The sequence below is a fragment of the Capricornis sumatraensis genome, chromosome 9 (assembly GCF_032405125.1).
Source record: "Capricornis sumatraensis isolate serow.1 chromosome 9, serow.2, whole genome shotgun sequence".
Taxonomy (NCBI): Eukaryota; Metazoa; Chordata; class Mammalia; order Artiodactyla; family Bovidae; genus Capricornis; species Capricornis sumatraensis.
Window position 1 is genome coordinate 32,409,504 of NC_091077.1, and position 144,179 is coordinate 32,553,682.

Genomic DNA, 144,179 nt, shown 5'->3' on the forward strand with positions numbered 1-144,179 from the left:
TGAAACGTCAACATTTCAAATTTCTGTGAAAAGAGTGTACAAGATAGCCAGTGTTACCATATATCACAATAGTACACTTGGAGTAAAACTGAATCTAAAAATCAATTCATAACTGACTGAAACACTCCGTATAATTAAGAATGCATTACAGAAAAAAATAGATAATACATATAAATAGGATTTGAAAAGTCTTTGTGAATGTGATACAAAACAAACCCTGCTCTTTCCTATAATAATTATTACTACATCAAAATTTGGAGGAAATGGCAACCCAATCCTGTATTCTTCCCTGGGAAATCCCATGGACAGAGGGACCTGGTGCGCTACAGTCCATGGGGTTGCAAAGAGTCAGACACTTTTTATTTGTAAAAAGTTTCTGTTTTCCTGTAAGATTTAAAGACTGCTCCCCATTGAAGTATTAACTGGAGAAACAAGGTCCCTCTCTATCCACTGATAACAGGCTTGAGTAGTTAGTCGCTCAGTTGTGTCCAAATCTTTGCACCCAATGGACTGCAGCTCACCAGGCTCCTCTGTTCGTGGAATTCTCCAGGCAAGAATACTTGCGTGGGTTGCCATGCTCTTCTCCAGAGGCTCTTCCCAGCCCAGGAATTGAAGCTGGCTTTCCTGCATTGTGAGCAGATTCTTTACCATCTGAGCCACCAAGGAAGCCAGGGATATCAGGCTTAGCCAATAAAGTTGGCTTTAACCACTGCCTCTGAGCACTAGTTACATATGCCTTAACAAAACAAGAGATGTATGCAATAGTTAGAAGTTGTTTTCAATCTGGATCCTGGAATTGGAAACATATGTACACACAAAACAGTGAAGAAAGCTCACCCTTTATAGCTAACCAGAAAGATGAAGAGGAAATAAAGTTTATTTTTGTAAGCTACCATTTTGGGTTTGTTTGTATTACATTACAAAGAAAAATAATCCTGGTGCATATGATTTGGAAGAGATAATCCTATCCATACAATGTCTCAAGACAAAATTATCTCTTCCTTATTTTATGTCTCAAAATTCTTTTATCTCAATTACATCTCTGGGTCAGGAAGATTCCCTGAAGTAGAAAATGGCAACCCACTCCATTTTTGTTGTGTGAAAAATTCCACAGACAGAGGAGCCTGGAGGGCACAGAATCAGACATGATTGAGTGACTAAGCACACAAAACACAGGAACACAAGATCTATATATATTTTTAATTTAAAAGCTCAGTGGTTTGGAAACTCCATACTGGCTCTTAACGGAAAAATGTTGAGGTTAGAAAACTAGCACCTTTTTTGTTGTTGTTATTTTTAAAAGCATAATATTTATCTGATAACTAAAGGATTTGGAACACAACTTAATTAACAAGAGAGAGCAGGACTTCTCTGGTGGTACAGTGGCTAAAACTCCGAGCTCCCAATGCAAGGGGCCGTAGTTCCACAGTCAGGAAGCAAGACTGCATATGCCATAACTAAAAGTCAGTAACTGGAGGGTCCAGCATGCCACAAAAAAGACTGAGGATCCTGTGTGCCGCAACTAAGACTTGGTGCAGATAAACAAAAAAAATAGGACACAACAAGTTAAAAAACAACAACAAGAAAACAATACAGAGCATTTATATTTGGGCCAAAACCATGACTTTACTGTAATTAGCATTTAGGGAGAAATCATAACAAACATGTGGCTAACTTTCTAGGTTGCCTATGTTCTAACACAGCAATAAATTGGATCTTTATTTTCCATAGTACATTCCCAAAAGATGCTCTATGATCAATGTTGTAGGGTCAAATGATCTTGGGAAGTACTGATCACTACAATTACCTCTTGAAATTTTAAGTATCCACTGTTACAACTAAAGATCTTATCACCCTGAAGTAAATAAAACTATTTGACTCAGAATTTCCTAACTTATTATCTTGGGATGTTTTTTGACCAATAACCTGTATTATTCTTCTGCTAAATTAAATTTCCTGTAGCACATTTTAGAAAATGTGGAATTAGATGATATAAAGAAATAAGATGAAGTCTCATAATTTTAACTTCCCCAGAAATAGCTTCTCTGATTTGTATCTTAGACTCTTAATTTTTACATCTAGACAAAAAGTAAACACATATTTAATAATACATATATTGGCAAATTATAATAGATGGCTTTTTCTTATATTCTCAATATCCTTACTATAAAGAATAGAACTACAATAAAATACTCTTGTAATAATACAAATGTTTTTAATGATGAACTTGTATTTTTTTTAACACAACTAAAGAGTGTTGTTTAGCATTCAGAAAACCCAAGATCTAATTAAAAGCAATTTTTCAGTAGTATCCCTAGCAGTTTATATGTACATATTTTTTCTAAATAATAACTGCTCACTTAGAACTCTTCTTTACAAAGTTAATGAATTTTAAAAATATTATTAAGAACAAATTGTACTATTCTATCAACATAGCCAAATTCTAGATCTAAAAATAATTTGTATGTAACCTAATTTTTTTTTTTTACTTTTTCTGAGCCCCTAATTCCTCACCTGCAAAACTGGAATAATAATGAGATCTAGTCCATAAGTAGTAATAATTGAAGAACAGAAACATGTCATTGCCAGGGCACCCCAGTTCCCAGTTTCCTATCAACAAGAAACCATATCCTTTCTTCTCTCTTTCTTATACCCTGTTATAATGTTATTGTGGGGAAATGTCATAATGAAATCAGTGAATCTAAGTTAAACATTTTTCTCAAATCTCTCTTTTGTTGTTCTTCTCCTAATGCTTTTTGTTGTTGTTTCTATTGTTAGAGAGTTGGATGGGTTTGATCAATGTATAAGAAACAACAATAATAAAGCAATAAACTATGCAAATTGTAATAATCATACCATTCCTAAAGTATTTTCAGACTCTTGTGTTCAAAGTACTGCTTTCCTCGATCTTTTAGATGACAGTCTAAAAGGTATAAATTTGTGTACCACTCATACTATTATCACTCAGTGATTTTTACATAAGAAACTAAAACCTATTTCCCTTACCAGTGCTCTCCTGTTCACTTAGTGGAAGATGCCTCAATCCTGCTTTTCTAGAAGGAATAAAAAAGGGCCTTAAATCATTAAAGAACATGCTGAAATGATTTATGTTAAAAGGAGGATCAAGAATGGAATCCAAAGCTCCTGATACCCATTGCTGTCTCAATCTGTCTGCCTATTCTGCAGAAAAATGGTTTTACGTTAGCCAAATTGAAGTAAAATGCAGCTTGAGGGATTCACTGCTCATGATTTCTTCTAAGTGTTCTAATATGCATCTGGCATATTTGGAAACTTTTAAACATTTCTTCCCTTTGAGTGCTATTACTTATTAAAGTGAAAATCTTGCCAGCTAGGTATTCTTGGTAGTTTATTTATCCCTGAGACACATAGCTGACGAGGCTTGGCAAAGCCTGTGTTCCACTTAAAAGTAGCAGAGAATTTACATGGTTGGGATAATAACTATTTCTGAGCATATAAACCCCCTGCTTCTATGTGTGGAAGCTCATAAAGAACATGTAGAAACTAACTGAATTGGACCCAACGGTGCTCTGCTGCTCTGTCATACATAATAATGCAACTCCATTTATCTTGGTTGCTCCTCACAACAGAAGCAATACATTTAAGCAGCACATGGGGATACAGAAAGGAATGAGATTTATGTTTACATGTATTTGTTAATATTGATGATTAAAAGCTAAATTGAGGAAAATAAAACTTGGGAAATAAAAATTTTAAAGGTTCCGTAAAGTTCAGTTCAGTCGCTCAGTCGTGTCCGACTCTTTGTGACCCCATGAATCGCAGCACGCCAGGCCTCCCTGTCCATCACCAACTCCCAGAGTTCACTCAGACTTACATCCATCAAGTTGGTAATGCCATCCAACCATCTCATCCTCTGTCGTCCCCTTCTCCTGCTGCCCCCAATCCCTCCCAGCATCAGAGTCTTTTCCAATGAGTCAACACTTCACATGAGGTGGCCAAAGTACTGGAGTTTCAGCTTTAGCCTCATTCCTTCCAAAGAACACCCAGGATTGATCTCCTTCAGAATGGACTGGTTGGATCTCCTTGCAGTCCAGGGGACTCTCAGGAGTCTTCTCCAGCACCACAGTTCAAAAGCATCAATTCTATGGTGCTCAGCTTTCTTCACAGTCCAACTCTCACATCCATACATGACCACAGGAAAAACCATAGCCTTGACTAGACAGACCTTTGTTGGCAAAGTAATGTCTCTGCTTTTCAATATGCTGTCTAGGTTGGTCATAACTTTCCTTCCAAGGAGTAAGTGTCTTTTAATTTCATGGCTGCAATCACCATCTGCAGTATATTGTCAATTCTTCCTAATAAGCTATTAAAATAGCACATACTTTTATTGGTTTTAAAAATATATTATTGAGGAAAAGTTATATAAATGGCTGCACCCTCAAATTTAAAACACTAGAACTACTTATTAAGAATGTACTTTGGGCAAAACTCTTCTTAGAGGCATTCCTTGAAACACAGATAATCCTGATATATTTTTGATCAAAGATTTCATACTATAGCAGGAGACACAAGCTATGTAGATAACAATTACAACCCAAGATAGAATGTGGTAAGTGTTTTATTCAAAATTTAAATACAAGAGGGATTGAAGAAGATACGATTAACATTTGATGAGGCCATTTCTATGTAATTTTACCAGTTTTATTAAGTTTATTTCACACAGATCTGATTTACCAATAGTTGACATTTTTGAGAGTTACAAGGGAACATAATCAACACTGGAAGTGCTAAGTCCCAGACACAACATCAGCCAGGCTCATAATGATTATGCTCTTTAATTCTTGCAACAAACTTTAAAGATGTTATTACTGGCTGGATCTAAATGATGAGGAAACATTGACCATAATCAAGTAGTTGGTCCATGATTACCAAGTGAGAAAATTAAAATTAAAAAAGCAAGGCAGGATTCTTGGGTGTGAAATCTTTTCCACCTTCTTGCCTCCTTGCCATGAATTTTTATTTAAGAAAAAATAGAATAATTTTATATTTTCTTCCAAAGATTGACAGTTTCTGTTAAAGGAGCCCAAATATAAAGTGAAAAAGCTGTCATAGTTAATTACAAGGAAATGTGCAATTTTGCTATATTCATAAAAATATTATGAAAATAGTAAGTACCAAAAAAGGAACAGAAAATAACTGACATATCTGTGAAAGACAGATTCTTAATCTTTCCTTAGTTTTTTATATGTAAACATACATACATATATGTGTGTGTATATTTATGGGCATGTGTGTGTGTGTGTGTGTGTGTGTATAAATAGCTAGCTATGTATAATTTTCTTTCCTTAATGGGAATAAGATTTGCAGTTCATTTCATTCACTAGTTAGCGAAATTACTAGACTGACACAAGATAGAGAATAGTAAAATAGCAGTTTGCAAATGCAAGTGAGCTGTGTATGGCCCCTGCCTTTCTTGTTAGTTGTATGCTATATCAATGTTCTAATTACTCAATAAAATTGTATGCAATATTTATACGAAGTAAAAACTGAAACTTGCACCCCTATTTAAAATGAGCACATCTGCAGGATCACAATTTCACACACTGAACTCATGGAATTTAAGCTAGAAAGAGGAAGAGCAAGCAAGCAGAAGACACTTATACCATCAAAAATCAAGAATTACAGAACCCAGATGAAACCTAAACTGGAAATCAGGCCTGTCTAAGCATGGTCAAGAAAATGTATGAGTTGTTTAGTCAGAAATCTGTGTGCATGAGCACCTAATAGGACTCTCAGAATGAACTCATTGTCAAAGAAAAGACAGCCAGATATGACAAGCATCACAGATTTAGAAAGCCTCAAGGATACACAGAGAAGAGGGATGCTGAGAATTGCAGTCAATAGAATGTGCATTCCATCATGGACTTTTCTGTGGGTTCCAATGAGCAGAACCACTAATAACTATGGATAACATTTTTACTCACAACTCTGTCACACCTAAAAGCACATGCAGCAAAATGTTTATAATCTTGTCAAAATAATTTTATGCAAAAAGGAGAACATGAATCACAAATCCTAGTTAACTAGAAATATCACCCTGAGAATATTAGTACATTATTATCAAGACTCGATTAAGAACATATTGCCTGGGTGTCATAGCAGCAGATTTGCATAGCCTGGAGTGTGCAGTGAAATCCAGGTAAGGTTCAAGTACAATCAATGGCAAAAGTTGTATAAAAATCATCTAATAAGATGGCTGACCAGATTTGCATTGCATTGGCCAAAAAGTTTGTTCAGATATTTCCTTACAATGTTACAGAGAAACCCAAACGAACTTTTTGGCCAACCCAAAACATAAGCACATCTGAGATAATGCTGACCATTTCCATAAGTATATAGTACAGGTAAAGTGAAAGTTGCTCAGTCCTGTCTGACTGTTTGCAACCCCATGGACTACCGTCTGCCAGGCTCCTCTGCCCATGGGGATTTTCCAAGCAAGAATACTGGAATAGGTTGCCATGCCCTCCTCCAGGGGATCTTCCCGAGCCAAGAATCAAACTCAGGTCTCCCACACTGCTGTGGATTCTTTACCATCTGAGCCACCAGGAAACCCATGAATACTGGAGTAGGTGGCCTATCCCTTCTCCATGGAATCTTCCTGACCCAGGAATCAAACTGGGGTCTCCTGCATTGCAGGTGAATTCTTCATCAGCTGAGCTACCAGAGAAGCATATAGTTACTTTTCATTTGCATTGGGAATTTTAGAATATGATGGATTTTACTATTTTAATTGTTTCAGAGAGCAATATCAGAGGAGAGGCATGAAATTTTTTTCTGTCTTGCTCTGCTTTTCAATGAATCAGGGTCTCCTACACTGCAGGTGGATTTACTACCAATTGAGCTTGAGGGACTGAGAAGGCAATGGCAACCCACTCCAGTACTCTTGCCTAGCAAATCCCATGGACAGAGGAGCCTGGTAGGCTGCAGTCCATAGGGTCGCTGGGAGTTGGACACGACTGAGCGACTTGACTTTCACTTTTCACTTTCATGCATTGGAGAAGGCAATGGCAACCCACTCCAGGATTCTTGCCTGGAGGATCCGAGGGATGGGGGAGCCTGGTGGGCTGCCATTTATGGGGTCGCACAGAGTCGGACACGACTGAAGCGACCTAGCAGCAGCAGCAGAGCTTGAGGGAAGCCCTCTTTCAATGAACAGCCAAATTGAAAACGCAGAGATGGTAAAAATATTGGTTTAGTCCAGTCCCTGAGAATATATGGGCTTCTACTGATTTGGCAATGCATATATTTCAAACTTAATACTGTGTAGATGCCCAGAAAATTCCACATCCAACATCTCTGGTGATATTGTGTGCCCATGACAGCCTTAATCTTCCCCTCCACTTTTCTATACTTGAGGCAGTGTTCTTCCTGCTTCTAGACCCCTGACATCTCTTTTCTTAGAACATTTACTTTAGAAAGCATTTATTTGTAAATCATTTCAGTGCACCTCTAGATGTAAATTGTTTTTAAGATTTCTTGTAAGTTTTACAACCCAGACGTGTCTTTCTCAAGGACTTGGAAGCTCTTCCTTTAACATGTAAACATCAGGGAACATAGATCCCCTACCCTCAATGGGTGTGGGAAGACTGGGAGTTTAACTGGCAGAACAACTTGCTCCAAGTTGTAAAATTACCTCCTGTCATGAAAATAAGAGAGTTTACTTTTTTTGGAGCAAAGCCAAATTATCAAAAAAGATGTCCTATGAAATTTCAACCTAGTTTTTAAAAACTCTCCAGTCCTACATTTCAAACTGCACTTCTACCCTGTTTCAGTAGACCTGAATAAAGTCTTCCTTTCTTGTTTAACTTTGTCCAATTTATCTTTAGCAGTTTTAGTTTTTACATCTTCTAAAATATCAACTGAAACCCTTTTCCATATTTTTAAATCAATATTCTTAATCATTTGAGATAATTATGATCAAATTCCACTTATGGAATTTTGAAAACTTTTGTTTTATTTGTCCCACTTCTGAGCTTTCAGCCACATATAGAACTTATGTTTTCTAATCCCAGCAGGGAAGCATAAGAAAGGAGACTAGATACTGCACACTTTACAAATGCTTACCATTTCTTAGAAGATGTTTGCTATGTAAGGAAGTGTACAGAAAATGGATAAAAGATGTTTTAAAAATAATCTATTAATTTAATTGTGCATGCTATCTTCCCTTTCCAGCTGCCAAGTTAAATAAAGAACTGCTTAGTTTTGTAAATGCTCAAGGAAAGTGCATTAAAAATGAATAGAAATAGCCAAAGAAAAACTAAATGATGACTTGACCCAAATTTTTAGAGTGTATTATTTCCCAAAGAGTCTCAAAATACTTGAGAAATTCAATGACTTTAAGTCAGTATATCCACAATCTGTTTCATGAAACACTAGCCCTCCAAAACACCTTGGAAAATGTACTTCATTTGTCAAATAATTGTGAAAAAACAATACATAATATGTCACCAATATGAATATTCAAATTGCACATTAGTTTATAAAATCTGAGCATTTTGCAATAACCCATGAGAATGTATAGCTCAGTAATTCCCAATATACTTTCCTAAGAATCTTTCCAACTGTTTTAAGATTCTGTTTCTTGAGTTCACTTGATACAGAAAGCTAAAAGTACATACTACGTATCAAGTAAGTCTATATTCAGTTTTAAGGCTTTTTTGTTGTTTTTTAAACTACATCTTGGTCACTGTGATATTCAGGCCAGGTACAAAGATAAGCTGAGCACTCTTTCTACACTATAACCTGGATTTCATGCTGGGGAGCTACAATATACATGAGTACATCATGATCCTGGTAGGAAGAACATTAAAAACTACTAAAACTTCATTGATCTTTAATATCTCAACTGCATTTTTTAAAAAAATAGTAGGACTTGGCTCTTTTTTAGTTTTAAAAGTGTATCATTTCTTCTAAAGAAAACCCAGGTATATGCAAAACCTTCCAATTCTCCCACCCATTTTCCAATCAACCAATCAAGTTAATCTTCCCCAAAATAAATTCCCAATTTATTTTTTATTTTCTTTCTTTACTGTTGCAAGTATTGCTTCCTCTGCCTAAAATCCCCTCCCAGTTTTCCTTCCTGACACATTCCTATTTAGGGCTCAGTTCCTGCATTATGATACTGTCTATGGCGAAATGGTGCTAACCACCATCTTAACTTCCTTCTAATGCAAAGGCCTCCTCCGCTAGAGACTGGTGTAAACTACCTTTTCTAGAATTTTGTAGTCTGGGTTGGCTAGAAGGGATCTATCAGTCAAACATGCTCTAAATTTGGAAGTCACAAGGGAGACAGAGAATTTACTTCTGATGTTATTTTCACTGGCAGATAAGGTTTGGGTGGAGTTTCCTGAAAAAATACCAGCAGCAGTTGTCATGTATAGTCATTGGCTTCATGGATGTCACAGGTACAGGGCCTTGGATCTGCTGATGAGGATGACAGGATAGAAATTCCTCCAATTCCTATCTTTTTCTTGACTGCAGAGTGGCGACCTGGCTCTAGTTCCAGATATTGCTGAAACGTGCCAGTTTGGTCAGGCAGATTGACCATCATAGAAAAAGATGGAGTTCCTCCATGGGTGAGGACTGGAGTGTGCCTTTGGAGCCATTCTTAAAAGCCCAATTTAACTTGCTTCCCCAGCTCTCATAAAGATTTAGCAGGTGCCCTAAGTACACAGTAAACACAGCTCTTTCTGTTTAAACCAGCCAAAGCAGATTCTGTTTTGTGTAACTGAGTCTTGACCTTTAAAAATGTCCTATCCTCTGTGAACCCTCTCTAATTTTCTATTTTCTCACAGAACATCATGCCTATTAATAGTTTTTTTTAACTGTATTTTTAAGTCTCCCAACAGTGTCATCTTACTGCCTTATATGACTCCTTCATCTTCTGTGCTCTCCAAAAGGCCCACGTTCCTTGTGTCCTGTCTTTTCTCTGAGAGGCCTGCCATCTTTCCTAATTCTCTTGGGTTATCTTGCAACTCAGTTCCATGATGGGCTTTATCAGATTTTTTTTTTTTTTTTCCTGGTCACACCTCATGGCTTCTGTGATCTTACTTCCCAAACCAGAGATCAAGCTCAGTCTCCATAGTAAAGTCGCTCAGTCATGTCCGACTCTTTATGACCCCATGGACTGTAGCCCACCAGGTTCCTCCATCCATGGAATTTTCTAGGCAAGAGTACTGGAGTGGGTTGCCATTTCCTTCTCCAGGGGATCTTCCTGACCCGGGGATTGAACCCTGGTCTCCCACATTGTGGGCAGATGCTTTACCCTCTGAGCCACCAGGGAATGTGAAAGCATCAAATTCTAACCCCTGGGCTACTAGGTAATCCCCTGGATTATGTATTTTAAATATGCCTTTTCCTTGGTTAAGATGGAAGCATTTTTCTGTTAATTTCTATATTGAGTGGAATCATAAGCCACTTTGTTTTTATTATTAGAAAGTTATTTTTCCATAATGATAAAATATTTCCAATATGCTATTATACTCATTTACAAAGTGAAAAATGTGTTATGATCATGTGCATAATTTACCTGGAATTTAATATATGAGAGAACATTATAAATTTTAATTAAATAAAGCTCTCTCATTGATTTGCAATCTCAAAATTTATCATGTGCCACAAATGACATCTACTCTGGAGATTCTTTTCTGCTCCAGTGGGCATCCAACTCTTCAGATAACACCATCTTATTTTTCTTATTGTAATTGGATAATATGTTTAATGCCTGAGATTTCATTACCAGTCTTACTCTTTTTTTAAAAAAAAAAAGTTCCATTCATTTTTGTTTTTACTGTTGTTCAGATGAAATTTTGAATTTAGTTAATTTTCTAAAAATTAAATCTCATTAGAATTATATTTATTTCTGAAATTAATATCAAGATTATGCCATCACCACATTCACAGAAAGGTGTATTAGAAATTAAAGGAATTTACATATTGAGTTTCCTCAAATTTTTTTTATAATTAGTCCCAAGGAACAAACAAACAAATACACACACACACACACACACACACACACACATATATCATTTTGAAATAATGCTTGTACACAAGCAAAGTCTGCAATCACTGCTTTCGTTTCAATGATTTCTTCATTTCTTTAACTCATAAAATAATAGCTATATTCTGGTTTCAGTACGTTCATGTAGAAGATAATAGTAACTATTTTGGAGTCTATATCAGAGTGCGGAGTCACTTTTTATTAAACATTTGAAAATGTCACCATTAAACAATTGAAAAATTACCTTCCATGAATCAAGAAAAATTAGCAATATTCTGAATTAGACTACCTGTACTCTAATTTAAAAAGAGATAAGAATGCATTTCATATTTTTGAAGAGATTTTAGTATCAAACAGTGGTGGATTGGAGTTTCATCTTCCTAATTATTATAAAATTTAGCCTTTAATGCTCCTAAACAGGATTAAATATATTGGCTACCTCATGGAGTTTCTGTGGACTTATGTAATTAATGAACAAAACATTTATCATAGTGCCTGGTGCAGACTATCACTCAACAAATGCAAACTGAAGATTGGAGTTTATTTTGACTAATTTATACTTTTAAATACAGTTGACCCATGAACTGAGAAGGCCCACTTACACATGGAGGTTTTTGATGAATATGTGAAAGTGAAGTTGCTCAGTCGTGTCCGACTCTTTGTGACCCCATGAACTGTAGCCTACCAGGCTCTTCAGTCCATCGGATTTTCCAGGCAAGAATACTGGAGTGGGTTGCCATCTCTTTCTCCAGGAGATCTTCCCAACCCAGGGATTGAACCCAGGTCTCCTGCATTGTAGGCAGATGCTCTACTATCTGAGCCACCAAGGAAGATTGTTACGGTTGTGGTACTACAATATCACATGATCCACAGTTGTTCGGATCAAAACCAATGGACACAAGATATGGAACCAAGAACACAGAGGGCCCACTAGAAAGTTGTATTTCCAACTTAGGGGTGGGTCAGTGCCCCTAACACTTGTGTTGTTTAAGGGTCAACTGTAGTGAAAACACATCTATGTATCTATTTGTTATCTATTTTTATGAAGATTTGCTATTTTAAATATATATAGACCAGGTATGTATCAGAACATTCACCTGACCAATAAGAAATCCATTACATCATACTATTAATGTCCACTTGTTAAGTATAAGTGATGGATGAAATCTTAAAACTATTTGCTGAGAGGGAGCTTCATGCATAAAGCATTCTGCAGCTGTTCTTATGTTATGGTGTTTTGTATCCTCACGAATTCAGAAGCACAAGCCTCAGCACATTTGCCTAGTCACTCAGTCTGACTCTTTGCAACTTCCTGGACTATAGCTCTTGAGGCTCCTTGGCCCATGGGATTCTCCAGACAAGAATACTGGAATGGGCTGCCATTTCCTTCTCCATCAACACATTAAAGAGGATAGAAATTATTTCCAGCATCTTTTCTGACCATAACATTCATTATGAAACTGGACATCAATCACAGAAAGATAAATGAGAAAAGAATAAACACATGGAGACTAAACAAGATACTAAAAAAACAATGAATCAAAGATGGAATCAAAGAAGAAATCAGTAAGTATCTCAAGATACATAAAAATAAAAACAATATCACAAATTCTGTTGGACACAGCAAAAGCAGTTCTCAAAGGGGAATTCTACTGAACATACAAAGAAGAACTTATACCTATTCTTCTCAAACTATTCAAAAAATAGAAGCAGGGGAACACTCCCAAATTCATTCTATGAAGCCTTCATCATTCTGATAATAGAAAAATAAGACAAAGACATTACAAGAAAAGAAAATTACAGGCCAATATCTTTGATGAATATTCTCAACAGAATATCAAAAATCCTCAACAGAAAAACTGAATCCAACAATACGTATCAAGGATCATACATCATGATCAAATGAGATTTATTCTAGGGTCATGAGAATGGTTTAACATATTGATTGTCATAATCAATCAACACGACACACTACATTCATTACTATATAAGAGGGAAGAGAAACATCAAAGCATGGAGTTTTAGAGAATTTACCTAATTTACTTTTATTATTTCTATAAAGTTTAAATCCTCTCTTTTTAAATGTAAATTATTTCACCATTCCATTTCTGTATTCCCAACTCATTTTTTCACTTTTTCAAATCTAAGCTATTTTATATCTGTCTTTGAGAGTGAAGTTATTCTGCCAAGTACTAGGACACTAGGTTACTCTAACAGTTTTTCTCATCCATTAACAAATGGCTTGGACTGCCTTGATCTGGCTTTCTGAAAATGTAATGGGTATGTTTGTTTTCCTTTTTTTCTGCTCAGTTCTCTACAAATTTTCCAACATCTTTTGAGTTCAGTGGTTGCATAATTAGACTTTGACATCAAAAGGATCTAGATATGACTCCTAATTTAGTCAGCTACAAATGATCTAAACTTGAGTATAGTTCTTAAATGACATTACTCACTTCGTGGAATAAAATTTGAATTAAAAAATTCATATAAAAAGTTTAACATAGTTTTTGACAAATATTGCCTTAAATTAACGATGGCAAGTTATTATTTACAAGATGTTTCCTATTTTCTATTTACCTAGAACAAAAGATATATTATTCAGCTCACTGGCTATCTTGTTCATGTTTTGCTTTTTTGTTTAATTGTATAAATACTTCTGGAGACGGGAATGGCAACCCAGTCCAGTATTCTTGCCTGGAGAATTCCATGGATAGAGGAGTCTGGCAGGCTATAGTCCACAGGGTTGCAGAGAATCAGCCATAACTGAGTGACTAACATAACATAACACATAAATTTCAAATAGAATGAATATTAAAGTGTAACTTGGTATTTCTATAACCAGATGCATCTCCCTAGAGGCCAAACCTTCAGTCCTTTTTATCACACATTTGCGATTTTATCTATTGCATTTGTGTAAAAGAATACACAATATAATTTTACCACAATGAATCAATGAATGAGAGTTCCTGTTGCTGTATATCCTCAAGAGCCTTTGGTATTGTCAGATGTTGGTTATTCTAAAATGATTACAGTGGTATCTCATTATTTTTATGCTTATTTATCTGATAACATGGTTTTTTATATCTATTTGTTATCTGCATTTGTTCTCTGTGAGGTGTTTGTTAAGGATTTTGGACCATTTTTAATTGGCTTGTTTTTTTTAATTATTGAAATGTATAGTTTGTCATCTATTTTTTTAATCATAGTCCTTTTATCAGATATCTTTTGCAAATATGAGTAAAAGCATTAAGGCTAGAACAAAAGGTCATCTCCATGGAGTTGCGAGTAGCTCCATTCAGCTAAGAGGGTGGGAAGCAAAATGGAAAACAATCTTTGTTAGGAGTGGAATAGGATGAATAATAGTTTGTGTATGTACATATGGAAATCTGGGAAGAGGTATGTGAACTGAATGCCAGATTAAGGACTTAAGGTTTTATTCAGCAAGTGATGGAGAACAAAACAGGTTCTCAAGTAGGCCAGTGACTCACTTAGGGCTGAATCCACCATTTTATTTACAAGTACAACTAACTCTTGATTACCTTCTGTCTTATTAATATAATGAAGCTTTTAGGCCTGGGTTGCTGAGCACTGGCAGAGAAAATTACACAATTGTTGGAATTACCACCACAAAAATTTATGTTCCCCAACTTTGGCAGTATTATCAGGAGCAATGTCAGCACTGCTTGCAAGTCCTTTATATACCCCTGGTCGACAGTTGTGTTTTTTTCCCCCAAAGACCCTATGAAATTCTCATCATTAAGCTGTGGTCCTTCATACAGAAATTATACAGCTCCATTTCTCACTTAACAAAGGTTTTAATGGAGTTTTTATTCAAAAATAAAAATAGGTTTTAAAATAATGCATCTACACAACATCAATTGTACCTTTACAAACTAGTGATCAAAGCAGTTTTAATTATCACCTCAAATAAATTATTTTGAAGTAAAAAATTGATCCTAGTTAATATGAGCAGAACTGTTGCTTAGGTGCTTTGGCTATTTCATTTTTTATGTATAAGACCAGTTTCTATCAAGATCATAAGTAAAGTAACTAAAAAATAAAACAGAACAATACAGCCACCCTTGCCTCCTAGTTCTAGAATCCTTGGTATAAGAAATAAATTGTCAGCAATGATTTCAAGCATGCAATCTAGACACCAAATGAATGACAAAGATTTGCTACATCTCCACTATTCTGTGGTGAAGTACTGAAGCATTTTATTCAATATTATGCACTTAGCAATGTATGGCAAACCACTCCAGTATTCTTGCCTGGAGAATCCCCATGAACAGAGGAAGCTGGAGGGCTACAGTCCATGGGATCACAAAGAGTTGGACACCACTGAGCGACTTCATTTTCACGTTCACTTTCATACACTTAACTAAGCACCTTACAAAACCATAATGCATTCTCCAATATAGCAACACTGCAATAATTATTCTAAATTATTATCTAAAATATTTTAACCTAATAAGTTCATTTTTTCATCTTTCCAGAGTGAAGAGGTAAGGACAGGTGACATTTTAACTGTCGATTTATAGTTTCTTCACTGGACAATATCTAAATTTAAGTCACTGGAAAGCAATGACTAAACGAATATCCTATATTTGTAGAAGATACATTATGTGCTCCTGGCACCAAATACTAAAGTATTACAATCTATAAAAGAGGTGTACTGTGCTGTGCTTAGTAGCTCAGTCATGTCCAACTCTTTGTGACCCCATGGACTGTAGCCCTCCAGTTTCCTCTGTTCATGGGGATTCTCCAGGCAAGAATACTGGAGTGGTTTGCCATCCTCTCCGCCTGGGGATCTTGCCAATCCAGGAATCGAACCAGGATCTCCTGTGTTGCAGTCAGATTCTTTATCAGCTGAGTTACCAGGGAAGTCCATAAAAGAGGTATAGGAACCTAACACGCTGTCTGATAAATTCTTGGGAATGTAACTCATTTTCTTCTTCAACATCATCTCAGTCAGTCAGAGTAGCTTGTATCTTATACACTGTGATATGATGGGGTCAATCAGTACCAGAATATCCTTTACCCCTGCTGATCTCCCAAAAGTCTACCCTCTTCACAAGATGACTACTAACTTTACCTAAATCACAATTCCTTTAGAAGCCTTCACCTGACATATAAGGGCCAGAGTACCTGCAAATTACTTATACTTATTTAGGAGATGTCATCTAGTTTCAGTTCAGTTCCCTTCAGTTCAGTCACGCAGTCATGTCCGACTCTTTGCAACCCCATGAGTCGCAGCACGCCGGCCTCCCTGTCCATCACCAACTCCCAGAGTTAATTCAAACTCATGTCCATCTAGTCGGTGATGCCATCCAGCCATCTAGTTTAGCAATACTTAAATAAATTGAGAAATAGGAGGGAAATGACTTTTATTAGAACCTACTACATACAAAGTGCTTAATATCCTCCTCAGAACTCCCTAAATTATTATTATTAATAGCAGGAGGAGGAGCCTCCCAAGCATCCTCCTCCACACCACAGCCAGAGAACCTACTATAATCAACACAAATATAATTATCTCTCTTCCTCTCAGGATAAAGTTTGTCTTGGTTTTTTCCTATTTCTAACTGAGAGAGAAGACAATACTAAGACAAAGGGCATGTAACTCTGCCTATGAAAGGGAAAGAACAAGGAGTGACTAATGAGGCAAAATTTTCAACTCTAAAATCTCTACTATTCATTGCCTCCAAGTGGTTAAGAGGAAAGATGATAATGTATAGGTCAGAGGCTGTTTCCCAGCCCCCAGGAAATATTTTGAGTCTAATGAGGAAAATGCTCTGATGTTTGCATCTTTTAAAAGTTCAAATTTACGTGGCAATCTAATGAAAAAATCATGTGCTTACAAACTTAACACATTTCATATTGGGGAAATATGGTATTGATTGCTTACATTCCTCAAATAAGCAATGCTTAGAATATGGAAAATATGAGGTACAGAATATTAACCACTCAGAAAAAAAGTGAATAACAATGAATTACTGAATTCATATCATTTCCAAAGAAATGTTTTATCTTTTCTTTGTTGTTGTTCAGTGGTTCAGTCACGTCCAACTCCTTACAACCCCATGAACTGAGCACAGCAGGGTTCCCTGTCCATCACCATCTTCCAGAACTTGCTCAAACTCATGTCCATTGAATCAGGGATGCCATCCAACCATTTCATTCATTGTTTAATCTCCTGCTGTCTCAGGGACTCTCAAGAGACTTCTCCAACACCACAGTTCAAAAGCATCAATTCTTCAGCACTCAGCCTTCTTTATGGTCCAACTCTCACATCCATACATGACTACTGCAAAAACTATAACTTTGACTAGATGGACCTTTGTTGGTAAAGTGATGTCCTGTTTTTTAACACACTGTCTAGGTTTGTCATAACTATTCTTCCAAGGAGCAAGTGTATTTTAATTGTGAGGCTGCAGTCACCATCTTCACTGATTTTGGAGCCCAAGAAAATGAAATTTGATATGATTTCCATATTTTCCTCATCTATTTACCATGAAGTGATGGGATAAGATGCCATCCATGATCTTTGTATTTTGAATATGGAGTTTTAAGCTAGCTATTTCAATCTCCTCTTTTACCTTCACCAAGAGGCTCTTTAATTCCTCTTCACTTTCCACTATAAAGATGATGTCACCTGCATATCTGAGGTTATTGATATTTCTCCCTGCAATCTTGATTCCAGCTTGTGATCCATTCAGCTCTGCATTTCACATGATGTACTCTGTATATAAATAAGCATGGTGACAATATACAGCCTTGACGTACTCCTTTCACAATTTAGAACCAGTCTGTTGTCCCATGTCCAGTTCCAACTGTGTCTTCTTGTCCTGCATACAGGTTTCTCAGGAGGCAGGTAATGTGGTCTGGTATTCCCATCTCATTAAGAATATCCCACAGTTTATTTTGATACACACAGTCAAAGGCTTTAGCCTAGTCAATGAAGCAGAAGTAGATATTTTTTTTGGAACTCCCTTCATGTTTCTATGATCCAGCATATGTTGGCAATTTGATCTCTGGTTCCTCTGCCTTTTAAAATCCAGCTTGTATACCTGGAAGTTCTCGGTTCGTATACTGCTGAAGCCTAGCTTGAAGGATTTGGGGCATTACTTTGCTAGCATGTGAAATGAGTGCAATTGTGTGGTAGTTTGAATGTTCTTTGGCATTGTCCTTCTTTGGGACTGGAATGAAAACTGAACTTTTCCAGTCCTGTGGCCACTGCTGAGTTTTCCAAATTTGCTGGCATATTGAGTGCAGCAGTTTCACAGCATCATCTTTTAGGATTTGAATTAGCTCAGTTGGAATTCCACAACCTCCACTAGCTTTGTTGGTAGTGATGCTTACTAAGGCCCACTTGACTTCACACTCCAGGATGTTTGGCTCTAGGTGAGTAAGCACACCATCATGGTTATCTGACTCCTTAAGAGCTGTTTTGTATAGTTTTTCTGTGTATTTTTGACATGTTTTCATAATCTCTTCTGCTTCTGTTAGGTCCTTGCCAATTTTGTTCTTTATTGTGCCTATCTTTGCATGAAATCTTTTCTAGTAAGGTTTTCAATCAGTCTGTTAAGAAATGTTTAAGGTGTCTCACAACTCTAAGAAGTGTTCTCTCACTAAGGAGGCTTTAAAATTCACTCAATAGCTAGACATTCTTTATGAAAAACTCTCTGCAAGTGATTTATGTAAACAGACTTAGGATCACCATGACCATGATAAATAGTGTATGCATCATGGTATTTAAATAATTCATTAGTGTCTGAGTCTATTTTGGAAAATTGAATATTTTTATATGCAACTAAGTTCCTGTCTATAAACTGGAGAGATTATATAAGTTATTTGATAATCACAATGAATAGCTAGATCCTAGAAGATATAGAGCACTGTCTATATTTAACATGAAAAAAAAAATTAACCTCTCCTTAGGCAACACTGTTTCCTATTTATGTAATTCAAAATCTTTAAAAACTTATTAGTAATTACAGAAGTGGTCAATTATAAGGCATATAGTGTCTAACTGAGCATATATTGTGAAATACATCTTAAGCAAAGAAATCTTCCTAATGAAGTACTCAAAATATTTGCCAATTTTTTGTCCCAAATACTTGAACCCTTTTTATTAGAACCTGCTAATATTCAATTATCTGAATTTTGCACTAAATAATCATCTAATCATATAGTTATCCATATGATAAAACTATATAGAAGTGTATATATGAATATATACAGTTCATATATTATTAATAAAAATATTAACAGATTTAGTTCTTTATCACTAGAATTTCTTCTAAATAAGCCTCTTTGTATATTAATCCCTTCATTGTTTTGCTTTGCTTCATGTTTCACATTAATCTATATCAATTGATTATTGTCTATAAAAACACATTATTCTAATAACTATAAAAATCAGTTTTTGTGTTAATCTAGATATTTGCTCTGGGAATCTGAAATTAGAGATCTTTATATAGAATGCTACCAATGATTCTTCAGGATATTATAACCTGTATTGATCACCTGTTCTTGTAAATAGACACAGCTGTAAGGTGAGAATAAAGGTTCATTTTAAAGTCCTTTAAGTAATTATTTTGAAAGAATAGATGACCAATTTAAAAGAATGGACAAACATGCTATCCAGTATGATCATATGTATATAACTACCTATCAATTTAACTGTATCTACTTGTCTATATCCATTTTTAAAATTGTTCCTAAGTAAGCCATGCAAAATATAAAATGCAATACATGGTTTAGAAATATTCTGAATAAATATATAATTGCTGATACTCATGAGATTTAATTCTAAAGACTTTCTTCTCTCTTGCTGAAAAGTAACTAATGAAATGGGAGTTTATATATATATATATATATTTTTTTTTTTTTTTTCTAAATTAGCAGCACTGTTACCTTGACTGCACGTTTTTTTGTAATGCTGGTGAAATTGGGGAAGGACATGTGGCCCACAGAAATATCATTGTGGTTATAATTTTGGATGCTTTTATACTAATACTTCCAGTTAAATTTAATTCTTATTTTAAGTCATGCTGAAAGAAAGATTAATTGGCAAACATATGAAATTGTATATGGATATAACTATCTCTGCCTAAGATGAAAAAAGGAAAAATGCACCAATGGATTCAATCTCATTTAACTCCTGAATTTCCCAGAAAATCAAGAACACACCACTCTCCCACACTCACATACTAAAAGGAACACACATTTCCATACACAACCCACATGATTTAACAAGTCATTTGTCCATTAAAACTTTTCCCCCCTTAACATAAACAATAATGCCCCATTTCTGATGGCTTTTCATAAGATTCAGTATCTCTGCAAAAGTTTAAAAAGTTTGTTATATGTATTAACTTTATTAAATTTAGTAAATAAAAGTTCTTCAAAATTTAACATTGTAGTAAGAAAAACAAATTATGGTAATATTTTGATCGTTCTAGTGATTAATTTTATGGATAATTTTTGTCACATGAGCTTTAATTGTTCACCACTTTGCTAATATATTAATGGGGGGAAAAGGAAGACTTGAACTAAGTGAATATCAATTATTTTTATATATTCTAGCAACTTTGATAAAAGATTATCATAAAAGATAATATTGAAACCAATAAATGAGGAATTACTTGTACTTTTTATTCTGTATGTTGATTCCCTCACCTACAAGAGATACCTGTGTTTTCCTCAAAAGATACAAATATTAAACAGCATACAATGCATGAAAATATATTTCCCTTTGTCCATTCTTATAAATTGGCCATCTGTTCTTCTTTCAAAATATATTGTGTCTTTACTACTTATTGGAGAGTGTTATAAGAAGTACCTTAAACAGATAAGGAAAGCATGAAGAAATAAAAAGAATATTGAAAGTTAAAAAAAAGCAACAAAATTCTGTAAAGCAATTATCCTTAAATTAAAAAATAAAGGAAAGAAAAATATATATTGATTTATTTAGCAAATATTATAAAGTGCTAGCCTTGTTATCTGGCCATGTTCTAGGTGTTTGGACAGAGGTCTTGAAGAGTAGACTTACAATCAGTATTAATTATTAAAATATACTGTATTAGGTATATTTGAAGATGCTTTTCTACTATGTGATGGGCTTCCCTTGTTACTTAGCTGGTAAAGAATCTGCCTGCAATGCAGGAGACCTGGGTTCGATTCCTGGGCTGGGAAGATCCCATGGAGAAGGGAAAGGCTACTCACTCCAGTATTTTGGCCTGGGGAATTCCATGGACCTTACAGTCCATGGAGTCGCAAAGAGTCAGACATGACTGAGCAACTTTCACTTTCACTTTTCAAGCAGTAAATTAGGAAGTTTCACCTGTATTTTATTAAAATATACGTAGATGAAATGTTGTAAATATTTATGGTACAACTAGCCAACAGAAAAAAACAATGAAAATAAACAAACAAAATCACTTTTAGGACTAAGGTAAAGGTAAAGTCGCTCAGTCGTGTCCGACTCTTTGCGACCCCATGGGCTGTAGCCTACCAGGCTCCTCTGTCCATGGGATTTTCCAGGCAATAGTACTGGAGTGGGTTGCCATTTTCTTCTCCAGGGGATCTTCCTGACCCAGGGATCGAACCCGGGTCTCCCACATTGTAGACAGACGCTTAACTGGCTGAGCCACCATTAAGTTTAGGACTGAAGGCTATATAAATTTATTTCATGGCTTAAGTAAAACATAGAGGAGACAAGGGCACATTTTGACCTTCGATCTGACCCTCACATTTCAAGGAGGCTTACATTGTGCCTCCTCACTTTTTTCCATTCTGTAGCAAATTTCAAGCCTGAGTGGGGAAGCCTGCTTCCTCCACCTCCCTGAAGCTCATAGGCTTTGTCTCTGCTTTGCTGTGCCCTATTCTTCTCAACCTCACACTGACAAGCAAGAATTTAAAAGCCTGCCCAATTCACTCTGAGGGAGTTTGTCCATGACCAGAAAATCATGGAATCTGTGTAGTCTGTAGTGATATAGTACTTATCCATCATTCAAAGAAATTTCTTATTTGGTAGAATCACTACTGTTGTATCTTGGAAGGAGGAAATCTCCAAGCATCTCCAAACAGGATAATGTAGGCATGGATGATTGTTGGATTAATAGGAAATTTTTTTTTCCCCCCTGAGGCCTGTACCTCTTTAACGAAGTAACAAGGAGTGTAAGATTTTCCGAGATTGCAGGAGTATGAAGCTTTATTGTTCTGAGCAGTTCCTTAACCAGACTCGTCCTGATGACCAATCTGGCTGTGATTCTTTCAGCCTAAACTCTCTGACCTCTTGTACATTTTCCTCATCTGGTTCTCTACCCTTTTGTAAGAAATAGTACTTTAAATAATTGGTATTTCTGCTTAGGTTTTTGCAATACACAACTCCAACTAAAGTATTCCTTCTTATCCAGAGAGTGGGTGAGGGAGAGATTCCAGATGGATGGCTAAGGCAAGAGTCAAGTGGCCATGATCTGAATTTAATGACTCATGAAAGTATAAATAGAGTGTATTTGAGATGACAGTTAATCCAACAGTACGAGTAAATAATTAGACTACATAAATCCTGACTCATATGGTACAGAATATGTGTAACATAGGTATACAGTAAAAGGGACATTTATCATGAAAAACCTGATAGCTTTTTCTCATTCATTTCTAGACTCACCATTCTAATTTAAAAAAGGAATTATATCTTCATTTCTGTCTCCATCAGTCTGCCTATGTGTGTGTGTATATACACACATATGTGAAGTGAAATGAAAGTCTCAGTCGTGTCAGACTCTTTGTGAACACATGGACTATACAGTCCATGGGATTCTCCAGGCCAGAGTACTGGAGTGGGTAGCCATTTCCTTCTCTGGGAGATCTTCCCAACCCAGGGATCGAACCTGGGTCTCCCCCACTGCGGTCCCCCCCACTGTGTATATATATATATATATATATATATATATATATATATATATATATATATATATATGTTTATATATGTTGTATATAATTTTGAAAATAGACATATAAATTAAAGCATGTGCTGTGGCCATAAAGAAGAGCTAGCATTTGATCCTTAGCCATAGCATAAAAGTTGATTTATTTGGTAGGCATTTAAGTTGAATTTATATTAGATAATAAAACTACTGCTACTCTAATGTTATATTAACAAAGCTGATTTTATTCCTCATGGTGCCCAAAAACACTGTGGTTTTCCAAGAATCCTTTTCTCAACACACCATTTTTCCATGAAAATATTTTTGACATGTGGTTTGGAAAGACACTGACTGCAACAACTATTTGCCAAGTAAACAGCATGCCAGAAATGTTCTGATATTCTGTCAACTGTGCTTATAAAGGATTCCCAAACAGATGTGGAAGACTGTTCAAAGAAATTTTCCAGTGAAAACAGCGTGATCCATGGGTTAGAGGACTCATTCTCATTCACTCTTCAGTTATTTACCCTCTTACCATTATCCAGAAGGAAAATGCAAGATTAAAATAGACAATATACACTAAGTTCACCAGAACTAGTAATTTAACACCAAAAAAAAAAAACCTCACTCAAAATTAACAGAAGATTGAGCTTGTTGTATGTTATTTGAATGCGGACACTAGGAGCTATAAACAAGCTTGTTTATGTCACCTGCCCTCGGTAGAAGGTTATAATTAAACTCTTTAAGGAAAAATACAGGGCACTGAATAACCATGTATTTTTCAGCATGACTATCTAGTTTATGAATAAACTGAGGGCTCAGCTTCTAGAGATTCAATACCTAACTAAATTATTTATACAGCTAATAAGAGAGTGGACCAGATAAAGGCCATCTTAATTTATGCTACTCAAACCCTAAGAGAGGGCTTCCCTGGTGGCTCTGTGGTAAAGAAACCACCTGCAATGCAGAAGATGAGGATTTGATCCTTGGGTTGGGGAGATGCCCTGGAGAAGAAAACAGCAAAACCCACTCCAGTATCTTTACCTGGGAAATCCCATGGACAGAGGAGCTAGGCGGGCTATAGTCCATGGGGTCAAAAAAAGTTGGAAACCACTTGGTGGCTAAACAACAACAACAAACCCCAAGAGGATGGAATTTTAAATAAGGCATAATTTAAGTAGTAAAGTATCTGCCTGCAGTGTGGGAGACCTGGGTTCAATTCCTGGGTTGGGAAGATCTCCTGGAGAAGGGAATGGCAACCCACTCCAGTGTTCTTGCCTGGAGAATTCCATGGACAGAGAAGCCAGGTGGGCTACAGTCCATGGTATTGCAAACAGTGAGCATTTCTGAGCAACTAACATTTTCACTTTCAATTCATTTGATAGTAATGAAAACGTGACTTATATGTTGATAGCAACTTTATTCCTAACCGTCTCAAATGGGGCACAATTCAAAAGTCTAGAAAAAGCCATGAACAACTAATGTACCCAACAATGCTCATTCTGAGTGAAAGAAGCCAGATACAAGATGTTACATCCTGTTTTATTTCATTTACGTAAAGCTATTAAATAAATAAAACTACTGAATAGTGACTGAAATCGGTATGCTCCTGGTTTTGAAGTAGGGGGAGTTTGCTGGCTTTGTGAATTTAATATAAAAGGATACTAGGGAACTCCTGAGATAAAAATGTTCTATCTCTTGATTGATATGGTGGTAAAACAGATAAATACATTTGTCAAAATTTATTCAATAGCACATTTAAAATGCTTGCATTTTACTTCATGTAATCTATACCTCATAAACATTTATTATTGAAAGTTAAAGTAATAAACAGTATATGTTTAAAATTATCCAAGAAATTTTAATAAGCTTTCAAGTAGCAAGGGTTGAATATCTAGATTTTAAAAGAGCAGAATACTCAAGAGTCACACAGGATTATGGGTGAGGAATAATACTTCTTCTCACCAAAAATATTTAATGTTAACTATTGCTTTATTTAGAGTAATAACTACTATTGTTTAATAGAAACTTTGTTTATATTCATTTCAAAAAAAAATTTTTTTAATTAACATAAATACTTGTTCTTAATCCCAAGTTTATTTTTTTTTCTTTTTTTTAATTTTTATTTTTACTTTATTTTGCTTTACAATACTGTATTGGTTTTGCCATACATTGACATGAATCACCCACGGATGTACATGAGTTCCCCATCCTGAACCCCCCTCCCACCTCCCACCCCGTATTATCTCTCTGGATCATCCCCGTGCACCAGCCCCAAGCATCCTGTATCCTGTATCGAACATAGACTGGCGATTCATTTCTTACGTGATAGTATACATGTTTCAATGCCATTCTCCCAAATCATCCCACCCTCTCCCTCTCCCACAGAGTCCAAAAGTCCATTCTAAACATCTATGTCTCTTTTGCTGTCTCGCATACAGGGTTATCATTACCATCTTTCTAAATTCCATATATATGTGTCAGTATACTGTATTGATGTTTTTCTTTCTGGCTTACTTCACTCTGTATAGGCCCAAGTTTAAATCAATTAAATGTAAAATATCTGATATAAAGACAGGAAATAAGTTTTTAAAATGTCAGTATCTTTATTTTCAAACAGTTTTAGATTTATAGAAAACTTGCCAAAATGGAACAAAGTTCTTATATAACATCTAACATAGCTATGCTATATTTATTGAAACTGACACCTTAACACTGATTTGGTATTAATTCAACTAGATACTTTATTGGGATCCCATCATTTTTTCAACCAACATCCTTTTCTTGTTCTGAAATCCAATTAAGGCCATCACACAGCATTTACTCCTCATACTTCCTTGGGCAACTCTAATCCATAAAGATTCTTGGTCTTTCCTTGTTTTTACTAACTTAGACACTTTTTTGAAGAGTTCTGGTTAGAATATCCATCTACCTGTAGACTATCCGTCTACTTGGGCTGTTTTCTCATCATTATATTGAAACTGGAAACATTTGTAAATAATATCACAGAAGTGACATCCCCTTTTCATTGTATTACATCATGGAACATGTACCATCAACAACATTACTACTGATGCTAACTTGATACTTGGCTAAGGTGATGCCAGTTGAATTTCTCCTCATTTAAGTTTTTCTTTTTTATATGCAGGATTGATTAAATATGCTCTATCCTATATTAAATAACTGGGAATTAAGATCTACCTTCAAAAGGGAAGAGTTTCTGAGAAATTGCTGACATAAGTTAAAACCACTATACTAATTAATAAATATCTTGGGAGAGATTTTTTGAAAGTACAGGTATTCTGATTCTGCTTAAAGTTTCACCCACTAATTTTAGCAACTTATTTTAGCATTCATCAGCTATTTTTATGGTGGTTTTCTAGTGGTGATTTTCTATTTCCTTTTTGTTTGCTTTTGCATGGCTTATTGGGAGATCCTCTGTCCATGCATTTACTTTTATCAGCGTGGATTCATAGATATCTATTCTTTGGTTATGACCCCTTTTGAGACCCCACTGTTTCATCTTTGGCCACTGGGGGCCCTTTCAGATTGTTTTCTGTCTTCTTTTGAAATACCCCATCTAGTTTTTGTTTATGTATATGTTTATTATGTGGCACTACCAGATGCACCAGGTTTAGTTTACATTTTCCTGTCTCAGACTTGAATCAGACATTTCTCTAAGGGCCCATGTTCTTGTAAGAAACAAGATCTAGGTGAGCTACTCAGATAGTACTGCTTCTAGGTAACCAGAGAAAAATACATGTATGTATACTAACTACGTATATGTATGTGGGTATATCTCTGTATCTATCTATTAATAAATATATTAAGATAATAGTTCATAGTTATATCTTTGACTCTGCTCTGGCACCACAGACTAAGTAGCCTTTCTCATGACTATTTGTACTGAAATAAGTTCTTTCTCTGGCAATGGGAAACTTGTCTCTCATTATCTACAAATTATTTGCTTATTTGTTCAATCCTAGTGTGTACATCAGTTCCATTCAGTGTGTATATAGGAGAAGGCAATGGCAACCCACTCCAGTACTCTTTCCTGGAAAATTCCATGGACGGAGGAGCCTGGTAGGCTGCAGTCCATGGGGTCTTGAAGAGTCAGACACGACTGAGCGACTTCACTTTCACTTTTCACTTTCATGCATTGGAGAAGGAAATGGCAACCCACTCCAGTGTTCTTGCCTGGAGAATCCCAGGGACGCTGGAGCCTGGTGGGCTGCCGTCTATGGGGTCACACAGTCAGACACGATTGAAGTGACTTAGCAGAAGTAGCAGCAGCAGCAGTGCGTATATATAGTTGTTTCCCAACTGTTAAACCATACCCTTGTGAAAAGCACATTTACCAACACAGTGTTTATGCATCAGTATTTTTATATTGAGTCTTACCATATTTTGACATTACACTTTCTTCAGTGATTTAGCTCTGTTCCTTTCTTTGGTATCTGCTTTAGTGAGATTGCATCATACGTTTGTAATACAAATAGCTTCATCTGCTAACACTCTACACCCCATCCCAGACTTCACCTATATCCTTGCTGATATATTTTCAAAGGAGTATACATTAAAACTTTATCTCTGTAATGCATTTCTCTATGGGTTCTGACAAGTGTATAGTCATGTATCCACCATCTCAGTGTCATATATAGTTCCATCCTCCTAAACATACCCTTGTGCAACACTTAAAACTCGAACACAAGGTCACACAAATTTCTATCCCAGATGTTTACAGTTTTACATTTTACATTTAAGTATATAGTGTGGTCTGAGCTAATACTTGTCTAAAAGTTGTGGTTAACTTATTAGCATATGCTTGTCCTTGAAAAGGCTACCATTTCTCCATTAAAATGGCTTTGGATCATTGTCAAAAAGTTTACTATATTCTTCGTCTATAAATGCCAGAAGGTAAAGTTGGTTGTCAGTGTTGTTCAGATCATCTATATCCTTACTCATTTCTATCCTCTTATTCTATCAGCTACTGACAGAGGTGTGCTCAAGTATGCAACTACAGATGTATGTATACGTTTTGCCTCAAACAATTTTGAAACTGTTAAGTGCATACAGAATTGCTATTGCATTTTTCCTTCTGAATTACTCTTCTATTTATATGTCGCTCCCTCTTCATTGCTGATAATATTCCTTGTTCTGATATCCACCTGCCTGAAATGAATGTAGCTGCTCCAACTTTTATTTATTTATTTTTGGTTATACATTTAAAGTAGTTATTGATAGGACTGAATATTCTCTGTCTAGATCTTGCCTGTTCCTTTTGTTATCATTTATTTTAGCATATTTCCATTTGTTCTATTTGTTGTATATTTATATTTTTCAACTTTGTATGTTTTCTATGTTTTTATTTTTTGTTTTATGTCCTACTTCATCTCCCTTTTAAAATTACTCTATATACCTCTTAAAAAACACTATTTAGGAGTTTTCCAAATGTTTAAAGACATGTTTAAATAATCTACTATACCATCAAGTAAAACTATATTACTTCATGTGTTTGTAAGAATCTTATAAAATATCCCAAATATCTCTCTCTCATCCTTGGTGTTATTTTTCAAAAGTATGTTACCTATGCTATAAATACACAATGGATTATACTACTTTGCTTTAAATAGTCACTTTTAGAGCAATTACCAATAAAAGAAATGCACATTTATCTTTTAAAAATGTTGTATTTTTATTTATAATTTCTTTAAATAGACTCATTTATGACCGCATCTGGGATTCCTGTTAAGCACATGTTAAACTTTCTGAGGTATCGCTCCACAATTTTATAATGCTCTGCTCTATATTCTTTTTATTTCAGCTGGGTTCATTTCTGTCGACCTATCTTCAAGTTCCCTGATGGCTCAGTTGGTAAAGAATCTGCCTGCAATGCAGGAGACTTCAGTACAATTCCTGGGTTGTAAGATCCTCTGGAGAAGAGATCAGCTACCCAATCCAGTATTCTTGGGCTCCTCTCGTGGTTCATACAATAAAGAATCCACCCGTGATGTGGAAGACCTGGGTTCGATCCCTGGTTTGGGAAGATCCCCTAGAGAAGGGAAAGGCTACTCACTCCAGTATTCTGGCCTCGAGAATTCTAGTGAGCACATATTTTCCTCTAAGTCTATAGTATGAGCATGTGTGTTATTCTCATCAGGAAACAAAATGGAACTTGTTTTCATGGTTACACTCAGTAAACTAGAGATACCAAATTTCTTTTGTGGCATCTTATTTTCAGATGGTTCCTCTTAATATCTCCTCCACTCTTTGACCTGAGTTCTTTCCCTGCATTGTTCTCTGGGATGATTCATGTGAAAAGTCTGAGAAATAGTTCAACTCCTTTTTATCTGTGGCCACTAGCCACACTCCTATCAGCCACACTCAGCCTTTGTTAAAATATTTTCTAGCTGAGTCTTCTCCATAGCTAAAATCTACCCAGTAGCATCTGCCTCTGTTATACAAATGCTTAGGCTTCGTTTTGTCTACCAGGCACCTTTCTTTTCCTACATCATAGCTTAGTTTTCGCTCTATGCTCTCCATTCTCCTAGAGGTTAAAGAAAAGTCCCTTTCAGTTTTCCCATCTCTTTTGTCTGATCATAAGGTGGAAATAACAGTCTTTCCAGCCCTATGTATCTCTGAGCTGAGCCTGGACAGGGATATTTTTGAGATAATTCAGGTGACACTTATGTACAGACTGGATTAAGAACCTAAATATTATAATATGTCTCTCAATCAGAAAAGAGAAAAACCTTACATAATCTGGACCCCAACCTTATTTCTCTCACTTTGTCTCCTCTCATATTTACCCCAACTTTAAGATTTCTGGTCACAATGAGCATTTCTTTCTTGGAAAACACAATTCATACTCTACCCTAAGAGCCTTTACTCTGACTATTCACTACTCTTGCAGTGCTGGGCATCAGTGTTAAAACTTGCTCTCACAAATTCACAAGAGCTGCCTATTCCCTCATTCGGGTGGGTGTGATCAATTCTGTTAAGAAGTTAATGCCATACTGAATCATTCTTTACTCCCTCTTGCTTTTTATGCTTCTTTTCAGAATTTGATGAGAAAGAACACAGAAATTTTTAGGTTGTGAGACTGGAGAAAAATGCTATTTTAAGAAATAGGCTTCAAAATCAGGAAATACAGAAGTACATAACTGGTGAATTTTCCATTGTTGTTTGATATCTATTCATTATTACCACTCAGTTCAGCTCAGTTCAGTCACTCAGTCATGTCCAACTCATTGCAACTTCATTGACTGCAACATGCCAGGCCTCCCTGTTCATCACCCATTCTCAGAGATTCAGTTCAGTTCATTTCAGTCGCTCAGTCGTGTATGACTCTTTGTGACTCCATGAATTGCAGCATGCCAGGCCTCCCTGTCCATCACCAAATCCTGGAGTTCACCAAAACTCATGTCCATTGAGTCAGTGATGACACCCAGCCATCTTCATCCTCTGTTGTCCCCTTCTCCTCCTGCCCCCAATCCCACCCAGCATCAGAGTCTTTTCCAGTGAGTCAACTCTTTGCATGATGTGGCCAAAATATTGGAGTTTCAGCTTTAGCATCAGTCCTTCCAAAGAACACCCAGGACTGATCTCCTTTAGAATGGACTGGTTGGATCTCCTTGCAGTCCAAGGGACTCTCAAGAGTCTTCTCCAGCACCACAGTTCAAAAGCATCAATTCTTCTACTCAACTCATGTCCATCATGTCAGTGATGCCATCCAACTATCTCATCCTCTGTCGTCCCTTCTACTCCTGCCTTCAATCTTTCCCAGCATCAGGGTCTTTTCAAATGAGTAAGCTCTTCACATCAGGTGGCCAAAGTATTGGAGTTTCAGCTTTGACATCAGTCCTTCCAATGAATATTCAGGACTGATTTCCTTTAGGATGGACTGGTTGGATCTCCTTGCAGTCCAAGGGACTCTCAAGAGTCTTCTCCAACACCACAGTTCAAAAGCATCAATTCTTTGGCGCTCAGCTTTCTTCACAGTCCAACTCTCACATCTATACATGACTACTGGAAAAACCATAGCCTTGACTAGATGGGCCTTTGTTGGCAAAGTAATGTCTCTGCTTTTGAATATGCTATTTAGGTTGGTCATAGCTTTTCTTCCAAGGAGTAAGTATCTTTTAATTTCATGGCTGCAATCACCATCTGCAGTGATTTTGGAGCCCCCAAAATAAAAGTCTGCCATTGTTTCCACTGTTTCCCCCATCTATTTGCCATGAAGTGATGGGACCAAATGCCATGATCTTAATTTTGTGAATGTTGAGTTTGAAGCCAACTTTTTCAGTCTGGTCTTTGACTTTCATCAAGAGACTCTTTAGTTCTTCTTCACTTTTACCATAAAGGATGGTGTCATCTGGATATCTGAGGTTATTGATATTTCTCCTGGCAATCTTGATTCCAGCTTATGCTTCATCCAGCCCAGCGTTTCTCATGATGTACCCTGCATATAAGTTAAATAAGCAGAGTGACATTGATCCATGTCCAGTTCTAACTGTTGCTTCCTGACCTCCATACAGATTTCTCAAGAGGTAGATCAGGTGGTCTGGTTCCAATCTCTTTCAGAATTTTCCAGAGTTTGTTGTTGTCCACACTATCAAGGCTTTAGCATAGTCAATAAAGCAGAAGTAGATATTTTTCTGGAACTCCCTTGCTTTTTTGATGATCCAGCGGATGTTGGCAATTTGATCTCTGGTTCCTCTGCCTTTTCTAAAACCAGCTTGAACATCTGGAATTTTACGATTCACGTACTGTTGAAGCCTGGCTTGGAGAATTTTGAGCTTTACTTTAATAATGTGTGAGATGAGTGCAATTGTGCAGTAGTTTGAGTATTCTTTGGCATTGCCTTTCTTTGGGATTGGAATGAAAACTGACCTTTTCCAGTCCTGTGGTCACTGCTGAGTTTTAGATCTATGTTATCTTCATTTAAGTACCAATTACCTTCACTCATTAGAACTAAAATTTGATGAAGCCAATGATCTTAGTTTGTTTCTTTATTGATTCACTGCTTTATCCTTCATGTACAGAATCAACTTGATCAGCATCAAGTATGTAGCTAAAAGTTTATACTCACTTAAAATATAAATGGCATATTTCAATATTTTAAAATGTGCCATCTGAATGCCAGAGACTATGCTAGATAAGGACTAATTAAAATATTAAATTCAAGGCTCAGTCTATAACATTAAGAATTTAGTGTCTAATTAGTGTGAATAACATACAACAGAATGCCTAAAACCAAACTGGAGAAATGTGGGTAGAATTTATGAAATTTTCCCTGAAAAGAGTCCCAAAGTAAGGCTAAACTCCCAGAGACCATATGATATATTCTTCCTGTAATGTTTCTGCACATGCAAATCAGGTTAAATCACTATTTTAGCAAGAGTATAAATTCTAACCCACTAGATTTCACTACAAGGGCAAGCATCAATTTCAAAGCGCACAGAAAATGGAAAATTAAGATTTTACTCTAGATCATTAAAAAAATGGTGAGATTGATCTAATGCAAATTTTACCTCCATGAAACTAAGTAAAATCCCTCATAGAATCCTTCAAAATCCAGAAGTATCATATGCCTCAATTATGAACTTTTTCATTCAGATCCTCTGTCTTTGCTATGCTGCTTTCTCTATTATCTCCCCATCTACGACATAAATGCTTGAGAACACTCTTTGTTCCTTGTGCTCACTGCCTCCAAACCACATACCATGGCACTGGGGAAGGGAGTTTCTCTTCCAATCTCACTGCCTTGTCAGCTGAACTCTAAGTTCCAAGATTAGTTTGTTTTCCTTTCTTCTTGATTTAAGGATTTTTTCACCCTTTCCATGTTTTCAGTCTCTAATTCCATAGTTTCTAGTTCTTTACCCTCCCTCTATTTCAAAATAAGCCCAGACAACCATCATCTGAGAATTCTCAGAGCAGAGAGAGCAAAAATATAAAGTTAATACATGTCTTTGAATTATTTGATAAGACACATATAAGGTGAATTCAATGCGACAAGCCATTAGGGGATTTTGCAGGTTTATGAGGGAGATTAGCACAGCAAAAGCAGTGTTTTAGGAGGATTAGTCTGGCATCAGAGGGTTGTGTGTATACGAGGAGGAAAAGCTCAGTTCATAGATAAGTTCTAAGCAGTTACCATGGATCCCATAGCAGGAAGTAGGGTAGTGACAGCATTTGATGAGAAAGAACTGCAAGTTTCTATGCCAGATGACTGAAAGGATGAAAACACTATTTAAGAAATGCACATTAGAATAACAAAGTACTGAAGTATATGTGTAGTATGGTTTCCACTGTTCTTTCACTTGTATCTATTTGCTTTTCTCTGTGATACCAGAAGGTCCCTGTAATGACTTAACAATTTTTTAAACCTTATCTTCAAAAAAGCCTAACAATAATGATCACTTTAGAGGCATAACTGTACATTTTTACAGTGTGATATCTGGCAATTTAAGTGATCCATAGGCACAATGCTACCTCGAGAATAAATATTGATTATATTTAACATATTATTCTGCTATATGCCTGAGCTCTACAAGGCTCAAAACAGATTTGCTAGACTGGGTTATAAAATCCAGCTTTAGGAGATTAACTATTAAAATAAATTTTATGGGATATGATATAGCTCATAAATACTGATAATATATTACATGTAAAACAGCAAATGGTAAGTTAGCTGGCTGCTAAATACAAATGTAATTCTGTGAACTACATATTGGTGAAATCTGCCAAGAAAACAGACACGTTTGTTGTTCTCTGCCCATGCCACTCCAAAACTGAGATCTCAAAGTTAATCTATTTGATTATCCAAATGGTTTTTAAGTGTTATATTTTTAAAATAATACCCAGAGTAATGTATAATTTAATATTCTTTCTGTCAAGTTAGAAATGTTTCCTAAAAGTTTCTAATATACCCTAGTGTTTGGAATAACAAAATACTGTAATAATTTTCTCATTTGTATATGAAAAGATATTGAAATAAATATTACAAGTTAACAATCTCTCCATTTTTCACTGAAGTATTCCTATCTATTTATACACACTTTATTCTTTATACCATTCAAATTGATGATAAATTCAGTCAAAGTGATACAAATATTATTTCATAATGGATATGACAAGGGTAATTATATTTTAAACCAATTTTTTGGTAATACTATATAGGTGCCATGTATTTCTGCATGTGTAAATAATAAGACATAATACATAAATTTGTATATATTATGAAAGAGAGACAAATATAGTTTAGACAGGCAAAACTGGCCCCAGGTTTGCAGTCTGGTCTTAACATGAAGTAGCAGAATATTTTTCCTGTTTTATATATATGTATTAGGAATAGTTGATTGCACTTAAGTGTCTAAGTTCAGTTCAGTTCAGTCACTCAGTCAGGTCCGACTCTTTGCGACCCCATGGAATGCAGCCCGCCAGACCTCCCTGTCCATCACCAACTCCTGGAGTTTACTCAAACTCATGTCCATTGAGTTGGTGACGCCATCCAACCATCTCATCCTCTGTCGTCCCCTTCTCCTCCTGCCTTCAATCTTTCCCAGAATCAGGGTATTTCCCAATGAATCAGTTCTTTGCATCAGATGGCCAAACTATTCAAGTTTCAGCTTCAACATCAGTCCTTCTAATGAATATTCAGGACTGATTTCCTATATGATGGACTGGTTGGATCTCCTTGCAGTCCAAGGGACTCTCAAGAGTCTTCTCCAACACCACAGTTCAAAAGCATCAATTCTTTGTCACTCAGGTTTCTTTATAGTCCAACTCTCATATCCATACATGGCTACTGGAAAAAACTGTAGCTTTGACTAGACTGACCTTTGTTGGCAAAGTAATGTATCTGCTTTTTAATATGCTGTCTAGGTTGGTCATAACTTTTCTTCCAAGGATCAAGTATCTTAATTTCATGGCTGCAGTCACCATCTGTAGTGATTTTGGACTCCAAAAAAATAAAGCCTGTCACTGTTTCCACTGTTTCCCCATCTATTTGCCATGAAATGATGGGGCCAGATGCCATGATCTTAGTTTTCTGAATGTAAACTAAGTCTAAATGTCTACAGCTGTCTATTTCTTACTTTCTGCTGTGCCTTAGCTAAATTATAGTCAGGTTCCTCTCTTCCATCGGGCCTCTGAACTTCCAAGTCTGAGCCAGTGCTAGAATGGAGAACACTCTCCCTTTGGATCACATCCCCCAAATGTGGTCTCCTTAGCAAGAAACGTTTCCTATCAGACTCCTCATCACACTGCTCAGGACCCCTGCTTCCCCACTTTTCCCTTATAAGTACCTGATAATTTCTTTTATAGGAAAGGATAAGCAGCTATTTTGGGGGTTTGCTTTTTGATGTGTTGCAATCCTGAAATCAAAGTGTTCTTCATATTGCTATAGTCTTTTGAAAAACAAAATCTCTCCTTCTCTAATTCCAGATTTGTTTTTATTTGACACATTGATGTATGTACTGTTTTCAAAATCTGTTCATATTTGTACTGTCTCATGCTTTTAGACAATTAATGACTTTGAATAAACAGTGTCCTTATGCTACAGTCTGTGTCAACTTGCAAAAATATGGTCACTTTACTAATAATGGAGTTAAAGCTACAGCCATTTCTTCTCAGATCTTTTAATCTCTTAATACAATCAAGTAACAAGTTGATTTTAAATACTACCATTTCCAACGTCAGGTTCCAAAGTAAGAAAATAACTGTTAAGATGGGCAGGTTGAATGGTGCACCCAGAGCATTACTATACTGCAGATGGTGGCTTGGTAATAGGAAAGTTACTATTTAATCAGAATTTTCCTATAATCTAGGATATAATACATAAAGAAGATAAGAGCAAACTCTAGGAAGTTTCTATAAAATTATCTTACTACTAATTTTTCCAGTATTATGATGAGAACTCCTTTAGGTTTTCAATTTCCTAGGGAGGTGACAGTCATTATTTCCCTTGAGAATTATATTAAATTTGCATCAATTTTATTCAAATGTATTTTTTGATAATGAGGAGACCCCATTCTATTCCTGGGTCAGGAAGACCCGCTGAAGAAGGGATAGGCTACTCACTCCAGTATTCTTGGACTTTCCTTGTGGCTCAGCTGGTAAAGAATCCACCTGCAATGCAGGAGACCTGGGTTTGATCCCTGGATTGGGAAAATCCCCTGAAGAAGGGAAAGGCTATGCACTCCAGTATTATGTCCTGGAAAATTCCACGGGCTGTATAATTCATGGGGTCGCAAAGAGTTGGACACAACTGAGCAACTTTCACTTTCAGTTTATTATATCCACACTACTGGATAAAAGGATAACATGAAAAACACTGAAAAGTTGATCTGTAAAAATTTATTAACAGAGCTGCACCTTTCCTGATGAACACTTCATTGGAAACTGGGGATCCAAAATCTGTATAGATACAGTACAAAATCATTTTGGTGAACTGCCCTAGTTTTTATGGATTTTAGATCTAAAGCCAATAGAAAGCTGTGACTCATCCCTGACGCAATGTTAACAGGCATGTTTATAAGCATCCGTACACTAGCTGAAGCTGACAGCTTCAGCTGTTCAGCATTCATGATTCACCCTTGAAGTCTCTGTAGACCCCAACAGTATCATCACCACCACTACATGCATAAGCTCCCAGATATCTTATGAGTTAGCAAAGGCCTCTCTTTCCACAAATGTAATTTTAAGGATCACGTATCTCTTATTTCTTAGAAGTGACAATTATATCCAAGAAAATCATTCTGTAATTCCGTTTTGGTCCAGTGGTTAGGACTCTACACTTCCACAGCAAAGGGCACAGGTTCAATCCCCAGTTGAAGAACTAAGATCTGACATGCCTAGTCACAGCCATCAAAAAATAAGAGTCCCATCAAGACTATCATTTATATTTGGGCTTCCTTGGTAGCTTAGATGGTAAAGAATCCATCTGCAATGCAGGAGACCTGGGTTTGAGCCCTGGGTTGGGACAATTCCCCTGAATGAGGGCATGGTAACCCACTCTGGTATTCTTACCTGGAGAATCCCCATGGACAGAGGAGCCTGAAGGGCTATAGTCCATGGAGTCACAAATAGTTGGAAATAACTAAGTGACTAAGAACAGCAAATTTATATAAAATCAAATTCAACCGCTGAATTTTAAATATGTTGAAAGAGCATAATTAAATTTAGTAAAATTAAAATAACAAAATTCAATATTTAATAATAATTAAGAACTCAGTTATTATAACATAATATATAAAAATAATTATGTCTTGCCTTTAAAGAAACCAATTCTTTACTGTATTCTGATACTTAATTTCCTGATATCTTATTTTCTATGGAAATGGTAACCATATTGGGAACTATTTATTGTTTCAATATTCAGTTTCAGTATTTCAGTTCTTCAAATACTTATGAATAAATTTTAAATTTTAGAACCTACATTTTCCAATTGCAATTATTTTGGATAAAATTAAATATACCTTTTAAACTAAAAGGTCAATCTCAAAAGTATTCACCTATTTATATGTGCAAATATATTATGGTACTTTATGGGGAGTCATATTATATTTTGGGGAAAAAAACAAAACTACTTAACTTCTTAAATATCTATATCTCATCAATGTATTATTCACTGAAATATTGTTTAACTTAAATTTTAGATTTTTTAGAGTTTCAGTAGATTTGGCTCTTCTAGTTTATTAAATGATAGATGTTGTCTACAACACAAATATGTCATAATCTTTCAGTATGCAATCTTAAATAGAACTTTCTTATATGGGATGGATAAGAAAAGTAAATGACTTTTAAATTTACATTTAAATTGCAGACGACCTGAATATAGCATTTATAGTTAAAAACAGTCTCCTAGATATTGTTCCAACTTTCTACATTGAAATATTTTGGCAACAAATCTCTGGAAATTTCTTTTCCATCAATAATATTTTTTTCATAGATATCATTACTTCTGTTTTATTCAAGTAAGTTTTGATTACCTTGACATTTTAAGAATATTGTTCATATATACAATGAGCTTTAATTATTGAATAATTTATCACATATGTTTAGCTAATATGTAAGATAAATATAATAATTTAGTTTGTAATATTAATGTTTCCTACTAGGTCATGTCTGATTAGTACATAAAGCATGTCAATATTTTTAATGCCCTTTAGATATTTATTTTTATTGGCAAATAGACACAGTGTTATATTAGTTTAAGATGTACAACAGTGATTCAAAATTATTATAAAATATTGAGTACTTTCTATGTGCTGCACATTACATCCTTATATCTTACTTATTTTATACCTAGGTTTGTAACTTTAATTCCCTTCCTTGATCTTTCCCTTTCCCGAACCACTCTCCCTCTGAATACTACTAGTTTGTTCTCTATGTCTGTGTCTGTTTGTTATATTAATTTGTTCTATATTTTAGATTTCATATGTAAATGAAAAATACAGCATTTGTTTTTCTCTGTTTGACTTAAATCACTAAGCATAACACTCCCTATGTCCATGCATGTTTCCACAAATGGCAAAACTTCATTTTTTGGCTGAGTGACATTCCATTATATATATGTGTATATATATATATATGTATATATATATATACACATCCACACATACACACACACACACACACATACACACACACACACATCTTTATCCATCCATCTATTGATGGACAGTTAGGTTACTTCCATATATTGGCTACTATAAATAATGCTGCTGTAAACATTGGGTGCAGCATATATATTTTTGAATTAGTGTTTTCAGTATTTTGGGGATACATATCCAGGAATGGAATTGCTGGATTATATGGTAGTTCTAGTTTTAATTTTTGGAGGAATTTCCATACTGTTATCCATAATGCTTATAGCAATTAACGTTCCCACCAATAGTGAATGGTTTCCCTTCCCCCACATCCTCGCTAACATTTATTATTTGTTGTCAGAATAACTATCATTAAAAAGACAAGTGTTAGGTGGTGTCACATTGTGGTTTTGATATGCACCACCCTCATGACTAGTGATAGTGAGCAGTTTTTATATGCCTATTGGACATCTATACGCTTTCTTTGGAAAAGTATCTATTTTTAGTTAGGTTGTTTTTATTTTGACATTAAATTGTATGAACTGTTTATATATTTTGAATATTAATCCCATTTCAGACATATCATTTGCAAAAATTTCTGTCATTCAGTAGGTTGTCCTTTCATTTGTCAATGGTTTCCTTGCTGTGTAAAAGCCCGTGAGTATAATTAGTCCTCCGTCTATTTTTGCTTTTGTTTCCTTTTGCTGGGGGGACAGATTCTTAAAACATTGCTAAGACATGTCAAAGGGGATTCTGCATGCATTTTTTTCCTAAGAGTTTCAGGGTTTCAGCTTTTAAGTATTTAGGTCTTCAATCAATTGTGACTTTATTTTTGAATGTAATATAAGAGCATTTTCTATTTTCATTTTTTTACATGTAGCTCTTCAGTTTTTCCACACCCTTTATTGAAGAAACTGTCTTTTCCTTATTGTATACTTTCACCTATTTTGTCATAGATTTATTGACTATATGCATATGAATTTATTTCTGGAATCTCTATACTGTTCTATATATTTATGTGTTTGTTTTTGTGCCAATACTACTGCAGCTTTGTAGTATAGTCTGAATTGCTTTCGTTTTTTTTTTCCCCAAGATTGCTTTGACTATTTAGGATTTATTGTTATTCCACACAAATTTGTTCTAGTTTTGTGAAAAGAAATGTCATGAGTATCTTATCTTAAAAAGATTGCATTAAATCAATAAATTGCTTTGGGTCATATGGACAATCTAACAATATTAAAACCTATGCTTCCCAGGTGACATTAGTGGTAAAGAACCTGCCTGCCAATAAAGGAGACGTAAGAGACTCGGGTTCAATCCCTGGGTTGGGAAGATCCCCTGGAAAAGAGCACAGCAACCCACTCCAGTATTCTTGCCTGTAGAATCCTGAAGATAAGAGGAGCCTGGTGGACTAGACCCTGTGAGGGTCACAAAGAGTTGGACATGACTGAAGCAACTTAGCACACATCATACTCAACAAAAACACTGCTAAGAAGGAAGTTTACAGCAATACAGCATACCTCAAGAAACAAGCAAAATCTCAAACAACCCATCTAAAAGGATTAGAAAAAGAAGAAGAAAGACCAAAAGTAGCAGAAGGAAGTAATTATTATAATAGAGATTAGAGAGGAAATAAACAAAACAGAGACTGTGAAAGTGAAAGTCACTCAGTTGTGTCTGACTCTTTGTGACTCCATAGACAATACAGTTCATGGAATTCTCCAGGCCAGAATATTGGAGTGGGTAGCCATTCCCTTCTCCAGGGGATCATCCCAACCCAGGGATTGAACACAGGTCTCCCAAATTGCAGGTGGATTCTTTATGAGCTGAGCCACGAGGGAAGCCCAAGAACACTGAAGTGGGTAGCCTACGCCTTCTCCAGTGGATCTTCCCAATTCAGGAATTGACCGGTGTCTCCCGGATTGCAGGCAGACCTCTGCATTGCAGAGACCATAAAGAGAGCAAGCAAGCAAATAAATGAATACATAAATAAAATAAAATAATGAAACTATTTTTTGAAGAGATAAACAAAATGGATCAGTCTCTAGGCAAGTTCATTAAGAAAAATAGAGAACCCAAATAAACAAACTAAGAAATGAAAGAAAAGAAATTGCAACCAATATCACAGAAATACAAATAACTGAAAAAGAGTATCGTAAACAGTTATATGTCAACAAAGTGCACAACGTAGAAGAACTGGACAAATTTCTAGAAACATACAATCTTCCATGACTGAGTCAGTAAGCTATAGATAATTCAGATTATCTAGTATTACTAGTATTAAGATTGAATCAGTAATCAAAAAATGCTCTGCAAACAAAAAATCCAGGACTAGACACCTTCACAGAGAAATCCTGCCAAATATATAAACTTCATACCTATTCTTTTCAAACTATTCCCCAAAAATTGTAAAGGAGAGAATACTCTCAAATTCATTATATGAGAACATCATTACTCAGATACAAAAAATGGACAAAGACACTATCAAAAAATTACAATCTAATATTAACAGCTCTGATGAATATAAATGAAAAAATCCTCACCAAAATATTAGCAAACCAATTTCAACAATGTATAGGACTTCCCTGGTTCTGCAGTGGATAGGAATCTACCTCTGTGTGTGGCACACAGTTTTGATCCCTGGTCCAAGAAGATTCCACATATTTCATAGCAACTAAACCTGTGCACCACAACTATTGATGCCTGCATGCTCTGGGGTACACAAGCCACGACTACTGAGCCTCAGTGCTGCAACAACTGAAACCCGAGCATCTAGAGTCTGCGTTCCACAAAAAGAGAAGCCACTGAGTGAAAAGCCCACGTACCACAACAAAGAGTAGCTTCTGCTGGTCATGAGTATAATTTTTACTGCAAAATCAGGAATTAAACAAGAATGCCCACTCTCCCTACTTCTATTTAACATAATATTGGAATTTTTGCACACAGTACAAGGAAAAGAAAAGACATTCAAATTGGAAAGGAAGACCTATCACTATTTGCGGATGACAAGATAATATATATCTAAAGCCCTAAAGTTTTGACCACAAAAAACAAATGAATTCAGTTAAGTTTCAGAATATAAGATCAATATAAAGAAATCTGTTGCTTTTGTATATACTATCAGGATACATTAACTATCAGATATATTATCAACATATATTACATATCAAAAAGATAAAAGAAGAAAACAATCCCATTTATAAATTCATCAAAACAGAATAAAATACCTAGAAATAAACTTAACCATGAGAGTGAAAGGCCTATACTCTGAAAACTATAAAACACAGATGAAGAAAACTGAATATGACTCTAATAAATGCAAAGATATTAAATATTTATGTTTTTTTTAAATAAATTCCTAAATAGGACCATTTCTGCGGACTTTGTCCTTTTCTGTGGTGGTGATTTAGTAGCTAAGTCCATGTTCAACTCTTGTGACCCCATGGACTGTAGCCCTCCAGGTTTCTGGGTCCATGGGATTATCGAGGCAAGAATACTGGAGTGGATTGCCATTTCCTTCTCCAGGGGATTCTTCTGACCCAGGGATTGAATCCACGTTTCCTGCATTGCTGGTGGCTCAGAGGTTAAAGCGTCTGCCTCCAATGTGAGAGACCCGGGTTTGATCCCTGGGTCAGGAAGATCCTTTGGAGAAGGAAATGGCAATCCATTCCAGTATTCTTGCCTGGAGAATCCCATGGACGGAGAAGCCTAGTAGGTTACAGTCCATGGGGTCGCAAAGAGTCAGACACGACTGAGCGACTTCACCTTCACCTTCACCTTCCTGCATTGCAGGCTGCTACTGCTGCTGCTGCTGCTAAGTCACTTCAGTTGTGTCCAATTCTGTGCGACCCCATAGACGGCAACCCATGAGGCTCCCTGGTCCCTGGCATTCTCCAGGCAAGAACACTGGAGTGGGTTGCCATTCCTTCTCCAATGCATGACACTGAAAAGCGAAAGTGAAGTCACTCAGTCGTGTCCGACTCTTAGCGACCCCATGGGCTGCAGCCTACCAGGCTCCTCTGTCCATGGGATTTTCCAGGCAAGAGTACTGGAGTGGTGCCATTGCCTTCAGACTCTACCAACTGAACTACAAATTTACATACAGTCTTTACATTGTTACAAAGTGGCTGCTTTATAAATATATTTTTGGAGTTTCCCCCGCAGTCCAGTGGCCATTGCCTTCAGACTCTACCAACTGAACTACAAATTTACATACAGTCTTTACATTGTTACAAAGTGGCTGCTTTATAAAGTATATTTTTGGAGTTTCCCCCGCAGTCCAGTGGTTAAGACAGCATTTCCACTGCCCGGGGCACAGGTTCAATCCCTGGTCAGGGCACCAAGATCCCAAATGCCACGTGGTGTGGCCAAAAGGGTTTTTTAGTAAATAAAAATAAAAAACATGTGATTCATATATAATTTCAATGCTAAAAGTTGAAAAGTAAGGTAGAATACATTACGTATTCACTATAAAATAAAGCATGTTAATTTAAAAGTAAATATATTCAAAAGTATTGATTTGATTACTAGTATTTATGAGTATTTAAGAGTTTAATTAAACTTCTTATAAGAATTTACTTAGAACTCTATAAAAATTCACCTAAAATTCCTTTAATAATATTGACACTTCTTTCCAATTGAATTTCTCAAATTTTATATATATTTGAAAACAATAAAAACTATAGAAATAGAAAAATAAACAATTTAATATTTGATAACATACAGCTTTTCAGACTTTATTCACTTGTATATTTTTTTTGGCTGAAAAATGGGAAAATACCTCACAGATGTTGGGACACTTAACTCCTAAAGATTTTAGCATGCAATTACTAAAAATAAGAATAGTATCCTACATAACTTTTAAAATTACCATATACATTAACAGTATTTTTCTAAAGTCATTTACTTCATAGTCTACATTCAAATATCCACAATTTTCCCTAAATTGTCCTTTATCATTTCATTACATGAACCAGAATTCAAATAAGATTTGCATATTGAACTGAATTATCATGTAGTTTTAGACCCTCCAGATAGCCAAACAAGTACATTATAACATAGGCAATAAAGACAAATAGATCAAAATAGAAACTTAAAAAAAAAATACCCTATAGATATTTTACCTATGACAAAAGTACAATAATGGGAAAGGATTTATTTTAAAAAGTTGTTCTGGGTCGATTGGCTAGTCATATGCAAAAATCAATCTTGACCTTTATCTCAAATATACACTAGCATAAATTTTAGATGAATTATAGATATCAATAGAATGATGAACAGTAAGGCCTTTGGAATCAAATATAGGAAAATTCCTCAGTGTTATAGTATACAGGTTTCCTAAGTAAAATCCCAAACAATAATTCTATCATAAAATTTACCACATTAACTCTAACAACTATTATTTATCAAAAGACAGCAAGAGGTGAGAGTGAAGTGTAAAAGGAGAGTAAACATTCACGACACACAGATCTAAGTGTAGTCGATTCTGTGGTGTGTGGGGCACCAGCATTCATTACACCAACTGCTGAGAGAGTTAATAGCTGACATTGTCCACTTAGTCTCCCCTCCTGGCAACTATCCTCAGCTTAAGACAACCATGTTGTCTAATACCAGACCTCCTCTTATCTATCATGCATCCAATGACCTGATACAGTGGTGTAAAGTTTTGGTTCTCATGTTTTGATTTGTTGACATTCTGCAGAGACATTCCAGTATCAGCAGTCCAGATGGATCATCTGAAACCTTTTCTGTGACTTTATCATAGCACACTTCCCGCTTCTCAGTCCTGCTTCCTTCACTCCCCCTGTGTTTTTGATCCTGGGACCATTCCACCGTAAGTTTCTGGCCCACACCTCTACCCTAGGGTCTATTTCCCAAGCAATCAGACTTGTGACGAAGGCAAAGGATTTAAAGGTTATGTAAAGATTTTCAAGTTGGTAGGAAAAAGTCACACTCTACTGGAAAAGGCACTTGGTAAAAGGAGATATTCAAACAGCTAACAAAAATGCCTAGGATTTTTAGTTATGAGAGCAATTCAAATTAAAACTTGGTATTTCTTCAAACACAGAAACATGACTACTATGAAAAAGGCAAACAATACAGTATTAGAGAGTCTGTGAAAGACGTAGAGGTCTCAAATAGCGCTAAATAGAGTGTATAATGGTACAGCTATTTTGGAAAACTGTTAGGTAGCATCTATTAAAGTTGTAACCAGCAATTCTTCTGTTGGAATAAACTCAATGGAATTATGCGCACTGAAAGAGATATTCAGTGAAAGAATGTTCCTAGCAACAGTATCAGTTCAGTTCAGTCGTCCAGTCATGTCCGACTCCTTGTGACCCCATGAATCACAGCACGCCAGGCCTCCATGTCCATCACCAACTCCCGGAGTTCACTCAAACTCACGTCTATCAATCAGTGATGCCATCCAGCCATATCATCTTCTGTTGTGCCCTTTTCCTCCTGTCCCCAATCCCTCCCAGCATCAGAGGCTTTCCCAATGAGTCAAATCTGTATGCAGGTCAGGAAGCAGCAGGTTAGAACTGGACATGGAACAACAGACTGATTCCAAATAGGAAAAGGAGTATGTCAAGGCTGTATATTGTCACCCTGCTTATTTAACTTATATGCATAGTACATCATGAGAAACGCTGGACTGGAAGAAACACAAGCTAGAATCAAGATTTCCAGGAGAAATATCAAGAACCTCAGATATGCAGATGACCACCCTTATGGCAGAAAGTGAAGAGGAACTAAAAAGCCTCTTGATGAAAGTGAAAGTGGAGAGTGAAAAAGTTGGCCTAAAACTCAACATTCAGAAAATGAAGATCATGGCATCCGGTCCCATCACTTCATGGGAAATAGACGGGGAAACAGTGGAAACAGTGTCAGACTTTATTTTTTGGGGGGCTCCAAAATCACTACACATGGTAATTGCAGCCATGAAATTAAAAGACACTTACTCCTTGGAAGAAAACTTATGACAAACCTAGATAGTATATTCAAAAGCAGAGATTACTTTGCTGACTAAGGTCCATCTATTCAAGACTATGGTTTTTCCAGTAGTCATATATGGATGTGAGAGTTGGACTGTGAAGAAGGCTGAGTGCTGAAAAATTGATGCTTTTGAACTGTGGTGTTGGAGAAGACTCTTGAGTCCCTTGGACTGCAAGGAGATCCAACCTGTCCATTCTGAAGGAGATCAGCCCTGGGATTTCTTTGGAGGGAATGATGCTGAAGCTGAAAGTCCAGATACTTTGGCCACCTCATGTGAAGAGTTGACTCATTGGAAAATACTATGATGCTGGGAGGGATTGGGGGGCAGGAGGAGAAGGGGACGATAGGGAATGAGATGGCTGGATGGCATTACTGACTCGAAGGACGTGAGCCTGAGTGAACTCCGGGAGTTGGTGATGGACAGGGAGCCCTGGCGTGCTGCAATTCATTCGGTCACAAAGAGTCGGACACCACTGAGCGACTGAACTGAACTGAACAACTCTTCGCATGAGGTGGCCAACGTACTGAAGTTTCAGCTTTTGCATCATTCCTTCCAAAGAAATCCCATGGCTGATCTCCTTTAGAATGCACTGGTTGGATCTCTTTGCAGTCCAAGGAACTCTCAAGAGTCTTCTCCAACACCACAGTTCAAAAGCATCAATTCTTTGGTGCTCAGCTTTCTTTACAGTCCAACTCTCACATCCATACATTACCACTGGAAAAACCATAGCCTTGACTAGATGGGCCTTTGTTGGCAAAGTAATGTCTCTGCTTTTCAATATGCTATCTATGTTGGTCATAACTTTCCTTCCAAGGAGTAAGTGTCTTTTAATTTCATGGCTGCAATCACCATCTGCAGTGATTTTGGAGCCCCCCAAAATAAAGTCTGACACTGTTTCCACTGTTTCCCCATCTATTTCCCATGAAGTGATGGGACTGGATGCCATGATCTTCGTTTTCTGAATGTTGAGCTTTAAGCCAACTTTTTCACTCTCCTCTTTCACTTTCATCAAGAGGCTTTTTAGTTCCTCTTCACAGTATATGCACTAGCAAATCTCAGGGGGTAAACTGCATGGTATGTTTCCATAACAGTACTATACAGCAAGAAAAAATAACAAAATACTGTCACATGTAACAATATAAGTGAATTCAGACACTAATAAATTCTATGTTTCTGTTTATATATAAAGTTCAAAAGTACAGAGCTCTAATCAATAAAATTAGACATCACTAAACAAAAACTTTATTTGGTATACTATCATAAATCACAAATCTGGGAGGAAAACTCAACAGCCTTACTACCAGAGGAGGGAGAATTAATTTGCCATGGAGAGCTCAGTATGTATAAACAGCAAACTCACTAGGAAAGGAATGAGGGAAACATGCAACTCTGCCATGGGATCACCTTCGAACTTGGGATACAAATGGCATGGGGTAAGCGACAAGCATTCAGAATTTTAATGGGGTTTCCAGTAAAGGAAGGAACCTGCAAAAGGCAAAATAAGCCATTCTCATACATTTTGCTGGAAAATTCTGTATGTGTACAAGGAGGATCTGAAAGGACTAAGAACAAAGTAAAAGCCAAGACAGAATTTCAATATGGTTGAACTCTGGGTGCAGTCTCCAAGCCTCTCAGAGATTCAACAGTAATAAGTGGAATCCTTCCAGTTTCAGAAAAAATATTAACATAAATTCTGCCCCAAATAATTAGCTTGCCCCTATGATGTGGGAAACTCCTGAGAAGCAAAGCAAAAAAATAAAACTAAGAATTAAAAAAAAAAAAAAAAGCATAGACATAAGCAATATACACACACCAAGGAGGAGACAGAAATTCAGAAAGAAAATTCAGAATCCACAATTGCCACAACACATTGTCTCGAATGTGTAGTTTCAAGCAAAAATTAAAAGGCTGGCAGAAAAAGTGTTATCTATATTTAGGGCGTCTCATTAGAGAAATAAAAAGTCATTTTAACAATGAAAACAAAATGCATTACCTATCAAATCCTGATTATTTTAGGACTAAAGATTTTATATTGCAAAGCAAGCTAAGTTGTGATGGACACAAGTTGCTTTCTTCTGACCGATCAGAAAAAGGAGGAGAAAACCACCAAAGATGCAGAAAATAAGACATGATTAAGTTTCAGTGCATTAGAAAAGGATGAATGAGAACTCCCTTGAGAGTATGAAATACCCAAGTGCCTCAGATGTAAGGCAGGTTTGTACCCTCCTGCCAACTCTTTCATAGGTTTCAGTGAAGCTCAAAAATTGTGGGAAGGGGAAGAGAATCAAGAAAGCATCCTGCTGAGACACAGGTGCACCAGGCGGGATAGAGTTCTAGAGGAGAACAGGAAAACCAAGTAAAGTTTTAAGGTATTCATGGCATGGCAGATGACTGAGTGAAGGCTCTCCTGAGAGTCAAATGGCTCCTTTTGTATATCATGTGAGGCCAGAGCAAGAAAATGAAAACACTCTACATTCCATGCCTTACACTTGGTGTGAGGTTATTGACAATCTGCAGTGAGAAGGGCAACCAGTTTGTGATGTCTAAGTGACAACTGTTTGACACTAGCCCTTTCTGAGCCAAGGACACCCCATCAAGTTCCTTCATCTGCCTCTTCCTAATTCCCTCTGTCATTAATTGACATCTCAAATAACCCCATGTATAAGCAATACTTAGGACATGCTATAATAAATTTAGAGAAAGAAGTTCCCTTTCTGGCAGACCTTCAACCGCCAGCCATAGGTCAAATATAACAAATTGGTTGACAACTCACATGCAGTGTAATCCTTCTGTAATTAACATATAAATACTTTCCCTTCTATAATCCTGCCTCTTCTCCAATTATCCTGCCACCATCAACCTCAGGATGGTGAAGTCCCTCCTCCGGGAGTCTCCGCTTATGTGAGACATTGATACATTCATATTGTTTACGTTTGGTGCTTGCCATCGTCATCTGGTAAATTCACAGATTACGAAGTGAGAGGTGACTTTGGGGAGGTCCCTTTAGGGTCAACCAAAATACCATTGACCTCTGGAGCAGAGGTAGAGCAACTGGCAGTGACCTTCCTAGGGACAGGAATGGGGGTGGTGGAGTAAAGCAGGAATATAGGGCAGAAAACCTGAGGCAAAACATCCAGCCCTCAGAGCTCAGCGTTGATAAACAGAGCTTATAATCCTACGTTCAAAAATAAACTAAGCTGCACAAAAAAATATAACTAAAGCAACAACAAAATCTAGACCCGGCTAAATTAGAGAATAGATGTGACTGAAATCCCCACTCTAATAAGAAGAATAAACATGACTCTGGGGCCTCAGTATTATTTATCTCACCCCTACCCACAAAATGACCAGTATATAATCAAAAAGTATAAAACATGTGAAAAAAGCAAGAAAATGTGACCCATTGTTAAGAGAATGAATAGTCAACACAAAGTGATCAGTCAGTACAGCTAGACTCAGAAAAGACACAGATTTAGAACTATCAGACCAGAGCATTAAAATAGCTAGTGGAAAATTTTGGAGAAGGCAATGGCAACCCACTCCAGTACTCTTGCTTGGAAGGCTACAGTCCATGGGGTTGCTAAGAGTCGGACACAACTGAATGACTTCACTTTCACTTTTCACTTTCATGCACTGGAGAAGGAAATGGCAACCCACTCCTGTATTCTTGCCTGGAGAATCCCAGGGACGGAGGAGCCTGTTGGGCTGCCGTCTATGGGGTCTCACAGAGTCGGACACGACTGCTGCGACTTAGCAGCAGCAGCAGCAGTGAAAAATTTAGACAATATATATGAACAGGGAAATTTAGTCAGGTAGAAATCTAAAGAAAAGAATGAAACATAAATGCTAGATGTGAAATTATGATTATCAGGGATAAAAAATTCACTCAATGGGTATATTATTATGTTAGACATGAGACAATAGTGAATTTTAGGACATGTCAATAGAAACAATCCAAACTGAAACAAAATGCAGAAAAAGAGTGCAAAAATATTTTCAAAGTCTGAGATCTGCAAGATAATATCAAACAATCCAATATGGGTTAATGAAGTGCCAACATAAAACGTGGCAGAATAAATACATGAAGAGATAATAAATTAATACAAGATGTCAACCCACCTATCCAAAGAGCTCATGGCTGTCCAAGCAGGATCAATGCAAACAACCACAAAAGTAACGAAAACAAATTTAAAAAACTATACCTAGCACAAAATAATCACACTGCTAAAAAACAAAACCTTTGGAACAGACAGAAAGAGAAAGAAAAACATATCAGATTCAGTGAAAAAATATAGTAGATACAGTGAAAAAAATCTTAAAAATTATGGCTAAGGCAAAAGACAAAAGAATTAAACATTTTAGAGATAGAAAGAAGTGTGAGTGAAAGTGAAAGTCGCTCAGTAGTGTCTGATTCTTTGTGACCCCATGGACTGAATTCTCCAGGCCAGAGTACTAGGGTGGGTGGCCTTGCCATTCTCCAGGGGATCTTCCCAACCCAGGGATCAAGAAGTGTAAATTCTGTCAATCAAGAAATTTTTGTTAGCAGAATTATCAAAAGGAAAACATCTGAATTTAAATAAAGGCATTCAGAAATTTAAAAATACTTGCCCTATAAGAAATACTAAATAAATTTTTATGTTGGTTGAAACAAAAGCTCTAGTTAAAAATCGAGTATTATGGTAATAATGGAGAACATGAAAATGAATAGATTTGCTGATAAACATAAAGGACTTATTTAAAATCTATTTAAGCATTACTAATTTTTCAAATAAAAATGAAAATAATATTGGGTATATAGAAGTGAACTATATAATATTAATCACAATAGTACAAAGGGTGGAAGGTGATAATTTAAGCACTAATCAACCAAATTGACTTAGCTGACATTTATAAAACACTGAAGCCAATGTCAGAATACATCTTTTCAAGCACGCATAGAACATTCAGGGACTTTCTAGGTGTTAATCTTCTAACTATTTTAAATTCTTCTCTTTAAAAATATTTTTAGATTTAAAAATTGAGTGTGCAGTATTCTCCAGTTATCCAGCAACACAGAATAGCTTCTTTAGTATTTCTTAACCTTCCCATATGTATTAATGTAACACACCTTGGATCATTGACCTTTGAAATTCTCATTTGATTTTTCCTAGAAGAAGTTACAAAGGAACATAGGAACAGCTTGACACACATAATCACAGAAACATTGTCTTCAATGAACCGTAGAATAGAAATTCAGTCTATTGAACAGAAGTAGCTGAAGAGATGCCCTGGAAAACCCTGCAGCAATTTTTCCAGAGCTCTCATTTCCCTCCCCATCCCCTAGGCATCACTAGCAATGTCTTGGAAGGTACAGGAGGTTAATTACATCTCAAGTGATTATTTCTCTCCTCTTCTGTCTCTCCCTTTGGCTAATGCCTCATGATTCTTTTACAAGACTCTGCTGACATCATGAATGTCAGATAGTCTAGACATCAGCTTGAAGCTTCATTAAATCATGGTTTTAGAATCCCAAGTTGTTTTTGAAGTAGCCAAAGCTTTTAATGTTTACAAATAAAATTTGTAGAACTAGAGAATAGCATCAAGCACATCAATTGTTTTAAAATAATTTACAACTTTCCTTTTCTGAAAATACAGGAACACATTCTTTGTACTCAAAATTCCTGGAATATATAGAAAATCTTTACCAAACACAGTGATTTTCAGAGAGCTACATATTTTGTGCTTCATGTGCCTATCTTTTTACTCACTTGTTTAGGTGAAAGACTGTTCCACTGGTGCCACCTTCCTGCTAAAACTGTGGAGAGTATTCTTATCAGTGAGAGTGAGAAATGGAAACTAAGATAGTGCATGCAGGAAGTTTGTATACATTTGAGTTGAAGGCAACAGTCTAGATTTTAGGTGTCATTATGTCCTTTAATGTTCTTAAATAAGGATGTAGCAGCTTTCTATAATTATACATTTATTCCTCAGGACACTTACAATAATTGCCAAAAAGCATATAACCTTTTTTAAGAACATAAAGATTCCCATAAAAATCACTGCAATTATTTTACTTTGGATTAGATGTTCTGAATCCCTCCCCAAATTACTGAACAACTCACAGAAGTATGGTCTAAATATTTATTATGTCTTAAGAGTTAAGCCACTGCTGATGTTTCTAGTTGAGGAGGATTAGTACTTGGTCTAGGTCATCCACCAAAGTTCTGCAAAAATGTGTAATGTAAAGAATTAGCACAGTTAACGTGGCAATACACAATTGATAGCATTGACCTTCCTTACATATCAGTTAAAAACACTTTCTTCCTTAATAAAGAGTAAAGATATTATGTCATAATATATCTTAAGCCTCAATGATGCTATTCATCACCCAAGCATATACTTATATATTAATAACATAATTTACTTTTAGCTGTCAAACAGTACATTATTTTGCCCTTTAAATATAATAAAGAACTTAAATAAAGAATATTGTCAATACAGATAGTCAATAGCAAACAAGTTCCCAGAATTGTAAAATTAATTTTTGATTCTTGGAATTACATAGTTTTTAGATAGCAAAAAAGACATAAACTATACTATATAACACAAAAACATAAGTGTTATATATTATATTAATCAGTGAGTTAAGCAAAACACCAACAAAAGACCAGAGGGTCTTCTGGTGTAAACTAGACAGTTAGCTGATTCTGAATCAACTTTTGCCAATCACCTACAAAAAGAGCAACAAAATAAAGATGTTTCTACTCCTTTTTATTTCTCTTTATATTTGTTAATAAATATAGTAGCAAATGATACCAGGAGGAGACCATTAACGGGAAATATTTTATACCGGTGATCTAGTTTCCAAAGCAGGGGATTTATGTACAAGTAGAGACAAGATGAACCTCTTGATAGTACATTCTGGAGACTGAAATATAAATTTCTAGTATATTAAGGGATCACAGAAGCAGGAAATGGAAGCAAATAAGAACCTAGATACTTAGTCCATTAGAAATAGAATAGAGCTTTCTACATAAACAACAAAACAATGAAGTGATGGCCAACAGCAAGGTTGTATCCCTCAGTGTTGTATATCTCAAGTACCTCATCCTAAGATGAGAGTATTAAAAAAGTGTAAACATCAAGATACACAAGGGGAAAAAAAGTACTGTAAGCCAAATAACAAGACACATTATCGTGAAGAAGTCAAGAATCTACCTGTAAAAAATGAGCACTGAAACTCAGCAGGAGGCTGTGGGGCTTCTGTACACAGAAGATTTTCTGTTCAGCCTCCATGACCTTCCCTGAGCTCCCAAGGGCAGGTTCAAACAGTTGCTAATCAAGGAAGGAGAGAGGTGCACTGACAAGGGGGGAACAGTCAAAAATGAATAGTGCAGACTAGGGACAGGATCAGGTTTAGTCTCAACAGAAAATCTTCAAGCTCTTCTGCAGAACTAGACCCCCCAACATATAGGCCATGCTGACTACCTAAGGAAGAATTCTTCAGGGGAGATAGGGAGACCACCTGAGGCTAGATTTAAAGAAACACAGAAGCTCATCAGATCACCTGAGGCCAGACTCAAGGACTACTGGTATCTGCACAAACTCTGATCCTTATCAGCAACCAAGCCCTTCAACCACTGCTATAAAACTCCTTACCAAATCCCACAGGTTGGGACACTTTACAAAGGGCACAAGATGTTCCCCTGCCAGGCAAAGCAATAAAAGTATTTCTTTCCACTTTGCCCAAAATTCTGTCTCAAAGGTTCAATTCAGCACGAGTGCAGAGTACTACCTCAGTCCAATATCAACACATAAAAGCTGTGAAAATGTCACTGAATCAGAAACAGAGTGCAATAAGGATATTCTATATCTTTCTCGTAGAAATAACAAGCTGATTTTACACTTGTCTGTGAATAAAAATATTTGGAATATGCAAATATAAATTGACTTTCATTACACTTAATTAAATGTATCATTTAATTACAAGTCCTCCAGGCATACAAGTGTTTAAGAAAAAACAAGTATGGACAAACACACAGCTCAATTACTACAGTGGAAGTGCTCAGGTATGCTGGAGAATGGGCTATAAGCCATGAGTTATCAGTGTGTTGTGGGCATTAGTGTGTTTTATAGAGGAAATGAAAGATGCCATTTAATCTGATGGGCCTTTTAGAAAGGATAAAGAATTCTGTCTTTCTCTCATGCATGCAAACATATTTGTTTTATATAAACATGTATGTCTTATGTTTAGGCTGTACTTGTCTATTTGTGTTTTTTACAATAGGATAAGAAGCAGGGATAAAAGAAGAAGGGGTCAGGAGTGGTTTTACATGACAAGCCTATGCTAGAATCTCATCAAAGAGACCTCTCCCCTGTAGTTCCTATCATGACTGATAACAATAAATATTGTACCACTGACAAATTTTCCCTCAGTCTCTGAAATGTTATTCTCACCAATATCTTCCCTTTGCCATCTGTTTACTCTTCCAGGGTATATTCTCATGGTAGGAAGGATGTACTAAAACTCTACAGTGCCTTTCAGAGCTCCTAGCCTAAATGTGCTGTTACCAGATGCACCTTAGACCAAAGCACTCTTGCCCACCCACAGCTTTTAAATGATTTGTGAACCCAGAAATGTTCCTATAACTTAGCAAGAAGTGTGCATAACCTATTTACCTTGGGAATTGCTGACTTACCTAGGAGTGTTTTTTTCAAAACATACGTTTTAATCACTTTACTCTTTCTACTCCAAATTATGTAAGACACCACTAACATATTGCAAGTTGCAATCTATCTCAGTAACCAGGATAAGTTGAAATCTGCAGGACTCTCAAACTGAGTAAAAGGAATCAAATGTAAACCAAGTTTGTTTCACTGAGAGCACAAAAATAAAGCAAAGCAAAATAAAATAACTGCCAATAGTCTTCATTAGTCACATGCATAATGCAATGTTTATAAAAAAACAGGGAGTCCTTGGTGTCTCAGCTGGTAAAGAAACCACCTGCAATGCAGGAGACCTGGGTTCAATTCCTGGATTGGAAGGATACCCTGGAGAAGGGAAAGGCTACCCATTCCAGTATTCTGGCCTGGAGAATTCCATGGACTGTATAGTCCATGAAGTCACAAACAGGTGGACACGACTGAGCTACTTTCACTTTATGAAAAAATAATACTTACAAAAGAGAAAAGACTCTGACAAGGACGGAGCTGAGTTATGCTTTTGTTTCATGGCAATGGGTAGCCTGTATCAATGAAAATCAAACTAACATACTTGCTGTGATTACTAAAAAGTGTGAGCTTACATTTCAACAATGGATCACCAACATTGTTTTCCATCCACTATCAGATTTTGAAGATAGTATCTGTTACACCAGAGCTCTGATCCTTCATTACAAACTCCCAGTGGACTACATAATTTCATTATGGAAATGTCTTTCTTCTGTTTGTTTTACCATCCTGTCGTTTGTACCCCACACAGCCTCCCACCAAACTCATTTATATTAACCTACCTTTTTCTCATAAAACATTAAATATGCTGCCACGGAATTATATTTAACTAAATTAAGTATATCTGCTTTGGTATATTATCAATTTCATTATTAAGTTCTCTTTTAAAAACATGCTAAATTGAGGTATTAAATATGAAGCTGGTTCTCTTACCTGTGTACACACAGTTTTGGAGGCATAGATTTCACGGCTATCCAACAGCAGCCTTTGACCACGGCCAGCTAACCCCACGTGCTCAGATATATGAATGGCAACACAGACGCTGGAAGCGTCCTTCCCTAAGTTCACCTGGGTCTGCTCCAGTTCATGCCCTCTCTGCTCATTTTGCTAAAGTGCTACACCTGACACCCTACTTCATATTTTGACAGCTGCTTCTAGTGCCTTCACTTTGGGCAAACATTTTCAAATTATTTTCGGTCTAAGGACATCAGTTTTCTCACTCACCTCTTGACTCAACCTGCCCTTAATTTGGATGGCCTCGTTACAGGTTTATCTCATCTCATTCTCAAGTACAAAGAAGTTCACCAGACAAGACAGAGTGGGAAAAATATTCAGAACTGCAGGAAAACTATTTAGATTATGTGTCAAATATTCCCTCTTTTTATTTCTTTAGAAGATCTCTCAGACAACCCCTTGACACACAGAGAAACACACACATATGATATCTAGTTAACAATGTGGTACTGCCTCCGAAACACTCAACCACTAAATACTGAAGTTGATTTTCACGTTTGCAGGTGGGAGCAGGCAGGCTGTCCCACGAGAATGTGAGTTCCTAAAGGATAGAGGCTTCCTCAGCTTTTCTCCCTTTACGGTATTCTCTGCCTAAGCATTACTACATATGTATGTAATCAAGTTGAAGTCTGACCATTCAGGGACAAAGGCACAATCTGCATTTTCACAAGATATACCTCCCCACCCAGAGACAACAGCAAATCTGCAAAACACAGCTGAATAAATGAAGGATTCTGATACAAAACACACAATGGGCCTAAACACACAATAACCTTTAAAAATAAATAAATAAATCAAGACATGGTAACAATGCGGAATCTCTAACCTAACTGGAAATTTAAAATGTTTTCATATGTGCCGAATTTTGTTATGCATTACTTATTTTTCCACAATTGTAATAGAATAGTTAAAAAGCTTTCTCTTTTTTTTTTTCTTTTTTTTTGTCCCTTCGGAGAAAGGTGAAGAATGAGCTAGGCAAAAATTTGTTGTGAAGTGAAAGTCAGTCATGTCTGACTCTTTGCGATCCCATGGACTATATAGTCCATGGAATTCTCCAGGTCAGAATATTGGAGTGGGTAGCCTTTCCCTTCTCCAGGGGATCTTCCCAACTCAGGGATCAAACCCAGGTGTCCTGCATCGCAGGTAGATTCTTTACCAGCTGAGCCACCAGGGAAGTCCCAGAACATTGGAGTGGGTAGCCTCTCCCTTCTCCAGCGGATCTTGCCGGCCTCAACAGATAATTAAAGGGCAGAAGAAACTCTAAAATCTTTGAGAGGGATGAAGCTACAGAGGAGAAATGAAGGGAAAATTTGAATTTCAAAAAGAAGGAATTGAGGTCCAGCCTGAGACATGTTGCTCTTTGTCTGACAGACAGCATGGGTTTTCTCTTTTTTTCCCTTATTCAAAAGATAGGCATTCCATAGTCAAACTAGTTTTAAATTTCTATGATGTGATTTTGGAAAGTGCTTTTATGAGTTTATTCTTTTTTTCCTTCTTCCTCCTAATGCTGAGCTTTACACTGCCTATGAGAAAACATGGTAAACATTTTTTTTTCTTTTTTTTAGGTATATCTGGAAGAGAGGACAGAAACATATTAGATGTTAAATATGAATTGGAATAACTTGGCAGACATTCCAGATTTCTTCTCTTCAAAAGAAAAGAAAAAAAAAAAACCAGCCTTAGATATGAACTCTATTTTTTTTTTTATTAATGTGCTTTTCTTTCCAGAAACGTTCGAAATTCTGGAAAAAGCAGAGTCTAAGAACAATATGTGAGAATTTTTCTACTTTGTTATAAGGCTGTACTCAGGAGAAAAATATTAGACAAAACTCATTTTCAAAAGCAGATAGAGTTGTAAGTTTAGATTGAATTTAGAGGAGTGAACTGAAGTATGTGATTTTCCTTTTTTGTTACAGAAGGAATTTTTTCAAACCAATAGAAAGAATTAGGTAAGTTATTCACTAGAGTACCCCATATTTTTTAATGGATATGGCAAGTCAATGTTTCAACATATTATATTAGAAATGGCACTACCATGAATACTTTCTAATATTTAGTTAAAATACTCATCTATTTTAGTTTAGATCTAACACTTATAAGAGCAGACATCTAGAAAATAGAATACCTCATTTTATTTCATTAGTTAGGAGAAATGGCTCATTCCACTTGATTTATATAATTTATTTTAAAATGAGAATTATTGATCCCCTGTCAACATTCACATTTCATTTGGGAAAGTTTTGATCATATATTTGATCTGAAAATAAAGAAAGCCCATCATTTAAATATGCATTGGCTACTGGAAAAACAACATATCAAAGACAACAGCAAAAGGACACACACAAAAAAAACCTAGTCTTTTCACTAAGTTTTGATTTCAATATTATTTATTACAATATACATATTTGATATTATTTTCTATCATTATATGATCAAATAATTACTCAATATTGATAAGAAAATAAATGAAGACAACTATAAAAAATGCTGAATCAAAAATTAATTGAATAGCAAAAGAAACATTAATTTTTAAAAAAAATGAGTTCCAAAATTATAAACACAATTCTGTAGATCACGACAAACTTAGGCTGGTGTTTTTTCTTTGGAAAGGTTTGTGATTTAGATTAGCTTTAACCAATAAGAGAATAATAGTATGTATGTGCTGTGGCTGTGTGAGGGTATTTTTATGAAGGTTTATTTCATATATTATACTATTAATTCAGCAAATGTTTATGAATATCTACTTTCTGAGAAGTTATTATAATATGCTTTCTGAAATAAAGGAACTTAGAATTTATAAAGGGAAAGGTGGAATCTTAAAAACTGTAATCTAATATGCTGCTGCTTCTAAGTCGCTTCAGTCGTGTCCAACTCTGCGACCCCATAGGTGGCAGCCCTCCAGGCTCCCCTGTCCCTGGGATTCTCCAGGCAAGAACACGGAAGTGGGTTGCCATTTCCTTCTCTAATGCATGAAAGTGAAAAGTGAAAATCATTCGCTCAGTCCTATCCGATTCTTAGTGACCCCATGGATGGCAGCCTACCAGGCTCCTCCATCCACGGGATTTTCCAGGCAAGAGTACTAGAGTAGGTTGCCATTGCCTTCTCCAATAAGGTTTAATATACAATATGAGAATTTTGGAAATGGAATTCAGAGACAGCATGATACATGGGAAACAGTTCATGCTCTGAGTCCAGAACTGTCTTTCAAACTGACTCCAACACTTGATAATGGAAAGTTGGTGAATAAATTAATCTATGTCCTTCAGTTTGTTGTTCTATGAAATCAAAGAGATTTCAAAACAAATTTAACAGGGTTACTGTGAATAAGGGCTTCCCTTGTGGCTCAGCTGGTAAAGAATCCACCTGCAAGGGAGGAGACCTGAGTTTGATCCCTGGTTTGGGAAGATCAGGGCTTCCCTGGTGGCTTAGCCAGTAAAGCGTCTACCTGCAATGCGGGAGACCCGGGTTCAATACCTGAGTCAGGAAGATCCCCTGGAGAAGGAAATGGCAACCCACTCCAGTACTCTTGCCTGGAAAATCCCATGGACAGAGGAGCCTGGGAGGCTATGGGGTCGTGAAGAGTCGGACATGACTGAGCAAATTCACTTTACTTTACTTTTGGGAAGATCTGGAAAAGGGAAATGCTACCCACTCCAGTATTCTGGCCTGGAGAATTCTATGGACAGTCCATGGGGTCCCCAAGAGTCGGACACAACTGAGCGACTTTCGCTTTACTTTACTTCACTTTACTGTGAATAAGCTTTCAGGATACATTGATTGAATATTATTTACAACAAATGGTAGAAATTATTTGGTTCACATGGACATGTTTCTGAATTGTGTGTTTTTACCTTTTCTTAATGCTTACCAAACTATTCGTACTCCTTTCCTGAATTTTGTCTTTCCTTGGTCAGGCAACTATAAAGATGGCAACTGTGAAAGAATCCACCTGTAAAGCAGGAGACCCAGGTTCAATCCTAGGGTCAAGAGGATCCACTGGAGAAGGAAATGGCAATCTACTCCAGCATTCCATGGAGAATTCCATGGACAGAGGAGCCTGGTGGGCTTTAAAGTCCACGGGGCTGCAAAAGTTGGACATGACTGAGTGACTAACACACACACACATGGTTTCTGTATGGGCTTCCCTCCTGGCTCAGTGGTAAAAAAATCTACCTGCAAAACAGGAGACGTGGGTTCCATCCCAGGGTTTGGAAGATATCCTGAAGAAGGATATGACAATCCACTCCAGTATTCTTGCCTGGGAAATTCCATGCCCAGAGGAGCCTGGCAAGCTACAGTCCATGGAGTCACAAAGAGTCAGACAAGATTTAGTAACTAAACAAAAACAAATAACTCATAATTGTACAACTGAAGGACTATTAAGTGAGGTCATCTCCATGATTACCATCCAGATTAAATAACTACAAAGCAGGAAGAAAGTCAAACTCATCTAACTGAGGAAAAAAAAAAAAGCAAAATATATGATGTTATATATCTTCTCATACATCATAGGTATCTTTTAAAATTATGAAAACAGTCATTTTGATGAAGTAACAGAATACAATGCTTCCTAGAAATGAAAGCAATATTTCTGGTGAGGGGTTATATCTGTTATGGAAATAACGATCTTCTCACACGTATCTGAGAATATAATGTGCTATTATTGCTGAAGAGTAGTCTAGAGAATCATTTCTCTCCTCAGACTCTATATTAGATTTCTTCTTAATTAACCCAGTTATTGTTCCCATCCCTTTCAGAATTACACTTTCTATCATTCAAACACTGCAGGTGTCACACACCCAGAATAACTCCCAGCTTGGCCCCTCACCTCTGGCATCGCTTTCTCTAACTGAAATGGGGCTTTCAGCAGAGATAACTTAGTGAACTAGTACATCAGTGACTGGTGATATCTACAGACACTGAATAGTAAAAGAAAGGACCTAGAAATGATTGGAGAAGACACACCATGGAAGAGAAAATAAATTGTTAGGTACGGCCCAAAATGATGAGAACACCACCACTGCCAACTTCAGAATGATAGGTAATGGGAATAGAAGCTATACAACCCCAGTAGTAATAGTCTCATTAGGCTCATTTATTTCTTTGCAAGGGCTTCAACTCCTGATTATTATTATTTTTTTTTACATAGTATTACTATCTCACCCTATCTAATTTCTATGTCCTTCTTCACAAAGTCTAATAATGGGTGTTTCAAACTAGGGTTTCTGTCTTGAACATACAGAGAGTAATGTGAAATAATATGTAAGCTTTATTAGGTTATATGGAAAAGGCATGAACAATTAACTAATGCTGCTGCTGCTAAGTTGCTTCAGTAACGAGGAGCATCTTAAACACTGCAAGAGAGACAAAAGATTGTAACCATAAACCAGATCAGAACTTCATTCCCATTCACTCTTCATTCATAAAATGCATCATTAGATTCTCCAGGATCATAAACTATATGTTTATTATTAAAGGAAATAAGCTTTGTAAGGAGAAGGAAAATGGGAGGCAAAAGGCAAAATAATAAATATGAGTTGAGATGATAAAGAGCTATTCAAACATGAAGGCAAAAAATGCCTTCTCACAGAACATAGTACCAAGACAAAGCTGCAACAACCCTTGCAAAGAGGCCAGTGCTAAATAATAAACGAATAAGGCAGTGAGAGAAGTAGATGAGCTTGGGAATAATACAATACTCTGTAAACATAATTTTTAAAAGACATCTCCTTCAAATTTAAAACCTGGAAATGTGGGGAACCTAGGCCTTTGATGAGAAAGTTGATTTTCCTGCCAGCATATGGATTAAGATATGCATCCATATGTGAAAAATTACAGTGACTGGTAGGTAAGGATTTTAATAAAAATGTAAATTATATTCTTAAAAACAAGCAGAACAGAAGCAATGTTTCTTTTAAGCAGGCAAGAGAAACTTCAGATGACAACAGCTAGCAGAGAAAAAAAAAAGAAACAACTTTGGAGAAAAGCAGATGAAGAAACACTCAGCTGCATTCCATGTAGTCAGTTTGGTAAGTGAAAATTATGAAATAATAAGGAAATAGCTAAAGTGAAAGGAATGCATTCTAAACTGGTATTTGGGAGGATTGAAGTAAAGTATTTTATATAAAAAAATGAAAAAAGTAATTAACACTCAATAAAAATATAAAATTTAATGTACTGAATATCAGTTAAGTTTACTTGCTCAGTTATGTCCAACTCTTTGTGACCCCATGGACTGCAGCACTCCAGGCTTCTCTGTCCATCACCAACTCCTACAGCCTACTCAAATTCATGTCCATCATGTTGGTGATGCCATCCAACCATCTCACGCTTTGTTTCCCCTTCTTCTCCCACCATCAATCTTTACCAGCATCAGGGTCTTTTCCAATGAGTTGGTTCTTTGCAGGAGGTGGCCAAAGTATAGGAGTTTCAGCTTCAGCATCAGCCCTCCCAATGAATATTCAGGACTGATTTCCTTTAGGATGTACTGGTTGATCTTCCTGTGGCCCAAGGGACTCTCAAGAGTCTTCTCCAACACCACAGTTCAAAAGCATCAATTATTCGGTGCTCAGCTTTCTTTATGGTCCAACCCTCACATCCATACACGACCACTGGAAAATCCATAGCTCTGACTAGACAGACCTTTGTTGGTAAAGTAATGTCTCTCACTGTTTCCACTGTTTCCCCATCTACTTGCCATGAAGTGATGGGACCAGATGCCATGATCTTAGTTTTCTGAATGTTGAGCTTTAAGCCAACTTTTTCATTCTCTTCTTTCACTTTCCTTAAGAGGCTCTTTAGTTCTTCGCTTTCTGACATAAGGGTAGTATCATCTGCATATCTGAGGTTATTGATAGTTCTTCCGGCAATCTTGATTCCATCTTGTGCTTCATCCAGCCCAGTGTTTCTCATGATGTACTCTGCATATAAGTTAAATAAGTAGGGTGACAATATATAGCCTTGACGTACTCCTTTCCTGATTCGGAATCAGTCTGTTGTTCCATGTCCAGTTCTAACTGTTGCTTCCTGACCTGCATATAGATTTCTCAAGAGGCTGGTCAGGAGCGCTGGTATTCCCATCTCTTTAAGAATTTTCCAGAGTTTGCTGTGATATATTCCCCTTTGCCTGAAAAATTCATTTTCATCCCAAAAGACAACAGAGATTCTTTTTTTTTTTTTTACATTATTCATATTCTCCTTTGTCTGTTCTTCAGGAACACTTTATGCATTCATCCATTTGAACTTATCAAGTTGCTATGGTTGTTTGCATACTTGCTCCCTTGTGCTCCTGGGGAGTACTATGAACACAGAAATCTTAGTGAAATGCCTGTGCAATGAATATAGAGGAAAGTGAATGGTGCATTTTGCTGGATTATGATCTGATAAATAAATTGTGAAGAGTCAATAAAGCATCCGTTACTTTGCTGGGTCTGATGACAAAGATTCTTAACTTTATGAATGAACACTAATGGAAAATGACTCCTTATGATCTATCTATCAAACTGATTGTTCCTATGTATATCCTTTAAATTCTTTAGCATCAGTTTAAATACATCATCCATTATAAAACATTCCCTATTTGTATCAGTGTTTATGACATCTCATGTATGGTTGTTAACAGTTTGTATCCTTAAAGAAATACTTTAAAACTTTTCCCATTCTCACTCCTTTTTCAACTATATTGTGATAAATATCCTAGAAGGCATTGGCTGTCTCTTTAAGAAAGAGTCCTGTTTCCTTACAAATTAAACTTAGTGCTTTACCTAGAACTCAATAATTGGCATTTGCTATTTATTTAAACAAATGGGTCATACATCTAACATTCAGAAAAATCAGAAAACATTATTTATAAAGAAAATAACTATGCAAGAACTCATAACTCTCAAGTGTGTGTGTGTGTGTGCATGTATGAAAAGAAATATTTTAAAAATATTTCCTCTCCTTTTGCTTTCACTACTTTAAGAAACAGAAATGTTTTCTTCTAATGAAGTTGGATATGAGATTAAGGTTTACTGGGAGATCTATTTGTCTCTGGTGTTTTTTTTTTTTTTTTTTTTTCTCTCTCTCCCTATTAGTGCCCTGGACTAAATTTGTAGTAAGAAGCAACTTGAGAACTGTCTTTATTGGAAAATTGGGGTCAAAATCCACCTAGACCTCCTGCGGACACACTTCACTAGGCCCTGTGATTATGTTTAGACTTAGCAGCCATTGGGAATTTACTGCGCAGCATGAAAAACATTAAACTCTTTCAGATGCTTGCTCTACATCACATTTTGCAGTTAAAAAACAACTACTTCTTGTCAGATCCAAGTGTATAGGTGACCCTTAAATTTTAAACCAAATTGTAGAAGTTTCAGTCTAGAAACTGCTTTGATTTTCTATATAAGATAATACTTTTGCCAGCTGATTTATTTTAAATGACACAAATCTAAGGTGAGCAAGTGGTTTGATACCACAGAAATTGATACACAAACAGCATTATTTTTCCAAAATCAGAATATAAAGGTTATCATATATGAAGACTGAAAAAAAAGAGCTGAAAAGTCAGATATAGGCAAAAGAAAAGTTAAACATGAAACAAGAAACAATTTATTGCATCGCTGGCATAGAAGCAGAAAATCAGCAATGGAAGGATTCTTAGAAAGAATGAAGTACTAGCCCTTCATCCACAGGAAAAAAAAAAAACCACTGAAGACAATTATAATTAATGATTTTCCCTGGGGCATATAGATAAAAATGAAAGGGCAAGAATTTAACACCTTGAAAGTGAAAGTCGCTCTGTCATGTTCCACTTTTTGGGAAAACTATACAGTCCATGGAATTCTCTAGGCCAGAGTACTGGAGCAGGTATCCCTTCCCTTCTCCAGGGGATCTTCCCAACCCAGGTATCAAACCCAGGTCTTCTGCACTGCAGGCAGATTCTTTACCAGCTAAGCCACAAGGGAAGCCCAAGAATACTGGAGTGAGTAGCCTTTCCTTTCTCCAGGGGATCTTCCTGACCCAGGAATCAAACCAGGGATTTCTGCACTACAGGTAGATTCTTTACCAACTGAGCTATCATGGAAGCCCATGAAATCAGGACAATTCTAATAAAATACAAGTACAGTACAATTTGTATAGTACAGTTAGTGCAATTAGTACAGTACCTGGCTCAGGTATTAGCAAAGATAAGAATGTGGTTTCACAAGCCAGACTTTGTGTGTCCCTAACCAGTATTCTGTCATCTGCTGCTGTTGCTGCTGCTAAGTCACTTCAGTCGTGTCCAACTCTGTGTGACCCCACAGACGGCAGCCCACGAGGCTCCCCTGTCCCTGGGATTCTCCAGGCAAGAACAATGGAGTGGGTTGCCATTTCCTTCTCCAATGCATGAAAGTGAAAAGTGAAAGTGAAGTCGCTCAGTCGTGTCCAACTCTTTGCGACCCCATGGACTGCAGCCTACCAGGCTCCTCCGTCCATGGGATTTTCCAGGCAAGAGTACTGGACTGGGTTGCCATTGCCTTCTCCGATTCTGTCATCTAGTAGCTAGGTTACCTTGGGAAAATTGCAGAACCTCTCTGTGTCTTGGATTACTGTGTGTAAATAAGCAGAGGAGCATAATTTTTATTATAGCACTATCGGAAAAATTAAATAATACAAACAAAAATGCTTAGAAGGGTTCATGACACATAAAACATGCTAATAAAAATTACCTATTAATATATAATACAAATTATGATTGAGATGTTATACTATTTCTTGGCATCTACCTGTTGTGAAATTTGTACTTTTTTGGTGCCTTATTTTTCATGAGATAAATATTAAGGATATTTATGTGTTTCCTCTTATCAAAACCTGTCAAGAGATATAATCTAAACTGTCAATCTGCAATAAAAACTTAAACATATTCCAAGAAATTAATTCATATAATATTTATAGTTGCTAATGGCTTAATAAATTTCACTTACCAGATATGCATTACAATTTAAGAATCAATCTTTTACTACGTATACTGTAAAAGAAATGTGGAGAAAAATATAGGATACTATGTAGGATCAGTAGAGTCTAAGTATACATTAAGGACTTGCCAGGTGGTAGGTTGCTTTTTCCAGCTGCGAGTAAAACTAAGCACTGTGAATAGACAATAATAAATTTCACTGGAAGATTCTAATATAGGACTTTTTCCTAATATGGCAACATGTTACCAATCTTGAAATTACAGAAATTCTATGCAATATGATCAACCAATTGGTCTATATAATAAAAATATTTATTAAATGAAAGCAGAAAATTGATTCACAAAGTCTATGTATATATTTTGTATATTTTAATAGGTGTATTTGACTTTGTATTTAATCAAACACATACAAATAATATAATCAAACACAGAAGAGAGTTTTTCTTCATCTAAAAAGCAAGAGAGTTCCAGAGAAACATCTATTTCTGGTTTATGGACTATGCCAAAACCTTTGACTGTGTGGATCACAATAAATTGTGGAAAATTCTGAAAGAGATGGGAATACCAGACCACCTGACCTGCCTCTTGAGAAACCTATATGCAGGTCAGGAAGGAACAGTTAGAACTGAACATGGAAGAAACTGGTTCCAAATAGGAAAAGGAGTACATCAAGACTGTATATTATCACCCTGCTTATTTAACTTATATGCAGAGTACATCATAGAAAATGCTGGGCTGGAGGAAGCACAAGCTGGAATCAAGATTGCTGGGAGAAATATCAACAACCTCAGCTATGCAGACGACACCACCCTTATGGCAGAGAGTGAAGAAGAACTAAAGAGCCTCTTGATGATAGTGAAAGAAGAGAGTGAAAAAGTTGGCTTAAAGCTCAACATTCAGAAAACTAAGATCATGACATCTGGTCCCATCACTTCAGGGCAAATAGATGGAAAAACAGTGGAAACAGCGTCAGACTTTATTTTTCTGGGCTCCAAAATCACTGCAGATGGTGATTGCAGCCATGAAATTAAAAGACGCTTATTCCTTGGAAGGAAAGTTATGACCAAACTAGACAGCATGTTAAAAAGCAGAGACATTACTTTGCCAACAAAGGTCCATCTAGTCAAGGCTATGGTTTTTCCAGTGGTCATGTATGGATGGGAGAGTTGGACTATAAAGAAAACTGAGCACCGAAGAATTGATGCTTTTGAACTGTGGTGTTGGAGAAGACTCTTGAGAGTTTCTTGGACTGCAAGGAGATCCAACCAGTCCATCCTAAAGGAGATCAGACCTGGGTGTTCAGTTGTAGGACTGATGTTTAAGTTGAAACTCCAATACTTGGGCCACCTGATGCAAAGAGCTAACTCATTGGAAAAGACCCTGATGCTGGAAAAGATTGAGGGCAGGAGGAGAAGGGGACGACAGAGGATGAGATGGTTGGATGACATCACCGACTCAATGGACATGGGTTTGGGTGAACTCTGGGAGTTGGTGATGGACAGGGAGGCCTGGCGTGCCGTGGTTCATGGGGTCGCAAAGAGTCATATACAACTGAGTGACTGAACTGAACACACAAAAGTAAAACCATCAAACCTAATTCATTCTGGAGACTTCACTATAAAACATAAGTATTTTTCAGTCACAGCAATATGAAAGTTCATAATATTTACATTTTAATAGATCTTTCATTGAAATTGCTTTTTCAAAAATATACTCTTATTTTCTCTGAAAGTAGTAAGGAAACAACTGTGTTATAAAATAATGAAAGTCTAGGCTGCATTGATAATACTTTCAGAGAGTCATTTGACTTTTTTTACTTATATACCATTAATTTTTTTTTAACCTCCAGATTGAAAAAGCAATGTAATGGCAGTGCTCACTATTTTATTTTTTTCTCTTTTTGAGTACCTACCTTCTGTAACCAACATTGTTCCTCTATCCAAAGTACTAAATGATAGCAAGAACAGGATTCAATTTGAAATATTATTAACTTTAGCAATCACACCAAATAATTTCTGTGATAAATCCCAAGTCCTATTAAAGTGACAGATTGAGAGTTTCTATTTATTACCTAACTGATACACGAACAAGACTTAAAGGACTATATATTTTGGGGTGGGAAGCAAGGAGAGAGATGATTCAGTTCAGTTCAGTTCAGTCGCTCAGTTGTGACCGACTCTTTGCGACCCCATGAATCGCAGCACACCAGGCCTCCCTGTCCATCACCAACTCCCAGAGTTCACTCAGATTCATGTCCATCGAGTCCATGATGCCATCCAGCCATCTCATCCTCTGTCGTCCCCTTTTCCTCCTGCCCTCAATCACTCCCAACATCAAAGTCTTTTCCAATGAGTCAACTCTTTGCATGAGGTGGCCAAAGTACTGGAGTTTCAGCTTCAGCATCATTCCTTCCAAAGAAATCCCAGGGCTGATCTCCTTCAGAATGGACTGGTTGGATCTCCTTGCAGTCCAAGAGACTCTCAAGAGGCTTCTCCAACACCACAGTTCAAAAGCATTAATTCTTTGGCGCTGAGCCTTCTTCACAGTCCAACTCTCACATCCATACATGACCACGAAAAACCATAGTCTTGAATAGATGGACCTTAGTTGGCAAAGTAATGTCTCTGCTTTTGAATATGCTATCTAGGTTGGTCATAACTTTTCTTCCAAGGAGTAAGCGTCTTTTAATTTCATGGCTGCAGTCACCATCTGCAGTGATTTTGGAGCCCAGAAAAATAAAGTCTGACACTGTTTCTACTGTTTCCCCATCTATTTCCCATGAAGTGATGGGACCGGATGCCATGATCTTTGTTTTCTGAATGTTGAGCTTTAAGCCAACTTTTTCACTCTCCACTTTCACTTTCATCAAGACGCTTTTTAGTTCCTCTTCACTTTCTGTCATAAGGGTGGTGTCATCTGCATATCTGAAGTGATTGATATTTCTCCCAGCAATCTTGATTCCAACTTGTGTTTCTTCCAGTCCAGCATTTCTCATGATGTATTCTGCATAGAAGTTAAATAAGCAGCGTGACAATATACAGCCTTGACGTACTCCTTTTCCTATTTGGAACCAGTCTTTTGTCCAGTTCTAACTGTTGCTTCCTGACCTTCATACAAATTTCTCAAGAGGCAGGTCAGGTGGTCTGGTATTCCCATCTCTCTCAGAATTTTCCATAGTTTATTGTGATCCACACAGTCAAAGGTTTTGGCATAGTCAATAAAGCAGAAATATGTGTTTTTCTGGAACTCTCTTGCTTTTTCTATAATCCAGCGGATGTTGGCAATTTGATCTCTGGTTCTTCTGCCTTTTCTAAAACTAGCTTGAACATCAAGAAGTTCATGGTTCATGTATTACTGAAGCCTGGCTTAGAGAGTTTTGAGCATTACTTTACTAGCATGTGAGATGAGTGCAATTTTGCGGTAGTTTGAGCATTGTTTGGCAATGCCTTTTTTTGGAATTGAAATGAAAACTGATCTTTTCCAGTCCTGTGGCCACTGCTGAGTTTTCCAAATTTGCTGGCATATTGAGTGCAGCACTTTCACAGCATCATCTTTCAGGATTTGAAACAGCTCAACTGGAATTCCATCACCTCCACTAGCTTTGTTCATAGTGATGCTTTCTAAGGCCCACTCTACTTCACATTCCAGGATGTCTGGCTCTAGGTGAGTGATCACACCATCGTGATTATCTGGGTAGTGAAGATCTTTTTTGTACAGTTCTTCCATGTATTCTTGCCACCTCTTCTTAATATCTTCTGCTTCTGTTAGGTCCATACCATTTCTGTCGTTTATTGAGCCCATGTTTGCATGAAATGTTCCTTTGGTATCTCTAATTTTCTTGAAGAGATCTCTAGTCTTTCTCAATCTGTTGTTTTCCTCTATTTCTTTGCACTGATCGCTGAAGAAGGCTTTCTTATCTCTTCTTGCTAGTCTTTGGAACTCTCCATTCAGATGCTTATATATTTCCTTTTCTCCTTTGCTTTTCACTTCTCTTCTTTTCTCAGCTATTAGTAAGCCCTCCCCAGACAGCCATTTTGCTTTTTTGCATTTCTTTTCCATGGGGATGGTCTTGATCCCTGTCTCCTGTACAATGTCAAGAACCTCATTTCATAGTTCATCAGGCACTCTATCTATCAGATTTAGACCCTTAAATCTATTTCTCACTTCCACTGTATAATCATAAGGGATTTGATTTAGGTCATACCTGAATGGTCTAGCGGTTTTCCCTATTTTCTTCAATTTAAGTCTGAATTTGGCAATAAGGAGTTCGTGATCTGAGCCACAGTCAGCTCCTGGTCTTGTTTTTGTTGATTGTATAGAGCTTCTCCATATTTGGCTGCAAAGAATATAATCAATCTGATTTTGGTGTTGACCATCTGGTGATGTCCATGTGTAGAGTCTTCTCTGGTATTGTTGGAACAGGGTGTTTGCTATGACCAGTACGTTTTCTTGGCAAAACCCTATTAGTCTTTGCCCTGCTTCATTCCACATTCCAAGGCTAAATTTACCTGTTACTCCAGGTGTTTCTTGACTTTCTACTTTTGCATTCCAGTCCCCTATAATGAAAAGGACATCTTTTTTGGGTGTTAGTTCTACAAGGTCTTGTAGGTCTTCATAGAACCGTTCAACTTCAGCTTCTTCAGCATTACTGGTTGGGGCATAGACTTGGATCACTGTGATATTGAATGGTTTGCCTTGGAGACAAACAGAGATCATTCTGTCGTTTTTGAGATTGCATCCAAGTACTGCATTTTGGTCTCTTTTGTTGACCATGATGGCGACTCCATTTCTTCTGAGGGATTCCTGCCCGCAGTAGTAGATATAATGGTCATCTGACTTAAATTCACCCATTCCAGTCCATCTTAGTTCTCTGATTCCTAGAATGTCGACGTTCACTCTTGCCATCTCCTGTTTGACCACTTCCAATTTGCCTTGATTCATGGACCTGACATTCCAGGTTCCTATGCAATATTGTTCTTTACAGCATTGGACCTTGCTTCTATCACCAGTCACATCCACAGGTGGGTGTTGTCTTTGCTTTCCTCCATCCCTTCATTCTTTCTAGAGTTATTTCTCCATTGATCTCCAGTAGCGTGTTTGGCACCTACTGACCTGGGGAGTCCCTCTTTCAGTAAACTATCACTTTGCCTTATTATACTGTTCATGGGGTTCTCAAAGCAAGAATACTGAAGTGGTTTGCCGTTCCCTTCTCCAGTGGACCACATTCTGTCAGACCTCTCCACCATGACCTGCCTGTCTTGGGTTGCCCTGCAGGCATGGCTTAGTTTCATTGAGTTAGACAACGCTGTCCGAGGTCAGGGGCGATAGTTGGGAGGAGCCACCCTGCATCCGAGGCCAGGGGCAGTGGCCAAGAGGAGCGACCCCAGGTCCAAGGAGTGGTGGCTGCATGGGCGCAGGAGGGCCTAGAGGAGCCATCCCACGTTGAAAGTTAGGAAGGGCGGTGGTGAGGAGATACCCCTCATCCAAGTTAAGGAGCAGTGGCTGCACCTTGCTGGAGCAGCCGTGAAGAGATACCCCACGCCCAAGGTAAGAGAAACCCAAGTAAGATGGTAGATGTTTTAAGAGGGCATCAGAGGGCAGACACACTGAAACTGTACTCACAGAAAACTAGTTAATCTAATCACACTAGGACCACAGCCTTGTCTAACTCAATAATGTAAAAGAAAGGGCGTTTTAGACAGTGGACATGATTATTTCCATCCTATTGGCAAAATGATTATTCTCTTAAACTAGAAGATATTTAAATTTGTAATCATAAAATGCTCATATTTTCAAATACAGTTTTCACTTAAGCTTGGAGCTTTATTAGATCTGATTTCCCATGAACTGATACGCTGGCCAAGCAAAGCCCAGTATTTTAGACTATACGATAGTTATATTTCCCATTGTTTAATTTAGAGTGGCATTTGTTTTTCTTCATAACCCTTGAGAACTTGGTTGACATGACCAGACCTCTGGGAAAGTGTTCAGTTTGCAGATACACATGTATTTTGAGCTAGACCCAAAATTATGACATATTCACCAAGGCAATGGGTCTTATGAGACAGTCAGCTGTTCTTCCCCAGGAGACTCAAGACATCCCCACTGATTGAATGCTTGGTTGTTAATTATTTGTGTTTTAAATGTTATACTGCATAACAATTCTGTATTGTGAACACACACCAAAGTATGGAAAGCTAGTTGTAAAAGGTCAGCCATAACAATAATAGTAATAATAAGTAATCAACAGTTGAAATGTACTGAGGCTTTACAGGGATTGGGCTTCCCCTGGTGATTCAGCTGGTAAAGAACCCACCACATTGCAGGAGACCAAGATTCAATCTCTGGGTTGGGAAGATACCTGAAGAAGGGAATGGCTACCCACTCCAGTATTCTGGCCTGAATAATTCCATGGACTGCATAGTCCATGGGGTCACAAAGAGTTGGACATGAATGAGTGACTTTCACTTTCACTTACAGGGATTATTGCTTAAGAGAAGTACATTATTATTATCTTCATGTTTTTGATGAAGACATTGAAACCAAAGAGATTTCAAACTAATTTTCCAAAGTCAAACAGCTAAATGGAAGTGGTCAGAAGTGAAAACAGGTATTCTGATGAGAGGGCTATTCTATGAGTCATCATGCAATACAGATTTATTTTGTTTGCTAAAAGGGAAGACTCATTTAAGATTATGACATATTTATTGTGTTCAGCATCTGGCACAGTATCTTGAATCCTGAAGAACATGAAAAATTTGTCAGATGGAATCAAAATCTGATTTCAAGATCATTAGGACTATGACCTCAGAAGTGAGTGAGCTGACTCAACAAACAACACTTTAAGTAAAAAAAATCAATTCCAATAAGATTTTTATGCGTTTCAAAATAACCAAAAAGTTAAGATATTAAGTTATGGATAGTTAGCAAGCAGTTTCCAATGGGTATAATATTTCCTCTATTTCTCTTATGGGGAGTGAGTAGTAACTTTATAACTGTATTATAATACCTTTTATAAAGGATTTTGAATGGCCATCAATACTTCTAAATCTCATTAATGTGTCTACTTTTCATTTTTGTCTTTCCATAATTTAACATACCATTTTAGATAGTCTATGTATAAGCTGTTCACCCCATTATCGAAGGAAAAGAACATAAATGTTATTTATTAACAAATGATATTGTATTGTTGTCTTAACCCAGAAATGTCTTAGACAGACAATCCTGCCAGGTAATTATTTCATAAAGAAAGAACACAGATGAGCTATTCCAAAAGTTAATCAATTATTTCTAATAGATGCTTTCTAATTAAAATATCAAAATATCAATATTTAATATGAATTTTGTTGGCAGTATTATTATTATGAAGGAAGATGTATGACTATAACAACCTTTATGTTTTTCTGAAAACTGAAATCATTCCTGGCTAAGCTATACGGCATAGAACTTTTATCATAATTTCACCTATGCATATAAGCAGATTCTATATAATTGATTGAAGAGAATACTGACCCTACCCTTTCCTCCTCTTTGTAGAGTTGACAGTGGTCTTTAGCACAGTTTTCTTGGTCTCCCACTTACACAAGGGATCACTGACCTCAACTCCACTCAATAGTCAATTGAAGGGTGTGTGCTTTTACTCAACAGAAGAGCTGCTTCTCAGTCACCTGTCACCCATCTTATCAGTTGAGAGAAATCATCTTGAAAGTAGCTAGCTTGAAATGTTTCATACTGTACCTATTCAGATCATCAGAAGGGCAAAACTATCATTCTCTCAGCCACTGGAAGCATTACTAATCACTTTGATGTTATGGTACTGCTGCTGCTAAGTTGCTTCAGTCGTGTCCGACTCTGTGCGACCCCATAGATGGCAGCCCACCAGGCTCTGCCGTCCCTGGGATTTTCCAGGCAAGAACACTGGAGTGGGTTGCCATTGCCTTCTCCAATACATGAAAGTGAAAAGTGAAAATGAAGTCACTCAGTCGTGTCCGACTTTTAGCAACCTCATGGACTGCAGGCTACCAGGCTCCTCCGTCCATGGGATTTTCCATGCTAAAAGTCAGAATAAGAAATGATACCATGAAATGAGCACACAAATATACCATATGGATTTTTTAAGGGGGAAATCTAATCTCTTTGTTGTCAGGTCCCCTCTCTGTGGCCCCCTCTGGAAACCTGTAGAAAAACCATAAGCCTTGGAGTGTCCTAGGGTGGGGAAGCAAAGTGTGAGGAACCTCTGTTGCTCAGCCCTCTGCTGGGGTCAGCACTGAACAGGAGAATGCATAAGGAGGGGTAGCAAATAACTCCCCCAGCAGGGGAGGTGACACTAGCCAGGATGCTTGGAGAGGAGGTACCTGAGGCCAGCTCTCCTCTGTGGCCCACGGTAGGGTGATGCATCCAGGGGTGAAAGCCCAGTTAGAAGCTGGGACAATGCAGGCCCTTCTTCTACCAGTAGTGATTGCTCCTTTCCTCACATTCATTGCAACATATTTTGTTTACAGAGACCACTGGGATAAATTCTCTGTAAAAAAACAAATATGAGTTTTTTTGTGCAATCACTTTGTTTATATCTTTTAGAGGCTCTGGGTTACATCCCTGGGAAGGTTTCTCCTTTTTTTGATTGCCTGTGAGAATGTGAAAGCCTAATTTTTGGCTCACACATGAGAGCATATGGGTCATCATGACACGATTTTTAAGCATTTCCTCTGGATTTCACTATAAAACAGCCATCAATTTTTTAAATGACTAACTCTACTCTTTGAAGTCTTGCATGTTATGTACTCTTCTAAAGTGCTATTTTTCCTGAATATGTGTATAGGATATCAAGTCAAGTGCCATCATGATCTTATTTTACAATCTGTCAACGGATTTGATCACAAAGTTCTCATTAATCTAAAATTCCTAACTTCATCCTCTTCAATAGCTGTGAATTCTTCTCTGAGGCATCTAGACTGATTTTCCATGATGCTTTCTAAAATTCCTACCAAAGGGTGACAAGGTTCATGATCAGAGGCCATCCAGAAACTCTAGAGCTTCACTTTCATTTGGTAGATGTTAATTCTGAGAGAGAAAGGTAGAGAAGGAAGGAGAACTTGTCATTTGCGGTCAGAAAGATGCTTTTCTGAGATAGCTTGGTGAGCTAAGCACATGATACCCAGGCTGAACACTATGTTTAGAGCAGACAAATCTGAAATAGAAACAAAGCTCTCCATGACTGCTGCTGCTGCTGCTAAGTCGCTTCAGTCGTGTCCGACTCTGTGCGACCCCATAGATGGCAGCCCACCAGGCTCCCCCGTCCCTGGGATTCTCCAGGCGAGAGCACTGGAGTGGGTTGCCATTTCCTCCTCCATGACTACTAGCACTCATTTGTCCTCACATGCAGGCCAGATGAAATAATGACAGCATACAGATCATCTTTTACTTTTGCAATCACATGTTACCAGACTCAGTACTGCCATTGTTACATCCAATACCATTAATAAAAACCAAATACTCAAAATTTATCTTTTTTCTTTTTTTTTTTTTTAATTTGTGGCCATGGGATGGGGAGTGAGTCATTAAGAAGAGGTACTTACAGGGTCCCGTAAGGTAATGAAACAAGTAAACTTGGCAGAGTCTGTGGTTAAATCAAAAGTGTTCAGGTTAAAATTGATCTTTGGGTGATTGATGCCATCTGGAAGAAAGAACCCTAACATGGCTGATTATCCTGCCAGAAATATGCCAATTTTTAAAAGATATCAAATAATTTTAAAAGTATTTTAAAAATTAAAGTGCTATGCAGCCCAAAGAAAACAGCCTGCCAGTCTGTGAATTTTAGTTTAAAATGTATATAAATATTCCAAAGGACAGCTTGTGCTTTTTAAATAAAACCTAGAACATTTTGAAAATAGCACTTGGATTTAAACTGCACAGCAAATCATGAAGAGCTTAAAATATTTGTATTTGTGTAGCCATATATACATTCAATAATTCATTAGGTTACACAAGTCTGTGCAATGTTGGAGGAAAGAATGAAAATCAGCTACTCTGGGGAATATTGAAACATTATCTGATAATTACAATGACGCAAGAGTATATGTTTAAAAAGATATTTAACCCTAATTTAGCGTATTCTAAAGAGAATGATGATTAAAGTAAATATTGATTTGATTAAAGCTTGGATGTTTCACTCAATAAAAGTAGAAAAAGAGAGTAGTTGGGAATAATAGGCATTGTCTCTGCTGCCTTTTGGGATATATATTACTATATTTCACATGAAAGGAAATCTATCCCCAACCAACAAGATATATATAATCCAGATTTCGATTTACCAATTTATCCACGTCCAAAGTAAAATCAGGAGAAGGCAATGGCACCCTACTCTAGTACTCTTGCCTGGAAAATCCCATGGGTGGAGGAGCATGGTGGGCTGCAGTCCATGGGGTCACTAAGAGTCTGACGTGACTGAGTGACTTCACTTTCACTTTTCACTTTCATGCATTGGAGAAGGCAATGGCAACCCACTCCAGTGTCCTTGCCTGAAGAGTCCCAGGGACAGGGGAGCCTGGTGCTGTCTATAGGGTTGCACAGAGTCAGACACGACTGAAGTGACTTAGCAAAAAAAAAGTAAAATCATATGTTGACTTGATTTATTTTTTCTTATTTCCTGATCCTGCTATATATCATGCAACATTAGACAAGTTAATTTGAATGCTTCCACACTGAACACTATTTATTAGGAAGTACCAATTCTGTGACAATAAGGTCTCTTTATCATTACTATTTAATTCATTCACTTACTTTTTAACCCACACTGCTTTAAAAATTATTTTCAACAGTATGGAGTTTCATCAAAAAAAACAAAAACAGAATTAAAATATTATTCTTCAATCCCACTACTGGGCATATATCTGGAAAAAAACAACAATTTGAAAAGATTCATGTACCCCAGTGTTCACTGAAGCACTATATACAACATCCAGGACATAAAAGCAGAAGAATTTCATGTCTCTGATTTTATTTTTGAAACTCATAAAAAGAGAGATCCTTACTACAACTCCTCAAAGAATTAACCCTATGCAATACACCTCCTTTATAATAAATATACAGGTAAACTGCATAATGAGAAGGCAATGGCAACCCACTCCAGTACTCTTGCCTGGAAAATCCCATGGATGGAAGACCCTGGTAGGCTGCAGTCTATGGGGTCGCTAAGAGTCAGGCACGACTGAGCGACTTTACTTCACTTTTCACTTTCATACACTGGAGAAGGAAATGGCAACCCACTCCAGTATTCTTGCCTGGAGAATCCCAGGGACAGGGGAGCCTAGTGGGCTGCCGTCTATGGGGTGGCACAGAATCGGACACGACTGAAGCGACTTAGCAGCAGCAGCAGCAAACTGCATAATTTCTTGTCACATCTGCCAGTATAGTCTAAAGGTATCATATTGGCATAGAAACCATGTGCTGTAGTAAGTCAGTCACTTCAGTTGTGTCTGACTCTTTGCAATCCTGTGGACTGTAGCCTGCCAGGCTCCTTTGATCATGGGATTCTCCAGGCAAGAATACTGGAGTGGGTTGCCATGCCTTCCTCCAGCGTACCTTCCTGACCTAGGGATTGAACCCACGTCTTTATATCCCGTGCACTAGCAGGTGGGTTCTTTACCACTAGCACCACCTGGGAACCCCTGGAGTAAATCGTGGAGTAGTCAATATGGCAGAGTATACACAATGTACTAATACACTGTTATAAGACGACTTATACATTTCTAATGGCATAGCTTCACTTTGAGTGAAGAGCCAGAATATACAGAGTAGGGCTTCTCAACTTCAGTACTATTAACATATTGAGCTTGGTATTTATTTGCTGGGAAGAGCTGTGCCCTAAATGTTTTCAGCATTTCTGGCCTCAACCCGCTAGATGCCAGCAGCTTCACTCTCCCAATTGTAACAACCTAAAATGTACCTAAATATTGCCAAATATTCCCTGTGGAGGAAGGCAAACTCACCCATGATTAAGAAGAACTGCCCGAGATGAATAGAATGATTACACAAAATCCTCCACAAATAGTATTTCTTTCAGTTGAGGCTTTGAAAGCTATTACATGGCTGTCAACACAAGCTTATTTTGTCTCAGCAGTAGCTAGAGTGCAGGTATTTCTCAGAGATAATAGTGTCAATAAGTGCAGAGATTTAGACTTGAAAAATTAACTGCACTGATGGTGGCTAAGGGAAAAACACTTACCTGTTTAGTACAAATTCATCACCTCTTCTTCTTGAATATCCAATTAAAGACATTCACAGCCTTTCTTTTAGATAAACTTGGTTGTGTGGCATAATTCTAGCCAATAGAATGTGAGTGGAAGTGGAAAGTACAATTTCTTTGCAAGACTTACAACAAGTAGCCCTTCTTACTTTTTTCATCATGCTTCTATTTGATGAAGAAAATGATGATCACCAAGGGAATGGTGAAGGCCCATGATAAAAAAAAAAACCCTAGTCCTTGAAAGACAATTGTAGAAAAACTTAGAGTCTTGTGTTGCAAATAAAGGTTTACTGTGTTTGAGCCCATACACAATTTGGTTCTGTATATCACAATGGTTTAAATTATGCTAAATAACACACACACAATAGCTTTAGTAGCCTCTTCCGAACATATGTAATATAGACGTTTGCATGCCTTTTCACAGTTTTTACACATTAATTTATCACATGGATATTTTTATGTAGCATCATGTGAAAATAAGTTTCATAACTAAGATTTTTAGCCTCAAGGGTATTATTTCAGAATGCAGATGACACAGCTAGACAACACAGGACATGAACACAACAGAATAAAATAGTAAACAAAGAAACAAATAGATTATAAAGCACAAGAAATCTAGAGCTAAAAGTTACAAAACTCTTCAGTTTTATTACTATCAACTTCCAGTCAAAGAATGTTGAAATTCAAGCAACTGGCTTTTATTCTTAAATCTCATCTCCTTTATGAAGTCTTTTATAAACTGATCCCTCTGTCTATATGAATTACTGACTGGTGTTTCTCACTGACTATGTATCAGTTGCAACCTTGTATTTTTAACAATACTTTGTCCTGTAATCCCAAAGAAAGGCAATACCAAAGAATGCTCAAACTACCACACAATTGCACTCATCTCACATGCTAGTAAAGTAATGCTCAAAATTCTCCAAGCCAGGCTTTAGCAATACATTAACTGTGACTTCCAGATGTTCAAGCTGGTTTTAGAAAAGGCAGAGGAACCAGAGATCAAATTGTCAACATCCGCTGGATCATTGAAAAAGCAAGAGAGTTCCAGAAAAAACATCCATTCCTGCTTTACTGACTATGTCAAAGCCTTTGACTGTGTGAATCACAATAAATTGTGGAAAATTCTGAAAGAGATGGGAATACCAGATCACCTGACCTGCCTCTTGAGAAACCTGTACGCAGGTCAGGAAGCAACAGTTAGAACTGGACATGGAGCAACATACTGGTTCCAAACAGAAATAGGAGTACTTCAAGGCTATATATTGTCACCCTACTTATTTAACTTATATGCAGTTACATCATGAGAAAGACTGGGCTGGAGGAAGCACAAGCTGGAATCAAGATTGCTGGGAGAAATATCAACAACCTCAGATATGCAGATGACACCACCCTTATGGCAGAAAGTGAAGAAGAACTAAAGAGACTTTTTATATGTAAAAGCTTTGATTATAGCATTCCCATTAAGGAATACATGTGCTAATACAATATGTACCATAAACACTAATAGTTGAGGTAAATTTATTGAAAACCACACACAGTATAGTCTCTTCCTCCAACTACACCACCTCTCCAAAAAAAAAAAAAAAATTTTTTTTTTGAAATAAATTACTAAAATCCAAGCAGTATGTTTGGATATTGGTAAAACCATATCCCTTTTACAGGAATCTTTCTGAACTTTATGGGCCTGGTAACCTAGAAAAAATGCTCTTCTTTTGAGGACAGGGATATAACATATTGAATTCATAAAATTCATAGATAACCATATTGTCCTGAAAAAGCTATAGCTTCCTAAACATGTATGTAATATTGTAAAACTGAAGTCTCTAAAGTGAAGTGAGCGACTATGTAAAACTGAAGTCTCTAAATATCACCTAAAACCTGGAATTTCTTGTGAAGCTATTAATGGATTACCAGTGAAACTGGAAATAAGAATTTACCCCTAAAGTTACTGAAGTGAAATGTTTTTGTGTCTGTCATGACTTGGCTCTTGTGGAGTCTGGATGAAGTGTCATCCACCTTTTCTGTAAACAGGTACCTAGTCAAAATTTCAGGTGTTGCCGGCCATTTCTTGTCCATCACGACTACTTAACTCCACCATTCCACTGCGAAACCAGCCATAGATAGTAAGTAGCCAATGAATGTGTGTCTCTATTCCAATAAAATTCTGTCTACAAAAACCCAGGGTGGACCGGCTTTGGCCTGTGGGCCAGTTTGCTAACACTAAATCTGTATAATATTCTCCAAGTTTCTGTATCAATATGAGTTTTGTCTTATTCTTTTGCTTTCTATTTCTAGAACAATGAGTCATTTTACTTTAGATAACACTACTCTTTTCCTTGACAAAAATGCATTCTATATTCTTTGCATACCCTTTATATGAAAAATATACTTCCTATTTTCTTCCCTTACCTTGTATACAAAGTGGTTTCCCTTCACCCTTACTCTTTCTAGGCTGAGTGCCAAAGAATGGATGCTTTCTAACTGGTGCTGGAGTAGACTCCTGAGAGTCCCTTGGATAGCAAGGAGATCAAACCAGTCAATCCTAAAGGAAATCAACCTTGACTATTCATTGGAAGGACTGATGCTGAAGTTGAAGCTCCCATATTCTGACCACCTGATGCAAAGAGTCAACTTCACTGGAAAAGACCCTGATGCTGGGAAAGACTGAGGGAAGGAGGAAAAGGGGGTGAAAAAGGATGAGATGGTTGGATGGCATCACTGACTCAATGCACATGAGTTTGAGCAAACTCTGGGAGATAGTGAAGGATAGGGAAGCCTGGAGTGCTGTAGTCCATGGGGTCACAGAGTCAGATATTACTGAGCAACTGAACAACAACAGCTGTATTTTTACAAATTGATAACATGTTTTAACTATATGTACTTCACTTTCCAGTTAAAGCTAGGAAGTAGGGAATTGTGAACTATCATATGTTAGCATCCTACAATAGATTTTTTTAAAAAAAGCAAGTTTGATAAATACATTAATTATAAAACATATTTTAAGGACTTTTTTAATAATATAACTTTTAAAGTGTATATTTATTAATAGACTCACATATCTTTTGTTTCTCTATAAATATCGAGGAGTCAAAAGTAGACAAATTTAAATTTATGTTCAGTAATTAATGCCTCTGAAATCATAGTATATTATCTTATTTGCAAATAATCTAGATATTCAATGAATATTCATTTTTTCAGTTTAACTTAATATAAACCTTTACTTTATTACATTTATTTACATTACATATTTTTAACAACAATGCTTAGATTAGATATCAGTTAGCCATCATCTTAGCTTTCTCGTTGACAAATTTTGTAACATAAAAATGAAAGTGAAAGTGTTAGTTGCTTAGTCATGTCTGACTCTGTTACCCATGGATTGGAGACTGCCAAGCTCCTCTGTCTATGGATTTCCCAAGCAAGAATACTGGAATGGATAGCCATTTTCCTCCTCCAGGGGATCTTCCCAATCCAGGGATCAAACTCTGGTTTGTCATACTGCAGGCAGATTCTTTACCATCTGAGCCACCAGGGAAGCCTCAACATGAGTTTATTTTTGACTAGCAAACCCGGGTAGAAAAAGTTGTATATTTGTATTATATTTAATATTGAGAATGAGTGTCAATATTAAATCAACAAACTTAAATTAGCTTTTATTCATCAAAGATTATACCAAGTCATGTGAACCTGAGAAAAATTTGGGTTAGTTTCCATATTTCTGGGTGTTTTAGGAATACTTAATCTACATAGGTATTTATTTTTAAGCCAATTCAATGGAACTGATTTTAAAATATGATTATATATAATATACATATGTACATAAGTACACAAAAACATATAGCAGACATAAGCTAAAATTTTAGAGCCTTCATCTTTAAATTTTAGTCATGTCTGACTGCAGATGGTGACTGCAGCCATGAAATTAAAAGACGCTTACTCCTTGGAAGAAAAGTTACAATCAACCTAGATAGCATATTGAAAAGCAGAGACATTACTTTGCCAACAAAGGTCCGTCTAGTCAAGGCTATGGTTTTTCCAGTGGTCATGTATGGATGTGAGAGTTGGACTGTAAAGAAAGCTGAGAGCCAAAGAATTGATGGTTTTGAACTGTGGTGTTGGAGCAGACTCTTGAGAGTCCCTTGGACTGCAAGGAGATCCAACCAGTCCATTCTGAAGGAGATCAGCCCTGGGATTTCTTTGGAGGGAATGATGCTGAAGCTGACACTCCAGTACTTTGGCCACCTCATGCGAAGAGTTGACTCATTGGAAAAGACTCTGATGCTGGGAGGGATTGGGGGCAGGAGGAGAAGGGGACGACAGAGGATGAGATGGCTGGATGGCATCACGGACTCGATGGACATGAGTCTGAGTGAACTCTGGGAGTTGGTGACGGACAGGGAGGCCTGGCGTGCTGCGATTCATGGGGTCACAAAGAGTCGGACAGGACTGAGCGACTGAACTGAACTGAACTGAGGTTCAATAATACAAAACTCAAAAGAATAGCTGGATTTAAAGTGTGCGTCTGGTTGACAGACTAACAAGTTAAGACTAACTGCTCAGATGGCCAAAGTGTTTTGTTCTGTTTTTATATTGGACTATAGTTGATTTACAATGATGTGTTACCTTTAGATGTACAGAAATGTGGTTCAGTTTATATATATTTGTGTGTATATATATATATATATATACACATACATTCTTCTCAAAACCTTTTCCTATTTAGGTTATTATAGAATATTGAGCAGAGTTCCCTATGCTATACAGTAGGTCCTTTTTGGTTATCTATTTTAAATATAGTAGTGTATATGTTTTGACCAAAGTCCTGTAACTGAAGATTCTTTATCTACACATTGTAAAGATTCTTTTAGAGAGAAACTATTTTTGGAGTCATTTGTCTTTTAGAAACCTCTACCTTTCAAAGGTTGCATTCCACACTGTCTCCTAGAAGTTCGAGATGTCTCTTTACAAAGATGCCCCTTAAAGTGGGCCAATCTAAATTCAAGTTTCCCAAAAGTGGCTGTTATAACTGCAAATTATCCAGAAGTTTACCCATATTCCAAAGAGGCACAAGATTCTGGTCCATAATAGGTATACCTCTAGGAAGCAGTTGTTTTTGATAGAGATGAAAAAAAAAAAAAAAACAGTCTTAGACTCAGTGAAATCCATTTTCGCCTTTAGAATCCCTAGACATCTTATCCATGAGGGCGCGTGTTTGTCAATAGCTGTCCCAAGACATAGGGAATCACGTGTTTCCCAGACCACCTTTAGGACAGGATAAAAAGAAACTTCAACAAACAAAATACAAGTATGCTCATTGAAATCAGAGAGCTCTAAACACAAGGAGAGTGGATCTCTGACTGAAGAGAGACTTTCCCTCCAACTCCAGGGTTGGTGAGAAAGCAGTGAGATGAACGGGCTCTGAGCGCATAGGCACCTGGTTGCTCACTGTCCTCTGAGTCATTGGGGGTCTCCTTTAAATCCCATTTCTGATGCCAGAAACTGTCGAAAATCCAGAAAAGGCAAAATTAAAACCCCCAAATTAAGGAATAATATTTAGTGAAAGTTTACTGTGCATATAAGAACAGTTTGTGAATGAGGAGCCTTCAAAAATAAAAACTTCATCACCTCAAGGGCATGAAGATATAAGAGGGTTATAGAGTGAAAATGAGGAAGTTGTTTACCCTTTCCAATGATTGGTTATTAAAATGGAGCTCTCCAGACAGCAGGGGATCAGTTAAAAGTGATCATCTCATACCAATTTGGGGAAGAAAAGTCTACTTTATGATTTTTCAGAGGTTTTTTTTACAAGGAATAACATAAATTATGTTCCTGTACATGAAATAAGATAGATTTAGTTTTGTGTATGTGTTCAAAATGTTCTTTCCTATTCGGAAAATTCTCAAGTCCAGTTTCCATTTTGTATCAATAGTGTAAAGCATCTGCCTGCAATGCAGGAGACCTGGGTTCAATCCCTGGGTCAGGAAGATCCCCTGGAGAAGGAAATGCAACCCACTCCAGTACTCTTGCCTGGAAAATCCCATGGACAGAGAAGCCTGATAGACTACAGTCCATGGGATCGCAAAGAGTCGGACATGACTGAGCGACTTCACTTTACTTCACTTCAATCTAAACTATATTAAAGGACTGTTCTTTGATTCAATTTTATTGTGTTTATATTTGTTATTTTTAATATTCCTTAAAAGATTTTGTAGACATTTCCTTTAAAAAGGTCTATCTTATTTTCCTTGAAAACATGCTGCCAAAGTCCATGATTCAATTATAAAGTAAAAAAAAATAATGCTAATGGTGCACAATAACAGCTTTCTGTACTTTACTAATTATCATCATTTAATCATAGGAATTAGATATCCTTGATGATTTCTACTTGTGGGAAGCTGTAATTTACATGTTACTTCAGAATTTATGATGTTAATTTGAATTCAGGTATACGCCTAACCTTGGAACAAGTCATAGTCTATTATATAGTTTACATGCTGCAGATACTTATCAGTATTAAAATAGAGAACACAAGTCACAGCTGACATATGGAACATTGTTGCAAATATTTTCCAATCAAATCATATTAAAAATCATTAGTTTTCTTTTGAGATACATCATGGGTTACTTATGACATTTGCCATAGACGAAAGTCTATACAATTGGCATATTTGTGTTTATACTTTTGTGTTTGCTTCTGAGAGGACAAGTAGGAGAAACAATTCAACACTTTATATTGCATTTCACAGATAACATTGTTACATTAAACATTTTTCCATATTCTATGCATACTTTAAAGTTGACAGCTCTTTGGACGTGAACAAAAAAGAGAAAAAGGATACCAAAAATGATTGTATGAAGGATTTTCCCCAATCATTTCAAAGTATTGTGAAGTAATCAGCCTCTAATTAAAATAAATTAATTAATTAAAGAAAGAAAATAAACCAAAGTCATGCTTATTATTTTTCTTTTTCTTTCCCCGTGGTATTAAAAAACATCGCTTACATATACTGCTACTTTTCTCTAGGTCATAATTAATTTTAGGGAGACTAAGTTTATAAAAATTATTTGCACATTTGATATAAATTGCTTTGTAAACAACATCAATGAAAGGTTGTTGCTGAACCATGAAAGATGCCAGAATTCTTGGCCTCCAGAGGAGAAGAATTCAATCCTGGGCCAGAGAGGAGGCTTGATCCTCAGAGCTTTTGTGCAATAGAGTTTTATTAAAGTATAAAAGGGATAGGTATAGCTTCTGACATAGACATCAGAAGGGGGCAGAAAGAGTACCCCCCTTGCTAGTGTTAGCAATGGAGTTATATACTCTCCAACTAGTTATTACAATGAACCAAAAGAATGTCCAGAGATTGCAAAGATCTTACTACCCACTCCCACAGTCCACATTTCAAGATAACAGGATTAGCCAGAAGGCCCTCACGAAGGAGAAACTGTCCTGAAGCAGGATACATTGCTGCTATATAATCCTTAGTACAAAGTCCAAGATTGAATCCCTTAAATCTACTTCTCACTTCTGCTGTATAATCATAAGGGATTTGATTTAGGTCATACCTGAACGGTCTAAGGCAAAGAAATAGAGGAAAACAACAGAATGGAAAAGACTAGAGATCTCTTCAAGAAAATTAGAGATGCCAAGGGAACATTTCATGCAAAGATGGGCTCAATAAAGGACAGAAATGATATGGACCTAACAGAAGCAGATGATATTAAGAAGAGGTGGCAAGAATACACAGAAGAATTGTACAAAAAAAGATCTTCATAACCAAGATAATCATGATGGTGTGATCACTCACCTAGAGCCAGACATCCTGGAATGTGAAGTCAAGGGGGTCTTAGAAAGCATCACTATGAATAAAGCTAGTGGAGGTGATGGAATTCCAGTTGAGCTATTTCAAATAATGAAAGATGATGCTGTGAAAGTGCTACACTCAATATGCCAGCAAATTTGGAAAACTCAGCAGTGGCCACAGGACTAGAAAAGGTCAGTTTTCATTCTAATCCCAAAGAAAGGCAATGCCAAAGAATGCTCAAACTATCACACAATTGCACTCATCTCACATGCTAGTTAAGTAATGCTCAAAATTCTCCAAGCCAGGCTTCAGCAATATGTGAACCATGAACTTCCAGATGTTCAAGCTGGTTTCAGAAAAGGCAGAGGAACTAGAGATCAAATTGCCAACATCCGCTGGATCATCAAAAAAACAAGAGAGTTCCAGAAAAACATCATTTTCTGCTTTACTGACTATGCCAAAGTTTTTGACTGTGTGGATCACAATAAACTGTGGAAAATTCTGAAAGAGATGGGAATACCAGACTGCCTGACCTGCCTCTTGAGAAACCTGTATTCAGGTCAGGAAGCAACAGTTAGATCTGGACATGGAACAAAAGACTGGTTCCAAATAGGAAAAGGAGTACGTCAAGGCTGTATATTGTCACCCTGCTTATTTAACTTGTATGCAGAGTACATCATGAGAAACGCTGGGCTGGAAGAAGCACAAGCTGGAATCAAGATTGCCAGAAGAAATATCAATCACCTCAGATACGCAGATGACACCACCCTTATGGCAGAAAGTGAAGAGGAACTAAAAAGCCTCTTGATGAAAGTAAAAGAGGAGAGTGAAAAAGTTGGCTTGAAGCTCAACCTTCATAAAACTAGGATTATGGCATCTGGTCCTATCACTTCATAGCAAATAGATGGGGAAACAGTGGAAACAGTGGCTGATTTTATTTTTCTGGGCTCCAAAATCACTGCAGATGGTGACTGCAGCCATGAAATTAAAAGACGCTTACTCCTTGAAAGGAAAGTTATGACCAACCTAGATAGCATATTCAAAAGCAGAGACATTACTTTGCCAACAAAGGTCCGTCTAGTCAAGGCTATGGTTTTTCCAGCGGTCATATATGGATGTGAGAGTTGGACTGTAAAGAAAGCTGAGCGCCGATGATTTGATGCTTTTGAACTGTGGTGTTGGAGAAGACTCTTGAGAATCCCTTGGACTGCAAGGAGATCCAACCTGTCCATCCTAAAGGAGATCAGTCCTGGGTGTTCTTTGGAATGATTAATGTTGAAGCTGAAACTCCAATACTTTGGTCACCTCATACAAAGAGCTGACTCATTGGGAAAGACCCTGATGCTGGAAGGGATTGGGGGCAGGAGGAGAGGTGCCGACAGAGGATGAGATGGCTGGATGGAGTCACCGACTCAATGGACATGGGTTTGGGCAAACTCTGGGAGTTGGTGATGGACAGGGAGGCCTGGCGTGCTGTGATTCATGGGGTTGCAAAGAGTCAGACATGACTGAGCGACTGAACTGAACTGAGCTGAACTGAACGGAGTCCCAATCAAGTTGTTAGTTGTGTAATCATCCGTTCCAGGCTTAAAGATAAAAATGTTTTATGTGACTAAGACTAAGGAATGTGGAGGAAAAAAAAACATTTGTCCTTCTTCCTCGAGAATTCCAGACCCCTGTCTCCACTTCAGGAGCCCCAGACCCCTTTCTCCTCTTTGGGGACTCTGGACTTCTTGTCCATCTGCCTAGGAATTGGCTCGCTCATCAAGTTGAGCAAGCTTACTTGAGAAGAAAAACAAAAAATTGATAACTTGTCCCTTTTGCTCACAATAGCAATCAAATGTGGGTAAATGAGAATGCTGCATGTAAATATATGAAATACATGTTCTACTTTCCAATAACTACTATTTGTTAAGGCATTAAAAATGTCCTCTTTCATATAGAATTTTTGTTTTCCAGTCAGTCCAATCTTTGTATTTTGAGCCAATAAATTTTACTAGTTATGTGATTATACAAAAATGGAAGAGAAAATAGTTTTAAAATGACTCCAAGGTTTTAGGCTAAATAAGTAGTGGAGTGTTTATATTGTTTTAAAAAATAAGGTGAGAAACAAGCTGTTGAAAAGAAAATATGAGTTAAGTTTTGAAATAAAGATTCTGAAGTGATGGTGTTACACCCTTACATAAATTTATGCACAAAATAAACATGGAACTACTGTTTCAGTAAGAGGCTGGGGTTTCTCACTATAAAGTAGGAAAAACTATATAAACTATAACTTATAGTATAAAAACTAGAGTATATAGTAGTATAAACTATAAAGTAAGCTCAGACTTAATACATGATCTGTTTACCAACAAGGAGAATACAGAAAAGGAATAGCTGTAATTAAAAAACTCAGCTTAGTGTTTGCATGTAATTAAATATTGAGATCTGGAGCCAGCAAGAGGGAAAAAAAAATTGTATCTAGAGAAAAAGCAGAAAACAATAATGAAATTAATATTAACACATAATATTAAACTATTCTCTCCCCACTATTCAAAAATAATACAATGAACTCACTATCAATGGAACATATACTTTCAATAATTTGTTTTATTGTAGTAGTCACGGGGAATACATACTCATTCCACTCATGATTCAAAAGCAAGACTCAAAAAAGATGCGCTAGATTAGAAGTGAAGGTGAGGTCTAGGGTAGAAATAAACCATCTGGCTTTATTATCCCCACATTGGTTTGGTTCTGCAATTGCTGACTAAATATTCAGTTTATGGACTGTACAGAACAAGAGCAACAGACACAGTGGCTAGTCTAAAGATATTACAATCCCATGCCATAAGGAGACACGAGGTCATATTGTTTCTACAGTAAGATGAAGCACTATATTAGAAGGGCTGAAATTAGGGGCATGGAAGTTAAGTTGGGATATGAGCAAATGATTAAAGTGTCTTACACTGTATGAGGAAGACTTTTTTTAAAAGGAAGAACTAGAACTGAGCATAAACGATGTGTGGAGAGGAATGTATGGATGTTTTAATCACTTCCTATCCGTGCATTTAGTGAAGGAGGGATACACCCCCTAGGGTGACGGGGATGACCAAATACACAATATCCAACAGTGCACAGAAGAAACAGCAGGTTGGGCTAAGTCACTTCAGTTGTGTCCAATTCTTTGTGACACCATGGACTATAGCCCCCCAAGCTCCGCTGCTGATGGGATTTCTCCAGGGAAGAACACTGAAGTGGGTTGCTGTTTCCTCCTCCAAGGGATCTTCCCCATCCAGAGACACAACCTCTGTTTCCTGTGGCTCCTGCTTTGCAGGCAGATTCTTTACCGCTTGAGCCACCAGGGAAGATCATCAGCAATGGGTTGGTAATCACATAGACTCAGAACTTGGGGGAAAGGATTCAAACCATGTGTTTGTATGTCCATGTGTGTCCAAACCATGTCCATACCCTGGAGTCACACAAAGGTTACACTCGGGAACAGAGTGACCTACTGGGAGCTGTGGAAGGCAGGCTTTGTGGCATCAAGAGGGTGAGGGGACCCCTGGCTCCTGTGGCAAGGTACGGTTGATTTATTTAGATAGTTCTGTGGGTTGGCAGAAAACCCCACTGCTTTGGAATAAGTAAAAATTGTGCTCAATCTGTTTGATAAGGAGGTTATCTGACTATAGGCCTTTAGAGGTACGAGCATAGTGGAGAGATGAACGTGCAGTTAGTCCATCTGAGACCCCTCCTGGATTCACCAGATGTCAAGGCAGCACATAAAATTGAGTCTCATCTCTTGCCTTCCATTGCTATAGAGAGAGAAAACAGAATCGCAATGTGGTGATGGAAACATGCATGACAAGTGCATGAAAGACCGAGGCAGTGCCATCTGACATATATTTTAGGAAAACCCAAAGAACAGTGGAGCAAAAGAGTGTGGTAAGACTATATTAGTCCTGACAGCCTCAGCGATGGGTATGAATTTTCTGTCAGGGATTTAACACTTTGTTCATCTTTATTGTGGAATAAAATTTCTTCAAATAATTTTAACCAAATTTTTGTGCTGGTATGCGAGTAAACAGTTGGCATCTTAATTACAGCCCAGATTAAGTTTTACATTTTATAAAATGATATCAAATTGGTCTATGATAGTATAGGGGCTTCCCAGATGGCACAGTGGTGAAGAATCTGCCCGCCAAGACAGGAGATATAAAAGATGGGGCTTTGACTTCTGGGTCAGGAAGATCCCCTGGAGAAGGAAATGGCAAATCACTCTAGTATTCTTGCCTGGAAAATTCCATGAACAGAGGACCCTGGCAGGCTACAGTACCTGAGGCTGCAAAGAGATGAAAGCGACTAAGCACACACATAATGACATACTTTAACTTAGTATTCCTTTACATAATTATCAAAATACATATATTAGCTTATCTTTTCATTCAACTGATCTGAATTTATGAGTTTATTGTACTATAACACCTACATAGCTCAAATTAAAGATTATAACATTAGTGTCTCAGAAATTCTGATTTAAATAAAAACAATTGTCTACATATCTAGGTTTATTCATAATGCAATTCTAACCAATGTCAAATTAAATTACCTATAAATCTAATTTGATTTTCTTTGTCTAAAACTGAGTCAGAAACCATTTTTTGCAAAAGATTATATTGGGTTGAGCTTCCCAGTTGGCACTAGTGGAAAAGAACCTGCCTGCCAATGCAGGAGACATAAGAGATGAGGGTTCAGTCCCTGGGTTGGGAAGATCCCCTGGAGAAGGACATGGCAACCCACTCCAATATTCTTGCCTGGAGAATCCCATGGACAGAGGAGCTTACAGTCCATAGCGTCACACAGAGTCAGACAACACTGATATGATTATAATCAATTTTTAGGAATACTCTTTACTAAGAAAAAAATATGTATATATAGTGTTACTACATTTGGTGTGCTTCTCTGACAGGTGTGAAGATGAATAAAATCTTCATGGCTTCTCTATACTGGGGCATATCTGTTCCTGATTGACTCCATGGGTGAGACAATAGTACTGATTCCTGTCCGATGTTCCAGAAAGCAATTCTGAGCATTGAGGAGCCTGTCCTTCCATCCAGGCCTGTCTGGGGAGTCCATAGAAAGATTAATACAAGGCAGGGGAAGAGAGCAGAATGCTCAAGGATCCTCAGGGAGTGGGAGGAGGCTTGCCAGACTTGCTGTGTCATTTAGCTACCACAGCAAGCCAGGTCTTGTCATCTTAGAAAAGGCGAATCACTCCACAGCAACAGAATAATAAACTCCCTGCCATTCTCAATAATAGGAAGAGTGAGTGGTTGAGAGGCTGCTCCTTAATCTGATAGACATCGCCACCTGTTATTTACCTAATGCCAAAGGAACTCTCTAGTCCATGTCTTTAAAAGCCCTCGAGAGCTGGTTTACAGTGACTGGAGTGCCAAATTTATTCTGTTAGTAACAGACCCTGGACACCTGGAAAGTGCCTTTGGAAAAGTGTGAGGGACTCTTGTGAGCCAGCATTTTCCTTGAAAGGTAGAATTAAATTCCAAGATATATATCTTTTTTTTTTTTTCTGCTAATAGATGATGTGATCATCATCTGTAAAGTACATTTAGTCATTGAGGAGTTCTGTTACTACATTTCTCATTAAAAATAGTACTCTATGTGTAGTGTGTATTTAAACCTTATTTTTTGTGCTAAATAGAAAGTTTCAATACCCATGTTCTTGAATCATGAGAAAAAAAAAAAAAAATACAAACTCCATAGATATATTTTTAAGATGCCCCATGTATTTAATAAAATATGTCCCATGTGTTGTAAATTATATTTTCAGATCCTCTCTAGTCAAATCCTCTCTTCTCCATATCAAAGCAGTGAAATCATTTTGAAGAAGCCAAGTCCCTGACATAACTTGAAACATTATCTTAATGCTCACAGATAAAATCCTTGGATAATCAGGCTTTTAGGTTTAGTATTAAAGGCTCCCTTTGTCTCTGACTAAATAAGAAACCTAAGTTCATTTTTACAAAAGATATATATCTGCAAGAAATTCATTTAAAATATGTAAAACTCATTTAAAATATATTAAAATATTTTTTAAAATTATCACCCCCAGGCCAGACCTCTTCTTCAGCCAGTGTCAGTTAATTCTACCCACTTACTCAGCTGAGAATCTGCAATACTTTTAGTTTCCATTTGATTCTAATTAGTCACAGAAAATAATGACAAAATACAATAACTACAACAGTATCCATTTATATCACTTCTTCTGTAGTAGAGACCATTAGCTTAAAAAGAGCATTTTGTATTCAAAAGCATATAGTAAGGGTAGATTTGCATATGGAAGAGCTCATGGGCTCTACTTTTGACTTATTCATATTATCAGCTCCTGGCCTCCTCTTTGGCCAACGCCAATTAATTCTACCCATATACTCAGCTATGAATCTGTGATGGTGAGAGAGCTAAATTAAGACAAAGGGACTTCGGAGAAGAAAAATGTCTAGTAAGAAAGCTGATGGTCTCCCTACACAGTGAATGGTAGTTCTTCTCCAGCTTCCCCTTGAAACTTTCAGAAAAGCCAATATAAGGAATTTGGAATTGACAGGCACACAGTGCTATATTTACAGATAAACAAGGACCTACTGTAAAAAAAAATATAAAAATTTTAAAATACAAAATTCAAAAGCTTTTTCTATAAACGTTATGTACGAGATATAGTTGAAAGATGTTCTCAAAATAGCTACAGGTAGAGACAAAAATATCAAAAATATTTTTTACAAGGCATGATTGAGTTGGTGGGCAACTAAGAGAAATACTAGAGTACTGAAACCACGAGAAAATAGGAATTTCAAGACAGCAGTGGAGCTAGCACTCATTGCAGAGAACCTAAGATTTGGACTTAATAGGACTAAAACTTTACCATAAGCCAGGAAATAGACTTTGACACACCCAAGAAAGTTTGCCCAGCTAAAGAATTCACGATGAAGCACAGATCTGGAGAGATGACTATGTCATGGAGTGAAATCAAAGTCAGTTTACAGATAATGGACATACTTACTTGTTTCAGATTTAGCCCGAATGCTGCTGCTGCTGCTGCTGCTAAGTTGCTTCAATCGTGTCTGACTCTGTGCGACCCCAGAGACGGCAGCCCACCAGGCTCCCCCGTCCCTGGGATTCTCTAGGCAAGAACACTGGAGTGGGTTGCCATTGCCTTCTCCAACGCATGAAAGTGAAGTTGCTCAGTGGTGTCCGACTCTCAGCGACCCCATGGACTGCAGCCTACCAGACTCCTCCATCCATGGGATTTTCCAGGCAAGAGTACTGGAGTAGGGTGCCACTGCCTTCTCCTTAGCCCGAATAGAGCACAGCCAAAGGGGAAAAAAAAAAAAAATGTAACCACAAATTCACTAGCATTCCTCTTAGGAGCTAAAATTCTCTTCATATGTATTTAAAACAACAGAAACAACATAAGTCAAACGAGAGTAATAAAAGCCAATACAGAGAGGATGGAACAATTTCAATTGATCTGTGTTAGCAGTGTCCCTAGGAAGTTGGCAGAAATGCAAATCACATTTGGAGAAATGAACCTTGAGTCCTAAAACAATCTGCACATATTAAGTTTGAGACCAGATAAGTTCGGATCACGAGCTCAGTTCAGTTCAGTTGCTCAGTCGTGTCTGACTCTTCACAACCCCATGGACCACAGCACACCAGGCCTCCCTGTCCATCACCAACTCCCAGAGTCTACTCAAACTCATCTCCAATGAGTTGGTGATGCCATCCAATCCTCTCATCCTCTGTCATCCCCTTCACCTCCTGCCTTCAATCTTTCCCAGCATCAGGGTCTTTTCAAATGAGTAAGCTCTTCACATCAGGTGGCCAAAGTATCGGAATTTCAGCTTCAACATCAGTCCTTGCAATGAACACTCAGGACTGATCTCCTTTAGGATGGACTGGGTGGATCTCTTTGCAGTCCAAGGGACTCTCAGAAACTGCCAAAAATTAGTAAACACGCAAAGAAACACAGCTGACACAATATTAGAAAAATAAATATCAGATTTTTATGTAGGAAACTGCATACATATTGAAATGATCAGATATGTCTTTTATAAGACTTTAACATATGATAAGAAAAATAAAAAATTCAGAATGCTTGTATTGCACCAAAAGAATAAGCATCAAAAATAAGCAATCTAGTTTTAGAAAGAACCCAAAGGAAACTGTAAAAATTAAATATGTAATATTTAAATTGGAAATCCAATGAACTAGGAAGTAGCCAGGACAAGCAACTTAGAATACCTGTGAATTTCTTAACAAATCTGAAATTATCCAGATAAAGGCACAAAGAGATATGAAACTGAATAAGAGAAGGAAAATGAGCTGAGATAAAGTTTGAGACATCTACCATATGTCTAATAAGGTTTCCAGAAGGGAAAATTAAAAGGATGGGAAAGAAGCGATATTTAGAGTAATACCTGAAATATGCTTAAAACTGCTGAAAGACATCCAGCCTTAGATTCAGTAAGTCTGTTAAATCCCAAATGAGATAATAAAAACCTAGTTTGGAATAAAACCAGAAGCACTAAATGTAGGAGAAAAGATTAAATTCTATCAGATAGAAAGACAATACCCAAAATGAGAAGGTGGCTAATACAGATATTCTAAAGTAAAACAGAAAGCTTTAATACACAGGACTGCCACCTTAAATACACTTTTCAGTACAAAATTAAATTCCCAGTGAAGCAATTTCAAAAATGACAATAAGGTAACTACAACTTTAGACCAACAAAAGTTAAGGAAGTTTACTACCAAGAGATCTCAGCTAAAAGAAGTTCCAAATTTGTAAAGAACAGAAATCATTTGATAAAGTTCTGAGATACAGAAAGAGCCAAAAGCTATATTCAAGGAAACTGACAGCAAAGGATATTTAAAAAGCAAGACAGAAGTAAAATATAAAAGAAGCATTCCTAGACAAAAGTCTATTATAGATTAAATAAAACAAGTGAGTGATCAGAGTTAAAGTTTTCACAGGGCCTTATATATTTTAAAAAGATTTTAAATATATTGATCAAATTGAGACATGGTTAAGTTCTAACTTTAAAAACTAAAGTAAAATTCATATGTAAATCTAAACTTAATTAAAATTCATAAAATTTGCATTATTCAAAATAATGATTTTAGATATCATAGAAGCAAAGAATAATATTTGCAGTTTTATTGGATAAGAGTAGCATTCAAATATTCATGTTTTTAAAAATGTATCAAAAAGTTTTATTAAACTATGATTTCCTTTAATTTGTTAACATGACTGATTATATTATATAAGCCTATGCCAGTAATAACTTCTTTTTTAGGCTAAAATTTGCTTTATTATTTTCATAATATATCCACATATGTATATAAAGTTATTCTGTGGTTTAATTGCCCATATAAGTATGGGTTTATTTCTGGACTCTCTATCCTTTTACACTGCCTTATGCGTCTATATTTATGTCAGTTCCATTTGATTACTGTAGGTTTGAAGTACAGTTTGAAATTAGGGAGTGTGACACATCCAGGTATCTTCTTTCTCAAGATTCTTCTGACAATTCAGGATTCTTTGTGCTTCCATAAAAATTTTAGAATTCCTTGCTCCAGGTCTCTGAAGTATGCCAGTGGTATTTTGGAAGGAATTGCACTGAACGTGTAGATTGTCTTGGGCAGTATGGTCATTTTCAGTTCAGTTCAGTTGCTCAGTCATATCCGACTCTGCGACCCCATGAATCGCAGCATGCCAGGCCTCCCTGTCCATCACCATCTCCCAAAGTTCACTCAGACTCACGTCCATCGAGTCCGTGATGCCATCCAGCCATCTCATTTTCTGTCGTCCTCTTCTCCTCCTGCCCTCAATCCCTCCCAGCATCAGAGTCTTTTCCAATGAGTCAACTCTTCACATGAGGTGGCCAAAGTACTGGAGTTTCAGCTTTAGCATCTTTCCTTCCAAAGAAATCCCAGGGTTGATCTCCTTCAGAATGGACTGGTTGGATCTCCTTGCAGTCCAAGGGACTCTCAAGAGTCTTCTCCAACACCACAGTTCAAAAACATCAATTCTTCGGCACTCAGCCTTCTTCACAGTCCAACTCTCACATCCATGCATGACCGCGGGAAAAACCATAGCCTTGACTAGATGGACATTAGTTGGCAAAGTAATCTCTCTGCTTTTGAATATGCTATCTAGGTTGGTCATAACTTTTCTTCCAAGGAGTAAGCGTCTTTTAATTTCATTTCTGCAGTTACCATCTGCAGTGATTTTGGAGCCCAAAAAGATAAAGTCTGACACTGTTTCTACTGCTTCCACATCTATTTCCCATGAAGTGATGGGACCAGATGCCACGATCTTCGTTTTCTGAATGTTAAGCTTTAAGCCAACTTTTTCACTCTCCTCTTTCACTTTCATCAAGAGGCTTTTTAGCTCCTCTTCACTTTCTGCCATAAGGGTGGAGTCATCTACATATCTGAGGTGATTGATATTTCTCCTGGTAATCTTGATTTCAGCTTGTGTTTCTTCCAGTCCAGTGTTTCTCACGATGTACTCTGCATAGAAGTTAAATAAGCAGGGTGAAAATATACAGCCTTGACATACACCTTTTCCTATTTGGAACCAGTCTGTTGTTCCATGTCCAGTTCTAACTGTTGCTTCCTGGCCTGCATACAGATTTCTCAAGAGGCAGGTTAGGTGGTCTGGTATTCCCATCTCTTTCAGAATTTTCCACAGTTTATTGTGATCCACACAGTCAAAGGCTTTGGCATAGTCAATAAGGCAGAAATAGATGTTTTTCTGGAACTCTCTTGGATTTTCCATGATCCAGCAGATGTTGGCAATTTGATCTCTGGTTCCTCTGCCTTTTCTAAAACCAGCTTGAACATCTGGAAGTTCATGGTTCACGTATTGCTGAAGCCTGGCTTGGAGAATTTTGAGCATTACTTTACTAGCATGTGAGATGAGTGCAATTGTGTGGTAGTTTGAGCATTCTTTGGCATTGCCTTTCTTTGAGATTGGAATGAAAACTGACCTTTTCTAGTCCTGTGGCCACTGCTGAGTTATCCAAATTTTCTGGCATATTGAGTGCAGCACTTTCACAGCATCATCTTTCAGGATTTGAAACAGCTCAACTGGAATTCCATCACCTCCACTAGCTTTGTTCATAGTGATGCTTTCTAAGGCCCACTTGACTTCACATTCCAAGATGTCTGGCTCTAGATTAGTGATCACATCATCAAGATTATCTGGGTCGTGAAGATCTTTTTTGTATAGTTCTTCCGTGTATTCTTGCCACCTCTTCTTAATATCTTCTGCTTCTGTTAGGTCCATATCATTTCTGTCCTTTATCGAGCCCATCTTTGCATGAAATGTTTCCTTGGTATCTCCAATTTTCTTGAAGAGATCTCTAGTCTTTTCCATTCTGTTGTTTTCCTCTATTTCTTTGCATTAATCGCTGAAGAAGGCTTTCTTCTCTCTTCTTGCTATTCTTTGGAACTCTGCATTCAGATGCTTATATCTTTCCTTTTCTCCTTTGCTTTTCACCTCTCTTCTTTTCACAGCTATTTGTAAGGTCTCCCCTTACAATGGTCATTTTAACAATATTAATTCTTCCAATCCATGAAAAGTAATATATTTTTCCATTTTTTTGTTTAATCTTCAATTTCTTTCATCAGTATCATATAGCTTTCTATATGTTTTTAACCTCCTTACAGGTTTTTAACCTCTTTACTTAAAAGTCAGTTCATTCACTCAGTCGTGTCCGACTCTTTGTAATCCTATGGACTGCAGTACACCAGGCTTTCCTGTCCATCACCAACTCCCGGAGTTCACTCAAAATCATGTCCATAGAGTTGGTGATGCCATCCAACCATCTCATCCTCCATTGTCCCCTTCTTCTCTTGCCTACAGTCTTTCCCAGCATCAGGGACTTTTCCAGTGAGTCAGTTCTTCCCATCATGTGGCCAAAGTATTGGACTTTCAGCTTCAGTATCAGTCTTTCAATAAATATTCAGGACTGATTTCCTTTAGGATGGACTGGTTGGATCTCCTTGAAATCAAAGGGACTCTCAAGAGTCTTCTCCAACATCACAGTTCAAAAGCATCAATTCTTCAGTGCTCAGTTTTCTTCATAGTCCAACTCTCATATTCATACATGACTACTGGAAAAACCCATAGCTTGATTATATGGACCTTTGTCGGCAAAGTAATGTCACTGCTTTTTAATATGCTGTCTATGTTGGTCATAGCTTTTCTCCCAAGAAGCAAGCATCTTTTAATTTCATGGCTGCAGTCACCATACGCAGTGATTTTGGAGCTCAAGAAGATAAAGTCTGTCATTGTTTTCATTGTTTCCCCATCTGTTTGCCATGAAGTAATGGTACCAGATGCCATGATCTTTGTTTTTTGAATGTTGAGTTTTAAGCCCACTTTTTCACTCTCCTCTTTTACTTTCACCAAGAGGTTCTTTAGTTTCTCTTTACTTTCTGCCATAAGAGTGGTGTCATATGCATACCTAAGGTTACTGATATTTCTCCCTACAATCTTGATGACATTTATATTACCTCATTTAGCACTTACAGTAATTTCATAAGTATGTCCTATTTTATCCCCATTTTACAGATGAGGACACTCAAAGAGATTCACTAGCTTATGTAGATGTCTTAGGTTCAGACTTTGAAATGTGATTAGCCAGTGGTATTTTGGCTAATTTATACTGAATCACTAATTTATACTGAATCCTACCACACACATACATTTTAGAGACATTTACACAGATTCTTTCTTTCCCTCAAGCACATACAAACACACATTCACACACAACATCTCTATAGACCAAACAATCATCTACTTTTTATTAAGTATTAATTTTAACATTGTTCAGCTACATAACCTCAAATGAAACGTGTATTATCAATACATTTTCTGGGACTTCAGCCAAAATACGACATAAACATAGTGTTAAAGAGCCTTAGTTAACTATTTAGGTAGAAAAAGTATAAACATCTGCAGAGTTTGTTTTACTAATGCTATTCTTAAATCAGATCATTTAATGACAATGAAGAAAAAGATATCCACACAAGGGATATATCATCTTGCATTTGAGACCTACAATCAGAAAAATAATGTGTTGACTCAAATAATCATCATTGCTAACATATGCAGTAGTAGCATATATAGGGCAAAGCATTGTCCTAAGTTTCCAAGTAAACAAAATATTCTCTGAAATAATGAGTGCAAAATATCATACATATAATAGCTTTGTAAAATTACTAATCATTAAATATTTGTTTGAATCACATCTGAATGTATGTTACAAAGAAAATTCAGCCCCCAAAATATCAAGAACAAGTTCATCCATGCGACATTTGAAAATTTCCCTCTTATGCATTAGCTTCATTATCACCCATCATTCTCCATGTTAAAGAACTTATGTTTTATTCCTTAGTCAAAGTCTCTACCATTTCTTTTTATCTCTGAGTTTAACTCAGTCAAGTATTCAGGACAGCACTGGCTTTTAACATAGAATAGGTCTATACCATCCTGCAAGAGATTGAGTTATGCCAGTGAAACTATTTTTTTATTCAATAACAATAGTTAAATCACATTTTAATACCATATTATGTTATGTTTCTGCCCTCTTAGAGTATATGATTTACTCACTTTCATTGTTATTTAGATTAGATCTAACTATACCCTGAACATTTTTGATAGCTCTTGTAAACATCTTTAGAACTAGTGCAGACTAAATGGATAACAAATTAATAAAATATTCTAACCTGTAGAAACTGGCTGACTTTGAGAGTTGATTTTATTCTTTTTTGTTTAAAGGTTTAGAATAATGGAACTTATGTATTCATATTCTATAATTAAATATAATTTTAGAATACTCATCCACAACCTCAAAACTGGAAAAGAAGGTGTGGGGAAATTTTGAGCCATTAGCCTATCAGTAGACTATTTTAACTAGCATGGTTAGTGCCTGTGTGCATTTCCTTTTTGAGGAAGGAAAAAATCTATTTCATTTATGTAGATTATACACACTGAAAACAGTTGAAAGCAAATGATGTTTAAACTAACTAAACCTCCTTATAAGTCTTTGAATTTCTCTCTAATTTATTTCAAAGAGGAAAAACCTTTTACATCTTATATCTGACTCATATTTTAGACATCAGCTTAAATTATCTCTTTTAGGAGGAGGTTTATAATCTTATAATCCAATCTTTATAATCCAGTGTAAAGGAGTTTTCCAGATCACTCAGTCATGTCAACTCTTTGCGACCCCATGGACTATACAGTCCATGGAATTCTCCAGGCCAGAATACTGGAGTGGATAGCCTTTCCCTTCTCCAGGGGATCTTCCCAACCCAGGGATCGAACTCAGGTCTCCCATGTTGCAGGTGGATTCTCACCAGCTGAGCCACAAGGGAAGCCCCAATTAACTATCAAATTACCCTAATTAAAAAATTCCTGTATATAACTTAGGGGATACGCCAGTGGCTCAGTGGTGAAGAATCCGCCTACTGATGCTGCAGATGCAGGAGACACAGGTTTGGTTGGGAAGATCTCCTGGAAGAGGAAATGGCAATACACTCCAGTTTCCTTGCCTGGGAAATCCCATGAAGAGAGGAGCCTGGCGGGCTACAGACCATGGGATCACAAAGAGTCAGGCATGATTTAGTGACTGAACACAACAACAATATGTAACTTATTACTATCTGATTTAAAAACTTTATTTGTATGATTATTGTGTTCTTCTATCTTCTGACATGTAAGCTGCAAGAAAGGCCACTTTCTGTCTTCTATATCACTATTTCCTCAGTGCTGAAAGAATACAAAACTAATCATCGGATCTCACTACCTGTGAGAGTGAACAAGCAAATGCTGATTAATTCCATGCTTGTCCTATTCTAGACTCGAATAGATGTTGCTTGGAATATAATTTCATCACTGTCTTTAACTATTTTCTTGGAAATACAAACTCTGTTTTTTTTTTGGTTAGGCTAAAATTCCGTCATAAATCACTATTGATGTGGCTGTTACTGAGACCTCACATTTACTCTAAAAAAAAAAAAAAAATTTTAACAGGAAAAAACACCTTTGACCACTCTGTTCAATTACTTGGCATCTTTTCATACTTTCCTCATTTTCAATGGCTTAAAACACATTTAAATATCTCCAATTATCCACTCACTTGGAAGAGAAAACAGAAAGTTGAAGACAAGCTACATTGGAAGTTATCTGGCATCTGAGTGCTATTTAGACCATGAACTCTACTTTTAGGTGGAAAATATTTTAAAGGCCAGCATTACACAACTTTGAAGTTTTTAAAAAATCAATAAGCAATAGTGATACTATAAAGGTATTACTTGTATATTGTTTACTCTGCACTAAAACTCTTCAAAGTGTCTTATAAACATTAGCTTATTTTAATATCAATAGCTATCCTATGAAGTTGGTATAATTCATACATCCATTTTAGAGATAAACAACTTGAAAAACAGAGGAGAAATATAATCCACCAAATGTTAAACAATTAAAGTCTGATATAATCTGAATGCAGGATCTGTGGTTTTAGCAGAATAGAAGAGATATAATGGAATACCTTCATCCATTTATACAAACAAATTTTATACCAACATCATGAAATCCTGTTTAGAGTATCCAGCATTTGTCATTTGGCTTAAAATTTAAATGTCTTTTTTTGGGGAAAAAAAAACAAAACATTTTCATAATGAAAGCATTATTGAAATCAATTTATATAAGACATATTACAGTCATCCTGAAATAATGTATCAGTAATATTTGATATAAGGAAATATATACAAAATAACACTAAAGAGAATAGTAAATCTGGCAGGATACTTGAGATGTTTTATAATATTAACACTGAAATTCTCACAGTTGCAAAAGAAAATAAAAAATTAAAAAAACAAACTTTACTAATTAACATTATTTATTTGTCATAGCGGACTATGTTCAGCTGGCAAGGCACATCACTGCAAATTTGAATAGCATGTTCAGTAGGTAGGTATTAGAAGCAGAATTAAAATAAGAGGCCATATATCCTTTTGACAGCACTCGACATGTGAGGGCTTCTTCAAATTATCAAACTACATGTTTTCTGTAAACCATCATTCAAACGTATTGGGTTATTATTTTGTTGACTCATCATTCTAAATAGGGCACAGAGACTAACAGCTGAAAGGTACTTAACTTCTCAGAACATATCTGCATTTTGACAGAGGCCATGACTTATCTATTTTAAAAGAGTAAATATATGGACAGTTAGGTGTTTAAGCAAATGGGATATTTACTGGACATAGAGGCTTTGTGACCTTCAGATTATTAATCTGAGTCAACTGCCTCCAACATCTCCATGATAAATTCAATTAAAAAAAAACAAAAAACACACATCTGATTTTAAAAGTGAGCAAGTAACCTTTTTAATATAATAAAGAGTAACAAGATAATATTCATCTGGTCCATATTAGGATGTATATACATTCAAATTAAAACTGTCCAGCAAAATTGCAATTCACTTCAGGTTATGATATAACCATATAATTATGCTATTGTATTTTTTGTCCATGCAGCTGAAAAGAAAGGTATTTTAATCCTCAAATGCATTAGTCTCTTAACATAGACCCACAGTAACCTAGATATGGAAGAGTGGCTGTCTTCATAATCACATTAAAACTTTTTTATATTTTTCATGATTATTCTACACTCAGACTGTTTGATTTGTTCTTTTGACACACTCTTAGAGGATGACATTCAGATATACAAATTTGGAAAGCTTCCTCATGAAAAGAAAAAGTAAATGCCGAAAGTCACATTGAAACCTTCACTATTCATGGTCAAGTTCTTAATGAGCTTCTAGATATTTTATCTGAGAGATATTGGATAGATACCAGTCAACGGTTGGCAAAGCACAAAGGAATTTGGAAATACATGTTCAAATACTAATCTAAGTATTCCTGACATTATCAGAAAATGTCTTTCATAATACTCCTAAGAAACAACTCAGGTTATGTAAAATAAATGTAAAGCAAATTACTTTCCTCTCGTATAGTATTATATGAATCTTACTTTACAAATGAGGAAATCTTTGACAAAATGTCACTGAGCAATGTTTAATATCTGAACTTTTTTGAATATTATCCTTGAACAAGACTGCATATGCTGTGATCTTACTTGACCAGATCTTAACATATTGTGATTTAATTTTTAATTAATGTCTTCAGGTTCTTTTTTTATGACTATGAAACTTTCTAATCGATGCATTTTCATGAACCACTAGGATGAAATGCAAAATTCAGGTAAATTAAAATTATAAAATATAATCTTTTCTAAAAATGTGTAAATGTTAAACTTTTAAAAATTTGAAGTAACTTCAACTCAGGCGAAAAAAAAAAAAACTGCTAAAAGGCACAAAAGATTCCATATATCTTGTCTTCATTCTTCAAATTTTATAATATAACAATGCTTGCTTTTCTGTTTTTTCTCCCCTTACCTCTTTTTCTCTCTGTTAATCATTCCTGATATTAGTCAGTTTCATTAATCTTTGCAAAAGACAACCACATCTTTGGCATTACTATGGTTCTCTATTGTTTCCTTGGTTTATTTATCTTTAATTAACTTTCTTCTGCTTTTGGCTTTACTGTGTTGTTCTTTTCTAACTTAATATGGATGCTTAACTTATGAGTTTTTACCCTTTCTTTTATGTTAATGAAAAATTCAGATTTAAATTGAAGAAAGCAGGGAAAACTACTAGACCATTCAGGTATGGTCTAAATCAAATCCCTTATGATTATACAGTGGAAGTGACAAATAGATTCAAGGGATTAGATTTGATAGACGGAGTGTCTGAAGAAATATGGGCAGAGGAAATTAGTGGCGACCAATAGCATCCCCAAGAAAAAGAAATGCAAAAAGGCAAAAATGTTTGTCCTGAGGAGAACTTACAAATAGCTGAGAAAAGAAGATAAATAAAAGGCAAAAGAGAAAATGCAAGATATATTCATCTGAATGTAGAGTTCCAAAGAATAGCAAGTAGAGGTAAAGTGATCAATGCAAAAAATAGAGGAAAACAATAAAATAGGAAAGACTAGAGATCTCAAGAAAATTACAGATACCAAGGGAACATTTCATGCTAAGATGGGAACAATAAAAGACAGAAATGGTATGGACCTAACAGAAGCAGAAGATGTTAAGAAGAGGTGGCAAGAATACACAGAAGAACTGTACAAAAAAAAAAAAAAAAATCTTAATCACCCAGATAATTATGATGGTGTGATCACTCACCTAGAGCCAGACATCTTGGAATGTGAAGTCAAGTGGCAGTTAGGAAGCATCACTACAAACAAGGCTAGCGGAGGTGATGGAATTCTAGCTGAGCTATTTCAAATCCTAAAAGATGTACTCAATATGTCAGCAAATTTGGAAAACTCAGCAGTGACCACAGGACTGGAAAAAGTCAGATTTCATTCCAATCCCAAAGAAAGGCAATGCCAAAGAATGCTCAAACTACTGCACAATAGTACTCATCTCACATGCTAGCAAAGTAATGCTCAAAATTCTCCAAGTGAGGCTTCAACAGGACATGAACTAAAAACTTCCAGTTGTTCAAGCTGGATGTAGAAAAGGCAGAAGAACCAGAGATCAAATTGCCTACATCAGCTGGATCATTGGAAAAGCAAGAGAGTTCCAGAAAAACTTCTACTTCTGCTTTATTGACTATGCCAAGGCCTTTGACAAGTGTGGATCACAACAAACTATGGACAATTCTTCAAAAGATGGGAATATCAGACCACCCTACCTGCCTCCTGAGAAACGTGTATGCAGGTCAAGAAGCAACAGTTAGAATGGGACATGGAACAACACACTGCTTCCAAATTGGGAAAGGAGTACAAGTCTGTATATTGTCCCACTGTTTATTTACATCTATGAAGAGTACATCATGTGAAATGCCTGGATGGATGAAGCACAAGCTGAGTCAAGATTGCTGGGAGAAATATCAATAACCTCATATATATGCAGATGACACCACCATTATGGCAGAAAGTGAAGAGGAACTGAAGAGGGTTTTCATGAAAGTGAAAGAGGAGAGTGAAAAAGCTGGCTTAAAACTCAACATTCAAAAAACAAAGATCATGGCTTGTGGTCCCATCACTTAATGGCAAATAGATGGAGAAACAATGGTAACAGTGACAGACTTTATTTTCTTGGACTCCAAAGTCACTGCCAATGGTGACTGCAGCCATGAACTTAAAAGACACTTGCTCCTTGGAAGAAGAGCTATGGCCAGTCTAGACAGCATATTAAAAAGCAGAGATATTACTTTGTTGACAAAGGTCCATCTAGTCAAAGCTATGGCTTTTCCAGTAGTCATGTATGGATGTAAGAGTTGGACCATAGAGAAAGCTGTGCACCGAAGAATTAATGCTTCTGAACTGTGGTGTTGGAGAAGACTCTTGAGAGTTCCTTGGACTGCAAAGAAAGCCAACCAATCCATCTTAAAGGAAATCAGTCCTGAATATTCATTAGAAGGACTGATGTTGAAGCTGAAACTTCAATAATTTGGCCACCTGATGCGAAGAACTGACTCACTAGAAAAGACCCTGATCCTGGGAAAGATTGAAGGTGGGGGGAGGATGGAATGACAGAGTATGAGATGGTTGGATGGCATCACCTACTTCATGCACACGAGTTTGAGTAAGCTATGGGATTTTGTGATAGACAGGGATGCCTGGTGTGCTGCAGTCCATGGGGTCACCAAGAGTCAGATATGACTGAGTGACTGAACTGAACTTAATTAAAAATATGTATTATTTAGTTGTTGGGTATAGTGACAAATTTTTAATTGTATAATTCAAGTTGACTACACTATTAATGAATTTTTTGTCTGCTCTACCTGTTTGGTAATAAGATGTTTTAAGATGTATAATTTGATAGTGAAGTTGTCAAATTTCAATAATTCTATCAGTTTCTGCTTTGTTTACCTTGAAATTATCTTGAAACCCTGAAAGTAAGTTATACATTTCCTGTCTTCCTCAAAAATTGATTTTTAAAATATATACTATATCTATCACTGAGAAGCATTTACAAATGTAGCTAATATTGCACCCAGCGTTTTCAGTAGTGCTATAATATGATAAGTTTCTTTGCTTTTGGACTTCAAACCTTGAGTACAGGAGAAGGCATTTCAATGAGTATATATTTATTCAGTGTTTTTGCATCCTGTTTTCACAGTTGAGATTTGTCTAAAATTTTTTCCCTTATTAACTTATTTTTGTTTGTTCTTAGTGCCAAAAAAAGTAACTTAATGATTTAAAATGCCTTCTCCCTTTCTCTTTGCTCTAAAATATTTTCTGTAACGTAGATACTATCATTCATTTTAAGTTTACAGTCTTGACTATACATAAAAACTTAATTAGCATTGTCTGATTAAAAAACAGGTGGATTTTTGTATATTTATCACTATTCACATCTTCTAGCACCTCAATCCTGGAAGACTTTATAAAATGAGAATGGTCTATTTTCATTAATTTTAATTATAACTTTTTCATTTATGTGAATTTTATAATCATGATTTTTTTCATTTACTTATATATTTTATGAGATTCTTAGGTTGCAATCATTATTTTTATTTCATAATTTCAACTTTCTCTTGGATTTTCATTTTTATTAATTGTTTTCCTTTTTATAGCTGGTAGTGTCAGTTAAAAACATTTGGTAAATACAAATAAGAATTTCTTTTCATAATTCATATTTGCATCCATTTGTCATCTTGCTGCAGTACAATGTCAAAACTTTTAAAAAGTTCATGGATGGTGAATTGCCTCAGTCTTGAGATATGTGAAACTATATCTGCAGTTTACTGTTTTGTTTGTTTAGCTAGGTTTGGGATTCCACAAGGAAAAATGTGTTTCTCTCAGCTCTGTGAAGTTTATTGCAATGGTAAAAGCATGAACATTGGGGTTAAGATGGCTGAGTCTAATCCCCGTTCTGCCAGTTTCTAGTGGTGGGAGTCTTAGGTTACTCATTTTACTCCTCTCGGTCTTACGTTAACTATGGTGGTTTAGTCACTAAGTGGTGTCTGACTCTTATGACCCCATGTCCATGGGATTCTCCAGGCAAGAATACTGGAGTGGGTTGCCATTTCCTTATCCAAAAGATCTTGGCAATTCCCTGAATCAAACCCAGGAATCAAACCCAGATCTCCTGCATTGCAGGCAGATTCTTTACCAACTGAGCTACGAGGGAAGCTCAAGACTGTGTAAGAGGCTATGACATTTAAGAACACAACAAGCTACCATGAATTTTCAGCTCTATAAAGAATCCTTGCAAGAACTGACCATGTTCATTGTGGTTTTTAAAGGTTTGCTAGGTACACAAATTAGCCAAATCATCATGTAAGTATCATTTTTTGGAGGTGAGAAGGTATACATTTTTTATGTAATTTCATAGCAAATCAAACAACTGAAAACCAGAATTCTAAGTTTTTAGTTCACTACTAGGTCAATGCCTTCAACTCTCCAACTTGGATCAAAGTTCAGTTTCTTACGCTCTACTTTCAGGGAAGGCAGGGGGTAAACACACCAAAACACTCAATCCAGAATATAAGTGAAGTATAGCCTCCTGTCATTTTTATAATACAAATGACAAAAAGAAATGAATTTGAGACAGTTCCAAATCCTAAATTATATGTTTTCTTCCAGATTTCAATATGTTCTGGGTAAAGTTACCCACAGACAACATTCAAAGGTCCCTACTATAACTGTATATTGACTAATAATGTTCCATGCTGTCTCCATTGTTCATACCATTGACATGTTACAGTTAACTGGGCATGGTAGGTTGAGGACCAGGTCTACTGAACTTGGGCCCTCTCCCAGCCAGCTGCTGAGGAAGGGTGATCAGGCTGCAGTGCAGCCACTTCAGATTCCTCAGGTTCACCAACAGGATTATTCTGCTCCCATCATGTCCTGGTGTGCTGATCTAGCTGGAAAGGCAGATCTTTTAAACAGAGTTGATCAAAGGGCTGCAACAGCTCTCAGTGGAAAAGAGAATACCAGAAACATCATTTATAGCAAAAATACTGACTATTCTGAACTTCACCAGCAAAATACAGAGTTATCAGATGGATCTAAAGCTACTTACATTTCCTCAGCAGCTGATAACACTAGAAATCAAAAAGCCACCATCTTATCCAGGACTGCAAATGTAGAAGTAGGATCTAGGACTTTGGGGGAGACCTCCCATCCTGTTGAAAATGCATCTGCTCCTAGGCCTTCATCCCAGTTTGTTCAAAGAAAAACGTCAGAACCTGACAATGAGCTGTTATTTGATTTTCTTAATAGTTCCCAGAAGGAGCCTACTGGGAAAGTGGAAATCAGGCCAAAATCCCTGTTTTGCAGAGTTCTCAGACATCCATCATCAGTTCTGTGAACATCAGTGTAACCATCATCAAAACCATTGAAAAAAAAAAAATCCTTCTCGAGCCAAAGCCACAGCAGCTAACTGGGCCTCTGTTTGTTTTAGAGCTAACCAAATTGGATGTATCATCGTAGCCTAAAATGTTCTGGTGGCATTTGTCATCCTGTGGGAGGATGACAGGGAAGGCACTTGTTACCTCCCTGCTGGTGAAAGAGTAGGCTCTCTGGAATGTGTGGTATGTTCATACCTTATGTGGTATGTTCTCCCTTGTTTATACATTAACTGTAGCATGTCAATATTTATTGTACCACTCCCATAATGGTTTTGAGCAATAAATACATCCTTTGACTTTATGTATGCAGGCTAATCATTTAGCTTAGTAGACTCATCTTTTAGAATTTTGGACACCATAAACGAGCTGTTATGCAGCTTTTGTTTTGTATTTTGGGAATACTCTCTGGAAACACTGAATTTTAAGAATTTATCATCTAAATTCATACAAACTAAAGATACCATTTTCATAGTTAGAGAGTAAAAGGAAAACTTAACATTTGGCTGACTGCCCAGTAACAGTTGAGCTTCCCTGGTGGCTCAGCAGTAAAGAATTCACCTACCAATGCAGGAGACACATGTTTGATCCCTGGTCAAGAAGATTCACTGGAGAAGGAAATGGCAACCCACTCCAGTATTCTTGCCTGGGAAATCCCATGGACAGAGAAGCCTGGTAGGCTACACTCCATGGAGTTCCAAAGACTCAGACACTATGTAGCTTCTGAGTACAGATGTACCCATAACAGTAAGTATGCTCTTATTTAGAGTAATTCTCTTGCTATTGTATAATACATAATATTTTGATACATTATTTGATGATTTCATTGAGTTCTTTAGACACATAATCAATTGTACATGGTCAGGGATATCCCTCCTTTTCTTTTTTAAAGTTCCCCACAGAATGCATGGACTGACAACTTTCTAACAGGTAGGTACTCTGCATATCAGTGCTTTCCCTAAATAATTTATAGTCAGATTAAGATTCCAGTTTAAGAAAATTGCCTGAAGACCAGCATTCTTTCAAGGTCTGCTATTTTTGTCATTAAATTTCAACAAACATGAATAAGATGGCATTATCTATTAAAAAGACTTATTTTTCTAGTTGCTGCTGCTGCTGCTGCTGCTGCTGCTAAGTCGCTTCAGTTGTGTCCAACTCTGTGTGACCCCATAGACAGCAGCGCACCAGGCTCCGCCACCCCTGTGATTGTCCAGGCAAGAACACTGGAATGGGTTGCCATTGCCTTCTCCAATTTTTCTAGCTAGATAGCCATTATTTTTTGCAGTTAGAAAATACATAATCTAGTTTATTTCAACAACTTTTAATATAGTGGTAGTAGGAAAGAAAATGAGGTATGACTTGAATATATAGCGTGGAAAAAACCAGAGGTTTGACAGAACACTGATGTTTGATAAATCAAAACATTCACAGAATTAGTCTGTTGATTCAATGCACCTTATACATTTTATTCAGATGTTGTTCTGACTTTATTAATGAGAAGAAATTAGATGATATCTAAGAATGTGTACCAAATTATTAGCCATTTTGTATAGCTGGTAAAGAATCCATCTGCCAATACAGGAGACACAGGAGACACAGTTTTGATCCCTGGGTCAGGAAGATCCCCTGGAGGAGAGCATGGCAATCCACTTTAGTATTCTTGCCTGGAGAATCCCATGGACAGAGTAGCCGGGTGGGTTACAGTCCATAGGGTCATAAGGAGTCGGACAAAACTGAGAAAGGCATAGAGGAAGTTACAGTACTGAACAAGATGACTGACTGAATAGAACCGTGCTGGAATGTATTTCCTGTCTTCTATGCATGTGAAGGGGAACAACACAACAATGAAAAAGTTCTGTTTGTTTATCCCTTAAGCACATTCATTTCCATACCAATTAGACATCCTAGGTGAGGACTTCTAATTTCAAGACTGCATTTTTTTATGCATTTAGAAGTTGGAACACACAACATCCCTGCATTAGACAGTCAATACCTTTGCTATAATCAGTTGTGTTCACTTAAAATTCCTAAAATATTTGGAAAAAAAATAAAGAGGAAAGGATTCATCATCTCATTCTTGCTGAAGGCAACAAATCAGTGCAGTTGGAGACCAACTTTTTAAAATCTGGGATTTGTAAAATCTTTCCAAGAAATTTAATATAGAACATGCAAGGGATTTAAACTGTCACTTCCTATATTTCTTAAATACACTGAGACAAGAGAATTTCAATAAATCTTACTTCTCCTTAGACAGTAGCCCCCATGATAGACCATATATTATTAAGTATGCCTACTTATAAAGCTGATCTCTCACAGTTAAAATAGTGTTATAATATATCTGTGAAGAGATTGGGTCTAGCACTTAATTCTAAAATAAGGTCCTTCACCTTCACTCATGCCTGAAGTTCTAACAATGTCATTGACTTGTTTTGTGTAAGGGTTTTTGTCCAAGGATGACATTTAGGGTATGAAAAGCTATACCACACTCATGGCATAAATTTCCTTGGGCAGATTTGCAGCAAACATGTGCTATCTGTATTATTTTCTAATTCTACACAACAACGTATCTTGAAATCCTAAATTCAAAGAGCTGGTACTTCTTTTTCTCTGGAAAATAGGCCTTGATTATGCTTTCATAGTGCTTCAATTTTGAAACACAGTTGGCTCTCTTACCCTTTCTCTATAGGAATTTTTTCTGCCAATTGGTGACAATTGATTCTCATAAAGTTCATTGATAGACTTTTCACTCTCTGCTTTTCATCACTTACACTAGAAAATAAACAAATCCTCCAGACAGAAACATAATATAAATTTTAATACAGCATGCAACCTCAGATAACTCAAGCAGTGGCAAGGTTTGACACATTAAGATAAATCAATCTGAGCAAATGAATTAATAGGACCTTTTCCTTAGAGATTTGAAAAGTAGGTGTACAGAGACCTTATTATGTCTATGAATACGTTGATGGAAGTTGCCACAGTTAAGATACTTTCCTTAACCAACAACAAATCACTGGGTCATCAAGTAAACATTTTTATCATCCTCATTTTAAAACATAACAATGAGAGCCATGGCACACAGAATTCTCAGTACTATCTTTCTATTTTCATATCATCCCATGGATTTCTGTTCCTGTAGTTAAGTGCTTATCTCAACATTCATTGTTTCAGTTTGTTAGGGTAATTATAATTTTATATGCTGCTGCTGCTGCTGCTAAGTCGCTTCAGTTGTGTCCAACTCTGTGCGACCCCACAGATGGCAGCCCACCAGGCTCCACTGTCCCTGGGATTCTCCATGCAAGAACACTGGAGTGGGCTGCCATTTCCTTCTCCAATGCATGAAAGTGAAAAATGAAAGTGAAGCCACTCTGTCGTGTCCAACTCTTCACGACCCCATGGACTGCAGCCTACCAGGCTCCTCCATCCATGCGATTTTCCAGGCAAGAGTACTGGAGTGGGGTGCCATCACCTTCTCTGAATTTTATATAAACATATGAAATATGATTATAAAAAGAAAAACAGATCCTTTGAATGCAAGTAAAATTAAATGCTTTAAAAGGACTGTACAAAGGTAAGTCACTTAAAATAGTAAAATGAAAACTATCTGTTGAATTATGTATGTTAATGTACACAAGTGTCTAACATGACTTTTGCAAAAATATAAAATGAACAGAAACCACTTGTTACTTAATTCAGTAATGAGGCACTAGTATGTTGACAAGACTGTTTCCAAGAATACTACAAAAAATTTTGCGAGTATTAAGAAGATAAAGTTGGTATAAGATTACTAGGTAAGCTATAAAACAGAGTCAACATCTTAAGGCACATTAAGATCATAATCTTCTGCCAGAAATTTCCAAGTGAATATGCAATTTTACAATATCTAGGGCTTCCCTGGTGGCTCAGATGGTAAAGCACCTGTCTGCAATGCAGGAGACCTGGGTTTGATCCTTGGTTGGGACTATCCCCTGGAGAAGGAAATAGCAGTCCACCCCAGTAGTCTTGCCTGGAAAATCCCATGGACAGAGGAGCCTGGTATTCTGCAGTCCATGGGGTCACAAAGAGTCAGACACAACTGAGCGACTCCACTTTCACTTTCAGGTTTTAATTAAATAATAAACAGCAAAAAACCAAAGCACAAGTTCCTAAGAATTAATGCTGGGACAGGGCCTATAATTGGAATCGTAGTATGACACTGAAAGAACATGCCACCTCCGTGTATTTTCAAGTCTGTAATAGTTTTATTAACACGTGTAGGAGATGGAACTCTAAATCTGGGGAAAGGATCACACGGAAAAACTCTACAGTTACATTGCTCCGCACAAATCTTTAGAAACTTGCTCCTTTTCAAAGAAATCCAAACTCAGATTTTCAAACTGGTTTATACAAGGAACACTGAAAACTTCTTTAAGGACACATTAATAAGAAGTCTGTACTAGAAGGCTGGCAGACAAATATGATTCACTTGCTGTGTGTCAAAGTAATTTTCTTAAAAGTACGTATGTATTAATTTTATGATTCCTTCATTGGTAATGGATAACCAAGTTGCCCAGGCCATAAAGAGATAAGCAATCTACCACTCTATTAGAATCCCAAAGAGTGGGAAAACATCTAAAACATGCAATGAAATTCACACTCTTTCATTTCTCAATTATCCTGACCATTTAATAGTTACATGGCTTTGGTACAAAAGCAGGAGTTTTGGCCTTTCCATCAATTAGCGGTGGTATTTTAGTTAAGTCATTTGATTTGAACAGGATTCTAAGGATTGAATCCTAGATTGAATATTCTGTAGTCTTATATTTCTAAATTCTGCAGTATTGTTGAAGGTGGTAAAGAAGGTCTTTAAATAAGATTTAGCAAACAGTATTCAAAAGATTAGACTCTATAACCCCAAATTCAGCATTTGCATTTCATTTCCAATATTTTCTGGTTATTGACTTGGTGGCAATACTCAGCATTTCTGAGTCTCATTTTCCCTCACTTTAAAATTGAGGAAATGGTTTCTGGTCTTACATTTAGATCTTTAATCCATTTTGAGTTTATTTTTGTGTGCGGTGTTAGAAAGTGATCTAGTTTCATTCTTTTACAAGTGGTTGACCAGTTTTCCCAGCACCACTTGTTAAAGAGATTGTCTTTACTCCATTGTATATTCTTGCCTCCTTTGTCAAAGATAAGGTGTCCATAAAGCAACCTAGATGTCCATCAGCAGATGAATGGATAAGAAAGCTGTGGTACATGTACACAATGGAGTATTACTCAGCCGTTAAAAAGAATTCATTTGAATCAGTTCTGATGAGATGGATGAAACTGGAGCCGATTATACAGAGTGAAGTAAGCCAGAAAGAAAAACACCAATACAGTATACTAACACATATATATGGAATTTAGAAAGATGGCAATGACGACCCTGTATGCAAGACAGGAAAAAAGACACAGCTGTGTATAACGGACTTTTGGACTCAGAGAGAGAGGGAGAGGGCGGGATGATTTGGGAGAATGGCATTCTATCATGTATACTATCATGTAAGAATTGAATCGCCAGTCTATGTCTGACGCAGGATACAGCATGCTTGGGGCTGGTGCATGGGGATCACCCACAGAGATGTTATGGGGAGGGAGGTGGGAGGGGGTTTCATGTTTGGGAACACATGTAAGAATTAAAGATTTTAAAATTTAATAAAAAAATAAAAAAATAAATAAATAAATCTAAAAAAATAAAAAATAAAAAAATAAAATTGAGGAAATGATGATATGCATTGAAGATATAGTTTGAAGATCCTAAAAATGCACGTTGAGTAAACACTAACTTTGGCAGTTACTATTTAAATACTTCAATAACATTATTAATAGGTAACAGAATTATCATTATTAAGGGTTAAATTTAACCCTGAGAAGAAGCTTCATATTTTATGAGTCTTTTTCAGCTTGTGTTTCTGAAGTATACTGAGTGTTGCATAGGTTCTTAAAGATCTAGGGCAACTACTTCATGAGGCCACTAGATTACACTCATTCTTGATAACTCCGTGATGATAATCTAAGAATTTTCCTTTCTTCATATCATCACTCTACTACATCCACTCTAATGGATCTTTTTCTACGGCATTGTTGAAAACCTCATGCAGAAGAGAAATAAAAAACAGAAAGAACCTTTAGATGGATTTTATGTAGATCAGATTAATGAATTCTAGCACTTACAGAGAGTGAAATGGATATGACACAAAGACCTACTAGACAGGGACAATGGGGTTATAAGGGAGATGGTTGTCAAGTGAATTATGAAATAAACCGTGTATCATTATCGGAGCATGCCTATAGGTATTAACGGCTCCTTGGAGGAAACATATTATCATGAAGTGTTTTTCTATTTTTTGAAGTTTTTTAGCATAATAGTCTTAAATGAAAAAAAAAATGTTTCAAATCTTTTCAAGGTATTTCAACTGACTGTAATTCTACTTAGAAAACACTTGTATTATGCATAATATAAAGGCCCAACTTATATCCAAAGGTGAACCTGGATTATTTCTATCTTCTACTGACCATAGACCTTTTCTCTAAAATTTCTCTGGCAGATAGTCAGACTTTTTGAATGCTAAAAGTGATACTTCTCTGTTTAGTAAAATAAAAATTTTGGCTATATCCATTGATTCACATTTTGGCTTCTGAGATATATCTACTTTCTTTATTATATGAAAGTTTTCCAAATGGAGTATGCAACATAAAACCACAACAATATCCTAGTTGACTACTTTGATACACGTAAGTCTTACTACATAAGGGCTGTTACATAAATTCATATTCACTATTGGAAAATAAAGCTAAAATAAATCTTAGTGATCAATTACACCAGCTCTTCTTTTGACAGAGGAAGACACTGAATTCCAGATGTGTGAAACCACAGGTCATGCACCTTTTACAGGCAGAAGTTAAGAAGACCAATCTCTTTCCTCTCTTTTCACTGCTTATTTTTACCCATCAATGCCATGTGAAAGGTTATTTAAAAGGGCTATGGTTGATATACAGATGAAATAGACAGAAAATATACTCACATGACCATTAAAAGAATTCAGATAACACTTCTATTTTCAGTTAACTGAAATTTTTAACGATTTATTTTCACATTTTTATATCAGATATATTACAATTTTGGAATTTTATTTTTAAAACATGAATGTGGGACTTTCAGTTCAGTTCAGTCCAGTCTCTCAGTGGTGTCCAATTCTTTGCGACCCCATGAATCGCAGCATGCCAGGCCTCCCTGTCCATCACCAATTCCGGTAGTTAAACCAAACTCATGTCCATAGAGTCAGTGATGCCATCCAGCCATCTCATCCTCTGTCATCCCATTCTCCTCCTGCCCCCAATCCCACCCAGCATCAGGGTCTTTTCCAATGAGTCAACTCTTCGCATGAGGTGGCCAAAGTACTGGAGTTTTAGCTTTAGCATCAGTCCTTCCAAAGAACACCCAGGCCTAATCTCCTTTAGAATGGACTGATTGGATCTCCTTGCAGTCCAAGGGACTCTCAAGAGTCTCTCCAACACCACAGTTCAAAAACATCAGTTCTTCGGCACTCACCTTTCTTCACAGTCCAACTCTCACATCCATACATGACCACAGGAAAAACCATAGCCTTGACTAGACGGACCTTTGTTGGCAAAGTAATATCTCTGCTTTTCAATATGCTATCTCGGTTGGTCATAACTTTCCTTCCAAGGAGTAAGTGTCTTTGAATTTCGTTTCTGCAGTCACCATCTGCAGTGATTTTTGAGGCCAAAAACATAAAGTCTGACACTGTTTCCACTGTTTCCCCATCTATTTCCCACGAAGTGATGGGACCAGGTGCCATCATCTTTGTTTTATGAATGCTGAGCTTCAAGCCAACTTTTTCACTCTCCTCTTTCACTTTCATCAAGAGGCTTTTTAGTTTCTCTTCTTTTCTGCCGTAAGGATGGTGTCATCTTCAAAGCTGAAGTTATCGATATTTCTCCTGGCAATCTTGGTTCCAGCTTGTACTTCTTCCAACCCAGCGTTTCTCATGATGTACTCTGCATAGAAGTTAAATAAGCAGGGTGACAATATACGGCCTTGACGTTCTCCTTTTCCTATTTGGAAGCACTCTGTTGTTCCATGTCCAGTTCTATCTGTTTCTTCCTGACCTGCATATAGGTTTCTCAAGAGGCAGGTCAGGTGGTCTGGTATTCCCATCTCTTTCAGAATTTTCCACAGTTTATTGTGATCCACATAGTCAAAGGCTTTGGCATAGTCAATAATACAGAAATAGATATTTTTTCTGGAACTCTCTTGCTTTTTCAATGATCCAGTGGATGCTGGCAATTTGATCTCTGGTTCCTCTGCCTTTTCTAAAACCAGCTTGAACATCTGGGAGTTCATGGCTCACATATTGCTGAAGCCTGGCTTGGAGATTTTTGAGCATTACTTTACTAGCATGTGAGATGAGTGCAATTGTGTGGTAGTTTGAGCATTCTTTGGCATTGCCTCTCTTTGGGATTAGAATGAGAACTAACCTTTCCAGTCCTGTGGCCACTGCTGAGTTTTCCACATTTGCTGGCATATTGAGTGCAATACTTTCACACCATCATCTTCCAGGATTTGAAATAGCTCAACTGGAATTCCATCACCTCCACTAGCTTTGTTCATAGTGATGCTTTCTAAGGCTCACTTGACTTCACATTCCAGGATGTCTGGCTCTAGGTGAGTGTGAGTGATCACACCATCATGATTATCTGGGTCGTGAATATCTTTTTTGTACAGTTCTTCTTTATATTCTTGCCACCTCTTCTTAATATCTCCTGCTTCTGTTAGGTCCATACCATTTCTGTCCTTTATCGAGCCCATCTTTGCATGAAATGTTCCCTTGGTATCTCTAATTTTCTTGAAGAGATCTCTAGTCTTTCCCATTCTGTTCTTTTCCTCTATTTCTTTGCATTGATCACTGAGGAAGGCTTTTTTATCTCTCCTTTCTATTCTTTGGAACTCTGCATTCAGATGCTTATATCTTTCCTTTTCTCTTTTGCTTTTCACTTCTCTTCTTTTCACAGCTATTTATAAGGCCTCCCCAGAAAGCCATTTTGCTTTTTTTGCATTTCTTTTCCACGGGGATGGTCTTGATCCGTGTCTCCTGTACAATGGCACAAATCTCCATCCATAGTTCATCAGGCACTCTATCTATCAGATCTAGACCCTTAAATCTATTTCTCACTTGAATTGAACCTGTTAATCTTTATTCATTTTAACTACCTGAAATTTATCTGAACTCTGATTCTGTCTTCTTTCATAACCTAATTCTGAAATTACAACCTGTAATTCTAAAATAACATCAGTATATTTGCTTGAATCATGCCCTTAAAGATTGAATCTTGGAGAACAACACTAAGCCTTTCACTAGATGTTTCAATGAATAACTGAATCAGATAAATTGTATATTCAAATAGAATCCACAAAAATGCTTTGACAAGAAAATGTATTAAAATCAAGCAAACTTCACTAATAAAGCTTGCATTAGATTTGGAAACATTTGGAAACACTGGAAACATTTCATAGTAAAATGTGTCAAAACACAAACTGGGCATTATATTAGTAAAAAATTGATAATGGTTTTAAAGAATCAAAGAATGATATTTAGCATGAACTACAGCTTTATTTACCCTGGAAAAGGGCATGGCAACCCACCCCAATAGTCGTACCTGGAGAATCTCATGGACAGAAGAGCCCATGGGTGGGCTACAGTCCATAGGGTCACAGAGTGGGATATGACTGAAGTGAAGTAACACACACACATGGCTTTATACAGAAAATTACAACATTTATATTAAGAATAAATTATAGAAGAGAGAATTAGAAACATTCATGTATGTTTGTCACTGGGATAGATTCTCATTTGCAGACTCCCATAACACCTCAAGCCCTGAATCTCCTATTTAGCTATCAATGGCAATTAGCCTGTGTCAACAAAAAGATATTGGACTAGAACCAACATTCAAATCAACCCTTTTTTTAAAATTCTGATAAATGAAATTAAATTTCATTATAGAAAATATAAGCCTGTTTTGTCAATTCTAAGATAGAAAATATAACTTTGACTTTCTATCAATTTACATAATTACACCATGTGAGAACTCCTTGTCTTTCCTTTTTCCCTTTCTCCCAGTCTTCAACTTAATTTTGCTTGTCTTATTATATCTAATAAAAATGTTGCAGTAGACTATTTTAGTGCATTAGACAACATTTTACTGGAGAAGTTCATTTTAAGCAATAGATGTTATATTTGACTTTTGTTTGACACAATGATTTTATTACTACCAGTTTTGAGGAGGAGAAATGGGCCTGCTTAAAATCTGTCACCCCTAAATACACAGGGCCCTGAAATAACACAGTGTATTAAAAGTTTCTTCAAAAGTAAGGTACTGCTGTAAATCTTATATTGAATGTCACATTCTTGTGTTTAAAAGCAAATGGTGGTGCCCTCGATGGTATAATGAATATTAAGTAATGCTGGGAAATAAACTGCTGCCTATGAAAACGTAGCAACTCTCTACATCCCAGGGGACAAGTGACAATTTATGCCTGGCAAGCACTGCATTAATTTTACTGCCTATGTATCTCCTGGGAGGTAACTGGCAAACTACCGTATTTTAAAAAAGCACATGTAAGTTTCCTCTGATCCACATCTTTTCTTGTTTACAGACATACTTTCCAGTCTGTCAAATTTAAGAGCAAAGCAACAAGAATCTGAAATATCCAAGGCCAAATTTTATTTTTCCTTTTGGATAAGAACTCAATACCATCTTCCTATTTTCTCTTCAAATGTTTTTTAAAAGGCTGACTTTTCAGGGAATAGACTATACCTTGTTAGGACCTGTTGTAAACAATGATTAGATATATGAGATAGATTCCATATTCCTACCATTTTTTTTTTATCTTGACTATTGCAGTATCTCTAACTGATGTGCCAACCCATTCCATAACGTTGGCAGAATACTTTATCAAATATGCAACCTGTATTATGCCATGGTCTTGTTAAATTCCTCCATTGTTTTCTTATATATAATTCCAGCTCTATGCCTCTCGTACCCCAATGACACTTGTCTTTTTTTCCATTTTGCAGCTAAAATTTTAATCTATGGTAATAGGGTACCATGTATAGTCACTCTCTCTCGTGCGTATGCATGCTTTCCTCACACACACACTGAAGGTGTGTTTAGTAAGTCAGAAAGAAAAACGCCAATACAGTATACTAACACATATATATGGAATTTAGAAAGATGGTAATGATAACCCTGTATGCAAGACAGCAAAAGAGACACAGATGTATAGAACGGACTTTTGGACTCTGAGAGAGAGGGAAAGGGTGGAATGAATAAAAAAATAATAAAAGGATTCTCTATTGGGGTAGCTTACCTCAATGATTAACAATTTACATTTAGTCTTGGATTTTGAAAAGCTCTACTCTTCTATATCAAGATTAGTTTATAAAAATAGATGGAGTAAACAGAAAGATATAAATTACTCATACTGTCACATCAGTAGGACATAATGTAAAAGACATTAGAAGGGGGCTTCCCTGGTGAGACAGTGGATAAGAATCCACCTGCCAATGCAGGAGACACAGTTTCCATCCCTGGTCCAGGAAGATACCACATGTCATGGAGTAACTGGGTCAGTGCACCAAACTACTGAGCTTGAGCTCTGGAGACTACAAGCCACAGCTACAGAGTTTGCATGCTGGAGCTACTGAAGCCTGCATGCCCTGGAGCCCATGCTATGCAGCAGTGAGTGAGAGGCCTGCACAGCACAACGAAAAGTGGCCCCATTTGCCACTATTGGAGCAAGCCCGTGCTACAGCTAAGACCAAGTGCTGCAAAAATAAGTATCTATAAATATCTTTTTAAAAAAGATTGAGTATATACTTATGAGTATAACTGATTCACTTTTTAAAAAACACACTAGAAGTCATGACATTAATTAAAAATTCTAATCATGGTTAAACGCATTATTGTTCCTCAAGGATGTCTTTGCAATGATACCTTTCAGAATGAAAAAGTGGAAAAATAAAGGGGTTTGCCTCCATATGAAATGTCTATAGATACTATTTATCAGTATGCTACTTTACTTTTGAAACTAAGCTTTCTAATCTGCAAGTTGAATTATGCTAGCAAATGCTCTTTCAAGTTGTTGTGAAAACTAATACTATTTAATAAAAATAATTGTTATTTCTTGACAAATAACAGGCTTCCCAGTAGTGCTAGTGGTAAAGAACCCATCTGCCAGTATAGGAGATGCAAGAGATGTGGGTTTGATCCCAGAAAAATCCTCTAGAAGAGGAAATAGCAATCCACTCCAGTATTCTTTCCTGGAGAATCCCATGGACAGAGGAGCCTGTGGGCTACATTCCATAGGATACCAAAGAGTCAGACATGACTGAAGTAACTTAGCACACACTACAACTGACAAAAAAATGATATTCAATAAATACAACTGATACAATTGATTAACCATAACTTAAATTATTGAAGGCAGAATTAAGATTAAGGTAGCATATAAAATCCTGAAAGATGATGCTGTGAAAGTGCTGCACTCAATATGTCATCAAATTTGGGAAACTCAGCAGTGGCCACAGGACTGGAAAAGGTCAGTTTTCATTCCAATCCCAAAGAAAGACAATGCCAAAGAATGCTCAAACTACTGCACAATTATACTCATCTCACACGCTAGTAAAGCAATGCTCAAAATTCTCCAAGCCAGGCTTCAGCATACATGAACCGTGAAATTCCTGATGTTTAAGCTGGTTTTAGAAAAGGCAGAAGAACCAGAGATCAAATTGCCAGCATCTGCTGGATCATCAAAAAAGCAACAGAGTTCCAGGAAAACATCTATTTCTGCTTTATTGACTATGCCAAAGCCTTTGACTGTGTGGATCACAATAAACTGTGGAAAATTCTGAAAGAGATGGGCATTCCAGACCACCTGATCTGCCTCTTGAGAAATCTGTATGCAGGTCAGGAAGCAACAGTTAGAACTGGACATGGGGAACAACAGACTGGTTCTAAATAGGAAAAGGAGTATGTCAAGGCTGTATATTGTCACCCTGCTTATTTAACTTATATTCAGAGTACATCATGAGAAATACTGGACTGTTAGAGGCACAAGCGAATCAAGATTGCCGGGAGAAATATCAATAACCTCAGATATGCCGATGACACCACCCTTATGGCAGAAAGTGAAGAGGAACTCAAAAGCCTCTTGATGAAAGTAAAAAAGGAGAGTGAAAAAGTTGGCTTGAAGCTCAATATTCATAAAACTAAGAATATGGCATCTGGTCCCATCACTTCATGGGAAATAGATGGGGAAACAGTGGAAACAATGTCAGACTTTCTTATTTTGGGCTCCAAAATCACTGCAGATGGTGATTGCAGCCATGAAACTAAACACACTTAATCCTTGGAAGGAAAGTTATAACCAACCTAGACAGCATATTCAAAAGCAGAGACATTACTTTGTCAATAAAGGTCCATCTAATCAAGGCTATGGTTTTTCCAGTAATCATGTATGGCTGTGAGAGTTGGACTGTGAAGAAAGCTGAGCACTGAAGATTGATGTTTTTGAACTGTGGTGTTGGAGAAGACTCTTGAGAGACCCTTGGACTGCAAGGAGATCCAACCAGTCCATTGTAAAGGAGATCAGTCCTGGGTGTTCTTTGGAAGAAGTGATGCTAAAGCTGAAACTCCAGTACTTTGGCCACCTCATGAGAAGAGCTGACTCATTGGAAAAGACTCTGATGCTGGGAGGGATTGTGGGCAGGAGGAGAAGGGGACAACAGAGGATGAAATGGCTGGATGGCATCACAGACTCGATGGACGTGAGTTTGAGGGAATCTTGGGAGTTGGTGATGGACAAGGAGTCCTGGTGTGCTGCAATTCATGGCGTAACAAAGAGTCAGACATGACTGAGAGACTGAACTGAACTGAGCATGTAAAAATATTTCCTTGAATAATTATGGCTGGTTTAAAAATATATATATAAGGTAGCAGTTTTAACATTGTAGATATATCAGATAATGGGCTACATGTAAGGTAAATAATAAGCCAATTGAAATTCAAACAATGTTGGAGTTGTAACTGAGCAGGACACTATGAGGCCTTCTCAGAATAGACTCCCATTGATGCTATTCACTTGCCTTCCATCTGTAGAAAACCACTAGTCAAATATTTAGTTCCTCCTCAAGAACAATTGTAAAGAATCCGGCTGTAATGCGGGAGGCCTGGCTTCGATCCCTGGGTCAGGAGATCAGCTAGAGAAGATAACGGCAACCCACTTCAGTATTCTTGCCTGGAAAATCCCATGGATGGAGGAGCCTGGTGGGCTATAGTCCATGAGGTTGTCAAGAGCTGGACATGACTGAGCGACTTCACTTTCACTTTCTTTCAAGAACTATAGACAATATTCTGAGTCAAGTCCTTTGAGCTGTTTTGTAGATAGTTCAACTCATATCGGTAGAAGTTAACCATATGCTACCCACAAGCACATAGACGCCAGGCCAGCTGGAACCAGAAAGCTGATGATGCTGACTCTAGATTACCTAAGCACCAACCAATCAGAAAAATGTCCACAAGCTGATCATGCCATGTACTTTGAACACCATAAGACTCTTCACTACCCATCCAAGTCAGGACACACAGTTTTGAGGTTCTCCTGCTGTGGCCTTTTTTGCCTGGCAAAGCAATAAAGCTACTTTTTTTCTGCTTGACCCAAAAGTCTGTCTCTGCATTTCTATTTGGCACCAGCGAACAGATGCTGAGTTTTGGCAACAGAATCAATTTAACAATGCAACTATGCTGTGCTGTCCTAAGTCTCATCAGTCTTGTCCAACTCTTTGTTACCACATGGACTGTAGCCCCACAGGCACCTCTGTCAGTAGGATTCTTGAGGCAAAAATACTGGAGTGAATTGCCATGCCCTCCTCCAACAATGCAAGTATATACATCTTAGAAGAGACTCACTTAAATGTAAAAAAAAAGAAAAAAAGAAATTAAAACATTAATAGTTGGAAAAATATATGCCAAAAAAGTTGATAAAGTATTTTAATTAGATTTTAAAGGAAAAAAGAAAACAAACATATTTTTGTAAGTTAAAAATACTAGGATGTAAGATATAAAAATGATCAATTTCCAATCACCAAATAACAGCTTCAAAATACATGAAGCTAAAACTGACAGGAAAAAGAAAAAAGTAAAATTCATAATAATAGAAGTAGATGTTAGTACTTTTTCATAGTAAATTATAGTCTACACAGATAAAATATCAATTTAGAAAGATGTATTTGAAGGTATAAAGAGATTTTAATTTAACTGATATATGTAGAACACCAGATAACTGTAGAATACCCATTATCTTTATGTGAAATTTGAACATTTACCAAGATAAGCCATATACTAGGCTATAAAATGTTTTAACATAGTTCAAAGAATTGAAAATATAAAGAACTGTCCTCTGATTATACTATATTTAAATTAGGATTGAATATTTTAAAGACAAACAGAAAGTTCTCCTACATTGCAAATCAACAGTATACTTCTAAATAAATGATGAGCACATAATAATTAAAAGTAGTAATTATATTTTTTTTACTGAATGGTACTAAAAACAGTTTTAATACATGTGGGAAACATCTAAAGCAAAGTTTACAGGAAAATGTATAGTACTAAATGTACATTTTAGAAAAGGAGAATATCAATGGTTTATAATAGAGTACAAGGAGTTAGAAAACATGGAAAAATAAAGAAAATGGCAAAAATCTGTAACATTAAAAAGAAATACTGAGAAAATCCCCCAAATCAATGTTATTTCTTTAAAAAGCTAATAAAATTATTAATTCTCTAGTAAGAATGATAAAGACAAAAAGACAAAAGGTAGATAGAAACAATATTAGGAATGAAGGAAGATCATCACTACAGATTTTTCGAATACATATTGAACAGAGAGGAACAGTACTTTATGAAAAACTTTTATGCCAAAAAAACTTGAAATGTCAGTGAACTAGCTGAATACCTTAAAAAGCATAACATAGAAATTACATAAAAAGATGAAAGCTGTCTTTCCCTTGATTTATGTCTTTCCCAGCATCAGGGTCTTTTACAGTGAGTCAGTTCTTCACATCAGTCCAGAATATTCATTAGAAGGACTGATACTAAAGCTCCAATACTTTGGCCACCTGAGGCAAAGAGCTGACTCATTGCAAAAGACCCTGATGTGGCGAAGATTGAAGGCAGAAGGAGAAGGGGACAACAGAGGATGAGATGGTTGGATGGCATCACTAACTCGATGGACATGAGTTTGAGCATGCTCATGGAGTTGGTGATGGACAGGAAGCCTGGCATACTTCAGCCCATGGGGTCATAAAGGGTTGGACAGAACTGAGAGACTTAACTGAACTAAAGGTCACATAATCTAGAATCTCCATTCTTTGCAATGACAGGAACATAATAAATATTTGTAATAATAATACTATCTTGACATGGAATGAAGAAAAGAAGTGACTAGTAATTGAGAGGCAAAATTATGAATATAAACAGACCCAGATAGAGTGCAAACTTTAAAGTTAGCAGTTAAAGATTTCAAAGTAACCATGTTTAACACACCCGTGGTGGATTCATGTTGATGTATGGCAAAACCAGTACAATATTGTAAAGTAATTAGCCTCAATTAAAACAAATATTTATATTAAAAAAATAAACAGCTATTTAAATGGTTTAAAAAAAATTAGATTTTTTTAAAAAAAAAGCATGCAAATACAGAAATGAAAGTATGTCTTTGAAAGCATATATTTCAAACCTTTTGCCAATTTGAAAACAGAAATGAAATGTACACATTCCTTGAAAAAAATAATTTATTATAAGAGTAAAGTCCAAATAGCATTTTATCTACTAAAGATACTGAATTTTAAATTTGAAACTTCTCAGAAAGAAAGCTCCAGACACAAATAGTCCAGTTCATTCTAAACTAGTGAGTTCTTTCAAACATTCATGGATGACTATTACCATCAACATAAATTTTTGAAAATCCAGAAGAGTATTTATATTGTGAAACTTATTTATATGAAGTTCAGGAACAAACTATTCAATGATAATAGAATTGAGCTCTATGTATATACACAGATTAAAAAGTACACACATTTTTTTTTAACATGCCCAGTAGAACATATATAAAATATGAGCAGTAACTGTAGAGCAAGGGACTTGAGTCAGGCTAGCCTTGATTTGATTGGTCTAGCCCAACCTATCAGGACATTTAGGAACCAGCTGTCACTAGAGACCATAAATTTTCAGTGGCATAATTCCATAAGATTTTTTGGATTTTTTTTTTCTTTTCTGAATGTGTGGCTTTCTCTTGCATTGCTCAGCACTTCTTACATAAGGAATGTAAGACTAATGTTTGTATTGATGCAAAGCTGAATAGGTAAAGACAGGTGCTCTGGAATATTAATGGATAAGACAAGGAGGGTTATGAAAGTGACCTGACTGGGCTAGACCAGAGAGGAAAGAAAGGAAACTTAACTGGGATGAATCATCCAATGACAAGAGCTCTCAATGAGGAGGAAATATATAGAAATGTTAGCAAGACTTGAGTACTTTCTGTAGTATGGATCCCAACTACCTCTGCAGCTGAACTCCTATAGGGTGCCTTGGCCTTATTCCTGCTAAATGACAAATGGCAGGCCATTCCTTCCCTCTCTGCCTCTATTCATGTTGTTCTCTATTTCAGGTAGCAATCCTCTCCAAAATACTCCCTCTTCTACAACTATGGACATTTCCTTCTCTCAAATCTATGTGATGCTTATGTCCTTCTATGTCTAGGACAGTGTGGGTGGCATACAGGATAGGCCTGCAATGAATGGATGGTTAGATGAATAGAAGTATGAATACAAGTGCAAGAGTACTCTTTGTTTTCTTCTTTCCCCTCTTTTTATTTTCTGTGTGGGTGGTCCTTACTTTAAGTAATATACTTAATAATTAAGCTGAAATTCTCATTTTCATTAGGGAATATTTATGAAATAAAACTATGTGGTTAAAAATGAGAGAAAAATGAATTTCCAAAGCAATGTTGTTGCACTTTGAAAACATCTTTATGTTTTAATTAGATCTCACATAAAAGCTGAACTACTACACTGTTGGATATTACAGTTAACGCTCTCATTAAAAGAGTTATTAAGCTCATAATGACATGGGTTTATGTTCTAGATATCAGTAAAAAAAAACCCCACAAATTGTATAATCTGAAATAAACTAATTACACGTGCACATTCATGCATGTGCATGCCCTTTTCATGTTGTGTCACCTTTCTGAAATGCCCTTTCCCACCTAACATGGCAACTAAAACCCTACTCAAAATTTAAAGGTGAGTCTCAAAATCTAAAATTCATAGATTTCCCTGACCTTCCCTTGATTTTCATATTTAAACTCTAAACAGTCTTTGTCATTTTAAGTTTTACAGATGTGTTTAAATGTTCAGCAACAATAGTGTCTGGCATAGAATTTAGGAGAAAAGTATCTGGAAAATAATTTAATTTTAGGACTTCCAAGTATATGTATAAATTAATTTGTATAATAATAGTATCACTAACAAAAAGCACTTTGCAACATCTTCAGTTACCAAGTCATGTCCAACTCTTTGTAACCCCATAAACTGCAGCATGCCAGGATTCCCTGTCCTTTACTATCTCCTGGAGTTTGCTCACTATTTCCCAGCAACAGGGCCCTTTCCAATGAGTCAGCTCTTTGCATCAGGTGGCCAGAGTATTGGAGCTTCAGCCTCAGTATCAGTTCTTCCAATGAATATTCAGGACTGATTTCCTTTAGGATTGACTGGATGGATCTCCTTGCCATCCAAGGGATTCTCAAGAGTCTTCTCCAACACCACAATTTGAAAGCATCAATTCTTTCATGTTCAGCTTTCTTTATGGTCCAACTCTCACATCAATACATGACTACTGGAAAAACTATAGCTTTGGCTAGATGAACCTTTACTGGCAAAGTGATGTCTCTGCTTTTTAATATGCTGTGTAGGTTTGTCATAGTTTTCCTTCCAAGGCGCAAGCATCTTTTAATTTCATGGCAACATACTAGGTAAAATATTCATAGCTTTCATTAAAAAAAAAAAAAATTGAAGGGTTCTTATATCTCCATTCAATAAATGATGAAACTGATTTAGAGAGAGAATGAATACCATAGAACTTGTGGAAAATTACTCATTAGCTGGCAAGTAGTAGCTCTAGGGTCTGAACCTGCTCTAAACAGCACCAAAGCCTGTATACTTTTCACCACTTTTTATTGCTCCTCTAGAATCCAAATGTGGCTTCTTCAAATACTATACACACAGATTGGTTCAGGATGGCACAGCAGAAGGCATGTGCTTACCTCCTCCAATCAAAATCACAACTAGCTGTTGAACAACCACCATAGAGAGGATGCTGGAACCCACCAAATATTTCCACATATATTCTTGTGGAATTGAAATTTTGCAATCATGAGGTTTTTTATAAAAGAGAAACAAGAGGTCCAGGGTTAGAAAGATTTGAAAATGCTACACATGGGATGAAGTGGCTAAGAGCTAAGGGATGCAGGTGCCCTCCAGAGGCTGACAAGACAAAAGAACAAATTCTCTCTAGAGCAAGGATCCCCAACCCCCATGCCATGGACCAGTACCTGTCCCTGGCCTGTTTGGAATCAGGCTGCACAGAAGGGGGTGAGCGGTGGGTGAAACTGAAACTATCCTTCCACCCCTATCCAAGAAATACTGTCTCACAAAATGGGTCTCTGGTGCACAAAAGGTTGGGGACCATTTTCCTACAGCATTCACAAAGAACTCATAAGATATCTTGATACTAGCCCAGTAAACCCTGTCATTTCTGACCTCCAGAATTTTAACCTAATAAATTTGTGTTGCTTTAAGCTACAGATCTTGTAGCATTTATTAGGGGTAAACAATTCCTAGAGCGACTACTGTGTTTTCATTAAATATATGAGGCTAATTCTCCTTTTCCTCCACAACACATGTGCAAAATTTTGTTGTTCTGTTCCCAAAACTAGTCTCAGACTCTAGTGTGAGTTAGAAAAATTTTAATCCTTCAAAGTTGTACTGATCATATGAGGTGTAGCACTACAATTTTAAAAAACAATTGTTATGAAATGAAAAATGGTTCCAGTAGTTTATGTAATTTTCAGAGAATAATTTACACCTGAAATCAACACATTTGTAAATCAATTAGCTCCAGAAATATTTTAAAATAATATTTGAAAAAAATTTTAGGGAGGTGAAGCACAGTAAAGAATGTAATTGGAAGAAATAAATTTTTATTTTATTTTCATATCAGTGGGTTATCCTGATAAGATAGCTAACTGATATGAAGTTAAAATTAAATCCTGACACTTAGAAAAACAAAATAAAATAAAATAAAAATATTTCCAAGGCTTCTTAAGGATTTTGCCCCCAAATTAAGCTTTTATTTATAAAATGTTACACAAAAAAACATTAATATCTGAGAAGCTGTTGAATAATTAATTATGACAAAATATGCCAATATGTTTTCTTTGGCATATTTATTCTGTCTTTTCTGTTTTATTCAAAGATCATTTAAACTTAATTTGATGTTATTTGTTTTTGTTGTTTTTTCTACTATGTAGCCCAGACAATTTTATTTAATATCTTGCAATAACCTATCAGTTCAGTTCAGTTGCTCAGTCATGTCCGACTCTCTGCGACCCCATGAATCGCAGCACGCCAGGCCTCCCTGTCCATCACCAACTCCCGGAGTTCACTCAGACTCATGTCCATCGAGTCTGTGATGCCATCCAGCCATCTCATCCTCTGTCGTCCCCTTCTCCTCCTGCCCCCAATCCCTCCCAGCATCAGAGTCTTTTCCAATGAGTCAACTCTTCTCATGAGGTGGCCAAAGTACTGGAGTTTCAGCTTCAGCATCATTCCTTCCAAAGAAATCCCAGGGCTGATCTCCTTCAGAATGGATTGGTTGGATCTCCTTGCAGTCCAAGGGACTCTCAAGAGTCTTCTCCAACACCACAGTTCAAAAGCATCAATTCTTTGGCGCTCAGCCTTCTTCACAGTCCAACTCTCACATCCATACATGACCACAGGAAAAACCATAGCCTTGACTAGGCGGACCTTAGTTGGCAAAGTAATGTCTCTGCTTTTGAATATGCTATCTAGGTTGGTCATAACATTTCTTCCAAGGAATAAGCGTCTTTTACTTTCATGGCTGCAGTCACCATCTGCAGTGATTTTGGAGCCCCAAAAAATAAAGTCTGACACTCTTTCCACTGTTTCCCCATCTATTTTCCATGAAGTGATGGGACTGGTTGCCATGATCTTCTTTTTCTGAATGTTGAGCTTTAAGCCAACTTTTTCACTCTCCTCTTTCACTTTCATCAAGAGGCTTTTTAGTTTCTCTTCACTTTCTGCCATAAGGGTGGTGTCATCTGCATATCTGAGGTGATTGATATTTCTCCCGGCAATCTTGATTCCAGCTTGTGTTTCTTCCAGTCCAGTGTTTCTCATGATGTACTCTGCATAGAAGTTAAATAAGTAGGGTGACAATATACAGCCTTGACATACTCCTTTTCCTATTTGGAACCAGTCTGTTGTTCCATGTCCAGTTCTAACTGTTGCTTCCTGGCCTGCCTACGGATTTCTCAAGAGGCAGGTTAGGTGGTCTGGTATTCCCATCTCTCTCAGAATTTTCCATAGTTTATTGTGATCCACACAGTCAAAGGCTTTGGCATAGTCAATAATACAGAAATAGATGTTTTTCTGGAACTCTCTTGGTTTTTCCATGATCCAGCGGATGTTGGCAATTTGATCTCTGGTTCCTCTGCCTTTTCTACAACCAGCTTAAACATCAGGAAGTTCACGGTTCACATACTGCTGAAGCCTGGCTTGGAGAATTTTGAGCATTACTTTACTAGCGAGTGAGATGAGTGCAATTGTGTGGTAGTTTGAGCATTCTTTGCCATTGCCTTTCTTTGGGATTGGAATGAAAACTGACCTTTTCCAGTCCTGTGGCCACTGCTGAGTTCATAGTGAAATATAATCTCCAAAAAATTATTATGTTGTACAACTGAAATTAACACAGAGTTTTAAATCATAGTTTCTTCAAATGAAAATAAAAGAATTTACTATATATTTTTATGGCTTAATAGCTTACCTTTTTAGTCCTGAACAGTATTTTATTCCCAGTATATACTAGAGTATATTTTTCATTTGTCTACTAAAGGGCACTTTCATTTTATTCATCAATTTGATGTTATTTGAATTAAATAATCATAACATTAGAAGTCACATACTTGCTTTCACATTTTACACTTAATAAGTTTACATTATTATATTTTGCTTTAAAGGTCAATATATTTTCAAACTCCTCCTTTATAAAAATATTCAACATTTTAATGGCAACATAAAAATTTTAAGATTTGTTGCAATGGCAACAAGAACAAAAATAAATGAGATTACATCAAACTTAGAAACTTTTTCACAGCAATGGAAATCATCAACAAAATAAAAATTTACTGAATGAGAGAAAATAATTGCAAATCATATATCTGGAAAGAGTTAATATTAAAATATATAAAGAACTCATAGTCATCATTAGAAAGCCTACAGGTAACAAATGCTGAAGAGGTTATGCAGAAAAAGGAATACTCCTACACTGTCAGTAGGAATATAAATTAGTATGGATACTATGGAGAATAGTACAGAAATTCCTTAAAAAAACAAAAACAGTTACCAAATGATCCAACAATCCTACTCTTGATCATATATGCAGAGAAAACTCTAATTGAAAATGATACATGTACACCAGTGTTTATAGCACCACTATTCAAAATAGTCAAGACAACTCAGTTCAGTTCAGTTACTCAGTCACATCCAACTCTTTGTAGCCCCATGGACTGTGCATGCCAGGCCTCCCTGTCAATCACCAACTCCCGGAGTTGACTCAAAATCATGTGCATCGAGTCAGTGATGCCATCCAACTATCTCATCCTCTGTCATCCCCTTCTGCTCCTGCCTTCAATCATTCCCAGCATCAGGGTCTTTTCCAGTGAATCAATTTTTTGCATCAGGTGGCCAAAGTATTTGAGTTGCAGCTTCAGCATCAGTCCTTCCAATGAATATTCAGGACGGATTTCCTTTAGGATGGACTGGTTGGATCTCCTTGCAGTCCAAGGGACCCTCAGGACTCTTCTCCAACACCGCAGCTCAAAAGCATCAATTCTTCAGTCCTTAGCTTTCTTTATAGTCCAACTTTCATAGCCACACATGACCACTGGAAAAACCATAGTTTTGACTAGACGGACCTTTGTTGACAAAGTAATGTCTCTGCTTTTTAATATGTTGTCTAGATTGGTCATAACTTTTCTTCCAAGGAGGAAGCATTTTTTAATTTCATGGCCTCAGTCACTATCTGCAGTGATTTTGGAGCCCGAAAAAATAAAGTCTCTCACTGTTTCGACTGTCTCCCCATCTATTTGCCATGAAGTGTTGAGATCAGATGTCATGATCTTAGCTTTCTGAATGTTGAGTTTTAAGCCAATGTTTTCACTCTCTTCTTTCTCTTTTATCAAGAGGCTCTTTAGTTCCTTTGCTTTCTGCCATAAGGCTGGTATCATCTGCATATCTGAAGTTATTGATATTTCTCCTGGCAATCTTGATTCCAACTTGTGCTTCATCTAGTCCAGCATTTCTCATGATGTACTCTGCATTTAAGTTAAATAAGCAGGGTGATAATATACAGCTTTAATGTACTCCTTTCCCAATTTGGAACCAGCCATTTACTCCATGTCCAGTTCTAACTGTTGCTTCTTTACCTGCATATACATTTCTCAGGAGGCACATAATGTGGTCTGGTATTCCCATCTCTTGAAGAATTTTCCACAGCTGTTTCTGATCCACACAGTCAAAGGCTTTGGCATAGTCAATAAAGCAGAAGTTGATGTTCTTCTGGAACTCTCTTGCTTTTACAATGATCCAGCAGATGTTGGCAATTTGGTCTCTGGTTCGTCTGCCTTTTCTAAAACCAGCTTGAACAACTAGAAGTACACAGTTCGTGTACTATTGAAGCCTGGCTTGGAGAATTTTGAGCATTACTTTACTAGCATGTGAGATGAGTGCAATTGTGCAGTAGTTTGAACTTTCTTTGGCATTGCCTTTCTTTGGGATTAGAATGAAAACTGACCTTTTCCAGTCCTGTGGCCACTGATGAGTTTTCCAAATTTGCTGGCATATTGAATGCAGCACTTTTACAGCATCATCTTTTAGGATTGGAAACAGGTCAACTGGAATTCCAATCACCTCCACTAACTTTGTTCATAGTGATGCTTCTAAGGCCCATTTGACTTCCCATTCCAGGATGTCTGGCTGTAGCTGAGTGATCATACCATCGTGATTATCTGGGTCATGATTATCTGGCCAAGACAAGGAAGCAGCCCAAATGTCCTTTGATGGCTAAATGGATAAAGACATGGTATATATAAACATAATGGAATACTGTCTATCCATAAAAAAAGAAATTATGCCATTTGTAGTGACATGGACCTAGAGATTATCATTTTAAGTAAGGTAACTCAGACAGAGAAAGACAAATATCATATGATATCACTCATACATGCAATTTAAAAAATAATATGAATGAATTTATAAAATAGAGACTCACAGAAATAGAAAACAAACTTATATTTACCAAGGGGGAGGGTATAAGGGATGAAAAAATTTGGAGTTTGGGATTAGTAGATTCAAACTGCTGGTGATGCTGCTGCTAAGTTGCTTCAGTTGTGTCCGATTCTGTGCAACCCCATAGACGGCAGCCCACCAGGCTCCACCACCCCTGGGATTCTCCAGGCAAGAACACTGGAGTGGGTTGCCACTGCCTTCTCCAAGATTAAAACGACTATATATATAAAATAGATAACTTCAAGAGCCTCCATAGCACAGAAAACTATATTCAATATCCTATAATAAATCATAATGAAAAATAATATGAAAATATGTGTGTGTATATATAGACAGATAGATATATTTAACAGTCCAGAGTAACCACAAGTTAGGATTCACTATTATAAGGGACAAAAAGTGGATATAGCATTACACTAGAGGAAAGATAATGACATATCCTTTGGAGGTGTTGATTTTCATCTCCTTATAAGATCTGGAATTGTAATATGCAGCAGAACATTGAGTAAAATGAATCTCAAGGACAAAAGAAAATGCTAATCCTATGGCATCTTTTTATCACACATTAATTCTGAGTAAAATTTTGATTGTAAACCTATGAACAGGTGAGATTTCTCAGGAAGTAGATTGATAAAGTAAGGCTACCAAGGGAGAAATGTGACTTCAGTCCATTCTACCAAATAAACTGAAATAAAAGATATGAAAATTTCAGAATATAAAATTGATCCTAAAATAGAATCTAGTTGCTGGAAGAGAAAACAAAACAGACACCTTTATTTCTTCAGATAGATTTTATATTTGCATAAAATATCTAAATATGATTTTTAAATAAACCTCATAAATCATTAGACTATTATAATTTCTACAAATAAACTCTATGAATGTACAAGACTAGAAAAGCATACACACATTTGAAAAGGAATATGGATTACATAGGCATTCTTGATAATAAAGGACTTCTTTTAAAGCTACTCATATATTGCTTTTGTTGTTTCTTCTTGTTCAGTTGCTAAGTTGTGTCCAACTCTTTTGCAACCCCATGGACTGTAGCCTGCTATGCTCCCCTGTCCATAGGATTTTCCAGACAAGAATACTGCAGTGGGTTGTCATTTCCTTCTCCAGGGGATCTTCCCAACCTAGGGATCCAACCCACATCTCCTGCATTGGCAGGCAGATTATCACTGAGTCACCAGGGAAGCCCACTCATAAATTACTTTAGTTAAAAATCAAGCTCTAAGATTCTAATTTTGTGATATATCATGTATTTTACTAATTACTATTTCACTATTTACTAATTACTATTTTACTATTTGGACTAATAAACAGTCCAATCAAATTCATTTATAATGAAAGATAACCCTAACAAAGTTGCTAATCTACTTATAATGAATATTTAATAAAATATGGTTTTCAAAAGTACATTATTATATAAAGTTAATGACCATTTAGGCTATAATTTTAAGTGTTTTATTCTTATGATGTGGGGTATTCCCTGATAGCTCAGTTGGTAAAGAATCTGCCTGCAATACAGGAGACCCTGGTTTGATTCCTGGGTCAGAAAGATCCACTGGAGAATGGATAGGCTACCCACTCCAGTATTCTTGGGCTTCCCCTGTGGTTCAGCTGGTAAAGAATCTGCCTGAAATGTGGGAGACCTAGGTTCGATCCCTGGATTGGGAAGATCCTCTGAAGAAGGGAAAAGCTACCCACTCCAGTATTCTACCCATTCCAGAATTCCATGGACTCTATAGTCCATGGGGTTGCAAACAGTCGGACCCGACTGAGCAACCTTCACTTTCACTATCATTCTTATGATTTTGAGTTTTAATGACTTTAGTTTCCAGAAGACAGCTCTGATTGGAAATAACAGTAATGATAGTAGCCAACCCTTCCATAGACAAGGCAGGACATTCCTGTACTTTATTTGTGGCATTTGATATTTAGAGATAACACATAATGTAAGTTTGTCAGATTTTGCCAAATTTTGTTATCACTTCACACCAGTCAGAATGGTCATCATCAAAACATGTACAAACAATAAATGTTAGAGAGGGTATGGAAAAAAGGAAAACTTCCAGCATGGATGATGGGAATGAAAACTGGTACAACTATTATTAAAAAAAAAAAAAAAACGGAGGTTCCTTTAACAAACTAAACATAGAATTACTATATGAGTCAACATTCCCACTCCTGGGAATATATATCAGGAGAAAACCATACTTCAAAAAGACACATGCACCTCAGTGTTCATCAGAGCACTCTTTACAATGGCCGAGACATGGAAGAAATCTAAATGTCCACCAAGAGAGGAATGAATAAAGATATGCTACATGTATACAACGGAATAGTATTCATCCACAAAAAAAGAACAGATAATGCCGTTTGCAGCAATATGGATGGACCAAAATATTATGATACTAAGTAGTAAGTCAGAAAGAAAAAGAAAAATACCATGTGATACCACTTATATGAGGAACATAATAAAAAATGACACAAGTGAGCTTATTTACAAAACAAATACAGATTCTCAGATCTTGAAATCAAACTTATAGTTATCAAAGGGAAACCATTAGGAGAAGGAATAAGTTAGGAGATTGGGATTAATTTAGACACACTGCTATATTTAAGATGGGTAACTATAAGGATCTACTGTATAGTATAGGAACTTTTACTCAACATTCTATAATAACCAATATGGAAAAAGAATCTGAAAAAGAATGGATAGCTATATATGTTTAACTGGTTCATTTTGCTGTATACCTGAAACATTCAAATGTATACATTTAAGAACTGAACCACTAGTGAACTGAAACTCCCTTATTAAACTCAATGCACTGCAATATTTTTGCTAAATTCTATTCTTTATGTTTTAATTTGAAGGCTAAATGAGAGTCAGGTGAAAATACGGATTTGACTTTAGCTAAAAATTATTCTTTCATTCTAAGAGAATACACAAACACACACATCTAAATCCAACATATTTTATGTTGGGTTTGATTATACAAAGAATATTAATAGCTTCTTCCAAAATGGGAAATTTCAAGATAGTAAGTAATTAATCTGAGTCTCATAATAATATAGAACTGTATCATTTACTATCTCGAAGTATCAAAAAAACCCAAAACAAAATATAATGTTTAAATGTTCAGAAGCCCTATTTCTTTAACTCAAGAAGCCATTTCTTCTAACATACTAAAACTTTCAACAGTTTAAGACTCTATGATCTGCTTATTCAATTCATAAGATTTAGTTGTGACAATTAATTATGTAATTGTCACATAACCATCTGAAAGTTTTGGTCAGTCTGCCAAACAGCTCTTAAGGGAGAAAACTTACTTTCATTTCCTCAAGCTTCCCTTTGAGAGCTGCAGAAGTGCTTAGGGCAAATTAAGAAAGAAAACATTGTTCTTATCTGCTTCAAGGAGTCTGTTTTGGGTTCTCCCATTACTTGCTGCTGGGGTCAGAACTAAAATGTGTCCCAAGGGAAATGCAGGGTCTGCATAAATCTGCTGTCACCAGGAGTATATTTCCACTTTTGGTTTTCTTTTAGGCCTGTTTATGCTGCCCTCAGTAACAGCTTCAATATATCAGTCTTTAAAGTACAGAGTCACAGGGGATGATAAGGCCCTGCATTGCCATAATCCTGAGATTTGTGGTAACATGTGCCCCAGAAATAATTTCTCATGAAGTGAAAGGATAGTACAATCCTGTTACCACAGACCCCAAAACAAGTGACTCAAGATTGACACAGGTCTTGGTTATTATTTTTTCCTTCTATGTACACGCCTGGAACAAATACAAAAGTTTTTTATTCTTTCTTTTTTTAAAATTTACTTTATTTTACTTTATAATACTGTATTGGTTTTGCCATACATCAACATGAATCTGCCACAGGCTCCCCATCCTGAACCCACTTCCCACCTCCCTCCCCATACCATCTCTCTGGGTCATCCCAGTGCACCAGCCCCAAGCATCCAGTATCATGCATCGAACCTAGACTGGAGATTCATTTCTTATATGATATTATACATGTTTCAATGCCATTCTCCCAAATCATCCCACCCTCTCCCTCTCCCACAGAGTCCAAAAGACTGTTCTATACATCTGTGTCTCTTTTGCTGTCTCGCATACAGGGTTATTGTTACCATCTTTCTAAATTCCATATATATGTGTTAGTATACTGTATTGATGTTTTCTCTCTGGCTTACTTCACTCTGTATAATCAGCTCCAGTTTCATCCACCTCATTAGAACTGATTCAAACTTATTCTTCTTAATGGCTGAGTAATACTCCATTGTGTATATATACCACAGCTTTCTTATCCATTCATCTGCTGATGGACATCTAGGTTACATCTTTAAAAGTTATTGATATGCTTGTTGGAAAATAGGGCTTCTAGTAACTATTTTGACTGTTATGGAAAATTCAAGTCACCAAAGAGACAAGAGAAGATGATAAAGGCAAATGCTGAAGAGTATGTAGTTGTGAACAAAACTTAACTCTCTTAATAGTGAAAATACTGGATTTTCTCAAGTAATCCAAGTCTGATAAAGATAACGTGAAGCACAGTAAATTATTTTGGTAAGAACATCTTTGCTGTCCAGGCAGATTACTTAAAAGGTAAAGAAAAACCTTTGTGTACAATTTCATGTTAAGAACATATCATAAACTAATAAAACTTTGTTTAACAGAGGAAAAACAAAATTCTAATTTTTCTAAAACTTAAATAAATCCATTCAAATCTGAGCCAGTTTGACCACACACAAAATGCCTTTCCCAAGATTCTTTTTGCACAAACCTATAACTTTTAAAAATATCCTTTCAGATTTTGTCCTATGTTTTACATCTTTGACATTCTGAAACAGTCATTTTATTTACCTTACTGTTTATACATGGTCACTTCTTTTACCCTATAATTTCTAATAGTTTTAACCAAGTGTTTACTAGAACTCTTAATCCTTAGAATCCTTAATTCCTAGTGAAAACTAAGAAGTAAATAACTGTAGACTGTTACATTAGCATTCTGTGAATTTGCAAATTCATAAATATATTTCATAATTTGCAAAAATATATTCTTTCTCATAGCAAATTTTCTTATGTACAGAAAACATGTTTACTAATAAAATCAAATGTTTTAATTCCTATGTAAATGGAATCAGAGGTGGATAAAACTATATTAAGTAGTTAATGTGTCAATATTTTATCTTATTTGAAAATGATCTACATATTCAAAGACACTCATTTAATTTAGCTCAGTGAAACTTTCAAATTTCAAATTACCGTAAAGACTGGAAACTATTTCTATATAGATATAACATAAAGCATAATTATTTTTGAAATGCTCATTTATAAACTTTTATCTTACATATATTTACTTATTAACAATTGTGTGTATTCATAAAAGGTTCACAGTTAACCATTGTCTTTCTTGCTGACAAATTTTATAGCAGACATAACATGAGCTTATTTGACTTTTAGTAAACCTAGGTAAAATATAAGTTGTATATTAACATTACATTTATTATTGATAACACTAAAAGCATGCCTATTTTAATTAAGCCAAGAAACTTAAACTAGCTTTTGTTTATCAAAGATTATTCTAAATCACATGAACTTTTAAAACATTTGCGTTAGTTTTTATATCTCTGAGAGTATACTTACTTTATATAGCACTGCTTTAAGTCAATTAAATAGAGCTCTTTACAAATTAAGAGCAATACCAAATTGGCAATACCATTCAGAGATAGAAAAATATCACAAATCTGTAACACATCTACATAGGTATACATAAACAAATACAAACAGAGAACGTAACAGCTTTTCTTTTAAAAATCACAGCCGTGAGACAGGTACAATAATGCAAAACTGAGTTTAGGAAAGAACATCTGCATATGAATTATGTTTCTGGCAGATGGAATCAGTTAAGGTTACTTTCTCAGATGGCTTAAATGTTTTACAAATACTTCTGTTGTAGATTTTTAAGGATTTTTCATTCATCTAGTTTCCAAGTAGCCTTTCACTTTTTTTCCCCTACTAGGTTTTCAGTTTTTCCTTGGCTGTTTAAAGAGAATAACTGGTACTAGCTTACTGGAGAAGCCCTGGAATCTCATTACATCTGGAAGGTGCCAACAAGGGCACCACTAACTTGGTGAACTTTTGTTTACAGTCTTATAGCCTCTTCGGAGTATAACAAAATTTAGATACAGTATTAATAGATTGTGAGTATTCAGGTAAAGAGAGAGAGAGAGTAGAGTAGTAACAGTCATATCAGATTTTTAGTTTTAGGTACCTCTTATGTTTTGTTAGCTTTTTGCAATAAATCTTCCAATGACTCTAGTTTGGAATCTTGAAGTCTTTTGAAGGCTCTAGCTTGTCAATTAAAACAGGCATCCCATTCTGTTTGATTGGGGAATACTTGCTTTCAAGTGAACTTCTTAAATGAATAATCTTCTCTTAACTGGAACATTCCCCATCACGACCATTGCAATTCTAGGCTGTGTTAGTAAGATTTTGCAATTTTTGCAGATATCTACAACTTCTAATGGTGTAGATAATGGCAACCCATTCCAGGATTCTTGCCTGGAATAATCCCATGGACAGAGGAGCCTGGTGGGCTACAGTCCATGTCATTGCAAAGAGTCAGACATGGCTGAGTGATTGAGCATGTACAGACGGTTTCTAAGACCTCAGTTCTTAGACAGAAAACATGCCAGTATGCAGGAGGTTATACACCTTATTCTTTATAAACTAAGGATTCTATTTCTTTAGCTAAGCTTTGGATCTCCTGGAGGATTAATGCTGAGGAAGGATATGCCATTGGTTAGGGAATTTTGTGGTGCTTCGCAATGTACCTAGCTGCAGGGAAATTTTCTTTAGGTTGGTGGATGAAAAGAAAGTGAAAGTGCCTAGCCAAGAATACTGGAGTGGGTTGCCATTTCCTACTCCAGGGGATCTTCCTAACCTAGGGATTGGACTGTAGCCCAGCAGGCTCCTCTGTCCATGGAATTTTCCAGGCAAGAATACTGGAGTGGGTTGCCATTTCCTTTTCCAAGGGATTGATAAGGTAGTGCAAATCTAACTCATTCAGTGACCAACTTAACAGAGCAAAGGAGTCTTAAGAGTTATCACCTACAAAAAATGTATAACAGCTTTTAAGTACGCAACTAGTGCTCGTCAATTTTGTGTCTTTGGTTTCCAAGAATCTCATAAGCAATAGACGTGTTATTACTTTCATGAGCAGATTTCATCATAGAAGAAGACTTCCTACTCATTTCTAAAAATCAAACTCAGGTCTACTTAGATTTTAATGTGTCATTGGTCAAAAAGATGCCAAATTTCTTGTCTCATTTCCTTGAGTTCCCTAGCAGTTTACACTGTAGACTTACCTCCAAGATTTGTGGGTCCTCTCACAGCTGCTATCTTGCTTGCTTTAGACTGAGGGGTGAAAGTGAAAGTTGTTCAGTTGTGTCCAGCTCTTTGAGACCCCAAGGATCATAGCTTGTCAAGTTCCTTTGTCCATGGAATTCTCCAGGCAAGAATCCTGGAGTGGATTGCCATTCCTTTTTCCAGGGGATCTTCCCCACCCAGGGATCAAACCCTGCACTACAGGCAGATTTTTTACCATCTGAGGCTCCAGGGAAGCCCAAGACTAAGGAGTACCCATTATTTTCTCTTGAGTTAATCCTTCTGAATTCAATCGGATATACAGTTTCTAGATGTCTGAGCACAGTTCCTGAGACCTGTCATGACCTACCTCCCAAAGGCACTTGCTTTGCAGACTAGTCCTGCCAAAATCCCAATTTTAGCTAAGAATCACTGTAAAATCCTAGAGTCCCTCACACATCAATATTTACTCTGTGAAAATTCTAGGGTCTCTTGCATCACATCTTATACCTGGAAGGACTACAACAAACAAACTAGAAGAGCTAAGAATACAAAATAAGAAAGGGTACTGGAGATTCCAGAGAGCAGCTGAAGACGCAGTCAACCGAAGGGCTATGCAGTACCTACAGCTTTGTGTAGGAGCCTACCCCAGACTCTGTAGCAGCTGTCTTCAGGTCCTTTACTCATTTATCCATAAACTAAGGGAGTACAATGCTCACAAGCAGCATAGTAGAGCTCTGTTCTCCAGGATTTGGAGGCAACAGAAAGTTTTAAAGTGGTTACAATGAAATATGGAAATAGGGCATCATTGCCTAGAAGGTCAGAAGTTTCATGAGAAGGTCAGCAGGTCCTATTTCCCAGAAGAAGGTAAGCTAGCCACAGCTGAGATGTATTCTGATTGGCGTAGATTAGGTTTTTGGCAGGTGTTTAACATAAGCACAGATTCTGGGACAGCCTCCATTTTCTGGGTCCTGATATACAACTTAATGGCACTGGCCCCATGTGTAGAAGATCTTCTAATGATTCTCAGAGCTATTTTAATCTAGAGGTTAAAAGAACCTGAGTAATTATCCTAAGAACCATTTCAGTGGCATTGGAGTAAGATCAAATCAGTCAATCCTAAAGAAAATCAGTCCTGAATATTCATTGGAAGGACTGACACTGAAGCTGAAACTCCAGTACTTTGAACACCTGATGTGAAGAACTGATCCACTGGAAAAGACCCTGATGCTGGGAAAGATTGAAGGCAGGAGGAGAAGGGGACGACACAGGATGAGATGATTGGATGACATCACCAACTGGATGCACATGAGTTTGAGTAAGCTCCAGGAGTTGGTGATGGACAGGGAAGCCTGGCATGCTGCAGTCAGACATAACTGAGCAACTGAACTGAACTGAGGCATGTGAATTTCAGTGAGATATAGAAATCTGCAGAAAGCTACTGCACTATCAAAGTTTTTGAAAAACCATTGTGCTGATAACACAAGAGCAAGAAGGCTTAGAATTATTAGGAAGTATTTTCTCCAAAGACACATCAGATAACATATTTTTACTTAACCAGCATGGTTGTTTGGAAAGACTCATGTACAAAGAGCGAAGCCTGAAGGTGGTCTTTTAAAGACTTAGAATCACATTTATTAACAAATGAAATCGTGTTTCTTATATTTTGAATATGTGCCCACATGAGACAGTGATTGGACACACTGCTTATTATTTTTATATGTGGTGAGAGCACCAGAAGATTTTGCCTGCTTTTTAGGACAAGTTCCACACTATGCAGAGCAGTTTCAATATTAAGTTTGATCATATAAGATGGCCATTAAACTCATAGACCAAATCTGAAAAACATTTGTAAGTATTTAGCCACTCCAGAATAGCTTTCACAGCTAGCTAAATCATTTTCTCCAAGTGGTAATTGTTTCGTTGTCCCAAGACATTTTAAACCTATTAAAGTCTAATGACCCAAGTCTTGCTTTTCTTATAAAGGTGGAAACTCTTTTTTTGATGCTCTAGCTTTTTCTTTATTAGTGTTTAACTGGCTAGCAGTTTTACAAAATACACAATTATGCCTATCTATAAAGCACAAATCAAATAAATTCAGTGAAGTCATAGGTTTGGAAAAGTTCTATTTTTGGTTCCATATTTACTTTACTAAAAATGTTTTATATATAGAAAAATAGCCATTTTCATGTTCCAATGCAACAGGTAAGGGTACAATCAAGTGAGCTGAAAACCTACGTGTAGCAGTGGTATTTTTGTGGTTTATTTTACTACTAAGATTTTTAGTGTGTACTTTAGCAGATTTTTGTTCTATTTTGATAAAACCCCTTGTCACAATCATGAAAAAGTGGTACTCTCTGGATAGCATTTTATGATTTTTGGTAATTATCTCTCTTGTAAGAGTGTAACATGGTACAGACTTTCTTATTTTCATTTTTCTTCACTATGGACCACTTTGTTATCTATCCTGTGAAAAGACAATGTTATAAATGGTACTTAGTTAAAATGTTAAAGAAAACATGACAGAACACTGAAAGAATGAAAAAACAATGTTGGTAATTACACTGAAAATCCACTTAAATTCTCCTTTTATAATGTTTACCTTGAGATATTTTAACTTTTTAAGTACCACTAGGGCAATTATCTGGAGAAGACAATGGCACTCCACTCCAGTACTCCTGCCTGGAAAATCCCATGGATGGAGGAACCTGGTAGGCTGCAGTCCATGGGGTCGCTAGGAGTCGGACACGACTAAGCGAATTCACTTTCAATTCTCACTTTCATGCATTGGAGAAGGCAATGGCAACCCACTCCAGTGTTCTTGCCTGGAGAATCCCAGGGATGGGGGAGCATGGTGGGCTGCCATCTATGGGGTCACACAGAGTCAGACACGACTGAAGTGACTTAGCAGCAGCAGCAGGACAAATATCAGGAGCACAGAAGAACTGTACAAAAGAGATCTTTATGACCAAGATAATCACAATGGTGTGATCACTCACCTAGAGCCAGACATCCTGGAATGTGAAGTCAAATGTGCCTTAGAAAGCATCACTATGAACAAAGCTAGTAGAGGTGATGGAATTCCAGTTGATCTATTTCAAATCCTGAAAGATGATGCTGTGAAAGTGCTACACTCAATATGCCAGCAAATTTGGAAAACTCAGCAGTGGCCACAGGACTGGAAAAGGTCAGTTTTCATTCCAGTCCCAAAGAAAGGCAATGCAAAAGAATGCTCAAACTACCACACAATTGCACTCATCTCACATGCTAGTAAAGTGATGGTCAGAATTCTCCAAGCCAGGCTTCAGCAATACGTGAACTGTGAACTTCCAGATATTTAAGCTGGTTTTAGAAAAGGCAGAGGAACCAGAGATCAAATTGCCAACATCTGCTGGATAATAGAAAAAGCAAGAGAGTTCCAGAAAAACATCTATTTCTGCTTTATTGACTATGCTGAAGACTTCGACTGTATGGATCACAATAAACTGTGAAAAATTCTGAAAGAGATGGGCATTCCAGACCACTTGACCTGCCTCTTAAGAAACCTGTATGCAGGTCAGGAAGCAACAGTTAAAACTGGACATGGAACAACAGACTGGTTCCAAATAGGAAAAGGAGTACGTCAAGGCTGTATGTTGTCACCCTGCGTATTTAACTTATACGCAGAATGCATCATGAGAAACACTGGGCTGGAGGAAGCACAAGCTGGAATCAAGATTGCCAGGAAAAATAACAACCTCACATATGCAGATGACACCACCCTTTTGGTAGAAAGTGAAGAACTAAAGAGCCTTTTGATGAAAGTGAAAGAGGAGAGTGAAAAAATTGGCTTAAAGCTCAACATTCAGTGCTAGGGTCCAGCCCCGGTGGACCCAGGGTAATTCAAAGCAGGGATGGAGTCAGCATCCTAGGAATTAATTGCTTAATTAAAGATATAGAGGGAGATTAGAAATAGCGTAGCAGGAAAATTAGTGGGAAAAAAGAGACTGAATAACTTGGTTTACGTGGCATACCAATAAAGCTTCGAGACAAGAAGCTCGCACCACCTACCTAGGCCACTGGCACCCACTTGAATATTTGAGGGTGCCCTGCCTTGGGCTCCCTCTCACGTGGAACTTAAATACCAGGGCAAAATTAGCAGGCTTGGCGAGCACCCATGCTCCAGATGGGAATTCAGCCAGAAAAATGGAGAACGAGAACGAACGGCACGGGAGAATCAGTGTTTCTAGAAACTGATCCGTTTTCTTTATTTTTTAGGTTTGC